The sequence below is a fragment of the Sminthopsis crassicaudata genome, chromosome 5 (assembly GCF_048593235.1).
Source record: "Sminthopsis crassicaudata isolate SCR6 chromosome 5, ASM4859323v1, whole genome shotgun sequence".
Classification (NCBI taxonomy): Eukaryota; Metazoa; Chordata; class Mammalia; order Dasyuromorphia; family Dasyuridae; genus Sminthopsis; species Sminthopsis crassicaudata.
Window position 1 is genome coordinate 277,860,281 of NC_133621.1, and position 144,179 is coordinate 278,004,459.

The window sequence follows — 144,179 nt, forward strand, 5'->3', positions numbered from 1 at the left end:
ATAAGTAGATATACCTACACATATATATATATATATATAAAACATATGTATATTTATATCTATATATAAGATATGTAAATATATACACATACACTCATACATATATAAATATATATATATATATATATATATACATATACATGCACCCATTTGCCTCAGTTTCCTCATTATAAAATGAGCTGGAAAAGGAAAATCCACTCCTTGATCTTTGCCAAGAAAACCCCAAACGGGATCATGAGAGAACAAGACGAGAAGTGAGGCAAAGAATAAATAGCCGTGCCTGAAATGCAAAGTATTCAGTGAAGAATAGTGCAACATAAGTCTTAAAAATATACTGGAGCTGGTATATGAAGGGCCTTCAATGTAATTCTATAGAGTAATACATTAGGAATATTACTTGAGGATTTTTTGTTGTTGTTGTTGTTTTGGGGAGCACAGAGTACCTACCCTGGAGTCAGGAAGAATTAGCTGCCCAATTTCAAATCTGGCCTCAGACACTTATTAGCTGGGTGATCCTGGGAAAGTCATTTAACCATGTTTACCTGTTTCCTCACCTGTAAAATGAGCTGCAGAAGTAAAATTCAAACCACTTTGCCAAGAAAACCCTAAATGGGGTCATGAAGAGTCAGACGTGTTTGAAAAGATGAACACAATGTACTAGGGTAACAGTGTCGAAAAGGAATGAGAGAAAAGACGGGGGCAGGATGATTGGTTAAGAGCTTGTTACAATAATACAAGCAAAAAAGTGGAGAGACTTTAAACTAGGATAGTTATAATGGCAATGGAAATAATGGGAGAGATAACTAGGGAGGTAAAATTAACCATTACACAGGATGGGAGCACTGAGAGAGACAGAGACAGAGAGAGAGAGAGACAAAGACAGAGCCAGAGAGACAAAGACACACAGAGAGACAAAGACAGACAGACAGAGGCAGAGAGACAGAGAGACAGAGAGAGAGAGACAGAGAGACAGAGAGAGAGACAGAAAGACAGAGAGACAGAGAGAGACAGAGAGAGAGAGACAGAGACAGAGAGACAAAGACAGAGAGACAGAGAGAGACAGAGACAGAGACAAAGACAGACAGAGAGAGACAAAGACAGAGACAGAGACAAAGACAGACAGAGAGATAGAGAGACAAAGACAGAGACAGAGACAAAGACAGACAGAGAGATAGAAAGACAGAGGCAGAGACAAAGAGAGACAGAAAGAGACAAAGACAGAGAAAGAGACAAAGACAGAGAGACAAAGAGAGACAGAGATAGACAGATAGAGACAGACAGAGAAAGAAACAGACAGACATAGAGAGAGAGAGACAGAGAGAGAGACAGAGAGAGAGAGAGAGAGAGAGAGAGAGAGAGAGAGAGAGAGAAAGAGAGAGAGAAGAGAGACAGAGAGAGAGAAAGAGAGAGAGAGAAGAGAGACAGACAGAGAGAGAGAAAGAGAGAGAGAGAAGAGAGACAGAGAGAGAGAGAGAAAGAGAGAGAGAAGAGAGACAGAGAGAGAGAGAGAAAGAGAGAGAGAAGAGAGACAGACAGAGAGAGAGAAAGAGAGAGAGAGAAGAGAGACAGAGAGAGAGAGAGAAAGAGAGAGAGAAGAGAGACAGAGAGACACACACACACACAGAGAGAGAGAGAGAGAGAGAGAGAGAGAGAGAGAGAGAGAGAGAGAGAGAGAGAGAGAGAGAGAGAGAGAGAGAGAGAACTGGTTGAAATATTAGGTCTGAGTCTTAAAAATTTAGTTATAGTACCTCCTATATAAAGTCTTGTTTGATTCTTCAAGCTAAAAGTGTCCTATCCACCAAAAAAAGAAGTGCCTCATGTTTATTTTTAATATATCACGTGGTTGTTGTTGGGTCATTTTTCAGTCACGTTTGACACTTCATAACCTTTTTGAGGTTTTCTTGGCAAAGGTACTGGAGTGGTTTGCCTTTTTCTTCTCTAGCTCATTTTACAGATGAGGAAACTGAGGTAGAGTTAAATGAGTTTTCCTGAGTCACACAGATAGTAAGTGTAAGATAAGATTAGTCTTAATGACTGCAGGTCCAGCCCTCTGAGGACTGCACCACTGTCTGCCCCATATCTTGCCTATGTGATCCTATGTGCAAGCTCCTTAAGGAAAATGATTTAGTTTTGGGAAGATTAATTTTTTTAATTATTTCATTTCCTCTAATATTCTCTATTATATTCTAATTATCCCTCTTTAAAAACTAGTGACAACTTCAAATAGTGTGTCAATATTAAGGAGTACTCCACTTGGAAGCACATAAACAATAACACTCTCAAGGGGTGCTTGATATGCTTTTATTTGAGCATACTCCTACATCTAGAATGCATTGCATACATTCCCATCTTTTCTTCCTTAAATACTTCTCATTCTTCAAGACTCAATCTAAAGCTTCCATGAAGCTTTTCCTGATCTCCTTCATTAATATTAATTTCTCCTTCTTTGGTTCTCTCATAGTCTCATTTGTCTCTCTCTGAAAGTATCATATCATAGGTAAATACATATACTTTAACTTGTGATTTTGTCATTAATTTATTAATTAATTCATCCTTGTTGATTAATTTAATTTATACAGGCAGCTCAGTGGTACAGTAGATAAAGCCCTGAGTCTGGAGTTAGGAAGACCTGAGTTCAAATTCAGTTTCTGAATTTAATTTAATTTAATATTTTAATAGCTATGTGACCTTTAGTGAATCTTAACCTGAGGTTGCAGGATTCAGACCACAGTCAATTGTTTTCCTCTACTGTTTGAGAATAGAGTTGTTAGATTAGCTGCAGGTGATCAGCCCTTCACAGAATTCCATTATCATCAGAAAAACATATTGATTCAAGTGTTAGTCAACAGGTAAGAACAAGTAGTTCTTTAACATGACAATTCTTTATTGATACAAAAACAATTCTGGGCAAAGCTCCATCTTGTAAACCCTGCAGCAAAGTCCTGAAACTCAAAGTAAACAAAAACACTAACTGGAACTCAAGAAATGAAAATACTCTCATAGTCCTTCCTTCCTTCCTTCCTTCCTTCCTTCCTTCCTTCCTTCCTTCCTTCCTTCCTTCCTTCCTTCCTTCCTTCCTTCCTTCCTTCCTTCCTTCCTTCCTTCCTTCCTTCCTTCCTTCCTTCCTTCCTTCCTTCCTTCCTTCCTTCCTTCCTTCCTTCCTTCCTTCCTTCCTTCCTTCCTTCCTTCCTTCCTTCCTTCCTTCCTTCCTTCCTTCCTTCCTTCCTTCCTTCCTTCCTTCCTTCCTTCCTTCCTTCCTTCCTTCCTTCCTTCCTTCCTTCCTTCCTTCCTTCCTTCCTTCCTTCCTTCCTCCCTCCCTCCCTCCCTCCCTCCCTCCCTCCCTCCCTCCCTCCCTCCCTCCCTCCCTCCCTCCCTCCCTCCCTCCCTCCCTCCCTCCCTCCCTCCCTCCCTCCCTCCCTTCCTTCCTTCCTTCCTTCCTTCCTTCCTTCCTTCCTTCCTTCCTTCCTTCCTTCCTTCCTTCCTTCCTTCCTTCCTTCCTTCCTTCCTTCCTTCCTTCCTTCCTTCTTTCCTTCCTTCCTTCCTTCCTTCCTTCCTTCCTTCCTTCCTTCCTTCCTTCCTTCCTTCCTTCCTTCCTTCCTTCCTTCCTTCCTTCCTTTTCTGTTCTTTCTTCTTTTGTTCTTTCCCTTTTTCTTTCCTCCCTCTTTTCTTTCCTTCCTCCCTTCCTCCTCATTTTCTTTTTATTCTCTCTTTTATCTCATATCCTCTCTTTCTTCCTTACTTTCCTCTTATTCATATTTTTACTTTCTTCCCCTCCTCTCTCCCTCTTTCCCTTCTTCCCTCTCTTCCCTTCCTCTTTTTTCTGGCTTCTTTCACTTCATAGCCTTACTCTGTTACTTCTCTCTCATTTTCTCTCTCTCCTTTCTTTTCTCTTAATTCAATTCTTTTTTCCTCTATTTCCTTTCTTTATTTCTTTATTCTTTTGCTTGATATTCTTTCTCTCTTCAGCCCTTCCTGTTTCTTCTCTCTTTTCTTTCCTTTATTCTCCCCTATACTCCCTCTTTTCTTTTTCCCTTCCTCTTCTCTTTTCCTCTTCAATAATCAAAACAATGCCTTTCTAAAAATAAGAACTAATATATTTAACAAACAAATCATAAGTATGAAGTTCAAACAACACAGGAAATATAATAATTCTCTGGGAAGAAAAAATATTTACAGGACTCCTCTATCCCATTGTTAGCTTTGCTCTGACCCAGCTATGAGGCTAATAAGGATATCATGTAATAACTCCACTTTAGATCTCTGGGCAAAATCTTTCTTCCTAACTCAGGAATATAAAGTAACTATTTACTGCATTTCATCCATTTCTAGACAGTCAGACATCAGAATGGAACAGAAGGGACTCAGATAACCCCTGATTTTACTTTTTTTCCCCTTTCACTTTCCCCAATTAAACAGAAAGTTTAATTGACCTGATTGTAAAATTTCTCCAATACAAAAAGAAGTTCAAAGAATTTTGGTTTGGCGTAATTAAAGTACACAGAATCACATAAATGACAGACTCCTGATAGAATCTATCAACTGATGAAAAAAAAAGGCCTTATTTTTCATAGGCCTAAGATCTCCTAACTGACAGTGGAAGAAGAACTCTTTTCTTCAAAGTATTTTTTGGGACTATCTCTCTAAGTTTAGTTAGCATTCTGAATGCTAACAAACACAGAGGTAGTTTCCACCATGAATTAGAAACCAAAAGAGAAAGGGAGAAGTCATAATGAAAAAAAGAACTCTAGGGGAGGGAAAGTACATACTGTAATGGAGGGGAAATTGAGAGAATCAGGTCACTGACTCTGAGCCAGGAAAATTCATAGGAGAGCAAAGTAGAGCAGCAGAAGTATTTCATGTGAACATTTCCAGGGTTTTAATGTGAGACCAGAAGGACGTTCTCTCTTCTCCCATTTGGAAAATGGTTGTGGGCTGGAAAAATTGCTAGACATGTCAATGTCATTTCCGTGCTTTAATCAGCCTTCTTTAGCAGATTATATGTGCTGTCATGTATGAGCTGTCCTCTGAAGTATGAGGACCAGGGAGTAACTGTAATCCAGATCATGGGAAATTCTTGTTTCAAATGCACTGCAGAGATCAGATGACTGAGAAATTGAGTTTTGACTAGAACTCCAAACTTAAATAGGCAGAATTGACATGTAGGGGTTTATTTTTTCTCTTTGGACATATTTCTAATAGAGTCTGAAGTCTGATTGCTTGGTGACTGCCTATCAATTAATACTTTTTGAATTTTTTTATAGTTAAACTTGAAAGTACTGGCAAATAAAAGATTGTGGGTCAGCAGGTATCAGCTTAGGTTCAATTTTCCTGAGCACAATTAGATGTAGATGTCCTTGACAACACCAGTAAGAACAAAGATGATGGTCATGGGAATGATGGATTTGGCTTTTTTTGCCTCTGCACCAGCTCATACAAGCCTTCTCCCAGAGAGCTAGACCTGGAATCATGAAACCTAGTCTGATTTATGATTCAGACATTTACTGTGTGGTACTGACCAAGTCACTTCACCCTTTTTGCCTCAGTGTCCTCATCTGTTGAATCAGAAGGTTGGACTGACTTCTAGGATTCCTTTCAATTCTAAATATTGTATTCCATGTTTTTCTGAATCTTATGTTATAATTTTTTACACAGTGATTTGGCTTCATTCAATAAATCCTCAATTGATAAAACTTAGGTTTTTGTCATGATGAATAGTGCCATTTATGAATATTTTGTATGTTATGTACATATACACACATACATATACATATATGTGTGTGTATATATAAATGGTTAGGTTATATAGACTCTACAGGGTAGCTAGGTGGCACAATGGATAGAGTGATGGATCAGGTTTCAAAAAAACTTGAGTTCAAACCTTGAGCAAGTCACTTAAACTTGTTTGCTTCAGTTTCCTCATATATAAAATGAGCTGGAAAAAGGAAATGTCAAACAACTTCAGAATTATTATTTTAAAAAACAACAAAAACAAATGGGTTCATAAAGAATCAGACATGTTTGAAAAAACAACTTAATATTAAAAAGAAACAAACTGCTTAGATATATAAATATATAGAAAAATTAAATATGTAAATATGTATGACTATATAATGTAACATAATTATATAACATTCATATATGATTATATATTATTTTATATAGATATTTAATAATTTACATATGTATGTTTTGTGTATGCATACACATGTATATACACATTTATACAATAAATTATCTAATATAAAGTAATGTTTATATTGTACAAATAATGTATCCATATATAATCATAAAGGAATATTATATAATATAGTATCATGATACATTATATAGTCATACAAGTGAGTATACACTCATCATAGACTTTACTTGGTTATATGTCTAGAAGTGAAATTTCTGGGTCAATGGTTCACTCATTTTTCTTATTAGATAATTTATATATGTATATGTTCATGTATATAGATGCTATATACATGCATACATACCCACAGATATACATATATATACACATATATGTGTGTATATATACACATATATGTATATATATATGTGTATACATATGTGTATATCTATATCTATATCTATCTATCTATCTATCTATCTATATATAAATATAAGCATATATATAAAACTTCTGTCATAGATTTGCCTGGGTTATATATCTAGCAGTTCTTGGTTAATGATTTACCCATTTTTCCTCACATAGCAGTTCTATTTAAGTCAGAAAAATGAATCATGTGGAAGAATGAATACATCTCTTCACACCAGCTTTAATAACTAGTTATGACAGTTACATGTATAGTATACATTTATGATATAATGAACAAGAGTACATCACAGATGTCAGTTGTCCTAAAAAAGTGAGATACAATTGGATGTTAACTTTCAGATGACTAAGGTTCATTTAGGATCTCAGTTTTTGTTTTTGTTTTTTTAATCTGTTAAATTAAGGTTGTACTACATGGCCTCCATGGTCCCTCCCAGCTTTTACTTTATAATTGGTATGTTCTGGGAACTGTGCTAGGTGCTGGGATACAAAAATCAAAACAAAACAATCCCTGCCTTCAAAGAATTTGCATTTTATCATGTAGAAACAATATGAATGAACATATATAAGCAAATATAAAATGTATACATAATAGTCACAAAGAAATTTTATTGCTGGGAAAAGCAATAATGTTTATATTGTAAAAATGAATATTAGTCATGAGAGGTAGGCAAGAGTTAGGGATAAAGAGGCAGAGATTAAGAAAGATTATCTTCTAAGTATGAGGCTCATTCTGTCCAAAGTCACAAGGACAGGTAATGTTGTCATGCAGAATAGAAAACAGGTTAGTTTGGTTAGAAGATAGAGTTTTTGGAAAGGGATAATGTATTTATTCAATCAACAGAAGTAGATTGGAGTCAGATTGTGAAGAATTTTGAAGATCAACCTGAGTAGTTTTTGTTTTATTTAAAATATAATAGGGAGTTCCTGAAGCTTCTTATTTCTTCTGTTTTCATTTCAAAATGTTTTTAAAGTATGGTCTTTTCATTAGGAATATTTTGAAATCATCTATGTAAATTAAAGATCAATTTATCCCCTCTGAAATTATGCTCAGTTTTTTTCTGGATAGATTATTCTTAACTATAACCTTTATCCTTTGCTTTTTGGAATTCATATTTCAAGCTCTTCTCTTTATTTAGGTGGTAGCTATAAAGTCTTGTGTGAGATGAACAGTAGTCCCTTGGTAACCAAAAATTTAGCTGTTTGTAGGAATTTTCTTTGCCATAGAAGTTAAGGATTTTGGCTATTAGCTTCGTGGAACTTTCCATTCTCCTTCCCCCACCCCCTCAAAAAAGGGGAACTGTTAAATTCTATTTTTTTTCTATTTTCATTTTGTCTGCTTTTTCTAGAAAATTTCTGCAGTTTTCATTTATGTTTTCTTTCCTTTTTTGTGAGATAATTGGGATTAAGTGATTTGCCCAGAGTCATACCGTTACATTTTATTTTATTAAAATGATTGTTTTTGCCAGAATTTTCAAATAGTATAATATTTCTCACAATATCTATCCTTGATCTATTTTCCATTTTGGTTGTTTTGATAATTTAAACATTTCATTTTTTTCAATCTTTTAATTGTACTTCAATATTTCTTTCCCCCCCCCACATTATTGTTTTTTGTTTGATTCATTCCAGTTTTCAAGGAGTTCAGTTCTAAAGTAGAGTTTATCACCAACTGTTGTAAGTTATTAATTCTTAATTCTTCTTAGATAGTATGTGTAGTTCTGCTTGGTCTTGAGTTCAGTGGCTAAAACTAAGACTAATCCTTAACTTCTTTAGTAATTGTTTAGCCTTGTTTTCTGTTGTGGTTCATGCCCAGGCTAGCTAGATTCTGGATTAAATTCAGACTGATTGCATGTTGGCACAGATAGGGCCTTTGAGCTACCTTACACTGGGCCTGAGTGTTGTCTGTCCTTTTCTTCTACTGGTTATCCATGTTGTATGCTATTCTTGTTTCCTATCCTGTTGTGGAATTGAACTCTTTCACTTTATGCTTTTTCTAGATTTTGAAAATATTTTGACATAGTCCTAGACTAGTTCAAAGAATTTATAGTAGCTTCTCTTTTTTTTCATTGTTTTTTCAGACATATTTTCAGAGTTTTACAACAGGACTTTATAGGGGATCTGGGCACCTCTAGGTCCTAATGTGCTGCCATCTTCCTATGACTCCTTCCTGTGAAGCTGCTTGAACATAGGAATGAAATATCAAACTATTTCAGAAAAACCACCTTGGTATCTCTGTAGATAAGAAGACCCAAAGAAATTCACATTTCAGAAGTGAGTTAGCTTGGATCATCCCACATTTATAGGAGTGCTTATTTCTGTACTACTTCAAGGGCCAGTATGCCCCATTGCCTGGGCATCTGGTCTAATCAACCTCATCATGGGATTTGGATTACAAGTTCCTAATATAGAAACAGTTTACTTTTATCAGTTCAGTGTCAAATGATTGGGAAACATTTTGCTCCTGGAGTACTAGCTACTCAAAGGACAACGGCAAGATTGATGGAAACATAAGAGCATGTCTATTCCGAGTGATTAGATGTTTATAAAATAGTGAAACCATTTTTTTTCTTTCCTCAGTAATAAATAGTCCTTCAATGTATATTACTGCCCAAATTGCTATTATATTACTATCACTACTTCTACTACTCTTTCCTCTCACATGCCATTTTCCAGCTCGGTCAATTTCTTCCTGTTTGAATTTTGTTATTTCTCTGGCTTTCCATCTCTATGTGATGAGATCATTTATCTATTCTTTATAATTTCCTTCTAACCTTTAATATCATGTTATTATTTTTGTATTATTTCCAGGACACTAAGTCTTTTTGTCATATTCTTTAGTGAGCTCCCCTCACAAGAGGTCTCCATCATCACTAGATGACTATTTGTCAGGTATATTGTAAAGATTATCCATGTTGAAAGTAAGAGTTGGACAGCCTTCCATCATTCAATCAACCAATCAATAAGTTACTATTGTGTCCACTCTTTCAAACTTATTTGCCATTCGTTCTTTTTTGAGAGTAGGGGATATTTCACATTTTATAGTTCTATCCCTAGTATATAGCATAACACCAGCTGACATATAGTAAATGCTTAATAAATATTTGTTGGTTGTCAGGAACCAGACATTGGAGGTACAGAGACAAAAATTAAATAGTCCTTGAACTACTTGAGCTCAAGGAGTTTATATTATTGGATGGACCATGTAATTCCTTTATTTCCTACCTTCTTATGGCTATCTTCACTTAATTCTTGTCATATAAATATTTGAAATCATCCTTGGGCTCTGGAACTTCTAACCTCTACTTTACCTCCAACTGTTTAATCATATTTTACAGTTTCTCATTCCTCATTTCCCAGAAACATATGCAGATATGATTATAATGTATTTTTATGATTTAATCATAACATTGGCAACACCCATCATTTTGCTGATACAGCATATATTTAGTGAGTACATGAGAGTGAAATATAGTCTTTTCTGAAATAAATACTTTTAGTCCATCCAGTTGTTTTTCTTTCTTATTTTTCAATGAATTTTTTAGCCTAAATTTAACAAAAAATATTCTCCTCTATCTTTTGTTGTTGTTTAGTCAGATTTTAGTCATGTCCAATTCTTCATAATTTCATATTGGGGTTTTCTGGGGCAAAGCTGTGGGAGTGGTTTGCCATTTCTTTATCATCTCATTTTACAGATGAGGAAACTGAGGCAAATAGTTTTAACACAGGGTCATAGAATTAGTAAGTGTCTGAGTCTTGATTTGAACTCAGGAAGATGAGTCTTCCTGAAAATTGCATATGTGCAAAATTGTTAATTCCCTTTAATAATACTGTGGATTTTGGTCATGATTCTCTCAGTGTTTTGTGAAAGAGTTTATTTGGACCAAGAAATATAATTTCATTTAACACATGTAAGTAGTGTCTCTTAATGCCTCCTATACTATTTTGGGTTTTGATTCATTAATATCATATCTTATTCCTACTTGAATGCTTCAGTGAATTTCTGATTCCACTGATGACCTCTTCTCATGTCCATACTCTTGTGACTCTTGCCCATGTTTTAGTTATAAATCAGACATTAAAGATCCATCCAACATGATGGAAACCTTCTCCTAAGTCTTTTTAACATTATCTGAATATTAGTACATTCTAGTGTATTTTTTCTATCTTTTATCTATCTTTTGAATATTATCTTTTACACTACTTATTTACATATCAAAAGTGGCATCTCCTTATAATCATTGAATTTCTCCATTTCTTTTCAGGTGACTCATAATTTTAATTCTTTTAAAATTTTGATATATCATGATTCACAACCATAAAGCAGCAGAAAGAATATTGGTATTTAAAAGAGGCACTTTTGCTTCTAGGAGCAACCTGAAATCATGGAAAGTGCTGTTTAACTTCCTAAAAGGGATATAAATTATTTTCTTCTCCTTTTCAGCTTTTAAACCAATTTTATTTTCTACTTGTATATATGTTTATGCTATATATATTTTTCACAAATACATGTTTGTTGAATAAATGGATAGCATAACCATATTTGTTCTAGTTTTTGCAATGCTATGATAATTCTTGATCAGAGCAAGAATTGAGTGGTTCTGTTTTTTTTTTTTTGTTGTTGCCTTCCACCTGTTGATTATCTCTATTCTATTCAGCACATTTCTTGTTTGTATATAGTCATTTGCATAGTATCTTTGAGCTCCTTGAGAACAGGGAATACTTTTTGTTTTTCTTATATTACCAGTGCTTAGCACAATGTCTAGCATGTGATATTTGCCTAATAAATATTTGTTATTTTTGTTGTTTAAACTAGCTGATTGAAATGTGGATATTTTCTTGTTCTCATTATTACTTTAAATGGATCTTTTAAAAAAAAGAGGTGGGAGAGAATCATTTGTTCTCTAGGGATGAATGCTGCTGATTAAACACTAAATTGAAAAAGGGTTTGAATTCAAGGACATTTCAATACCTACTTATGTCTCCAATAAGCAGACTAGGTTTGCTCTGGGCATATATCAGCAAAATGGCAGATGAGAACTTAAAAGGTTTCCCTAATTCCTAGAGATACAGAGTTTCTTCAAGGCTGCCAAAATGTTTCTTTCCAATGAACTTATCTTCAGATCAGAGATTTAGAACTAGATGGGACCCTTAGAGGCCACAAATGAAAAAAACCAAGTCTGGGAAAGATTGGATGTCTTGTCCAGGATCACATGAGTAATATCTGAGGCAAGATTGTAATTCTGATATTCTTGACTCCAAGCCCAGCATTCCCTCCTTTGCACCACCTACATACTTGTTTCTTAATCATTGTTTGTTGATTTGATTAAAAGCAATACCTACCATTGATAACATTAAGGAAAAATTGTATTTGAAGGATTTTTGATGAGTGAATATAGAAATGCTTGTCAGTTTAACTTTCCAAGTGAGCCACTGAGTAAAGCTGTGTAATTTCTAATAGAATCAAACATTTACAGGTAGATTTAAAAATATAAGGGTACCTATTTCATTAATATCTGCTATTTTTCTGGTTAGAAAACTGAAGCTGAGACAGAGATAGAATCACTTGCCCAGTGTCATTCCTAACAAGTGATAGAGCAGATATTCAAAGATAGGTTCTCTAGATATGAATCCAGCTCTCTCTTCTTTGTGCCATGTGCGATAAAGGACCTAAATAATCTTCTATTCAGGAGAAGAGGAGGAGCAATGGTAGGCCAGGGTAGCCTTGACAAAGTATCCAGTCTATATGGATTTACTTTAAATACCAGTATTCTGAGTCTCATCCAGGCTGTCTCTGTCTTTTAGCAACAAATGGATTAAATATTCCTGGTTATAATTTATAGACTGCCAATAAGTGATTTCCTTCATTCAAGAGCATGGTCCACAGGAAGTTGATGAAATAAACCAATCTTTATTCATTATGTCAATATTCACACCTTCAATCCCCATCCTTACTTTCCTATCCTAATTTTTTTTTTGTTTTAGAAAGATCTTGACTTCTCATATTGGGAGGCTGGAGAACCAATCCTCCCTTTGACAGTAGCCTCCTCACATTCCTTACCTATGAGCTTGCATCAATTTAAGCTCTGTTGTCCAACCCCTTAGTATAAGTTGGTTCAATGTTCTATCAGTCTTGTAAATTTTAGGGGAAAACAAGAAAGCTGCTTCAAAGTCAACAAGTGACTAATAAAATCCTTCTGCCCATTCCTTTTTTTAATGTCACTTCTGGAGCTCCAGAATGGGAACCATCTGGTCCCAGTATTTACTTTGACATCAACAGAGGGTCTGGATAAAAATCATATTGCTAGGAAAATGGCAGGGATGATGCCCGGCTCCTCAAATGAGGGAAAATGGAGTGTTAACAATGAGAACAATTCTCTGCATGAGATGCTTTCAAAATGATTTCACAAGTATTAGCTCACTTGGGTCACAGCAACCTTGCATGGCTGGTCTTGCCTGGCTATTGTATCCAGATGATGTGGGGTGGAGAGGATGGTAATGAGGCTTCTAGTTTAAGTCTGGGTCAGATCAATTCATGCTGGCAGGGAGGAAGACCAGAGTAAAAGGTAGCCGCACACCCAAACTATAGATCTGTGACAATCCAGGGCAGGGAAAATGGGTGAGAAGGGCTAAGTAAGGAGCATTGAAGGATAAATCCAATTAGTCAAGCAAAGATCCCAGGAAGGAAACAGTAGAAATATTATATTATATTATATTATATTATATTATATTATATTATATTATGTTATATTATGTTATGTTATGTTATGTTATGTTATGTTATGTTATGTTATGTTATGTTAGGTTAGGTTAGGTTAGGTTATGTTATGTTATGTTATGTTATGTTATATTATATTATATTATGTTTATATTATATTATATTATGTTTATATTATATTATATTATATCATATCATATTATATTATGTTATATATTGTGATCAAAAGACCTGAGTTCAAATTCTCATCACTAATATGACTTTATCTCTCTGGTTCTCTTTTTTCTTATCTATAAAATGTGTGAGATAGATTAGTGACTCCTGAAGTGTTTTCTAGCTACAAGTTTATGATCCTATGAAGCTTGGAAATTCAGCAGAGTCTCGGATAGATTCTGGAACCCAGAAGTGGGTAGTGTTTTGGGTTTATTTCAAGTACTTTGAGCTGCTGACTTTTTAAAACTGTTCTGCCTACATTGCACTGATTTGCTGCCAAGATACAACTGGCATTGGCAGATGGTATAAGGATTGCTACCCCCCTCCCCTTATTTTGGGATGAGATTTGTTCTTTTATTGGTGTAGGGTACTCCCTGTGGGGAAACTCCCTCTACCCATGCAGATCAGCACCTGCTTTGCAACTTACAGAGTTTCCCAGAACACTGAGAGGTTAAGTGATATTCCTAGGGTTGTGTGGACATATCTTAGAAGTAAAAATTTCAATCTTAGTCTGCTGTATGGATTCTGGATATCTAACTATAGCAAGCTGTCACTTTCACTCCCATTTAAAAACACTTTAAAAAAGTGATTGTAGGGGCAGCTAAATGGCACAGTGGATAGAGCACCAGCCTTGAATTAAGGAGGACCAGAGTTCAAATTTGGTCTCAGACACTTAACACTTCCTAGCTGTGTGATCCTGGCAAATCACTTAACCCCAGCCTCAAAAAAAAAAAGTGATTATATTCTTTTCAGTGAATAAAAATTTATTTTTTTATTCGATTACCTTCCTACTGACTCTCCCTCCAAGGGGAAAAACAAACAAATAAACAAACAAAAAACCTTAGTAAACAAATATGCATAGCCAAAATAATAAATTTCCATATTGTTCATGTCATATATATGTATGTGTGCACACACATGTATATGTAGCTATGTATACACAGTACACGTAATATACATATCAGTATATGTGCAATACAAATATATGTGTGTGTATATATATGTATATATATACATATATATACATTAGTTTAAAACTGCCCTAAGAAGAGACATTGAATTGCATGTTATATCATATCATGTCATGTTATATTATATCATATTACATTATAGTATAGCATGTATTAAATGTTACATTATTATTAATGATTATAATATATTAATTATTATTTATATTGTATTTTATTATATAATATCATATCATGTTATATTATGTTACATTAAGTTATATAGCATTACTTTATATCATATTATATTATAGCACATCACATCTTATCATATGCTACATACTGTTACATTATAGTTTCATGTTCATATACGTTTGTTGTTGCTGAGTAGTTTTCAATCATGTTTATGTGAAAGGTGGCTAAGCTTGAGGGTCAAGAAGAGTCATTTTCATGAATTTAAATCCAGTCTCAAACACTTACTAGTCATGTGACCCTGGAAAAGTGCATGCTGATTATATGACAAATTAAGGACTAGATTACCAGAACTTGGCATTGGATAGAATACAAGCAGAGATAGGTTTTTAAGCATTAAAAGAAAATAACAGGTTGTAAACCAGAATACAAGTTTAGGTAATCTTATTTCTATTGGGAGGAAAGATTAAGGGCTTTCTGAATTTCTGAATTCTGAAAAGGAGTAGCAAACAGGTACAATTCCCTGAAATGAGAAAAAGAGATGTCCTATTCCCCACAAGTGTCTATATTCAGTCAAAAGAATATAAAAACAATAACTAACCATCAAGAGGTCAGTTCTCAGACAAGACACATAGGTTGCTTGAGATGTATGAGAAGACACTTTGCCTCAATTGAGTTCTGACTGGGTTCCTGGTTCTGAAGCAACAAAGAGACTTGTTATGTTTGGTCCCATTTAAGGTCCAAATCTTAAGGAAGGAAAGGAAAAAGGATATTCTGCTAGATTTCCTTGTTGTTAATATCCTGCCTGAAGCTCTAGGTATATTCTTGTTGCTGGACCCACCTGTGAACTACATCATGAAAGTATTCTTACACCTATTGTACAGGCAACAAACTTGAGGATCATATGTCCCAGATCAATTAACTAAGAGTTAGAAGTAGGACTCAAACCTGCCTCCTGCTCCAGAATCCAGTAGTCTTTCTATTCTATACTAAGGAACAAGGTGGAGGTTGATCATTTCTAGTTGCTTGATTTCTGACTGCCTTATTCCATATGTCGTCTTTCCGGGACCTTCCCTCTACTCTAAAGATTGTATTTCCCCTCATCTTGTACCCCACCCAATGGATCACGCTGGCTTCAACCATCTTTCAATTTCACTAAATCCCAATGGAAAAATCTGTGGTTGCTTTTTATTTGAGAAAAAAAGTGAAAATACTTTTTTAGTTTTCAAAGGCAGCATTAGTCATGAAAAACTCAAAAATATAAAGGACCAATTATCATACTGGACTTAAGCTTCCATTTCATGCAGGTTTTCAAAAGAAAATTCTTACAAATGCAATCCTGTGCTCTATCATTTAAAGCACTCTGCTCCCTTCCCCTGACAGAGTTAAATCAGTGAAATTGCCCCTATTTCCCTTGGTTTTTGTCTTCTGAGGCTGGCGAGGTATTACTCTAATTTCAATGCAATTGTCCCCTTTAGCAATTTCATTCTCCTACAATTTACTTTCTGTTCTGTAATTCCTTAGAGAGGATCTCTTTCAGAAGAAAGTGTTTGAAGAACAGAAAACCACAGAAGAAACTTAAAAGTAATTTCATTAACATCCCTCTATTCCCAATAACCTGTCTATTAAATCGCCCTCCTAGTCACTTCCTCAAAGCACATTTTGGAAGGGTATGGAAGTGACTTCTGTTGCTGTTCGAATTGATCAGTGGATCATGAGAACATTAGGGCTGGAAGGAATCTTAGAAATGATCTAGGTCAACCTCTTCATTTTATAAATGAGGAAGATGAAGTTCAATAAGGGAACGTATACCTAAATTCAGAAGACAAATTCTTTTTAAAAAAATTAATATAATTTGGATATTTTATTTAGTGTCAGGCAATAAATATTTATTAAGCATTTATGATGTGTCAAGCATAGTGCTGAGCAGTGGGTGGCAAGGCAATCCTGCCCTCAAGAAGTTCGTGGTCTAAGAGAAGTACAAAGCAGCATAATGTAATAGAGGGTCTTTGGGAGTCAAGAAAATCTAGAGTCAATTCCTTCTTCTGATTCAAGCTAGCTACCTGGCTCAGTGGGTAGAGCAGTGGAATTGATGTGAGAAAGACCTAAGTTCAAATCCTTCTTACCATAGCTAAGTCATTTTGGCATTCTTAGACTCAGTTTCCTCATCTGTCAAATGGGATTAATCTGAGCACATACCTTCAAGATTTTCTGCAAGACTCAAGTAAGATAATAGTCACAAAGCAATTTGTAAATCCTAATGTATTAGCTGCTATTATTTTTAACCTTGTGATCATAGGCAACTCACTTAATTCTGTGTCCCTGTAATGCCAGAGAAATTGAGGCAAGATAGAGATTAGAGTGTATTTTATATTTTATTTAAAGGGACAGACTTACTGAGACCAAATGGATCCATGGTTTGGTCCCAGGGCTGAACGAGACTACCATCTCCAAGAAGCCAGCCAACGATGTGAGTTCTCAATGACCTATATACACATGGCTCAGACTCAAGGGGTAGACTGAGGTAGGGGCGGAGTCAGGGTTCTGAGAGTGGGAACAGGACTTTGACAATCTGGTTCTGACAGGGTGAGGGGAGGCATGGGGGGAGATACCCTGGAGATGGGAAGAGGCATCTTGATAGGACGGTATCTGACATTCTGGTAGCTTGGGATGGGGAAAGGCATTCTGATATTCTAAAACATAATATCTTTTATCCTTATCAAATATTCTGATAAAGAGAAAGGGGAGGTTTTGCAGGACTGAGCTGTGAGCTGAAGCAGAGAAACTGAGTCAGGACGGGGTCCAGATAATTATGGAAACTTAGAACTGTGACATAACACCCCTAGGTATTTTTTAAGGAAGATATGAATTTATTAGGGAACTTGTCTTTTCACAGGGCCATGAGAAAAATGAATTGGGGTTCTATGTTATCTGTTTGTTACCCATATGGTGACTGATTGTACTTTTAAATTATTGAATATGGCAACACAGATCAAATACTCTTTGTACTCCAGACTAAGGCCCCACAACCAATTTCAAAAGAGACACTGGGTAGTTGTTAGATAATAACAATTAGACCAGGAAGACAGAAAATAAAATCTTTGGATAAATTTGTTCTTGAAGAATATTACTGCTTCATCTGGTAATTGTTTTTGAAAACAAATGTAATTTAAGATAATTTGTTTCAGAAATGATCTTGGTGATGCTAGTACCCTAGTTAATTAAATAAAGTATTCAGAAATGGTTTAGTAATGTTGCTGCTAAGTGTTGATTTTACTTGTGAAATTTGGTTTTGTTTGATAAATCTAATCCCCAGGTAACAGATGTGAGTTAAAGATTTGAACTAATAACCTGAGCTGATTTTTGTCAGTCCATCCTTTTTTTTTTTTTTTTTTTTTTTGGACCCAAATCACTCTACCAGGTAACTTTTTTAAGAGGGTAAATTGTGAGTGAGTTACAGATATGCACTGGTGGAGGGAATGTCCATGTCCACGTCCACCCTTGGAGTTCTTCACATGAATTCCTTTCCCCCAATTATTTAATTTCCTTTTAGATAACACAAATATACAACACACTCTATTAATATAAAACTTTCTGAATCTTTTGTATGTGGTTAAAAAGTTTAAAATCCTTTGGGCACTAGCTTCCTACTGAAAGCTACTGAGTTATCTAGTCAAGTTTCTTTCTTCTCCCCCTAACTCTTAGACCAACTTCACTACCTAATCAGGAAGTTCCTCATCTTAGTTTTTTTGGCTCTCTTCAGGGAATGCTTTCACTGACTACCAAGGTCACTGAGTATTTCCTGTTCTGAACCTGAATTAGCTGCAGAATCCAGGCTCAGGACTACCCAGCTACTGATCAGGTCTGGTTTTCCAGTGGAAACCAAAAACAAAGGGTTTTGTTTTTGTTGTTGTCAGTTTTTTTTTAGGTAGTGGGTTGTACAGATCAAGTCAAAACACCAACCAGCTGTTTCTTGACAATCAGTTCTGTCCTTGACTGCTGGGAATTTTGTACTCTTATCAACCCTTCTGCTTCCTTATTGCCAAAATCATAGACTGCCCAAGGACAACTTGTGTTTCCATATGAATGGTTCCAGTCCAGGGAAATAAAATGCTTTGTTTATTTTTTAAAAATTAATTCAACTAATATCTAGCAAGCATATACTGTCTTCCAGGCTTTGTGCTAAGCAATGGGGATAAAAAGAAAGGCAAAAACATAACCCCTGCCCTCAAAGAATTTATATCTTAATCAAGGAGACAATACATAAACATCCAGGCACATATAAGATATTTAGCTAGCTATATTTTTCTTAAATCTAACTCTCTCTCTTTTTCTTTCTCTCTCTTTCTCTCTCCCTCTTCCTCTCTCTCCATCTATTCCTCTACCATCTATGTGATGTTCTTTTCTAAATTATAATATTCTCTGGGAGCAGGTTTCCTGGGGAGCATCTGGGAACAGCCTTAGTTTCAGTTCAGTTCAATAATCACCTCAAATTCAGCCAGGAGTTAAAATGCAAATCCTTTATTTTCTCCTTTTAAGTCTTGTCTTTTTCCTGGGGCCCAGTTAGTTTTCTTAGAGGCCTATCTTTCTCCTTAATTCCCGAGAGCTCTTGCTGCTAGTCCTCTGTCTCTTCCAGCTTCTGCCTCTAGCTCCCTCTGAATCCAAAACTTCCAGCCAGCAAAAAGGTGGAAAATGGAATGAATCTAACTCCGCCTCTGAGAGTGGGCTTGTGGGAGCTTCTCCTTATATATACTCTCTTAAAGGTATGAATCTTGCAGAACTCTATTAAGTGCTAAGTACATAATTAATGTCTATCAATTCCACTGTCTTAGCACCTTTTAAGAATTCTAACATCTCCTGCTTTCTTTTGATTTAGAACATAGGTGATCATGCCCTCCCTGACATCTCAGGAAGGGAAATGAAAACACCAAAAGAAATGGGTGGGTTTCTGAAGGGGCTCACTCTTAAAACAGGTATGAACCCATCAATATGGGCGGTATTACACATAATTACATATATTACATAAGCACATAGTAACATAACACAGTCTAGAAGTGATGTAATAAATAACATGAATCAATGGAGGAATTATACATGTCCATAAGTCCTAGAAATAGTCCAAAAGGAATCCATTGTCCATTAGTTCATGTGCCAGGAATCCAATAATTCCTGCAAGTTTTGAAGTCCTGCAATAGTCTCATCTTGTTTTAAGGAATCCAATGATGCCTGATGGTTTTCAAGTCCTGCAACAGTCTTTATCAACAATTTTTCTTCTCCAGGAATCCAATGATTCCTGCTGGTTTTCAAGTCCCACAACAGTCTTATCTTGTGTTAGGGAATCCAATGATTCCTACAGATTTTGTTCTTAGGTCTTCTCCTTTGTTTCCAGATTTTTCTCTTTTTCATGCTCTCTCCAGGTGCTTGTTGCCACCCATCTGTTTCCATCTGTAGGAATACAAGCAGTTAACCTTTCTAGTCCCTTCTATTTACCACTTTCTAAATCTCTCCTCATCATCTGGCAATTACATTGGAGCTGTTTGCACTAGACACTGCCCTGTTGGTTTAAAAAGTGTGTATTCTCCTCAATTGTAACCCCTTTCTGCTATGATTGCTTTTCTATTGGTTGATCATGTAATCCCTTTCTGCCATGTGATTACTTTTTGGCTGATTGATCACATCAGAATATTGAGCTTCTAAAGAATCTCTGAGTGTGAACTAAATTGCCATCATGTTCCACCTGTCTTTTGTATGATATCTTGGGGCTGGGCCCTGCCTCTCATTTCCCTGGGTCAATCTATATTCTGAGGCCCAGTGCAAGCCCTTGTGGCATTTTGGACATAGAGTTTTAGGTTTTATTTTCTCACCCTGTCCTCTCTATCTCTATATCTACACTGAGCTCTAAGATGTCCTATTTTTCTACACTGAAAACATCGATGAATTTCTCTAGAAGTCTCTTGCCAAGAAAGACCCTGTCTTCCCATATTCATCATAGTCTGGGTATAATAAGCATTTGTGCCCACTGTGGCACAGAATCTTATGATCTCTTCTAAAGGAGCATCTTTGTGTAGTTCCCATATGATTCTTCTGCAAACCTCATTGGAACTTTCCTTAGCCAGATGTCTGGTCATTATTTCTATAGCTGCATTTTCTCCAATGGTTCTTGTGACAGCTGTTGGCAAACGTCCCATAAAATCAGCAAAGGGTCCATTGGGACCTTGCTCTATTTTTGTGAAAGCTTCCCCTTGATCTTTTTGTCTGGGGAGGAAACCCCAAGCTTTTGTTGTAGCTGTGGTGATCTGTTCATAAGCTGTTGTGAGGTAATTAATCTGTTTTGAATTCTCTCCATACTAACCTTCACCTGCTAGTTGGTCAAAAGTGGCTTGTGGGAACTCCTCCTTATATATGCTCTCTCTCTCTCTCTCTCTCTCTCTCTCTCTCTCTCTCTCTCTCTCTCTCTCTTTTTTTTTTTTCCTGAGGCTGGGATTAAGTGTCTTGCCCAGGGTCACACAGCTAGGAAGTGTTAAGTGTCTGAGACCAGATTTGAACTCGGGTCCTCCTGAATTCAGGGCTGGTGCTCTATCCACTGTGCCATCTAGCTGCCCCTATATGCTCTCTTAAAGGTGTGAATCTTGCAGAACTCTAGTAAATACTAAATACATAATTATTGTCTCTATCAATTCCACTGTCTTAGCACCTTGTAAGAATTCTAACACATCTATCTATGTATCTGTTTGTCTTTGTGTTATGTCTGTCTATCTATCTACTTATCTATCCATCTATCCATCCATCTGGCTATATAGCTATCCATCAATCTATTTATCCATCATCCATCCATTCATCTATCCATTTACTTGTCCATTCATCCATCCATCCAGCTATGCTATCTGTTGGTTAATCTATTCATCTATTTGCCCATCCATCCTCCATTTATCTGCCCATCCATTCCATCTACCATCCATCCATCCATCTACTTATCTATCCATCTATTTATCTATCTAGTATATTGAAGATAATCTGAAAAGACAAGAAATTCACAAATGAAGGCATTCAGAAGGCTTAATTTATGCTGATTCTTGAAGAAAGTCAGGGATATTATGAGGTAACATTTAAATGGAAGAACATTCCAGATGTGGGAGACAGTTAGTGCTAAGGGCACAGAGATAGGACTTATAATGTTATCTTTGAGGGATTGTAAGCAGGCCAATGTAGATCATATGGCATCTGGAGGAAAGCAAAATATAGGATAACTTGAAAACTGAGAAGGAGCCAAGAATAATGGACTTGAAATACCAAACAGAGGAGTTTATATTTGACACTGTAGGTAAGATACCTTACAAGACACTTTGAAAATAATTTTTGGCATAGTGGATGGAGAACTGATCTTAGAGCCTGGAAGGCCCAAATTTAATTCCTGTCTCTGACTCATATAGGTTAGTTAACCTTGGGTAGTTACTGCCCCTTTCCCTGTTTTGGGTACCTTACTAAGATTTAAATAAAAGGTGCCTACTTGCATCAGTAGTGTAAATTCTCCGATCTAGTAGTTCCCTATACCAATGAATCACAAATGCAATTCATAGCCTTATTTATACATATTTATTACAGCTATATAGATATATCAATATCTCCTAAGGTATTTTCATTGTTCTAAGAAACTCTCTCGGGCAACATGATATTTGTATATCAACATATACACAGATAGACAAAACTATTTAATCAGAGACATAGGTAGTTGAGTACACGTTCCCTTGTGTCAGTGACTTGGACCTCATTTTCTTCAATTGAAAAATGAAAAGGTTAGACAAGATCTAAAATCCTTGACAGTTCTAAGGTTCTCATGATTATGATTTGTTGACACCCCAATAGAAGTCACTGCTATTCCCTTACATACTTCATTCATATAGTGTGCTCATACATGTATATGCATTAACTGCTTTGAATCCCAGTTTTCACATCTGTCAATCAGGAGGAGTTGAACACAGTGGCTTTTAAGGTACCTTTGAATCTCAAAAATGTGGAATACCTAGGTAGCTCAGTGAATAGAGTGCTAGGCTTAGAGAAAGGAAAATCTGAGTTCAAATGTAATCTCAGATGCTTCCTAGATGTGTGACCCTGGACAAGTCATATTGCCTCAGTTTCATCTGTAAAATGACCCAGAAGAAAATGGCAAACCACTCCAGTAGTTTTGCCAAAACAAGTTCACCAAAAGTCAGACATAACTGAACAATATCTCAAAATATATGGGCCAAGATGGCAGAGTAAAAGCAGGAATTTGTTTAACCTCTCCCGCAAACTGCTCCAAATCCCTTTAAATAACTACGCTAAACAAATTTAGAGCATCTGAACACCCCCCAAAATGGAGTAGAACATTTTCCAGTTGAAGGCAACTTAGAAGCTCAGAAGAATTAGTGACAGTACTGGTGGCTTCTAGACCTCTCAGGCCAGAGACATCAAAGAGGAGCTGGAAGGTCAGCAGAAAAGTCTGTAGAATCAGAGTGGGAGCCCAGGGCCCAGTCCCAACACAGGCCTGTAACCCAGCATCAACCAGACAGTGAGAAGGGACCTCTAAATCAGCCCCAATGCTGGAGGCTTCTGGACCCCTCAGCCTGAGGACACCAGAGTGTACTTGGAAGGTCAGTGGAGAGGGTCTGTGACAATGAAATGGGAGTCTGGTGTGCAGTGCCAGCATAGTCCTGGTCAGTACAGCTCCAGCCTCCACCAGCACACTAGATTTTACAGCTACAGTGGGATGGGGACATATTTAAAAGCTCCAGGGCAAAAAAGAATGCTTGTGGTCAGATTCCTAAAAAGATTTCTGAAAAGAGCTGCACAAACCCCCTGAAGCTTGGGACAGTGTACCCTCCACCCTGGGAACAGAGCCCTATTTTAACCAAGAATTAAAAGCTGAATAATAGGCTTGAAAAATGAACAGAAAACAACAACAACAAAAAGTTTCTGATCACTGGAAGTTATTATGGTGACAAGGAAGATCAATACACACACTCAGAAGATGATAACAAAGGCAAAGTTCCTACATCCAAAGCCTCCAATAAAAATAAAAATTGGGCTCAGGCCATGGAAAAGATTAAAAGCAACTTGAAAATCAAGGTAGAGGGGAAATTAGGGAAAGAATTGAGAGAGGTACAAAAGGAAATACAAAAATTTAATGAGGAGAAGAATGTCTTAAAAGCAAAATTGGCCAATTGGGAAAGGAAATACAAAAGCTCATTGAGGAAAATAATTCCTTAAAAAATAGAATTGAGCAAATGGAAGCTAATGACTTTATGAGAAATAAAATAAAATTCAAAAAAATAGAAAAAATGGGAAAAAAGTAAAATATCTCATTGAAAAAAAAACTAACCTGGGAAATAGATCCAGGAGGGATAATTTAAAAATTATTGGTCCACCTGAAAGTCATGACTTAAAAGAAAGAGCCTGGGAATGATCTTTCAAGACATTATCAAGAAAAACTGTCCTGATAGTCTAGAACCAAAGGGTAAAATAGAAATCGAAAGAATACACTGAGCAGTTCCTGAAAGAAATGCCCAAATGAAAACTCCCAGGAATATTACATCCGAATTCCAGAGTTCTCAGGTCAAGGAGAAAATATTACAAGCATCCAGAAAGAAACAATTCAAATATAGTAGAGTCACAATTGGAATAACACAAGATTTAGCAAATTCTATACTAAAGGGACTAGAAGATTTGATATTTCAGAGAGCAATGGAGATAGGATTGAAATCAAATATTACCTGATATACCTGATACACCACTGAGTATAATCCTTCAGAGGAAAAGATGGTCATTCAATGAAACAGAGGATTTTCAAGCATTTGTGATGAAAAGACCAGAGCTGAATGGAAAATCTGATTTTCAAATATAGGACTCTGGAAAGTATAAAGAGGTAATCAGGAAAGAATTATCATAAATAAGTTAATAAGGTTTATCTGTTTAAATTTCTACATGGGAAGATGATACTTGTAACTCATTAGAATGTTCTCATTATTATGGCAGTTAGAAGGAATATATATATATATATATATATATATATATATATATATATATATATATATTAAGAGAGAGAGAGAGAGAAAATGGGTGTGAGTTGAATATGAAGGGATGCTAATTTTTTTTAATTATGAAATTAAGGGGTGAGAGAAATTTACTAGGAGAAAGGAAAATGAAAAAGTGGAATGGTGAAAATTTTCTGCCACAAAAAAGAGGCAAAAAAAGCTTTTACAGTGGAGTGGAAGAGGAAGAGAGAGAGTGAATGAGTGAACCTTACTCTTTTCAGAACTGGCTCAAATAGGAAATAATATAGATACTCAATAAGGGTATAGAAATCTTTCTTACTCTGCAGGAAAATAAGAGGGGAATGGGATGTGGGAAGTGATATAAATCCCCTTCTACCAATTTAAGTAAACATCTTCTGTGAAACTCACAGTCTTGAAGTTATCTGGGGTCTCAGAGTTTAAGTGATATGCCTTGGTCACAAAGTCAGGACACGACAAAGGTGAGACTGGAACCCACATATTTCCAATTCTGTCTACTGTCTACTGCTCTACCTCTCATGTATACATGCAGAGTATATGTAAAAGAAACAATAAAATAACTATTCATAAATCAAAATAACCAAAAAAAATTAATAAAAAGAAATAAAATGGCTTTCTCAGCTTAATAACCAATTTCAGACTGCCATTTGTTATATTTTGAAGTGATTTTAGAAAAGGAAAAAGATAGTTTTGAACCAACACTTTTAAAAAACACAATTTAAATTATTATCCTGGACATGAAAGAGACCAGAATATAACTCTCTCTTTAATGAACTTCCAACTTGCCTTTTCTTTAGTGCATCATCAATCAACCAATGAGAAACATTTAAATTTTTAAACAGACCATTAAATAATTAAAAAAGTATATCAAATGATATTTTGGATGATAGTTGCAAGCTAACTTTTGAGCACCCTTTAAAATGCTTTATTAGATTTACTTTTGAAGCCAAAATGCTAATGCCAACCACATGGAGGCCTAAGAAGATATTTGGCATAAAAAAATAATGGATAAATTTGCCATTGGCAACAACAAAGTTTAATTAAAAACTCAAAATCTGTGTGAAAGAGTTAAATTCTATGAGAACAAGGTTTGGATCTACAATTTCTTTAGCAGGGGGAACAGGTAATTAAATTTCTCGTACCAAGAGAGGTCAGCATCTTCTATGAAATTTAGAGTCTTAGAGTAAACTATGGATAATGTAGACAACCAAGAGCTTACATTACTTACTTGGGATGATATAACCAGTTTGGGTCAGGGGCAAGATTTGAATCCAGTATCTCTTGTCTTTGAGACCCTATCTACCACATCATCTTTTCTCTTCAAGCACATATTCATTGCTATAACAAATTTGTCATTACTCTTCCTAGGGTCACTTCTTTGGTTTACACATTATATAGAATAATCATTATATTTGATTTTTGTTTGTTTGTTTAGTTGTTTTCAGTGGTGTCCAACTCTTTGTGACCCCTTTTGGTGTCTTTTTGGCAAAAATACCAGATAGTTTTGTCATTTCCTTTTTGAATTATTTAACAGATAAAGAAACTGAGACAAGCAGGGTTACATGACTTATCTAGGGTCACAGAGAAGTATATGGAGCTAAATTTGAATAAAGATCTTCCTGACTCCTAATTATGTTTTATCTACCTAGGCAAGTTCATGTTCAGTTCTTCTTTATATTAGAATTTCTATGGACATAAAGGCTAGTTTTCTTTTTAGAGGTTAAACAACAAGCATGACAAGTTCAATCTATTACATTTTCTTTCTCCCATGATGACTCAAGGTCCTCTTAGCTACAGTTGATGGAAAATAGGATGGAATAAGAAAGGATAGTGTATGGGTTAATAATAACTTCTTTCACTGGAATTTTTTTATTAAACTTTTTTTTGTTTTCAAAACATAAGTTTAGATACTTTTCAATATTCATCTTTCCAGAACCTTGTGTTTCAAATTTTTTCCTTCCCTTCCTCCTTTTCTCTCCCCTAGAGCTTAAGTAATCCAACATATGTTAAACATGTGCAATTGTTCTATAGATATTTCCACAATTATCATGAGGCACAAGAAAAATCAGATCAAAAAGGAAAAAAAAATGAGAAAGAAAAAAAAGCAAGCCAACAATAAAAGGTGAAAAAAAGGTGATGCACACTCAGTCACCATATATTCTCTCTTGGTACAGATGGTTCTCTCAATCACAAGACCATTAGAAATGATTTGAATCACCTCATTGTTGAAATGAGCCATGTCCATCAGAACTGTTGCCAAGTATAATGGTCTCCTGGTTCTACTTTCATTTAGCATTAGTTCATGTAAGTCTTTCCAGGTCTTGCTGAAATCATTCTGTTGGTCATTTCTTACAGAACAATAATATCACTAGAATGTTTTTTTAAAGAAAATTTTTATGTTCATAGGATTATAGATTTAGAGCCAAAAAGATTATTTTAGAGGTCATCAAGACCAATCTTTTCATCTTTCAGTTGGAGAAACTAAGGTTCTGAGATATTTAAGTGAATTTTCTAGGATTACACAGCTAGAAAATATCTGATATAGAATTGGAATCCAGATCTTTTTGCGTCCAGGGCAAATACGCTATTACTATTTGTATTTCTATATTACATAGTAATTCCTTCTCTGTTTAAATTATTCTTAAATAATATTAGGCATTAGTTATAATTCGTAGATATTAACATAAACTTTGTTGTGACTTTTTTCTCAATATTAAAAAAAAATCTTGTTTTCTATTAGCATGGCTTCAGTTCAACCTGCATAATAACATCATTTCTGAATGAGTGAATATTATGGCAGGATTCCTAAAATCACAGTTCGACACCATCCATTTTACATCCTTTTCTATTTGCATTTTAATTTAAGGGATGGAGTGATTTGCTTTTCAAAAAGGAGCCTCTGAATTAAAATTGTGCCAGATAAGAATATGGTCAGGGAACTCAAGAAAGAATGAAGAGTTGAAGGGCTTCACAGTTTTTAAATATGAAGATTGACATCATAAAACAAAACCAGCCTTAGAAGCTAGAGTCCATATATGCCTTAAACAATACAACCACCCACTTGGGAAAAAGGGGTTGGGAAAGAACTGAAAACAAAGTAGGTGCCCTTTGATTGGGGAGTGGTTGAACAAACTGTGTTATGTAAATTTAATAGAGTGTTATTGTGCTGTAGTAAAAATAATAGCTATCATTTTATAGTATGTTAAGGTTTGCAGAACACTTTATATTATTCATTTGATCCTTACAATTAATCAATCAACAAGAATTTTTTCAACTCCGAATTTGTTCCTGGAACTGGTGACACAAGTATGAAAAACAAAATAATTCCTACTTACAAAAAGTTTACATTTTATTTTACATTTATTTTCTTAATCAACAAAATTTTGTTTTGTATCCCTCTTCCACCCCTATTGTAAAAAGAAAGCCCTTATAATAATATGCATCATTAAATACAATAAATTCTCTCATTGACAATATATATGTTAATAAATGTTACATAATAACATATATTAGTATAGTTATTTATCATTCTGTATCCATACTCCATCACCTCTCTGCAAGGAAATTGATCCCTTTACTTCACTATTAGTCATTGCATTGATCAAAATTCTAATATCTCATTTTTGGAGACATTTTCTCAATTTCTCCAATTTTTGCTTACTTCATTCTGCACCAGTTAACAAAAGTCTTCCCAGGTTTCTCTAAAACTGCCCCTTTCATTTTTTCTTACAACACAATAATATTCTATTACATTCAAATGCTATAATAGACATACCTTTAGCTGCCAGTTCTACAGTGTGTGTGTGTGTGTGTGTGTGTGTGTGTGTGTGTGTGTGTGTCCTTTTCAAAGAGCTTTCACTAATTAGGTAGATAAGTTCCCATATATAATTCATATAAATATATGAAGTTTAATAAATACAAATATGTACAAAGAATTAAATCCAAAGACTATTTTAAAGGAGGAAATTAACAGGGGGATCAGGAAAGACTTTATGTAAGCTTTAAAGTAAGAGAGGAAACCTATGAGGTGAAGGTGAAGAGGGAGTTCATTCCAGGCATATAGTGTAAACAGTGCAAAGGAACAGAGAGAAGATATGATTGTTGAAGAACAGAGAGAAGGCCAGAAATTGAATTTCAAAGAGTAGAAGAAGAAGTAATGTCCAAAAGAGAAGACTGGTTAGGGCCAGCTAGTATAGGACTTTTAAATTTAACAGAAGAGTTCATATTTTATGCCAGAGGCAACAGGAAGCCATTTGAGTTGACTGAATAGGGGCAAGGGAAACTATTTTGGTGAGAAATGTATGTCAGAGTCTCAATGAGTGGGCTATTGCAATGATCTAGGGGAGAAGTGGTTAGGACCTGAACCAAGGTGGTAACTATGAGAGTGGTTAGAAAGGATAAGATTTGAGAGATGTTGTGAATGTAGAAACAGCAAAATTCAGCATGTGATTGGATAATTGAGAAGAGAGATTGAAGTGATGAAAATAATGCTGAGATTTTGAATTGGAGGATGGTCATTTCTTCTGCAGGAATGAGGAGATTGGCAAGAGATTGAGGGAATGAGGTGAGAAATAAATTAGTTCAGTGGGGACATGTAGTGTTTAAGATGCCTTCTGGGCATTCATTTGGAAATGCAGAATAATCTGAAGTTCAGAGGACTGGGGGAATAAATTCACAGCTCCTGGGAGTCACATGCATAAAGGTGATAGTTAAGCCCATAGAGGCTGAAGAAATCGCCTTGAAATGCAGAGAGAGAAGGAAGCCAAGGAAACATATACAATTAGGGACTGCTTAATAAACTAGCAAAAGAAACTAAGAAACAACTAAATAATACTATTGTTATCTTCATTTTAGAGTCAAGAAAACTGAATTCAACAAAAGTTAAGTGATTTGCCCAGGGTCATAGCTAGAAAGTATTTGAGGTATTAAAATTATTTGAGGTATTAAACTCAGCTCCTCCTGATTACCAGCCTACTATTCTTACCATTATATCTCCTAATTGTCTCTAAGTATCGATGACAGGTAGAAGATATTTAGAGAAATATAGGAAGATTTATATAAACTAGTACAAAGTAAAATCATTCAGACCAAATATCTAACTGTCTGCCTGTCTGTCTAAATATCCATCCACCTTTCTTTCTTTCTTTCTTTCTTTCTTTCTTTCTTTCTTTCTTTCTTTCTTTCTTTCTTTCTTTCTTTCTTTCTTTCTTTCTTTCTTTCTTTCTTTCTTTCTTTCTTTCTTTCTTTCTTTCTTTCTTTCTTTCTTTCTTTCTTTCTTTCTTTCTTTCTCTTTCTCTTTCTTTCTTTCTTTCTTTCTTTCTTTCTTTCTTTCTTTCTTTCTTTCTTTCTTTCTTTCTTTCTTTCTTTCTTTCTTCCTTTCTTCCTTTCTTTCTTTCTTTCTTTCTTTCTTCCTTTCTTCCTTTCTTTCTTCCTTCCTTCCTTCCTTCCTTCCTTCCTTCCTTCCTTCCTTCCTTCCTTCCTTCCTTCCTTCCTTCCTTCCTTCCTTCCTTTCTTTCTTTCTTTCTTTCTTTCTTTCTTTCTTTCTTTCTTTCTTTCTTTCTTTCTTTCTTTCTTTCTTTCTTTCTTTCTTTTTCTTTCTTTTTTCCTTTCTTTCTCTTCTCTTTCTTTTTTTCTCTCTTCCTTTCTTTCTCTTCTCTTTCTCTCTTTCTTCCTTTCTGTCTATATATCCATCAAACTATCTATCTATCTCTATCATTTGTCTGTGTCAGTCTCTTAATTTACTTATTGTCTCTATTCACATATATATTTATATATACATATATGTATAGGCACATATGTATATAGGTACATATATGTGTCTGTCTATTTACATGTATTGTATAAATAGACACACATGAGTCTAAAGCAATGTAGAAAATGAAAACATTACTAACAGGAAGTTGAACTCTGAGTAATGAAAAACTAATAATGAAACAGAACCTTGGCAGAAAGAAGGAAAATAGAATATTCTGCATATTGTTAGACTTGATAGCTAGATTAGGTGATTTTAAAAAATATTTTGTTTTGAAGAAGGTTTCATTCAGAGACATGTGAATAAGGAGAATGATGAGGGAAGATGGAGGCATTTCCAGAAATGATTATGATATAAAAATAAAAAGTATTGATAACACACTAAAAAAAGCAGAAAAAGACAGAAATATAGGAAGAGAGAGAGACAAAGAGGGCACAAAACACACAGAAAGATAGAGAGAAAACTGGGAACCCCACCACGTGAAGAGCAATTGAAGAAGCTTGCTACATCTAGCTTACAGAAGAGAAAACTGTGGGACTGTGATTACAATATTTGTGAATTTCAAGGTTTATAACATGGAAGACAAATTGCATTTGTTCTACTTGGTCTAAAGGACAAAATTAAGAGAAAAAAGAATACCGACTAGTCATCTCTAGAGTGGGGAAGAAAACAGGGGGAAATTTACATGATAATTTTATCATGTATTTAAAAGGAATAATATGTTGATCTGTGGTTTTATATAACAATATTATTATACTATGTTATGGTAATACTTGTTTTAGTTCATAAATTAAATATAAAATAAAATTTAAAAAAATAAGTTACAAATAGCAAATATATTAATAGGAGAAATCTAATCGTGTGAATTGCCCCCAAAAGAAACAGGCTACTTGGAGTATCATTATTTTTACCTCATTATAGATCTTCAAGTAGAACGTAGTTAGCCATAAGTTGGGGGAAATGGCAGAAGGATCCCCACTAAGACACCAAGAACTTTCCAATTCTAAGAATCTTTGTGTGATTAGGTAATTCAATCCACCAACTGATTGAAGTCAATATGGAAATCATGGTGTATTTGGAGTCAGAAGACAGTTTAAATCTCAGCTCTAAAAGTCATTAACTGTTTGCCCTCAGGGAACCTGAGACGTTAGTTTTCTTATCTGTAAAAAATAAAAATATTACAAGATGATCTCTCAAATCCTTCCCATCTGTAAATCCTATTCTTTCTTGACCTTGGAGTCCCATGACTTAATCTTTACCCCCAAGACTAGCAGAGTGTAGTATACTCCCCCCCCCCCTTTTTGGAGTAGATCTGTTATTTAATTTTTTCTTCCCACTCACCAGCATTTATCTCTATTAAAAGCAAATTATAAAATATCATTAGTATACACATTCATAACATTAAACATTAAATGAGATGGGATATTTTTTGATTATTATTATTATCAGAGATTTAATAGTTGTAGCTACCCATGTGATTTTTATTAATCAAAATAGAAAAGGAAAAATAAATAAACAAAATATGAAAAGCAACAGGAGGAAGAGAAGAAGAAAAAGAAGATGAAGGAGAGAAGAGGAAGAGGAGGAAGGTGAAGAAGAGAAGAAAGAAGTGGAAGTGGAGAAGGAGGAGGAAGAGGAGGAAGAGGAGATGTGTAATTAAGTAATGGAACAACATGGTACAATTTATTTCTAGTCTTCCCCATTTGTAGATGATTATATAACTGTGATATTACCGTTTTAACATGTGTTAAAAAAAAAACAAGAAAAGGATTGATACAAGTAAATACCATCAATTCATCAATTCATAAAAGAAAATGTATGCCTATGTACACACGCACACATTTATATTTATAAAATTAGATGCAAAATAACTTTTCAGGACAGAAAAATTTTGTTCTTTCATTGTTTTTATTTAATACTACATATATGCTATTAACTAGATTGATCAAGCTACTGTGGTTTCAATGTGTTAATGACAATGTTTTTATGGAACAAAGTTAGTATCCCCTTTAGCTTATGTTGTAATCTCTCTTTTTTCAGATCTTTCATTGTCTTAACGCAACATTGTCTTTCCTTGATTAACCCAGATAAGCATCAGCCCTGAAACTTATGGTCTTAGAAAATTGCTTGGGATACAAGGCATTAAATGACTTGCCCAGGATCTCTAGGCATCTCTATGTAACAGAAGCCAAATTGGAATCCAATGATTCTCTATTCCTTATGCCATATCACTTTATATGGAACAGGTCATGTTATCCCACAAACTAAGATTACAAGAAAATAGGGTTACAGCTAGAAGCAACCTTAGAAATTAAGTCCAAAGTCTTTCATTCTAAGTTCCTAAAAGAGGAAAAGCTGAGACTTGAATGCAAGCCTTATGACTCTGAATCAGGTAGTCTTCCCCATTATTCCCTGATGCTGAATTGAATTAACTGCAAATAAGGATGCACATCAAACTCACTGTCTCATCTCTTAAAGATCTAAAACTCTTAAAATCTCACTTCACCAAAATGCTTGACTGAGTGAGTAGTCTCAGGTAAGGTCCTACTAGAAGTATTTCTTACTGGCTCAGAGATGATTATTACATTTTCACCATATATGTTATTGTGTTTAGTCATTTAGTCCTGTCTGACACTTCCTAACCCCATTTGAGGTTTTCTTGGCAAAGATACTGAGCGATATTCCATTTCCTTCATCAGCTCATTTTACAAATGAGGAAACTGGAGTTAGCAGGGTTAAATGACTTGCTGAGGGTCACATAGTTAGAAAACATTAGATTTGAACTCAGCATTATATTCACTGTGCTACCTGTCTGCAGCTGACACTGAAAATCAGCACTTGACTGCTTGTCTAGTTAATTGTATAGACTTAAGAAATAATGGAGAAAATGATAAAAATGTAGATTAAATTTAAAAGTGTTTAAGTTAAAACGTTATTCTGAGAAGAGGTCATGAGACTGTCAAATCTATGAAACAAAGAACACATTAATAAATTCAATCTGCTTGAGAAAATAAAGACCCAGGGAGACTGAAACTTGCCTAGAGCCACGATGATATTAAATAGTGAAGATGAGATTCAAATTCAGATCCTCTGACTTCTCTTCAAAACATTTTCTATTACACTGTGTTGCTATCAAGTTTGGGGCTGTTGCTATCAGGATCTGGAGTGATGGTTAGCTTGGCTCAGCTGTGACTTCTCCTTCCTGGAATCTCTAAGAGCTCTTACAAAGAATTCAAGAGAGATAAAGATGATGTAAGTCAAGAGCAAGGAATGATTTCTAATTATCATCTGTAAGTAGGCATATGTTCAAGTGTCTGTCTATGTGAAAAGGGGATGGGAACCTTATAACCAATGAATAAAAAGAAACATTTTTCCTCCACACCTAATATATGAAAATCATATTACACTTACTGTTCTCACCTTTCTAGCTATATGTATCTATTTGATAAAAATGAGCAGCCATCTTCTAAATATAACTTCATTAAGACCACTTCAACAAAATTTAAATATGAGGATTTAGAGTCTACAGTGGGGATATGTTTCAGCCTTAATGCTATTCTAAAAGTTTACTAAATTTACTATCTCCTGTTTTCTATTAGCATAATGGAAACTTCTAAAACATTTCAATATGATAGATGATAGGACCCAGCCTAAGGTACATACATCCTTTCCATTTTCATGAATTCTTTCAAATGCTTGCTCCTTGGAAGATGCATACAGCTTTCACCTGTCTATAATTCTTGCATTTTACATAAATAGAAAGAATCATAAATTTTTAAGGCAGAAGAGTCAAGTGAGCATAGCTCTCCCATTTTATAGCTGAATAAACTAAGGCTAGAGAGATGAAAGGATCATAGAGGTATCAAGGCCAATCCCTTTATTTTATAGAAGAGGAAAATGGGACATGGAAGAATCACATAATTAATGAGTATCTGTGATGAGATTTGAAGTCTTCCCTTTCAGATTCCAGTCTCCCTTTCCATCAACTGTACCAAGCTGCTCATCCCACTCTTATTTCATTAATATTATTATTAAGTTGGAAGGGATATTGTAATAGAATCATACGGGAGACCATGGAGACTATCCAGTTTAACCTCTCACTTTGGTGGATTTGAAACTTAATATGTAAGAAATATGGCATGGCGGGTTAGAAAGGTGATGAAATTTTGGGCTATGATGCACAATGCTTCTATCTCTACTACTGCTGTTCAGTTTATAGTCCTAGAGAGGTGCTTGAGGCACTGAGAAATAAAGGGACTGGTCAAGAATTACACAGCCAGTGTTTGTTAGAGGCAGGACCTGAAATTAGTTCTTCCTGAACCTAATAGTAGCTCTCCAATCACTAAGCCAGACTGACTTCCCAAATCACATATCACCAGCTTTGTCATAGACAGGGTTTTTTCTTTCTTTGTTTTTTTTTGTTTTGTTTCTTTGTTTTTTCTTTCCTTGCTTTCTTTTTTCCTTCCATCTTTCCTTCCTTCTTTCCTTTGTTTCTTTTTTCTTCCTTCCTTTTGTTTGTCTCCATCATCTGTGTCTTTATCCTATCTACATATTTGTCAGTCTATTGATCCATTGATTTATTCTTTTGTCTCTCTCCTTATTTATCATTTCTCTATCCATCATTTCCCTGTCCAGCTAGCATATCTATATTTCTCAGTCATATCTATCATCACTTATCATATCCATCTAGCATTATTGTCTATCATTCTCTCTCTCTCTCTCTCTCTCTCTCTCTCTCTCTCTCTCTCTCTCTTCTCTGTGTAATGTTCTTGAATAGTGAGGGTCTGGTCGTCTGCTCAATTATAATCTTTCTCTGGGAGGAGATCTGTAAAATCTTTTCCTCTGTGCGCAGGTTTCTTGGGAGCTCTGAATCTCCTCCAACTCTTGTCCTTTCTCAAATCAGACTGGTCTCCTTTCAGCCTGCCTGGCGTCAAGACTTTATCCCAGAGTCCATTTTCTCAGACCCAATGCTGCCCTTCTTTTATCCTCCCAGAGAATGGGCGTGGGATAACGCAAGGGCTTCTGGGAAACATTACTTCAACCAATGAGCTTGCTCCTCCTAGAATTACTAAGGTGTAAAATCCCTTTAAAGGCCCGAACCAAAGGTCTGAGCCAGAGAAATGTCAAGTCAACCTGAATTCTCACCTTGTCACTGTCCAGACAACCTGAGTTCTCACCTGGTAATCCTAACATCTCTCCATCCTGTATGTCTTTTTATCCTGTCTGTCTTGTCTGTCTCTTTCTCTTTCTACCTCTCTCTCAACTTATAGGTGCAGAGGGATGAATTTTTCATTCCTTTCCTGAACTCCTTGAGGTATTTTTCATCACATGTAGCCTTGACAATATATAGGTGAGTTACTGAGTACTTAGCCTCCTTTCTATGCTCTTATAGAAATGTGGGGTAAAGAGAGGAGAGGAGCATATAGAATATAATCTTGGGAGAAGATATTACTGTGTCCAGCCCATATTATTGTAGGCTTAGAGCTGGAAGGTTTAGACCTCAGGAATCACCTACTTTAACTATGTCATTTTACAGGGAAGGAAACTGAGGCTTAGGAAAGTCAAATGATTCAAATGAGGTCACACAGAAATAGAAAGGGAATTTGATTTCCAAGAAGTCTGATTCTAACTTCAGCAATCTTTCCATAGTCACTACTCTGACTCTCAAATACTCAATAAATGATGATTATTTTTGTAAATATAGGCATGTACACATGTAAATATGTTTAAAATCTTTGTTGAGTTGATTTTGTTAAATTTAAGGTGTTAATAAGGAACTGGGAAGAAAGTCTAAATCATTACTTTCTACAGCTTGCCATCCACCACAGTACTATGTTTAGGATGATGATAAGAAGAGGACTTTGCAAATTAACAAGCGTCATGGTATGGTAGAAACAAAATTCCCCAGAGAATCAAGTGACCTAGAGCAAGTACCGTTTGGGTACTTGACTTTGGGCATATCATCCTAAAGATTCTGTTTTGTTCTGAGTCAGATCATTGATTTACTTGTTTCAAGGATATTTCCTGGAATGGAAACTTCTCACAATGCAGAGGAAACATTCATAGGTAATATATAACCTTATCTTCTCTGAGAGATCAAAGGATTTGTTGATGGGCATAAAATAGTGTATGTTGGAGACAGAAGTAAGGACAGTAGATCCTTTATTTTTGTCTTTATATCTCAAATGTCTAGACCAAGCACTTACTAAGTGCTTACAGGTATTGAATGAATGGTGAATTCTTGATCTAAATTAAAATCAAGTGATCTCAATTTGAGGTCCCTTAACTTTTTGAAAATCTTTTCATAACTATTTTTGTGTTGTCAGTTAGTCACCTCCAACTCTTCATAATCTCCTTTGGGATTTTCTTGGCAAAGAACCTAGAGTGGTTTGCCATTTTCTTTTCCAAGATGAGGAAACTGAGGCAAACAGGGTTAAATGACTTATACAGGATCATACAGCTTGTAAGTATCTGAGGTCAGATTTAAACTCAGATCCTCTTATGTGGTATGCAATTCACTCAATAAATCTCAGTGATCTCTCAAGGTGCAAAGAGAAAGTTTATTTGATTCTGCTGAAAAATGGGCAGTCACTCTTACCATATGGAAGGTGAAAGCGAAGGCCCTGAGCATGGATAGAAGGGACACTTAATAGTTTCCCTGAGGCAATGTTAACTACATTTCTGGCTCATCCTTATTGACTGAGAATGTGACCTTATATCCTAAGCAGGAAAACTACAACAAATGGGGAAGCAACCCATAGATTCAAATGTAAACAAAGACATCCCTTTTACTGAACCTGAAATGTGTGTTTTCAACATATTAGAGATAAGGGCTGAGTCAGTTTGCTCTGCACTCTCCCAGATTTGCTCCCCTTCCCCAAATTCTGGGAATGATTTGCCAATAAGGAAAGGCAGGGGAAAATAGAAACCCATAGCTTAGTTAATTTATAATCTGCCTTTTGAAGAAATATCAAATTTTCCATTCAGTCCTGACTCCAGAATCAGGCTCTATCTACTATTCCACTTAGGTCTTTGTATTCCTATATATTTTGTTGAATATATTTAAAAATATAATTCTGAAATGGAGTGCATAAGCTTCATCAGACCAGCAGAGACATCCATGACAACAATAATCATGATGTTGATGACAATAATAAAAGCTAGCATTTTATAACACCTTAAGATTTTCAAGGTGCTTTACACCTACTTATCTCATTTTTATCCATAAAATAACTAAGAGATATGTATTATCACATTTTATAAGTAAGGAAACTTGGGCAGAAAGAAATGAAAGGATTTCCTCAGAACCACACAACCAACAAGTGTCTGCAGCCAGCATTCAACATGAAATCTTCCTGAGTAAGAAATATAGTATGGTTATATAGAATGACTAAAGGCTGAGGTTCAGGCTTTAGCTATTGTGCTACTGAGCTACACCCCAAATGGTTAAACATCCCTGGACTAGATATTTTCTAAGAGTATTTTCAACTATAATATTTTGTCAGCCCAGGAATCTGAGACCGTGAGAGTTTAGAAAAAGCCAAGGGGAGAGATGACTGATCTCCCATCTACTGTGATATTCTTCCCACACCTTTAGAAAGGACTACAAAAGGTAGGGTGTGGATAACTGGCCTTCATGCAAAGCAATATTTTTATCCACTGCAGGGAAAATATAATTCAGACCACAGTTCTCAGAGCTCACTGCCTTGGCTATGTCAACATCAACCATGCTACCTTTCACCTCTGATTAATTCCCAGATAAAGAAACCCAATTTGTGAATTCAAAGTGTGAGGGAAAAAAATCCACACCCAATTAGATGGAAAGTGGTCTATCCCATTGTTCAGGCATTCTCAAAATGGCTGGACAGCAGCAGTGTGGGGGAAATACATGTTGTGACAACTCATTGTATAGCTTAAGTAACAGAGGCCCCAGGCTATAATACAGAGACACTGACATGAGTTTAAGCAATACATTCCAGACATTGGAAAAAAAAAATAAAGCAATAATAACAGTGTCTAGATCTTTTGAATACTCATCGTTTCCCCCCCCCAGTTTCACCTAAATAAGGTATCTGTTTAATATTAAAATCCCATCATTTTATTAACATTTAACCTTTGGTGTAATCTATTATCACTCCCTTTATCAGAACATATTACCAGTGTTTATATGCAAAGTCAGTGGAGCCAAAGGATGTGGATACAAACCCTGTATGACTTTAGGCAAATCTTTCTCAGCCTGAGTTTCCCCATCTGTAGAGTATAGAAAGTATAGGGACTGGACTCCAATATTATATCTGTCTATGAACAGATAAAAGACTTCCCTATCAGTCATTCCCCTTTCTTCACTCTCAGTCCTTGATTTTTACTTGTTATTTTCCTCTTTTTGCCTTCAGTATATCCACTGTCAATAAGCTATGAGGGCCTTTTGCAAGGTAAAGTGAATGGCTTCCAACTTCTATTGAATCTTTTTCAATTCAACTCAATGCATTCAAATTCAAGCAGCATCTACTAAGTACATATATATGTTTATACATATGTATATACACACACATACATATTACCAGTTAATGAGAAGGTGAGATATATGCATATATGTCTGTCTAATTATATATGCATCTATCTAATTTGCCTATCTATCTATATATACATATGTAGAGAGATAATTATATACACATATATATGTTATTTATATATGTATCTATATCCATAGATATAGAGATACATATATCTTGCTTTCTCATATACACACATATATAGTTTTATATATATATATAGCTATATATATATGGCTATATAGAGAGACAAATTAGATATACATATATATGTTGCCTTCTCATATACACACATATTTGTGTAGTTATTACATACATATATGTGTATATTTATATGGTTATTAGATACAGAAAATAAAATGATTTGGAGAGAGGAAAGGTATTCACATCTGGAGGGGAGAAGGGAACAAACATTTATTAAGCACCTACTGTGTGAGTCACGATATTAAGTACTTCATAAATAAAGAACTTCATATGTGATCTTCGCAACAATCCTGAGAGGCAAGTGCTATTATGGTTACCATGTTACTACTGAGGAAACTGGGGTAGGCAGAGATTAAGTGACCTGTCTAAAGAAGTGTCTGAGGTTACATTTGAACTCAGTTTCTCCTTCCTCTAGAAGCAGTGCTTTATCCACTTGGATTTTTTTAGTTAGAAGGAGATGGGATCAGGAAAAGGTAGAAGATGGGAGGTGACATTTGAAATGAATCCTTGAAGGGAAATAGGGATTCCAAGAAGTAGAAGTGAGAACCGAGAACATTAAAGGCCTTGTGGATAGCCTGTGCAGAATTATGGAGGGGAATGATGAGCTACACCATGGGAGAAACAGCAGCTGGCTCAGCTTGCCTGGCAGAGAGAGAATGATTCCAAATAATGTAAAACAAGTACGAGCCAGATTATGAAAAGTTGTACATGTCCCATGCAGACTTGTATATTATGCTAGAGGCAACAGGGAACTACTAGACTTTTTCTTTTTTTAAGTTTTAATATTTTAAAATATATTTTGTGAATATTTTTTTTGTTTTTAACATTATCTAGATTTCATGCTGTATCCCTCCCCTATAGCAAAGTCATTACTTATTAGAAAGAATTTAAAAGAGAAAAAAAGAGAAAGAGAAATAAGAAAAGAAATCAGCAAAACTGATAGATGTATTGAAAACTTCAATCAAATAGTCAATTCTCCATAACTGTGGACCCATCCATCTCTGCAGAGCACCAAGGGGAGGTAGGTGCCTTCATAGATTTCTTCTTTGGGGTCAAACCTACTTTATAATTTTTCCAAATTTACCTTCTGTTATTGTATGGTAGCTGTTTCTTCCAATTACACTGATGTAATCATTAGGTATATTGTTTTCCTGGCTTTACTTACTTCTTCTTGCATCAGTTTATATGTGTTGCCATGCTTTCTATATTAGTCATTTCTTACAATACAATATATTGTTTTTTCTTCATTTCCAGTCATGTCTGACTCTTTTTTTGGCAAACATACTGGAGTGGCTTGCCATTTTCTTCTCCAACTCATTTTTTAGATGAGGAAAGTCAATTAAACAGGTTTAAGGGATTTATCCAAAGTCACAGACTAGTGTCTGATGCTAATTTGAATTCAGGTTTTCCTGACTCCAGGCCTAGAACTCCATTGTGCCATCTAGCTGCCCAATTTATTATACTAATGTACCACAATTTGGTTAACCATTCTCCAATCAATGGGCATTTACTTAATGTCAAATGCTTTGCCACATTTCAAAAAGCACTGCTACAAATTTTGGTGCAGTATAGAACTTTTCTTTTAATCAGTGACATCTTTGCAATATATACATCTAGCACAAAATTCTCTGATTTAAAGAGCACGGACATTTTAATCACTTTATTTGCATAATTCCAAATTACTTTTCATAATGGTTGTACTAATTTGCAGCTCCACCAACAATGCATTATTAATATGCCTATTTTTCCATACTCCTGCCAACATTGACTAGTCTCATCCAAAATTCTAATTAAAAAAAAAAAAAAAAAAACATGGTCAGTACAGTAGCTTAGTCCTTATCAACTCTTAAATGGGCTATTTTAATGGCATCTTAATACATGTTTTTGACCTCTGTTCTCTTTTTTCCTAATCTATCCCCTAGAGAAGAAAAAAATCTTCCTAAATAATCTTCCTAAAACATAATTGTGCATATGGAATTGTTTTAATCCCATTGCTTGTAGGGTAAAATACAAAGGCTTTTTAAAGTTTCCATAATCTGACTTCAACATTTCTGTTCTAGAAAAACTGGATTAACTACTAGTTATTCCTTAATCCATTTTCTCCCTATCTTCCATAAGGGTTCATAGCCCTCCCATGAATCATTCTCCACAGCTGAAATGTTCTCCCTCCTCATAAACATGTTTCACAAGTTTTGTGTGCTTTCTAGGCTTAGTTTAGAGGACATTCCTTACCGGAAAAGTAATGCTGTCTTTCCTGGCTAGAATCTGCTCACATTTCCATTACCTTATGTTTATTTATCTGTATATTTGGTTATCCTCCAGGAGAATAGAGGTTCTTTGAGGACAGGGATTGTAGTGTTTTTGTTTTTGTATTACCATGATTTATAGCACAGTGATCAGAACCTAGTAGGAGCTGTAGGAGCTTAATATTTCTTTGTTTTTTAATCAATAATGAATGGAATTCTCTGATGGTGACTGTCAATGATATAACAGCCAAATGAAAATATATAGTAGCTATTTTTTCCCCAAAATCTCAGATATTCTGTATGTTTCTAAAGACAGTTCTGGCTGACTCAATTTTCTTAGTTGATAAAGGTTGATAAAGGTTTATATAACAAATAAACTAGTTTCTTTTCCTGAAACCTGAATTGTACAACCTTTCAGCAACTTAGCTAGTATTTATTTAAAAGTTCTATGGAAATATTTTCAAAGTGCTTTTACAAATATTTGACTTTCAAAACAATCCCTGGGAGATAGAGGTGTTATTAATATCTTCATTTTATAATTGAGGTGACAGAGATTAAGTAACTTGTCCAAGATCATATAGCTAATAAAGATTTGAATTCAAGTTTTCCTAACTCCAGGTGTTTTGAACAGAAACTTAAAGATTTGACTCAGATGGATTAAGGTGGACTATGTATAACTAAGTAGTTCAGCATCAATCAATAGAACATAAATGTGTTCAGACCAGTGGCAATTTCTTTTCTGTTTTTGCATTCTCAGCACCCAGAAGACCTCTTTTCAGGACAAAGTCTACACATTCCAAGTAGCCTACTAAATAATCACTGAGTTGAATGGAAAGGTAAATCAAGTTAGATTTAAATGTGCCATAAACCTCAAGGAACAATGGCAGCTGAAAACTTTTGCAATCTGGCTTATCAATTAGAGCAAAGGGATGAACCCCCAATTCTGGTGCAATAACCTGTGTTTAGCCAAAGTAATAATTTGCTGCCAACTACTGTTTATGTGACTGGGTCAGCGTGTTTAGATTAATGAAGTATTTGTGCTAAAGCAAAGATACTAAATATACTTGCATAGTTTATCAGTCTCCAAAGACTTAGACTATAGTAAAATATGCTTAATAATGAGGAAGGCAGAGAGGGACTGGAACTGTGATTTAATTAGTATAAGGGAAGTCTCAGGTGAGAAAACTTCCTTTAGCAATTTAGGTCAGCACCTTCTCTGCAACTTAATAGGCTTGGAGAATTGCTTAGAGGTTACATGACTTATTCAGGATCTCACAGGCAGGCTATGTTGGAAGTGAGACTTGAACCCATATTTATGTTAAATATTATATCTCTGGCACTCTATACTTCATTAAACTATGATGCTTCTATAACTACAACAGTAGTAACTGACTTTTTTTTTTTTTTTTTTTTTTTTTTTTACTAATTTAAGGCTTTCAAAGTATTTCATATACATTATATCATTTGGTCCTCACATCTACCCTATGAAGTAGGTATTTGCCTAATTTTCTATATATTATAAGGCAACTGTTTTAGATAAATTAAATGACTTTCTGATGGCCGTAGACTGTAAAGGGCTAGAACTGAGCAGAAGCAAGGCAACCTAGCACGTAGGGCTAATTACCAGTTGGATAATTCTCTATTAACATATGCCTGGAGAATGACCCTCCCCAACTATTCTATGTTGGATCGGTGGGTGTGGACAAAGAAGGAAAAGAGAGAGATGAGAGAGTGGAGTAGGAGAGGCAGGATCATTCTTTTGGCGGAGGAGAGAGAGAGGAAGGAGGTGTGGAGATTGCTAGATCTAATCCCCTGACCTCAACCCCAAAAGACAAAGAATAAAGACTTTTGCTTATCCTGATTCTAAGATATCCAGGGTCACAACAGTAGACCAGAAGATCACAGATTTGGAGCTTGAAAAGATCTTAGAGGTCATTTTATAGAGCAGAGCTTCTTAAACTTTTTCCATTTGTGATCCCTTTTTGCCTGAGAAAGTTTTATACAACCCCAGGTATATAGGTATACAAATTGAACATTACTGATAATGTATAATAATTTATTTATTATTTACACCCCTTATTTGCATTGATATTCAGTTACACAACCCCATATAGGAAAATGACCCTTAATTTAGGAAGTTTTGTAGAGAAGGAAACCGAAGTACAGAAAGATGAAGAGACTGGCTTGGGACTGCAAAGCTAGGTAAGTGTCAAAGACAGAAATCAAATCCAACTTTTTTCATATGCTTTTCATTATGTACTGTCTCTTTCTTTTTCTCTCTGTCTCGCTATGTATCTCTGACTCTGTCTCTCTGTGTCTCTCTGTGTCTCTCTCTCTCTCTCTCTCTCTCTCGACTCTCTCTCCTCTCTCTCTCTCTCTCTCTCTCTCTCTCTCTCTCTCTCTCTCTCTCTCTCTCTCTCTTCTCTCTCTCTCTCTCTCTCTCTCTCTCATCTCTCTCTCTCTCTCTCTCTCTTCTCTCTCTCTCTCTCTCTCTCTCTCTCTCTCTTTCTCTCTCTCTCTCTCTTCTCTCTCTCTCTCTCTCTCTCTTCTCTCTCTCTCTCTCTCTTCTCTCTCTCTCTCTCTCTCTCTCTCTCTCTCTCTCTCTCTCTCTCTCTCTCTCTCTCTCTCTCTCTCTCTCTCTCTCTCTCTCTCTCCCCCACCCCCACTACCTCTTCCTGGCAAATGGATTAAGTGATTCTATAAACCGAGCCACTTAGCTGCCCTCTCCAATTATGCTCTCTCTAACATATATATTTCAGCATTTTCCAGTTGTTTTGGGTCCTTTTTCTACTGTCCCCTGCCCCTTTCCACTTGGTTACCCATTGGTCTCAGGTGAAGTTATAGGCTGAAATCTTTTGTGACTACCCTACTATCTCAGAAAATCCTAAAGCTGGCAGAAATCATGAATATCTTTACAACTAGCAACAAGCACAGTAATCATATCTGACATTTATATAATATTTGATGGGGCTACAAAGTACTTTCCATACAGTCTCATTAGATCTCTCATTACTTCATGACTTTGTTTCCATGACAACAAGACCAGAAAGAGTTAAAAAATGAAAAATCTAGCCTCAGGACTGTTTGATCTTTATTATACCAGAAAATCAGTCTATTTGAGCAAAGTTAAATCAAGCTCTACCATATTTCATACCATCCCCCTTCATGAACTTTATGATTCATTTCAAAAGGACTATTAGCGATTTCCTGAATATGTCACCTTTTCTTCCTTCTATGGACTTTTGTTCGTGCCTTAAATAACATCTACAATGGCCTTACAATTCCTTATTTTTCTTCTTCTTTTTGGATATCTTTTCTATTTAGAGCACCTTCATTTTCAAATATGTCCTCTCCCTCACTTATAACAAAGACCAAAAAGAAAGTACAATAAAACTAACCCAGACATCAAGGGTCTGAAAACATACACAGTGTTCCAGATCTCTTTCTACTCCTATCTTTTCGAATAACTTCTCCATTACTTTCACTTTTTGAAATATAACCCAACTCCAAAACTCCTCTGACATGCCCTATCTCTGTGAAACCTTCCTCAAATTTGTCCTCTCATTGCTTTTCATATTTTGTCTCATGTGCTTACTACATTCTAAATTGTATTATAGTTTTGCATATGTGGTAGGTGGCCCACCTGGATAGTGTGCCAGACCTGGAGGCCTAGAGTTAGGAAGTCTTATTTCCCTGAGTTCAAATCTGGCCTCAGATATTTGTTAGCTGTGTGACCCTAGGCAAGTCACTTAACCCAGTTTGCCTAAGTTTCCTCCTCTGTAAAAATGAGTTTGAGAAGGAAATGGCAAACCATTCCATGCTAAAAAAAAAAAAACAAAAAAAAACAAAAAAACCTCAAATGGGGTCATAGAGAATTAGGCACAACTGAAAAATGACTGAATAATATGTGTTGTAAGTTGTAAGTTCCATGAGCACAAGAACTATATCATTTTTATATCCTGTGATCTAGCAGTATTTGTTCATAATAAACATTGAATATTTTGTCATTACTATCAAATTTCTTTATTCATTTTAATGAAATTGAATTTAATTTAATGAAGTTAAGATACACAGAGAGATGGAGACAGAAACAGAGAGAGAGAAAAAGAGACAGGGAAAGCATATGAAAAAGTTGGATTTGATTCTGCCTTTGATATTTATCTAGCTTTTGTCTTACAAACAAAGCTAAGAATTGTTTTCCTTAAAAAATATAATTCTTCAAGTCATTTTCATGAACAATTTTCAGATGAAGAAATTAAAAACATTTTTAATCATATGAAAAAATGTTCTAAATCACTATTGATCAAAGAAATGAAAATTAAGACAACTCTGAGGTACTACTAGATACCTCTCAGATTGACTCAGATGATAGGAAAAGATAATGATGAATGTTGGAGGGGATGTGGGACAACTGGGACACTGATACATTGTTGGTGAAGTTGTGAACTGATCTAATCATTCTGTATTACAATATGGAACTATGTCCCAAGGACTATCAAACTGTACATACCCTTTGATCCAGTAGTGCCATCACTGGGTCTGAATACCAAAGAGATCATAAAAAAGGGGAAAGTACCCACATTTACAAAAATGTTTTTGGCAGCCCTTTTTGCAGTGGCAAGGAACTGGAAATTGAGTGAATGCCCGTCAGTTGAGGAATGGCTGAATAAATAATGGTATATGAATGTGATGGAATATCAGCAGAACGATTTCAGAGAGATCTGGAGAGATTTACATGAACTGATGCTAAGTGAAGTGGGTAGAACCAGTAGATCATTGGACTTAGCAACAAGATTATACAGTGATCGATTTTGATGGACATGGCTTTTTTCAATAATGAAGTGATTCAGACCAGCTCCAATGGTCTTGTGATGGAGCGAGCCTTCTTCACTGAGAGAGAGAACTGTGGGGACTGAGTGTTCATCATAATGTAGTATTTTCACTTTTTTATTGTTGTTTTTTGCATTTAGTTTCTCATTTTTTCCTTTTGGATCTGATTTTTCTTATGCAGCATGACAATTGTGGAAATGTGTATAGAAGAATTGCATATGTTTAACCTAAATGGGATTATTAGCTGTTTAGGGGAGGGATGGGGAAAGGGAAAGAAAAAAAATTTGGAACACAAGGCTCTGCAAGGATGAATGTTGAAAATTATCTATGCACATGTTTTGAAAATAAAAAGCTTTAATAAAAGTACAATTCTAATGCAAATTAAACTTATATTTTTCAAACTCTCAATCCTAAGTTTCTCTGTTAGACAGAATGGAGTTTGGAAATGTCCTGCTCTTGGCTATGTTTTGAATTTAGCTACTGATTATTTATATAAGATGATTAATGTGCCATATAATTCTTTTTTATGAAAATTCCTTTTTATTATTATGAATCTGACAAAAATCAAGTGACATGAATATTTGTTTATTCAAAGAAGAACATTAAAAAGGGGATCCTCTGTGAAATAAAAATGTATCAGTGCATCTTGCTTTTGTAAATGTCTATTAAATTTTACATGGTAGTTATGTTGCTCTGCATTTCTGTGTCCCCTTTGAACTTCCTGCTGTTGCTTTCTGTGTAATTTAGAAATATTTCACTTATGCCTTTTTCCTTAGATTTCTTTTTTGAGATCACTAACACTATCTTTATCTCTTCCTTATAAGATTCCTCAATTCCCCACCCTACTCCTCCACCAAATAAAAGTCTTAGTTTATAAGACATAAGTATAGACAAAACAAACCCACATACTGACTGTGTCAGAAGATGAGTTCTGCTCCTCTAGTCCATCCCCTCTTTGCCAAGAGATGGGGAGCATTCATCCTTAGTGCTCTAGAGTTATGATTGGTCCATGACAAAGATCATAGTTCTTCAAAGTTGTTTTCCTTTCTGAGGTGTGAAAACTGATCTTCTTTGACTCACTTTACTCTGCATCCATTCATACATGGATTCTCTGAATCTGTACTTTTCACCATTTCTTAGGGAGTCATTCCATTATTTTTATATGTTCACAAATATGGGACACCTGTACCATTTTTAATTAAAGTCCCCTCATTTTTCTTTGCTATGACAAAAAAAGTAATATTCAAATATTCTTTTATCTATGAGGGCTTTCTCTTTTTCTTAGATCTCTGTACATTTTGCCAGGTCAAAGAAAATGATGATGATGATGATGATAAGGAATGATTATTTACAAAGCACTTTAAAGTTTGCAAATACTTTATATTTATTTCTGTATTTGATCTTTACAACTACATTGGGAAACAGGTGCTATAATTATATTCATTGTAAACATAAGAAAACTGACCAGTCCAGAGTCATAGAGCTAAAAAATGTCCAAGGCAGGATTCAAATTCGGGTCTTCCCAACCTTAACCACTATACTCTATCTACTGCACTTTCTAACTGCCCCCAAAGTGATGATGAAGCAAACAATGAAGATCCTGATTATTTCTTTTTTAATGTTGTTTACATTGTTGGTCATTTTATCTATTTTTCTATTAGTCTTGTATACTTTGCTCAGCTTTCCAGTGTGTTTTCTCAAGTTTCTCTGACTTCCTCATCTTTATCGTTTCATCATGTATCAATATTCCAGCCAGACTGGCCTACATAAATTGGACCTTTTTTGTAGGTAGTTCCCTTTTTATCGATGTTTTTGTATTCTTGTGATGGTCTCCTGATTGGCCAATCTAATTTTAGTCTCTCCCCAGCTTTAGTCTATTTTCCAAACAACAGCTAGTGACCTATGTTAAGTATAGATCTGACTATTTATCACTCCTCTATTCAATAAATTCCAGTGTCTACTTTTTGAATAAAATACTGTAGAGTGGCCTTTTGGATAAAATATAAAGTCCTCTAGCTTTTCAAAATCTTCATGACTTTTCCAACTTGTCTTGTCTGCTTCATCACACACCACTACTCATCCTAATCTTTACATGTTTCAGCAAAAGTTCTTGATCTGCTGCTTTTCTTACTTTGCATGGCTGTTTTCCCATAAAATAATGCATTTTCTCCTTGCTTCTGCCCTTTAAAATTCTGCCACATTTCCTTCAAGACTAGGAGGAAGCTCCATCTTCTGTATAATACCTTTCATGATTCTCTATCTGCCTTTTCTCCCTGAGTACTTATTCAACTTTTCCTAATTTTTATTTATTTTGTATACATTTATGTATTCTCTTCCAATAGAATGTGAGAGCCTTGACAGCACACTGTTTTGTCTTTTTCTTTGAATTCTTTTTGGCTTATAACACTTCCTGGACCATTATAGGTACTTAATAATTGCTTACTAATTGACTGATTGATAACAGCTGCCCCAATTTATAAAATCTGAAATCAGAGATTAAGAAGGTTTAAATATAGAAAAGATTTTATAGGAAAAACCTAAGATTCTCCTTATAGATAAGGAAACTGAGTCCCAATGAAATAAATCAGTATTTTTTTTTTGGCATCAGCCAAATAATTAAATATGAATTTAAGTATTAATTAAATTAGTGACATTAGCTTCCAAAGGGTAGCAGAGCAAAAATGTCACTAATTTAATTAATTAATTAATTCATGAATACTGTTGTCAATTATGTGTAGACCTGAGAATCTACAAGAGATAGACTATCTTCCTGAATTTATTGGTAGCCTAGAAAAGAACTCATATTGGAAAAGTCAACATCATCAAATGAATAATAACAGTTTAACTGTTTATGGAATTCAACAATAGAATTAAGTTAATCTAAGATTATTTTCAGAATGATTTTAGTCTGATTGGTATTTTTTCCTTATTTAAAAAAATGTTTATTTAATGTTTTGAGTTCTTCATTTTATCTTTCTCTCTCTTTCTTCCCTCCCCCTTCCTGAGATAGCAAGCAATCAGATATGGGTAATACATCTACAATTATGTAAACATTTTCATATTAGTAATTTAAAAGTATTTTTTATGCAAGATGAATTTATTGAGAATTTGCTATGTGCCAAGTACTGTGTTACAACCAAAATTACATTTTATCACAGCCAGGAGTGCCATGCAACATTGACAATGGTAAATATAAAACTTTCTTCCCTCCTCAAAAAATGTTTTTTAGCTAGATTTGTAATTTCATTAAAGGATACTTTCAGTGAAGAAATTCCATCTACCAACATGGATTGACAAATGTACAATTTGTAGTCTTAGATGGTAATCCTGAGAGGTTAAGCCATTTGTCTAGGATTACACAACTAGTAAATGTTTGGGGCAGAATTTAGACTCAGGCTGTTCTGACTCAGGGGTTGTCTTGCTATTTACTATATACTACATTTCCTTTCATATTTTGTTTTCATAGAATTTAAATGGTGTAGTGGATCTGGACTGGTCAATGAAGGACCAGCCTTCAGGATATACATAGATGTTTCCTGTCTTAAGTCCAATCCAAGTAACCAGATAGAAACCTAAGCTAAGTCACCTTCTGGCCAAGGTGCTGTAGGAGTTTAAATTGTGATGATGTAGAGTTCTCTAATTGGTTGCTGAAACTGGAAGAACTAATGATTCAAATGATGGGCCATTACTAACAGATACAAAAAGGATGATCTATTTATTTATCTTTCTGCCTGAAATATTTAAAGAGAGAGGGCTCCATTGACTTTAGTCTTAAAAGTTCAAATGGGGGAAGTATATAAGACTGGTATTTCTCCCAACTGATCATATGACATATCCTGCATAGTCTAGGCAAGTCTAGACCTAGGATAGGGCCACCTCTCTTTCGTATTTGTTCAGTCCTGATCAAACAAATATTCTGAGATGGGAGTGTCCAGATGACCTCGTGAGTTTAGGAGATGTAAATCTCCCATCAGCAGAGAACATTCAAAACTGATTAGTTCATTAGAACAAGGCTTCTTAAACTGTGTGTCGCAAACCCCATATGCTGTCACATAACTGAATGTGGATTCTCAAAAAATTTGGCAGCAGCAAAAGGTATCAAATATTCTGCCAAGATTTAATTCTTTATGTAGAAATAAACAAGCACATTCATTCTCATTAGTATGCAAATTTACTTTCATCTTTAATAAATGGTAAAATTATATGTACACTAAAGAATTGTTTTAAAATAAATTTCTTTAGGATTTATTATCAGTAAGTGTGTGATTTGTCTATCTAGTTTATAAACAATATAAACTGAGGAACATTTTCTTGAGCAAAAAGGAGTCACAAGTGGGAAAAGTTTAAGAAGCTCTGAGGCTAGGGTAGTTGGTGACAACATCTGAATCTGGACACATCAAGGACAAATGGATGACCAATAATTACCAAAAGATAAATAGCACTAGGAATAAGATTTCTAGTGACCCCTTCAAGAAATGCCAGCTATGCATTCAATAGTCATATTTGTGCCCCACTGGGGAACTTGGTGAGAAATCCACAAAAGGGAAAAAGAACTTTCAGTGCAGGGAGATGGGAAGGACCCATTTGACCTACATTTTCTCTTCATTATCTTCCCATTTTAAGATTGCCTGCCCTCCCCTGAGACCCATGTATGAAAAAGAAAGTTGAATCTTATGTTTTGGGGAAATATTTTATACCAATTCTTCTTGCTATTTCTCTTAGTAAACTTCTTTTAGAAAGATCAGGTTGATTGTTGACAGGATGGCCACTGAAGTAGGTACACTAGGAGTGCAGTTCCTTAGGATTTCCTTTGTCCAGCAACATGAAAGTAGTAAAGGCTACTCTCTAAAGATCCCAAGTTGTGAGTTGAAATGTCCCATAGACATAGATGATAGACTACATGAGTCAATCAGTATAATACAACTAGTCAGTAAATTTCTCAGGTTTAAGGATTATGTTAACATATCAATTGCTGTGTGTCTTTTAGGCAAGTCACACTATCTCAGAAGCCTCAGAGTTCTTATCTGTAAAATGGGAAGGTGGGACTGGATATTATCCAAGGTCTTTTCTAGCTTTGAATTCTTTTATCTTAGATTTTCACCAGATACACATTGACTATATCTCAAATACTGGTGTGACTAGGTTGTTGTCTGTGAGGGGAAGGTGCAGCCTTCATAGTCCACTATGGTATTGGCTGTCTGACCCTGGGGTAGGCATTTAATTTCTGGCAGGGCAACTAAGATTCTAAACTGCAGTTGATTTGTTAATCTTCATTGGTGGGGGGATTTTCTTTACCCAGAATTCCTGACATTGGTGAAGTTACACGTTTGTACTGAAAATAAGACAAAGAAAAAATATAGTTTAAAAATTGTGAGTCAGAAAGAGACAGAGACAGAGAGACACAGAGAGACTCAGAGACAGAGAAAGAGCAAGAGACAAAAACAGAGAGACAGAGAGAGCTTTATATTTTAACCATTTATCTAGCTAATTAGTTCATTGTTATTTAAAAAGGGGACAGAAATCCAACATAATTTAACTAGATCCTTAACTGAAGTTGTTTCCCAAGATTGGATGGTGGGCAGTGAGTTTTTAGTGGATCATGGATCAAGAATTGGACCTTCAGGATCTCCCATTTTACAGATGGCAAAATGGAGGCCCTAAAGGTTAAACCACGTGTTCAAAGTTAAACAGATAGGAGTGACAGAGTTAAGTTTCAAAGCCAGGGTCCTGTGTTCTTTCCACTATACCTTATGACTTCTCTCGCACCAGAGAGGGCAAAGCATTGAGTTTGGAGTCAGGAAACTTGGACTTGAATTCCATTCCTTTCACTTAACTAGTCATGAATATGGACAAGTATGTAACTCCGTCAGCTGGTGTACACTTATCTGTAAAATAGGTATAATGGTCATTCAGTCCATAAGCATTTTTAAGTACCTATCATATGCCAGGCAGCGTGTCTACTTGGACCCCAGGTCCAATACTCTAACCATTTGAACCTAATTCTTCCTATGTCCAAATTCAAGGCTCATTCTACCACATATTGAATTTGGATAGAGCTTCAAGTTCTGCTGTAGACACTAGATACAAGTTTCTCTACTACACAATACTTTGTTGTCATCAAAATACCTATTATCTGGCACAATCCCATATTTCTTAATTAGTCAGATATATATAGATCCAGTCTGAGAATTCAAGAAGCACTCTTCCAATCCAGTCCAAGAAGGCTGATTATTTCCCTGTTTCTGAAATTCAAAATGTTTCATCTCTTGTTTCAGGGATATTCTTTTTTGTTTGTTTGTTTTACGCATATAATGCTGCTATGGACCCATGTCTAATCATCAACAATAGACCAAATTCTGGAGAAAAATGTCAAAGCAAAAGGTTTAAGGATAAATTAAGAAGAAGATAAAATTATTCTAATTTGATGAAGAAAGGAAAGAAAGGTTCAGTACATTTGAAGGGTAGATGACAACATACTTTGATTATACTCTTCTCTAATAGAGCAGATGCTAAAGCAAGAACATTTTTTTTTTTTGGTCTTTTTATAGGTACAAAGAGTTCAGTATATTTGAACTCATTCAATGATATGATGTTGCTGTTAAAAATAAAGATACACTACACTGACTCTGGGGTCAGAGGACTTGAGATCAAATCCTACCCCTCCCATTTACTACTGGAAGCTCACTTCATTTTTCTGGGCCTCAGTTTTATCAATTGTAAAAAGAGGGGGTTGAATGAAAGGATTTTTGAAATTCTTTCTGGCTCTTGAAGTAGAAAAATTTTTGATATTTCAGTATAAACAGACACTGACATTATTGAAAAGCAATTCCAGCAAAAATCATCTATCATAAAGGTCCAGAAGAAGAAGATGTGTCCCCCAAGATAAAGACTAAACCAATCCTCAATAAATAACAAAGAGAAGAAAAAAAAAATCAAATCCAGATCATCTTCAAAGTAGTAAGGGATAAGTGATTGGGGTTAGTTTTGTGATTTCACCTATATGTACCAAAATGTTTGTAGCAGCTCTTTCTGTGGTAGCAAAGAATAATAAAATGAATCGATGCCCATCAATTGGGGAATGGCTGAATAAGTCATGGCATATGAAAGTAATAGAATAGTAATGTTCTATAAATTTATTCTATTAAAATTATTCTATAAAAATGATGAACAAGCTGATTTTTAAAAGGCCTGGAAAGATTTACATGAACTGGTACTGAGTGAAATAAGCAGAACCAAAAAAACATTGTAGACAGCAACAGCAAGATTGTGCACCGATCAACTATGAAAGATTTGATTCTTCTCAGCTGTTTAGTGATCCACGGCAACCTTATAAACTCTGAATGGAAAATGCCATCCACATCCAGAAATAGAACTAAGGAGACTGAATGTAAATCAACACATGCTATGTTCATTTTTTCCCCCTTGTTTTCTTTTTCTCTCATGGTTTTCCCCTCTTGTTCTGATTTTTTCTCTCCCAACATGATTCATAAGAAAATATGTAAAAACTTGATGTACATGTATAATAAAAAATGTAGTTTTTTATGTGTAACTGGGAAAAATTAGAATTAAAAAGAAAAAAAAAAGATTGATGATTTTATTGGTTGTAGGGAACTCCCAAAGGAGGAAACGCTTTTTTCCAAATGCAAGCTGATACCTTCTTCAACTTATTCTTAGAGTATTGAGTGGTTTAATGATTACCTAGGGTTACATAGCCATTATATGTCAGTAGTAAGATTGAACTTATGTCTTGCTGACTCTAAGAATGTCTCCCTAGCAGGTACACCAAAGTGTCTGTTATATAACATTCTATAGGATGTCTCAAAAGTCTTAGAACAGTAAATTGCCTTAATATTTTTGAGATCCTCTGTCTCTGATAGTGATAAAGGCTGAAAATTAAAATCTCAGGGAATTCCCTATACCAAAGTTAGCACAACTTATAGACCTAAAGAGCTGCCTACAGTAATGAGCAGTCAAGTAGTTTGCCCAAACTCCCACAGTTAAGTATGTATCAGAGGTAGTACTTGAATCCATGTCCTTCTGGCTTCTAGGCTGGTACCTTTACATTCCCTTTAGCTGGTTATCACATAAACAGAAGACTATGGATTTATACATACCAGTCTTTTTTTTTTTTTTTTTTTTTTTTTTTTTTTTTTTTTTTTGAAGGGGAGAAGAAAAAGGCTGGAAGTAGAAATTTGATCCCAAAGATAGCTTCTACCTCTAATTCAATGGGGAGGAGGAAGCCTTTCTTAGGTATTAACTACCTGGGTGTGGGTGATGGGCTTTCTGATTGGCAAAGCATTGCTGATATATTTCCTAAAAGGTCTTAGGTAAAAGCAAATTGTGTTACCTAATGCAGCCCACAGTCTTTTGAAACTGACCCTTTGTGAGTATCTCCATCAGGAAAGGCTTTTTGAGCACTCACTATTTTTTAAAAAAATGTGAAAAAGGAGAGCCTTTAAAAACCAAGGGGAATAATAGGCCCATTTATCTCCCAGGTTACCCTACGTTTCTAGTGTTGTGATTCTCTCAGCTGGCCTTGCTGACTCTCATCCAGTAAGGCTTGGCAGAATTTAAAGCATAAGGATAAATCAAGGGTCCATCAGTATGGACTTCCCTGAAGGGGGCCATTGGGTAGTTTATTTTGTATACAGACCCTAGATTGTCTGCTCACTTAACTACTGAGCAAATGAAATCAGGTAGTAACACATTATTCCCAGAGAGCCTTAGCAGGTCACAACGCAACAATCATTTCATTATTTAATAGAATGTTGAAAAGTGAGTTCAAAAGAAGCTTTGAAACAGGTTTTCAATTTCACTAATTTTTAAAATATTTTCTCCTATGATTGAGGCCATTTCTAATGATCTTGAGATGAAGAGAGCCATGCACACCCAGAGAGAGAACTGTGGGAACTGAGTGTGGATCACAATACAGCATTTTCGCTATTTGTGTTGTTGTTTGCTTGCATTTTGTTTTCTTTCTTTCTTTTTTTTTTTCTCTTTGATCTGAATTTTCTTGTGCAGCAAGATAATTGTATAAATATGTATACATATATTGGATTTAACATATATTTTAACATATTTAATATACTTGCCATCTAGGGGAGGAGATGGGGGGAAGAAAGGGAAAATTTGGAACACGAGGTTTTGAAAGGGTCAATGTTAAAAAAATTATCCATGCATATGTTTTGAAAATAAAAAGCTTCAATAAAAAATATTTTCTCCTAAGGGAGAGGGAGACCTGCAGTCTCCAATAACACTAACACCACACACTAAGAAGCAAAAACAATTTTCCAAGAGAGAGCTCATGGAGAAATTGAAAGTATCCTGATCCTAGAGGTAATTTTATTGGGATCCTATCTCTGATATTTAGTATCAGTGACCATGAATTTATCCCTTTGATGAAAAGTTTAAAAATACCCAGCAAAGGCAATATGGGGTAATGTATAGAGATTGAGTATTTGAGTCCTGCCTCTGACACATTCTTACTGTGTGACCCTGGGCAACCTCTCAGTACCTCCAGGTAACTCAAATTACAAATGATAACCTGCTTTAGTTACTTTCAGGTAGCTTCCAAAACCAATGAATTCATAGTGTGATTTAAATGATAACCACAAGAACAGTAATAGAGCACTTGTCCTACCAACTTGTTATAAAAATCAAAATATGACCAGACATGTGAAACAGCCTGATGTGGTAGAAAGAGAGAAGGTGCATTTGTTGAACAAATATAATGGACTTTCTCAATCTTCATTCTTATTGAACTTTGGACATTGTCAACAGTGTCATCATCTTTTCTTGATTAGTGTTTCCTGATACTAGGTTTTCTCGATACTGATTACTGCTGAGTTACCTTTCTGGCCATTCTTTCTCAGTCTTCTCTAATTAATCTTCTACTATACAATTCCCACTCCCTGTGAGTATCCCCAAGCGTCTGTTCTTACCTCTCTGCTCTTCTCCCTCCACACTGTCTCACTTATTGAACTCATCAGCTCCCATGGATTTAATCATCTTTGTGCAGATGATTCCCTTCTCTCTGTGTTTTTGTTTTTGTTTTCTTGGCTCTTTATGTCTCTTTCTATTTCTGTTTCACTTTCTACATAAGTGTGCATATACACAATACACAGATCTATATATATCTGTGAATATCTGTATATGTATATTTATGTGTATATACATATGATATATGCATATTTGTAAGTGGTATGTATCGTTTTTATGCATATACATATAAAGATAAGACATAAAATGAAGAGTTGAGCTCAATGGTTATGTATAAATAAGTGTCTATCAATCAATAGACATTTCAATTAATAAGTATTTATTAAGCACCTTCCTAGGACAACTAAGTGGTGAAGTGGATAGAGTGCTAGTCTTGGAATCAGGAAGATTCAGAAAGTTTCATCTTCCTGAAAAATATAAAATAATATAAAACTTCTGGCTTTAGATACTTATAAGCTGTGTGATCCTGGGCAAGCCATCTAAACCTGTTTGGGTTTCCTCATCAGCAACAACAATCACTGAATGGTTCAGCCTCAGTCAAACTGAGATTTGTTTAAAAAGACCAAGGTTTCCCATTGTATCCAGGTTCAATATGAATAAATATAAATCATATAGTGACTAAATATAGTCATCCTGATCCTTTCCTGGCCACTGGAGTCAGATGGCTCTGGAGGGGAAGGTGAGGTAGGTGATCTTGCTCAGTCCTCCATCACTCAAATCCGATTCATGGGATCACCATGGTATCATCCAATTGTCATGGTATCACCTCCCTGATGCCATGGTCCTCTTGGACAGTGGAGGACAAACAATAATAGCACACACACACATACACACATACACATACATATATATGTACACATGCACATATACATATATACATGTATATATATATATTACATATTAATTATTACATTAAGACTCTCAGTTTCTCTCTACACACACACACACACACACACACACATATGTGTGTGTATGTATATATATATAAACATGTTCAATAGATTACTGTACTTCACATATATTGGGCCGACCCAGATTTTGCCTGCTACTGCCTCCTTATTAAAGCTAGACATAGGAATTGTATATAAAAAGGAATGGACCATGAATGGACTTAAAGTGATCTTGTCAGGAGTTCTTAACCTTGGGGGAGGGGAAGGGTTATTATTGAACTTTTTAAAAAAAATGATAACTGGATTTCAATACAATTAATTTTTTTTTGCAATCCCATGCAACTAATACTATTCTTGTTAAAAAAAAAGTGGGGGAGTCCATTGGTTTTATAAGACTGCCAAAGGGGTTAATGATCACAAAAGAGTTTAAGAACCTTTGAGATACTGTAGCTCAAAAAGATCTTAAAAAAGGGAAAGGGACCCACATGTGCAAAAATGTTTCTAACAGCCCTTTTTGTGGTGGCAAGGAACTGGAAACTGAGTGGATGCCCATCAGTTGGGGGGTGGCTGAATAAATTATGTTTTATGAATACTATGAAATATTATTGTTCTATAAGAAACAATGAGCAGGATGATTTCAGAGAGGGTTGGAGAGACTTATATGAACTAATATTGAGTGAAGTGAGTAAAAGCAAGAGGACATTGTACACAATAACAAGATTATACAATGATCAATTCTAATGGATGTGGCTCTTTTCAACAGTGAAGGATTCAGGTCAATTCCAATAGCTTTCTGATGGAGAAGGCCATGTGCCTTCAAAGAGAGGACAATGGGGACTGAGGGAGGATCACAACATAGTATTTTCATCTTTTTTGTTGTTGTTTGCTTGCTTTTTTTCTTTATCATTTTCTTTCCCTTTTTGATCTGACTTTTCTTGTGCAGCATGATAAATGTGGAAATAGGTATAGAAAAATTGCACATGTTTAACTTGCTGTCTAGAGGGGGTGAGGGGAAGGAAAGGAGAAAAATTTGGAAACAAGGTTTTGCAAGAGTAAATACGAAAAACTATTGCATATATTTTGAAAATAAAAAGCTATTTTTTTAAAAGAATCTTTGACTTAAATATTTTAGATTGACTCTTGAACTGTCTGAGAGTTGGCCAGGATCATAAATTCTCTCCTGAAAAAGAATGTGAAGTAGTATCTATATTGCTTGGTTGGATTCAAGAAAGATGTGGGGTTAAATTCCCTGTTCTGATGTTTAGCATTGAGTGACAATGCCCATAAATTACTTCAACTCTTGTAGCTTCCTTATCTGTAAAATGGAGGCAATAGTATTTTACTCCTTGTTCAACAAGATTGTGTGGGGAAAGCTCCTTACAAATCCTTTACGTGATCCAGATCTGAAATGTTGCTAGGTGCTGGGACACATCCCTATAATTCTTGCTTCTTATCAGGGTAAGGCTGCTGGATTGCTTGAGCTTGGGAGTTCTAAGCTACAATGTAGTTCTGTTGTTCAGTTTTTTTTTTGATCATGTCTGACTTTGTGACCCCATTTGGGGTTCTCTTAGCAGAGTGGTTTACCTTTTCTTTCTATGGATCATTTTGTAGATGAAGCAGAGAGAGAAAGAGAGAGAGAGAGAGAGAGAGAGAGAGAGAGAGAGAGAGAGAGAGAGAGAGAGAGAGAGAGAGAGAGAGAGAAGGAGGGAGGAAGGAAGGGAAAAGAAGGAAAAAATAAAGATAAAGAAAGAAGGAAGGAAAGAAAGAAAAAAGAGGGAGAGAAATAGGACAGAAAGGAAGAAGAGAAGGAAGAAGAACAAAAAATCAAACAAAACTCTCATCCTAAACTTGTATAGTTCAACAAATCTAATTCTCACATTGGCTATGAGACTCATCCTGAATTTTAAGTTCATCACTTCTTTGGCAAGAGGTGAATGGCATGTTTTATCTCCAGTTTTCTGGAGTTAGCAGGTTTGTCATTGCATGGATCAAAATTGTTTTTCTCTAACATATTGTCATCACAGAAATCGTTCTCCTCACTCTGTTCACTTTAGGTTTTCACAGTTTTTTCACAGAGGTTTTCCCAGTTTTTTTTTTTTCTGACACTATCCATTTCATCATTTTATATTGCCTGATAATATACATATATGATAATTTGTTTAGCCATTTCTCAATAAGAAGGAACTCCTTCTTTTAATGTTCAATTTACCAATATTTTTCCCACTGTATCATGGTTGAGGTTTTTCTCACTATCTTTTGATATCTTGACAATAACTGTTGAAGGTTACAAATGGAGTATCCATCTCTTTTGTTCTGTAGAAAACACAAATATTTAAAAAAGAAGTGGTCCACATTTTTCAGGAGAATGATGAAAATATTACAAAAGGTTACTCCCTGCAGCATTTTTTGGCAGTACCGTGGTCATACTAACACCAGGTTCACACATTATGCCCAGCTTTTTCTATTACCTTTCTTGCCATGTAAAGAGTCTATCTTCTTTTTCCTATCATGCATTTCCTTAGTTAACATGCTTTTTTCAACTACTTCTTTATGTTTTTTTTTTTTTTAATTTTCAACAGTAGCTAATAAATCATTCCATCTCCTGTAACAGATTAAGTGGGAAGTATTCATCCTTTGCTGGTGGCAACTGGACCAATTTCCAGAACTGGCTGCCATCAGGCTGAATAATGGTAATAGAAGTCACTGCTTGGTAAGTCAGAGACTTGGTAAGGAGACAGTGGCAGGCAGTCTTAGTTTGCCCAACATATGTTATGAATGAAAACTTGGCCAGACCTACCATGGGCTTCTCTTTTGTCCTCTGAGTGATTCTCATAGTTAATGTTTTAGATTTAACATGAGAGTTTCATGACTTATAGTAACTAGGTTATATTATTAGTACTAAAAAATATAGGCCTCCCATCCCTTACTATTTGTTCATTGTAAAATATACTCTCAACAGTGCAGATTCTTATATTCTCAAAGGTCTCCCTATAAGGCAGAAATGACTCAAGCATTCTATTACTGCGGCAATCAGCATTTGTCATGAAAGCAATGAAATGGATGAACCAAATATAATGGCTAAGAAAGTAATATATCTAAGAAAATGTTCTTGGGAACTGAGGTTTAATTCAGGAGTTGAGTGAAACAATTTATGAACTTTTACTAATGGTTTTCAGTCATTGCATTTTTTCCATTACCATATCCAATGTAATTTTAAATACTATCTTAACAATTAAGTCCCAGACATTTTGAACTTCTAGTCACCTTCACTTAAAATTTCACGATGAGTCCCTAGTTTTTATTTTTTCTCTGAAACAGGAAAGAAAGCTTTTAGATGTCACACATTTGTGCTATGTTTGAAAAGGGGCATTATTTCCAATGGTCCCTTGACTTCTAAGGAAGTCTGACATAGTCCAACAAAGGTCACAGAAACCGTTACTGCATTATTTCAATAGTTTTCCAATGTCAAAGAAGCCAGCAACAAAGCCAACCAGTCCAATCCCAGGAAGTGCGAGGAGCCAAAAAGAGTGGTCCCTCTAAGCAAACTATGAATCACTTATAAGTATCAACCTTGAATTATTCTTTTCCCTTAGTGAGTTCAGCCTGATGTTGGTCAGTTCTGAAAGCTAGTACAGAAGCTACTACAGTATACCAAAGGATGTACACTTCCCACTTATTCATTTATGGTGAATCATAAGTGAAGGAGATAGAGTATTTCATTAGCTGCAGTTGGAAATCATTTGTGCCATCCTCCAATTCTGCTCCTTCAATTTATCCATAATAGTAACAGCTCTTGAGCTAATCTTAGAGGCCATCCAATCCAATCTTCCCATTTTAGGAATGAAAAATGGAGTCCCAGAGAGTTAAAATGATTAATCCAAAGTCAAAGACAGGACTTGAACCCAGATCTTTTGACTATATTTTCCCCCTTGCTTCTGTATCATGTTTCCTCCCATTTTGATAACATTGGCAATAATAACTAATGCTTATATAATGCTTTATAATTTGCTTTGTGATTTACAAATATTATCTTACTACATCTATCCCCAAATCCCATGAGGTATGTGCTACAGATATAATCACCACTACTACCCATTTTACTGATAAGAAAAATGAGACTCATTGAGATGACTAACTAGCCCATAGTGATACATCTAGTAAGATAACGCTGTAGGAATTGAACACGGTTCTTTCTGTTTCCACTTTCTGAACTATAGTCACAATTCTCTTGGATATATTAAATACACTTGTTTGCATTTTTGTTTCTTTTTCCCCCATCTCTTTTATATTTGTAATATATACTTACCTAGAATATAGTTTGAAGAATGAATAGCAGTTTGAAGAATGAATGGCAGATGCCAGGGTTCTTAGCTCGTCTCTCTTAGTGATGAGGTTACAGGAAGCCCTAGATATGATCGAACTGCCATGTCGTATCTTAATGGTTTCAGTGGAAAATTACAGAATTGGAAAGATCATCTTAATTTCAAGATTCTGACTTTGGATAGGTAGATCCCTTTAAGAACAAAATAGGGGTGTTGGTGATATGAAATTGCCCCCTATAAAAAAAATGGAGAGAGACACATAGACAAAACTGACTATGTGTAGAGTGGTGACTAGGAGAAAGGCTGGGTAAGTTAAGGATCTTATTTTCTCTTTGAACCTACATTGTTTATTATCTGTGTGACTCATTGAACCCTTGTCTAACTCAGTCTTCTCAACTAATAATGGCACCCACTTCCCAGGGTTGTTGTGAAGATCAAATGAGATGTTTGGAAATCACTTAGCACATACTAGGAGCTTCAAACATTTTTATTCCCTTCTCCATTTCTAATAGTCTCTCTCCCTCCAATCTCTCCTGTTCTCCACATATGTGATAAATTGATATTTCTAAAATATAATCACGTTTTTAAAAACTTCAATATCTTCCTAGGGACTATTGGATAAAATAGGAATTATTCAGTTTATCATTTAGATTCCCCTGCATGCATTCTTCATCTCAGCTAGACTATCCTAAGTGCTACTTTCTATATCCAGAATTCCATACTCTTTCCGCCTTTTGAAGAGCTCTCCTCTACACTTGAAGGACTCTCCCTTCTTTAGCTCCTACTTTTGGAATCCTAAGCTTCCTTTAAGGATCTGTTCAAGTGACATGCTTTCTATGAGGCTTTTATTTATCTGTTCTTTCTCGGGATGTAAATAGTATCCTCATATGACCTTGTAGTTCATTTGGTTAGAGCCAAAATAACTTAATCATTCAAAGTTGTTCTTAAAACAACATTGCTGTTACTGTATACAATGTTTTCTTCTTTCTTCTCATTTATATTTTAAATGACTTACTTATCTGTGTACATATTGTCTGCTCCTCCCCTACTTTATGGAATGTATCTGTTTTGTTTCTGTCTTAAATATCCCCATCATCTAACCCCCAGGTTTGTCCATGTTTGGTCAATGTTTATTGAATCGCTTAAATTCTACTGTGAGCAAGTGTTGGTCCCTAGGGAAGTACAAAAATAACATGTAGTGACTAGAAAGCTTACCTGACAATGAAAAAAGATCTAAATTCTTCCTCCCACCTATGCTGGCTATGTGATGAATAGTGAGTGGACTGTGTTTAACAACAAGCTCTCAAGAAGGTGGAGAGAAGGAAATGTCCTTTTCAGTTTTAGAACTTTGTTTATATGATTCTTGATTCACATCAAAGTCATCTGATGGTGTGGAGGATTAACCTGAGTTCTTGAAGATTATATTATTGAGAGTAAATTGGAAAGTCTTCTTGGGTAGTTCTGGGAATGGACTATATGTCTGTTATCCAAGTATTAGTGTAGCTAAGAGCATGAAGTTTACCATTAAGGCTGGACAGGAGGTCAAGGAATGGAAGAATTTTGTTCTTCCATGATGGAAAGAGCATCCATAGCATTGAAGTTATGTCTTTAGAAGTCTTGAATATCAACATCACCATTGGAGAATTATGAAGTTAGAGCAGAAGATTTCAAAGGGCATTTCGTCCAATATTGCCATTTTGTAAATAGGACAACTGAGTCTCAGAGCAATGAAATACCTTGTGCAAAGTCACACAAATCTGCAGGGTTCATTCAGTTTTAGAGATACCAACATTCCAAATAGCATGTTCTCTCCACAGCACCATAGTGCCCTGAAGAACCTTGCTTTCATGTTCCTTGCATACAATATTTGAAAGGAGATATTTAGTTTCTAAAAAGGTAATATCTCCCATTGTATTTGATTCTTACTAGTAAAGATAGTTTAGACAGATACAGAGATAAATTCAAAGATAAAGAAATGAATGGAGGTAGATAATAGAAATAGACATAAAAGTTAGAGAGATAAAAAAATAGATACAGAAAGAGAAAGGTAGATAGATGATAGATGGATAAATAGATATATACATATATAAAGATATAGAGGAAGAGACAGGTACATGGATGGGTAAGTATATACATTCACATAAATATACAGAGATAAAGAGAAAGAGAGAGAGAGACAAAGAGACATACAGAGACAGAGTAGCTAGATGAATTGATAGAGCATTTTTGTGCCAACCATTGTGCTAAGCCTAATAAAAAGAATCCAGGGTTCCTCTGGAAATGAATAACATAATTCAATCTTTCCATGCAACCCAAACCTCCACACACCCAATAAGAGGTCATCTAATTTTTGTTTGAGGGCCTCTAATGAAGGAAAGCCCACTACTGTTTTCATGCCTATGGTAATTATTTTAGCCCTCGTACATAATAGGAACTTAATCAATACTCATTGAGCAATTGATTATCAGTTCTGTTAAAATGCTAAGCCCACTTCAATCTAGCAACTCAGTAAAGAAAAGAACTCTTAGAAAATCTTATTACTACTTAGGATGAAAACTCTTTAAATTATGTAATAGCAGTGATATCACTTTGGTTTGAGAGAAAAGTTAGAGCACTCTGAAGTATCTTTCTTATCACTTCAGCTATCCAAAGACCTCCAATTAGATTAACTTCATATTATATTGGTATTCCAAAATGTACTGGATGATATGAGAGATTTTATCTCATAGAGACCAAGGACACTGAATACAATTATGCTCTCACTTGAGGAAAAAGGGGAGGGCAGCAGGCTTCCTCCTGTATCACTCTGCCTTCAAACCTCTGTGCAACCTGAATTTTGCTGTCCTTGAATCCCAAGGATATATATTTAGGCATCAGAATAGAACAGTGGCAACATTATTCTCAGAACAGTCAATGTAACAGTCCAGAGGATAAATTCAATATATGAGATTTCCACATCAAGCCAATGTTGGACTCCACTTTAAGGCAAAAAGGAAATGGGGAGCTAGTTGAAACTTTACCTTGTATAAGGAGTTTTCCTAAAATCAAGAAATTCCTTAAAAATTAATAATAGCTAGCATTTATATAGCATTTTAAAATTTACCAAAAAAATTATATATTCTTTTGACTTTCACAATAACCTTATGGGTTAGGTTAACCCCATTTTATAGATGAAGTAACTGAGATTCAGAAAGAAAGATTAAGTAATTTATCCAAGCTCATATAGCTGATAAGTTTCTGAGGTAAGATTCAAATTCTTGACACCAAGTCTAGAATTTAGCCACTATGTGACCTAGCAACCTAAATCAACTTAAAAGATCTTGGTCATTGGATGCAGACAAATGACCTCATAAAGCAGGAACCTTAAGCTTTTTCCATTCACGACCTCTTTTTGCCTGACAAATTTTCACATGATCTTGGATATATAGGTATATAAAATAGGTATAGAAATCAAACATTTACTGATAATAAATCATAATTTTTCTACCCTCATCTTCAGTTATGAGACCCTATATGAGGTTGTGAACCACCATTTAAGAAGCTGGGTTATATAGGAAACAGCTGAGAGACTCAATCATGTTGGACATATATACTTGTGCAAACTGCATATATGGATATATGAATATACATGTATTTATACAAGTGTACATATACAAGTGGGCATCTGGGTGGCACAGTGAATAGAGTCCTAGATAAGAATCAGGAAGACTCATCTTTATGAATTTAAACCTGGACTCAAACATTTACTAGCTGTGTGACTCTGGCCATGTCACTTAACTCTCTTTATCTCAGTTCCTCATCTGTCAAATGAAGAGGAAAAAGGAAAATGCAAACTGCTCCAGCATCTTTGCCAAGAAAACCCTAAATGAGATCATGATGAGCTGGGCATTTCTGAAAATGAATGAACAACAAAAACATATATGAAAGCATATATACAATTATATATGTATATAAGCTGTATGTGAATGTGTCTAGAGTTCTAAAAATTGGAAAAAAACAGAGGCAGGAGTCAGCAATTAGGGAAGAATCAAAGTCTCTTCTTTCCTCTGTCATACAAGGAATGCTATCCCCCAGAAAAAAAAAAGATGCCTCATTTAATAATTATGATACCATTTTAAATTAAACTTTTTACTTTCAAAACATATGCATAGATAGTTTTCAACATTCATCCTTGCAAAACCTTGTTTTCCAAATTTTTTCCCTTCCTTCCCCTCACCTTCTCTCCTAGATGGGAAGTAATCCAATATATATTAAACATGCAATTCTTCTATACATATTTCCATAATTATCATGTTGTATAAGAAAAAAAGATCCAAAAGGAAAAAATGAGTAAGAAAATAAAATGTAAGTAAACAACAACAAAAAGAGTAAAAAAAGAATGATCCCACACTCAATCCCCACAGTCCGTCTCTGGCTCTCTCCATCATAAGACCATTGGAACTGGTATGGCATTATTTTGAAACAAAGTTGAGAGAACTGAGAAACATACTTATGAAAGACACAAATACAAAGAGATAATCACTCAAGAGAAGAAGCAAATCCCAAGAGCAGGACCCCAGATAACAGAGAAGAGAGCTTGGAAATCAGACTTATCTCCATAGAGAAGCCTCCAGGAGATAAACAACTTTCTGATTCTGCAATTCTAGAGTTGTGAACCGCCTTGGTACCTATGGGTTCTTTCCACAGTTATCTCTCTACTACCATGCTCACTTTTCCTATGGATTTTGAATGTCTGTATGGAAGTGTGTTCTATTTTTAACTGGTGACCAAGGTTTATAGCTATTGGTTTTCTGTTACCATATTTGCTAAGCAAAAATTACATCTACTTTTTGATTATTAATGGGAACCACACTGGTGGAAACGTGAGTTGGAGTATTAGGAATATAGAGCCACACCTCTACTCTAGAAGCTAAGGTAGCGGTCGAACTCTGGGAGATCCAATCTACCTGTGTGAGCACAAATTGGAACAGAGGAGGGTATTACATTTGCAATATTTCCCAACACCAACAATATATTCTTTTGCATGTTATAAACTGAAATATCTTATAGATACATTTTTCCAGTTACTTTCTTGTGTTCAGAATTCCTTCTTCCCTAAAATAAGCCTCATGAAGAAAAGTAATTCATGTTAGATCAGAGACACTTGGTGAGTAGGTGATGTTTTAACCATCACTCTCAGTCACTTGAGTCTTTCTTTCATGGATTTGATGAAAGGGACAGGATGTCTATCATGTGACTTCTCTAAAATGCCCTGCTTCTTATCTTTGCCTGAGCTTGATAGCATGTGGCAGACAGGAGGGCACCAGGAGATTGCTGCTAAGTCCCTCCCCATACATTGAATACATTGTAAGATAAGGTGAAAGAAATCTGGCATTAAGTACCAATTCCTTGCCACTGTATCAGATAACAGGCAATGTGAAATGGAGGGAGTGGGTGAACTTTAGGGTACCTTCCAACTCTCAAATTGTTTGATTCCATGGTGATTTCCCCCCTTGCTTTAAAAAATATATTCAGTGGCATATGGTGTGACCTCAAAAACTTAAATTAGAGAAAACTTGTAATTCCAGGCTTTATAGAGTGGGAACAAGCCTATATCAAAGTAAAGATCCATAATATATTGCCCTTTGTATGTGGGATTGTAGTTTCTGAGATATCTATAACTTGTGGGTGGGATGATCTTCAGTGACCAGCTCTTCAACATGTTTCTACTTTGACATTTTTATAATAAACTCCTTTTAATTCTAAAAAAAAAAATATTTCCCTAGTGGTAGTAGTGAAAAATTATACATTGTGAAAACACATGATCAAAAGAACTTTCAGACTCACCTATCTAGAGGTGGTAGAGAGCTCAACTAGCATTTAGCCCAACCCCCTCACTTTTCTATAAGAGAAACGAAAGGAGGGGCGGGCTAAGGAATTTTGCCTGAGGTCACTCAGAGAATGTTAGAGTTGGGTTTTGAATTTTGGCTTTCTGGTGCCAGAGCCAGTATTCTTCCTTAGAATGGTCAGGGATCCACTTGTACTATAATGTCAGGTCACAGAATTAGTCTGTGTTTTTGCCTCTTAACTCACCCAAGGACAAATCAAAACTTGAGTCCTTTGGGTCAATTTGTAGGTTAAAAACAACATGAGCAATTGAGCCATTAAAAAAAGGAAAAGAAAGAAAAGAAAACCAAAACAGACCAATACTTAATATCTTATCTTTGTATAGTTATAGTCAAGTGAATAAGCACTTAATACTTACAAATCACTGTGTTCCATGTTGGGAATATAAAGAAAGGTAAGCATGGTTCCTTCCCTCAAGGAGCCTACATTCTAATGAGTAAGATGAAATATAAATAACTAGCTACATGTAAGATATATAGAGAAGAAAGCACCATCTATATTCCAGGCATTCAGTTAAACCAGAAATATTATCTCATTTTATATACAGAATAGACGGAAGATAAAATCAGAGGGGAAAGCAATTTTATATGGGAGGATTGAGGTCTTGTGTAGAAGGTAGCACAAGAGCAAAACTTTGAAGAAAAAAAAAAGATTCTAAGAACTAGGATGGGGATAGGGCAGAGAAATCCAAGCAAGGATAGTCAGTGCAAAGGTATAGAGATGAGAGATGGAGTGCTGTGTATCAGAAACATCTAGGAGGTCAGGGAAGTTGGATAATACAATGGATAGAGGGGAATAAAATATTAGAACACTAGGAAAGTAGAAAGGGGCCAGGTTATAAAGAGAGTCTTAAATGCCAAACAGAGGCATTTACATTTGATCTTGGAGAATCAATAGGGAACTATTGAAGCTCCTTAACTGGAGAGGAGGTGGGAAATATTTTAAGACCTCTGCCTTGGAAAAATCATGGCAGCTGAGTGGAAGATTCATTAGAGAAGGACAAAAGTCTCAGATACCATAGAACCTATCTTACTTTTACCGATGAAGAACCTTAAAAACAAACAGAGATTAAGTAATCAGCTTAAGACTTTAAGTAATTAGTAGCAAAGCTGAAAATCAATCTCTCATCCCATGACTCCAGGATTGGTAGGAAAGTAGAGAACTCTTTCCACTATATTGCACTACCTACCTTTTTTTTTTCTTTTACTATTTTTTATTGAAGTTTTTTTTTATTTTCAAAACATATGCAAGAATAATTTTTTCAACATTAACCCTTGAAAACCTTGTGCTCCAATCCCCTCCCCCCTTCCCGCTACTCCCTTCCTTACATTGGCATGTATTCTAATATATGTTAAGTATGGTAAAACAAAATGTGTTAAATTCAATATAGGCATATATTTTTACACAATTATCTTGTTGCACAAGAAAAATCAGATCAAAAAGTAAAAAAATGAGAAAGAAAATTGAAACAAATCACAACAAAGAGAGTATAGATGACTTTCTCCATCACAAGTCTATTGGAACTGGTCTGAATCATCTCATTGTTGAAAAGACCCACACCCATCAGAATTGATCATTGTGTAGTTGTCTTGTTGCCATGTATAATGATCTCCTGGTCCTGCTCATTTCACTCAGGATCAGCTCATGTGAGTCTTTCCAGGCCTCTCTGAAATTCTCCTGCTGGTTGTTTCTTATAGAACAATAATATTCCATAACATTCATGTACCACAATTTATTCAGCCATTCTCCAGCTGATGAGCATCAACTCAGTTTCCAGTTTCTTGCCACTACAACAAGGGCTGCCACAAACATTTTTGCATATGGCACCACTTGCCTTCTTGCTGAGTTTTAATGACATTGCTCTGTTGTAGCTCTCTTTCTTCCGGTGAATCTTCTTTGTACCCATATCTCCATCATAAATGCATAATTGGACCATAATTTGACCCACTCTTCTCTCTTTTCATTCTATTACTTGGTAATTACATGAGGTCCTATTAGTTTGATTATCATAGCTCTGCTCTACATATCCAGCTCCCATATCTCTCCTGAGCTTTAATCCTGCATGCATATTGGACACCCCCATTTACAGATCCTGTAGGTATCTTAGTTTAAAACAGAGCTCATTCTTTCCTCCACCTAAATCCATCATTTTCCCTAACTTTTCTGTTCCTTTTTGAGTAATATCATATTTCTAATCACACAGATTTGTGACTTTGGAATTGTTTTTGAATCTTAACTCGTGGCTTCTTCCCACTGTTATATTCAATAAATTTCCAAGTATTGTCAATTCTACCTCTACCTTCATATATTTTCTCTCCTTTCATATCAGCCAAATTCAGGATTTTCTCACCTTTCAACTATATTGTTTCCTTAGACTTCTTATTGGTCTCCCAACCTCCAATATTTTTTCTCCAATCCATTCTTCACAGAGCTTCCATAATAATATGCTGAAAGTATAGGTCTGACCATGATAATCTTGCTCAAAAAGCATTAGTGACTCCCTATTACATAAGAAAAAAAAAACCCTCAAGTAAACAATAGCAAAAACTCCTCTGTTTGGCATTTAATGCCCTTCACAATCTATGTTTCTAGACTGATTGCTTTTTCCTTCATGAATTCTGTATGTCAATCAATGTGACCAGTTTGCTGTTCCCTGTGCATAATATTACCTCTCCCATCTCAATGTCATTGCATAATGACATCTCCCACATGCCTGAATTAATAACCTTTTGGATAAAGAAGTAAGGGAATAAGCTGGAAAGAGCACTGGATTGGAGTTTTAAGGAGCAGTGTTAAAAATCTTGTCTTTTGTGCTTACTACTTTGGGGACCTTGGGAATGTTATCTCCCCCTGTTCAGGCCTTAGTTTTGCTCATTTGCAAAATATAGGGATTGGAATAAATTATTCCTGGGGTATCTTCCAGCGCTAAAATTTTCCACATCTACATGAAATGTTGTACTTTTTTATTTTGTTTCAAATAATGTTTTAATAAACACCTATATCAGCATTTTTGTTCCACCCACATTCATAATTTCTCTCTTTTGAGGCCTGAGTACATTTGGAAAATGGAATCCCATCGCCAAATGCCTGTCTCCTTGAAATTACATTATGGCTTTTAGGAAAATGTGATCAATTATTATAAAAGTTCAAGATGAAGTCTTAAAAAAAGAGGTGAGCAATTTTATGCAGTCACTTTCTCTTCTACTTTTTGTTTCTGGACACTTTTACTACATATAATTATCTGATTTTTTTTTTGAGCAATCCATAATGATTTTGAGCAATCATGTATTTTTATTAAGTAGTCATGTGTCTTCTTATTACTAGGTGTAAAGATATATAATTTTTTCCCCCAGTGGGGTGTGAATGTTGGTATAGGGTCCAGATCCATGATCACTAATGTGAGCAGCTACCAGTTGGGAATAACAAGTCATCTTGTCTGTAGGGAGAGTTGTCTACAACTCCAAGAGGTTAAATGACTGCCTAGAAGTCACACAGCCAATCACACAACCAGAAGCAGGATTTGAACCCAAGTCTGAGAAAGGCTTTCTATCCTCTACATCATGTTGCCTTACTATAACTTACATTATAAACTCAAAATGGATACACATATATTTTATAATACATGTATATATGCATACATATATATAATATAATAACATAACAATAGGTAATATATAAATAATATGTGAATCTTCACAGACATCTTCATACTCATATACAAATTTGTGCATGCACACATTTCTTTCCTTTTGGTGACATTATTGTTATACAAAAAATAAAGGACTCACTTATTAGACCTCAAAAAATTAAGCCATGAAAATGGATTTCACAGACCAGCAGGTCTTCTTAAATTCAAAACAAATTCAGGGGATTCTGAAGAATCAAGGAAGATTGAGAATTAGTTGATCAATAAGCCTTTATTAAGCACCTTCTATGTGCTAGATCCTATACTAGGTATAGAGAAGAGGAACAAAGAGTCATATGTGTGGTAAGAGGTTCTTTTGGAATAACAGAACTTTTGGCGTGAGGAGAGTGGTATGAACCTTTCCATATGTTTCTTCTCCTGGGATTAATCCAAGGTAAGAGTGAATGGAAAATGTCTGTTATGGATGAGAATTCATATTTATATAGTATCTTAATGAGTTCAAATTTGGTCTCAGATATTTAACACTTCCTAGTTGTGTGATCCTGGGCAAGTCATTTAACCCCAATTGCCTCAGGGGGAAAAAAAAATTTGGTTTATCTGTCCTAGAAGTAGGCTGGGCAGGTGTTATCTCAATCTTATAAATAAATAAGCATTGTAAGAGAGGTGACTTTCCCAATTAGTAAGCATCAAAACTGGGGCTCAAAATCATAAATTCTGTGTCCAAATCCAGTACCTTCCCCATCATGTATCCTTCTCATTATCCAAGGAATAAAAATACTAAAAAAACAAACAGCAAAAAACAAAATTTATTTTATATTTTAAAAAGCACTTCTTATTTCTGTCTGTAATGCCAACAGGCTTACTTTCATCATTGTTATTTGGCTTGGGATTATATTAAAATAATCATGTCATCCCTGAGAAGCAGTATGATATAATAGTTGGAGAACTCGCTTCAGAGAGAGGAAGACGTGGACAAGGGACCTGACATCTCATTGGTCATTTAGTCAGCCAGCAAGCATTTATTAAGTGTTTACCATGTGTTAAGTGTTCTCAATGCCCCAGACAGCTATTAAAGACCACAAATTGCAAAGAACATATCGATTTCCTTTGGTAGAAGGAATATCCTCTTTGGGAATTCCCTATACCAATGAAATCATAGGGCTAGTCCAATAAAAAATGTTCCCTAAATATACAACAATTGCTACTCATGGTCTACAAACCTGCTGAGCAAGAGAATCTGAAAGAGAGGATGACAGCTTTGAATTGTGCTGTGAAACACCCATCCAGTTTTGGTGTACCTGATCCTATCCTTCTTGTCAATATGGGGTGAATGGGTTATTGATTGTAAAGCCATGTAAGAATGATTCAAGAATCCTTAGAGTCTCTTAATGAAAAATAGGGAAGGAGAATTATTTTCTGTTAAGCTACCATTTCATCATTATTTCGAATGCACATTGGGGAAATAGGGAATATCTATAGTCAGGGATGATTGAATATACAGGTAGAATATACAACCAGATTATATTCCTGGTTAGGTTCAGAGAAGAGACTTCTAACTCTTCAAATGACGTCTCCACTGACTTGCCATTATTGAAAAATCTTTCCACTCATTTAAGTCCATTGAATTAAAGTTCCGAATTAAAGGTCGAAATGATTTGGCCATGGAACATCTTTAATCTTGAAATGTTTTGATAAGACCTTTAATAGAATGCCCTTGAGAGCATGGAGGCTGAAAAAAAATTCTGTACTTAATGTTATATTACTCTTTTGAGTGTTGAAATAACTTTGAAATTTGTTTTTCTGATTCTAGCTTCTCTCCTTTACAATCTATTTTTTCCTCACTGATTGATTTTCCCAGATACAAATCTGATCATGGCACTTTCCTCATTAAGAAACTCAACTGGCATTGCAATAAAATATTGATTCTATCATTTTATATTTAGAGCCTTTTATGACTTGTTCCAGTTTATCTTTCTACATGTTTTCCCTTCCTATACTTCATGATCCAAGAAAACTGGTGTAAGGATCCTTATATATCTCTTGGTTCAGTGCCATTGCTAATACTTGAAATGCTGTCCCTTCTTTCTCTGGAATCCCTTAAGTCCCTTCAAGGCTTAACTCAGGTTCCACCTACTATGCTAAAACTTTCGTGGTTCCCCTAAGCTGTTTATGTTCTCCTCCTACTTTCTATCTTCCAGAATTAAATTTTATTTATTATATTTAGGGAGTGGAGCTGGGACTTTATTAGTATTGGGAACACCCAGATATGGAAACTCCCTTTACCAATGCAAATATGTACCTTCTCTCTAATTTGGAGTGGTAGGGAGTTTCCTAGAGCTCTTTAAGTACCCCAATATTTGAGGAGTACACTCTTTCAAATACCATTTTGCTCTTTTGGGAAAGTGAGTTCAGCCCAAAGCGCTACTAAATTGTGTAGACCCTTTGATCCAGCAGTGTTTCTACTGGGCTTGTATTCTAAAGAGATCATAAAGAAGAGAAAGAGACCCACATGTGTAAAAATGTTGGTGGCAGCCCTTTTTGTAGTGGCAAGAAACTGGAAACAGTGGATGCCCATCTGGAGAATGGCTGAATCAAAATCAAGTCAAAAGAAAGCAAAAATCAAGTCTATCACATGGTTAACAAACCAGAACCAGTCACAGAACATTCATACATACTCCAGAGACTCCAAAAGACATTTCTATTATATGTTATCACAACTCTCTTGAAAACAGACTCCCTAAACTTTTCCAAATGGGAAATTTTATCAGTTGCATACACTGATACACTGTGCACAAGCATTGTAGGGAGTGGTCATCGGTAGGTCTCTCCATTACACTTATCACTGTATTGATGTATGCTCCCACTAGAATATAAATTCCTTAAGACAGAGAGACAGAGAAATAAAGACAGAGTCAAGGAGACAAAGACAGAAAGACAGACAGAGACACAGAGAGAAAGACAAAAAAATAGAGAGTGACAGGGAGAAAGAGACAGAAACAGAGACAGACATAGAGACAAAGAGACAAAGACAGAGACACAGAGATAGAGACAGAGAGACACAGAGACAAAGAAACAGAGACAGAAATAGAAAGTGACAGGGCGAGACAGAGAAAGAAAGACAGACAGAGACACAGAGAGAAAGAGAAATAGGGAGTAACAAGGAAAGAAAGGGAGAGACAGAGAGAGAGAAATTAACCTATAGCTGATTATTTATTTGTTAGCTCTTCCATTAGGATCTCCTTAAGGGTATTGCCTTTCTTTGTACTCCTGGGACTTAACATAGTATCTGGAACATAGTAAGTAAAAGCTTGTTGATTGATTGACTGAGGACTACTTTGCTTTTGTTTTTCTATGCCTATTATCACAAATTCATGGCACATAGTAGCCACTCAATTATTAATGAATTAAATTGAACACATATTATGCTTTCTTTCTATACCTATAACCCATAGATCTTATGTGTATAAAATTGGTGCCCAATCTAGAATTGATTTTATTTCTTCACTGTGTGTATGCATGTATATACAATGCAAATACATGTATTCATCATTCCATATATGTATATATATACCCAATATATTGCTTTTAAAGAGTTCTCATTTTAGAGGAGTGGTATTCAAATGTAGCCTATATTCTGATGGATATGGTAATTTTTTTTATGAATTCATGATTTCACATTTAATATTTTGAGAGGGAAGAAATCTTCCTAAATGCTTAACAGTTTTCTTCGGGACCCCTATCCTTTTTTTTTTTTCCCTCAGAACATAATCAGCATTCTACAAAATGCACTTTAAGAAATGCTGAGTTAAGGGATTGTCTCCAGACACTAGGTTAAACCATTAGCCCAGAGTCAGATAAGCTGGAGTGGGAGTTGGGGCAGGTACATTTTGAGGGGGGGAGGGAAAGCTAAGTAGATCTAGCTAAGACTTTCTAAGATGCCTTCTCAGCAGCCAGGGGTCAGCACGAGGGGATTGAGAACAGGGTAAGGGGAGGCAGCTACATGGGAAATCTTAAGCCCTTACTTGAGTGGCTGCCAGTTAGTCTGGTGGATTGAGGGCTGGTCTTGGAACCAGGAAAACCTAGTTTTGCTTCAGACACTTACTAGTTGTGTGATCCTTGGCAAAACACCTAAGCTATTTGAGTGTCAGTTTTTTCATCTGCAAAATTGGATTCAATTATTTCTAAGGTCCCTTACAGCTCTAAATATATGGTATGATTCACTGTGTTAAATGCTTGATAAAACATGGGATTAAAAAGACGAAAATGACATAATTCCTTCCCTCGAGGAATTTACATGATATTAAGAGGAGATCTGTTCACTTATATGTTTATACAAAATAAATACAAAGTAGAGAGAGGCAGATGGAGAGAGGAAAACAGAGACAAAGAGAAATAGAGAGTGACAGGGAAAAAAGGGATGAGACAGAGAGAGAGACAGAGAGAAACACTAACATTTGGTGATAGAGGGGAGGGATAAGAAAAATTTTGAATTAGAAGTGACACACCAAGCTTTGAAAGAAACTAGGGCAGTTAGCACAGTAGATAGAATGCTAGACCTGGAGTCAGGAGGACCTGAGTTCAAAGCCAGCCTCAGACACGTACTGCCTGTGTGACCCTCCTTAGGCAAGTCACTTCACCCTGTTTGACTGTCTTCTCACTTATAAAACGAGCTCCAATATCTTTGCAAGAAAATCCCCACATGGGGATGCAAAGAGTTAGATATGATTGAAAATGATTGAACAGCAAGAGATTTTAAAAGGCAGAGATGGGAAGGGAGTACATCCCTTTGCAAAGGCAGAGAGATGAGAGATGGGATATTTTATATGAGAAACAGTGAGTGATTCATTTTGGTGGGATCTTAGAATAGGTGAAAGGGAATAATGTATAATAAGACATAAAAAGCAGATTAGGGTCAGGTTGTGACAGATTTTATCTTAAAAAAAAAGTAGAATCCAGGGAGTGAGGTTTCCCAGAAAGAATTGAAACTATAGTCAATACCATTTTGTCACCTGAAATAGAGTTCCAATGTGCAACTTCTCTCATTTTACCTGTTTGAAGGATTCATCAGTGAGAGCTTTCAACAAGGGTGGTAGCTGTGAGTGGGGTTGGAGAGAGGAGGACACATGTGAATGGTAGACGTGCTAAATCTTGGTAACTGATTGGATATAAGTGACAAAGGGAGTGAGGGGATGTAGCTTCTGTTTCCCCAATATAAAATGAGAATAAAGCCTTTTTTTTTTTAACATACTTTTCATGAGGAAAGTGCCCATAAATGAATAGTAATAGGATCCTTGACTTAGATATTGAAGGACCTTCATCAGCTAAGTATGACAATACCCTCATTTTACAGATGAGTAAACTGAGTCCCTGGGAGGTTAAAATGATTTACCAAAGTAACACAGGTCAGAGGAAATTTGGACCCTTGTCCTCTGACTTCAGATGTAGTATCTTCTTTCACTGTGTCAATCTATTTTTATAACTTTATAACTGTTATAATTTTATAATAATTTATAACTATCATGTGCTCTAGAAACATGAATCAGGATTTTCAACATCCTTATGAGAGGCAGTAGATACAGGACTGACCTCTGAACTAAGAAGATCTGAGTTTGAATCTCCATTCTGACACCTACTAAGCTCTGTGACTGCAAGTTAATTTATTCTTCAGTGTTCTAGTCCAAAGCTTCTTAAACCACACCACAACCTATATGGGGTCCCAAAAATAAATGTGGGGGCCATGAAAAATTTGGCAGCAGCAAAAGGTTCCTGAATCCTCTATATCCTTCAATATCAAATATTTCACCAAGATTTAATTCTTTATGTAAAAATAAACAAGCACATTTATTTCATTAGTATAGAAGTATTTCATCTTTAATAAATACCAAGATTATATGCGTACCAAACAATTTTAAAAAATAAAATTCTTTATGATTCATTATCAGTAAATGTCTGATATATATATATATATACCTATTTTATGTACCTATATATCCAGAGTGATGCAAAAAATTTTCTCAGTTGAAAAGAAATCAAGGATGAACAAAGTTTAAGAATTCTTGCTTTAAAAAAACTGTTTGGTCATGTGTATATATATATTGTATTTAATTTATACTCTAACTATTTAACGTGTATAGGTCAACCTGCCATCTGAGGGAGGGGAGGGGAAATATTAGAACAAAAGGTTTGGCAATTGTCAATGTTGTAAAATTACCCATGCATATATCTGGGAAATAAAAACTATTAAAAAAAAGAATTCTTGCTTTACATGATATTGTGGAAATATGTATAGAAGAATTGTATGTGTTAAACATGAATTGAATTACTTGCTAGCCAGGGGAAGGGGTGAAGAGAAGGGAGGGAGAAATTTAGAATGCAAGATTTTGGAAGGGTAAATGTTGAAAATTATCTATTTATGTATTTTGAAAATAAAATGTTTTAATTTTTAAAAATCCCTGCTCTAGACAACTTTCTGAATAAGCTTCAGACAAAGTAAATATTAAACATTGATAGAGAGAGTTTCCTTATTTGGGAGCTCCCTATCGTAATAAAATCATAGGGCCAGCCTGTATTTCTATTATCCTTACATTCATTATACCAAGTATCATAGTTTGAAGAGTTAACTCTGAAATATGCTTTAGTCTTCAAACACTACTGGGATAAAGTCAAGGGCATTGTATTTTTAAGCTCCCTTGGAGGGGATTTAGAAAGTTCGTGAAGAATAGGCTGAATGATGTAAATTTTATTCTTGAAATAAAAACTGAGCACAATTATGGAGGACAGAAAAAGGGCTCCTAAGAAAGGCAGAATTTCCCAAGTGACTAGAATCCCTGCCTGAGCATCTTAGGCCACTACTAATATTAGCATCTAATATGTATGATCCATATCTATTTTTATCTAACTTCACCAGCCAGAAAGTGGGGAGTAATTATGCTCCCTGTATTAATATCTTCGGGCCTAGTAAATCATCTGTCTTGAGTTTTTTGGAAACCTGACTGAAAAAAAGAGTGCATGTATTTATAACACTAATGCTATGATAGATTACTAACAAATTACTCTTTATGATGTATGAACCAACATACCAAGCAGAGTGACTACTGTGAAAGCTTCCAGATTCCAAAAGGCTCTATGCTTTCCTGTTCTTAACCAGATTCTTCAAAGTCATCAAGAAAATGATGAAAAATGTTTTTTTTTAAATCACATAACTTTAAAAACTGTGCTTCTACCCACAATCCCACTCCCCCAAAGACCTTCTCCCACCCTCCCCCCCCCTTTTTTTTTTTTACTATGGTACATTTAATTCTCCCTTTGCTCCTTTGAGATTTCTTCAGAAATCAATTAGAGTTCTGCCTGGAGGAGCAGGCTATCGAGGGAGAATTTAGCCTTGTTCTACTGAGAGAAGCCCTATTATTCAATGACCCTCAAAAAAGGATCTCTGTCATTCTTTTCCCTCTGGTCAATCTTCCAGCTTCCTCCTTCCCCTTCTTTTCTCCCAAAAGGACCATAGGATATGAATCAGATTAGAAGCTATCTTGACCCAGAAAAGTTATCTGGATCAACCCTCTCATTATACATAGGTGGAAACTGAGGCTCAGAGAGAGAATAGTCAACTGTAACACAATGAGATGATATTTGAACACAGATGCTCTCAGGTCTGGGCTTTGCCCTTTGAGTTCTTATCTAAGAGTTCAGGCACTAAATAACTCTTTCTGCAGTTAAAAAGATGAGATTTCATTAGTATAGGAAAATACAACATATAGATAATGTTAATATGTGATATTCTAAGGCAATATGTAACCTACAGGGATCCTTGTGTATGGATCAGTGGCCCTCTCTTTCTATTTGAATTTGACACCTGGCCTAGAGTAATGGCTTAGAGTGCTTTTTCCTTGTCCAGGGTCTTTTACCCAAAATGGGTCACAAAGAAGACTTCAATTCAAGTCTTTTTGGCTCTCAGGACATTCAGAACATATGGAAGATAATAATTGCATAAGGTTCCCTTTCATATCTAAAATAAGTCGCAGCTAAAAGCCTGCTTGAACTAAACAGAAGTCTTTACAATTCAAATTTATATCCAATGAGCAATTGTTAAACATTTAATATATCCAAAGCTGCATGCCTAAAGACACTCAGGTCTTTCTGACTCCCTGTACCACCTAGAATAACAACAACAATAATCATTAATAATAATAACTAGCATCTATATTTCTTGCTATGTACCCGGCACTGTGTTTTAATTACTTCATTTGATTCTCACAACAATCCCAGGAAGGAAGGTACTTTGTTATTTTAGAGTTGGGGAAACTGAGGCAAAGATTAAGTGACTTTCCTGGGGTTTAATTAAAATATCTGAGCTGGGATTTATGTATGGTTATATAAATGGGTATTGATTAAATGTATTTATATGTATATAGCTATACATATATATAGGTAAATGCATTGTGTGTACAAATGTATATATGTACTTGTATATATACAACATATGTATATAATCTACACAATATAGAAACACAAGAAGAGTGTGTTGTGGGAGGGAACATCTAGATGGCTCAGGGAATAATAGAGCACTGGGTCTGAAATCAGGAGGTCCTCAGTTCAAATCCAGCTTCAGACACTTATTGGCTGTGTGTTCTTGGGCAAGTATTGAAGGTGAGGATGGAGACTGAGGTTGAATATGAGGGATGACTGTTAGAGAAAAGAAGAAATCCTAGATCTGTTCATAGATCACAGATTTAATGTTGGATTGGACTTTGGCATCCATTTCCTGCACTCTCCTTACTTTACAGGTGGGGAAACTGAGGCCCAGAATGATTCATTGGCTTGACTAAAATCACACAAGGTTTGTATTCACATCCTCCATCTCCATATTTCTACCGACTTCACATAAATAACTAGCAATATATTACACCAGACAGTAAATGTTAATAAAATGAAGGAAATAGCTTGTTTAGGTGAAAAACACAAATTAAAATCATTTGTGTTATATTGTAGGGAATTAGATAATGCAATGGATAGAACACTAGATTTAGAATTAAGAAGACTCATCTTCCTGAATTCAAGACCTACTTCAGACATTTATTAGCTGTGTGATTCCTTGTTTGCCTCAATTTCCCATCTGTAAAATGAGCTGAGAAGGAAATGGCAAACCACTCCAGGATCTTTGCCAAGAAAACCCCAAATGGAGTCTCAAAGACCTAAATGAATATATATATGATACACATATACATATACAAATATACTTGATAGCAGTATAGGAAAATGGCTTAGAGAGCTTGGCAGGAGGGAGAGCAATTAGAAGGTTATGCAAGTATTTAGCAGCAGAACCAGTATTTCAATCCTTCCTCTCAAAGGTGCTTTGGTTTAGGTTGTATATTTTCTGCATATATTAAGTTATTTGCATGTCTTTGGTAGAATGTAAGCTCCTCAAGGACAGGGGTTCTTTCATTTTTGTCTTCATATTTCTAGAGTCGAGAGCTAAAATAGTATATGGCATTTGATAAATAAATGCATGCTGGTTGAATAACTGTAATTATGTCATCTGACTCTCAAAGTAGCATAATTTTCACTGTAGCACCCTATCTTACAAAGGTACCACAGCTGATGCTCTCCCTCCTTCCATTCCTCCCTCTGTCTCTGTCTCCCTCTGTCTCTCCCTATATTATATATATATATATATATATATATATATACACATAATATATACTGTATATTATATATATATATTCTTCCTTTATGTATATATAGAGATACACTCTCTATATATGCATGTATATTCTCTCTCTCTTATTCTCTCTCTTTTCTCTCTCTCTCTCTCTCTCTCTCTCTATATATATATATATATATATATACACTCTCTGTTTCTTTATATATTATATATACATACATATCCACACACACTCTCTCTATATTATTTATACATATATACATATACATATATACATGTGTGTGTATATATATATATAGACCCAAAAATTTTAGTGCAAGACTTCACTATTTTGGGGACACCCTGTATATCCAAATTTATTGGATTTCACAGAACAGAAAATTTATTAATGCCATGTGTTGCTATTAACAAATACATTAGAATGGAGGAAATATACCCGTGCCATGTTGGACATGGGAAAAGTGTTATTTTAGGCTTTTGTCTCTTTCCCTTAAACCAGACCCAAGGCCTCTTTTGTACACATGCCAGCATTCAACTAGAATTACTGAATATAAAATGACCTCAGGGAGAGAGTTGAGGGTGTGGGAGGGAAGACAAATGTGTTTTCCTAATTAAGTATGTTTTCTCAAGATAAAACTGGATCCAAGACTAGTTTTCCAAACTTTCTGTGGTTTTGAAGGCAAGGAGGTGAAATAAGCATCATTGTTTCAGAATGGATGAGAAAGGGGAGACAAATACCCCTTTCTTCTATTTGCCATTGGATCCACGATCTCATCAGGGTGAGAATCCCTTCTTTCCAGCCCATCATGCTCCATCTCTACCTTTTGCTCCTATGCAACCGTTGATTATGTCCTCTCACAAGTTCTCCCTGGTGGATTTACCCACATTACAGGATGTCTTTCTTTAAGTCTTTTTAGCATTTCATGAGTTCCAGAGTACCAATTTTTATCTCTCCCTCTTGATTCATGATGAGCCCTCCTCCTTTTCTAATTGCAAAATGCCTTGATGATATCTATCATGGTACTTCCTGCATGCAAATCAGAATCCTACCTCAAATCTATTTACACTATGTAACTCTCCATTACCCTTTTGCTTATGTGCCATTTTGATTCTTCAGAGATCATACTGTTCCATTATGTAGGTCCATAAATCTTGGTAAAAAGAGCACTGAGGGTTTTTTGTTTTTTTTTTAAAGGAATTTTGTGTCAGGGATTAGTTTGGGAACATGAAAAACAGTGGAGAGTGTACTCAGTGGCTTAGAAGGCAGAGCACCTAGGTTAGAATTCCACCCTTGATGTGGAAAAACTACATTTGTTATATGTCACAAGCTACATGACTTTCCTGAACCTCAGGGCCTTTTACCATGTGAAAGACATGGCACCATATATGCCATTTGTAGTATTAACATATATAGTATTTCTGATACTATCAAAGCATTGTATAATTTCTTTAAAGCAATGCAATCTACTCTCTTCTGGATTCTGCTTATTGTTCATCCAAGATGTCTATGCAAGATTATTGTACTGACATACAAATTCAATGGGCCAATGTAATAATTAAAATTACAGATAGCTAGATCTATCCCATTCCTTCAGTTCACATCATTCTCCTACTCTCCCTCAATACCTATCAAAGCATAACTTCCAATGGCATGAGCTGTGAGGAAGAAATATTCTGTTTCCCACTATATATGTTCTTCAGAAAAAAGATTACTGAATAGATATTCTTCAATGTTGCCTTCCCTCATCCCCCCAAAAAATTAAGTGATTTGTGCAGGAACACAGTAAGTGTTTAGTGACTGAGGTCAGATATGAACTCAGATCTTCTTAACTCCATGGCTGGTTCTCTATCTTTTTTTTTTTTTAATAGCTTTTTATTTACAAGATATATGCATAGGTAATTTTTCAGCATTGACTTTTACAAAATCTTCTGTTCCAACTTTTCCTCTCCTTCCCCCCACTCCCTCCCCTAGATGGGAGGTAGTCCCATACATGTTAAATATGTTAAGATACTTTTCAGCTTTAAAGTTTTAATCCTATATCCATATCAGAACTCGAATAGCTCTAAGAAATCTGCCAATTCAGGTCTGTTTCTCAAAGAGATCATAAAAAGGGAAAAGGACCTGCATGTGCAAAAATATTTACAAGTTTTTTTTTTGTGCTGGCAAAACATTGGCAACCCATGGGATATCCATCAGCAATGGCTGAACAAGCTGTGGTATATGGATGTAATGGAATACTATTGTGCAATAAGAAATGATTACCAGCCAGATTTCAGGAAAAACCTGGAAAGACTTGTATGAACTGATGCAATGTGAAATAAGTAAAACAGGAAAACATTTTACATAGCATTTACAGTACTGTGTGATGATCAACAACACAATGATCCAAGATAAGTACAGAGGACTCATGAAGAAAAATGCTATTCATAACCGGTAAGAGATGATGGACTTAGGATGAAGATTAAAGCATATTTTCTTCCACTTACTTTATTTTTTCTCACTTTTTTCCCTTTGACTGTTTCTTCTTTCATAACTGTGACAAATATGGAAATATGTTTTACATGATAGCACTTGTATAAACTATATCAAATTATCATCTTCAAAAGAGGGGAAGGGGGAAAAGAGAAAAATTTAAAACTAAAAATCTTTTTTAAATGAACAATAAAAATTTTCTTAAAATGTAATTGGAAAAAATAAAATAAAATACTATTAAAATTTTTGGAAAAAAAAAGGTTTTTTTTCTTGTTTTTAGGTTTTTATGTAAGAGATGACTTTCATGTGGAAGAAGAGAGGAATATATTGGGAAATACATGTGGGGCAGGTAATGTTACAGTGAGAAACCTCTTCCTTAATTAAAATTTGGCCTCAGAAACTTCTTAGCTATATGACCCTTAGCAAGTGATTGAATCCTGTTTGCCTCAGTTTCTTTATCTGTAAAATGGGCTGGAGAAGGAAATGGCAGCCATTTCAGTATCTTTGCCAAGAGAATCCCAAATGGAGTTACAGAGTCGAACACAATTGAACAACAAGAACAAAATCTGTATCTATATTGTATACATATGTAGATAAATATAAAAACAATAGGTATCCCTTTTTTTAAAAAAAGAAAAAGAAAAAATAAAGTTCTGAAATAGGAAGTGAGAAATACCCTTTTGAGGCTGGTTGGCAGTTCATCTTTGAAAATTATCCCCTTCCTGCCTGGGATATATATTTAAAATCCCATCTTCTTCAAGAAAATCTTTCCTAGTTGCTCTTAATTCCACTGTCCTATTGATTATATAGCATGTGGGTACATAATCACCTCCCCTATTACATTGTAAAATCCTTGAGGTTAGGGATTGTTTTGCCTTTCTTCACATCCCCAATGTTGAACATAACGTCTGACATATAATAGATACTTTAAAAATGTTTATTGACTAACAGATACTTCTTTATAGCCCTTTAAAGGAAATTTGGGGTTTGCTAAGGACAAAATTTGTCTTCCTAACTCTTCTTGGCTTAAGCTTGCCTAAACTTGTCCTTATGCCCATGTTTCAGAAGGAAATGAGCAGCACGAGTCATAAATTCATTTTCTAAGCTTCCATTAGGATGATAAGTAAAGAACAGGCCAGAGGGGCTGTTCCTTCATCTTGGCTTTGATTTTTGGAGTGCCCACTACAGCTGACCTTGAGTCAATCTTCCATCTGCCAAAGTTACAAACACAATTTGACCCCCAGCAACATATCCACCCAGTCCCACCAGGATGCTTGTCCTTGGGAACACCCTGAACTATGAGAAGACTGTATATGGTCCTCCAACTTTTTCTTCTTCTCATGGGTCATTTGGATAAATTATTTCTGCTCAGTGAGCCAGTAATTGTGAGTTGCATACAAGTGGTGAGGTTGTTACGCAGATGTGGAATCCAGATGCCTGATGTGGTCCTCTAATGTCTCCAATGGTTTTCATAGATGTTTTCCATTTAATAAATTCCAAATTCTATTTTTTTTTGTTAAGCACTTTGTTTTTTAAACCCCATGTGATGTTTGAGGGAAGTTCAATGAGAGTCTTACTGTTTCCTGTGTATTCTTTTCCTAAAAGTAGTCTCATGAAGAAGACTTGAAAGGCTTCTCAGGGCATTTTTATTTAGATTTGCTTTAAAGAATATACAAACTGACCAGGGGACCCCTAAATTTGTCTGTAGTCTCAGAATTGAAAAATAAATATTCCAAGTGGTTTTAAAATTTTCATAAACACTTATAAGCATAAGTCCTGAGTAGGGATAGGTAGTAAAAAGTCCCAGGAACTCTAGAGAGAATGGAGCCACATTAAAAAAAAAAACAAAACAAAAACAAAAAAAGCTATCTTTGGATTCAGAAGTTTGAATTAAAGCTTGGTCCCTTACAATCTGTGTGATCTTGAACAAATTACTTGAGTAATCTCTCTAGATATCCATTTCCTTATCTATAAAATGGGTAAGCAGGCATATAGATTCTAAGGTTTTTTAATTGCTCTAAATCAAGGAAATTATGATCATTGAGATTCTTTCAGGCCTTAAATCATAGTGATCCTATAAGAATTGGGTTCAAATCTCATTTTTGAATATCTGTGTGAACATGAGCAAAATTACTTTATTGCTCTGAGAGCCTCAGTTTCTCTTCATTTATAAAATGGGAATTGTAATAACTACAAGACTTTCTTTACAGGATCATTGTGAGGCTTAAATGAAAATAATCATAGAAAATACATTGAAAATACAAATTTTTTTATTGTTAATAATAAGAAAATTAGAAATAACATTAATGACAAAATTAAGAGTACAATTAAATTTAATAACAAAGAGGGAATCTAATAGTTTTTATACCAAGTCTATAACCTCCTCTACACTTCCCCCCAGTATCCAGGCTCAGCCTACTAGAAAAAGTAAGGAATTTAGAGTTAAAGATCTAATTTGAGATTTGCTGTGTTCTAGCTGGATACTCCCATGTGTTTTGATTTGAATAGAGAGGGCAACATGAATAATGGGTACACACAAGACAGCTATAATTTTTTTTTCTTTTTTTGGTTCAGTTGTTTCAGCCATATCTATATCTTTGTGACCCCATTTGGGTTTTCTTGACAAAGATTCTGGAATGATTTGCCATTTCTTTCTTTAGCTCATTTTACAGACAAGGCAGATAGGGTAAGTGACTTGTCTGAGGCTAGATCTGAACTCTTTGTTGCTTCCTCATTGATAAAGAATAGGGAAAGCACAAGGTTTGCCACATTCAGGACCATGCTGGAACCAGCTCTACTTGATTAAGGGGAATAATTTTTCAACATGAGATCTAACATCTTGGAAATCAGTAAACATTACAAATCAGACTTTGACTTATTGTTTTGTTAATTATCTGGACTTAAAGTGATGGAGAAAATGTTACAAATGCAAATCAAACTTTTAACATGTATCCTGTCTACATCAGAGAGGGGAAAAACTGGTTTTTAACTATTTACTAGCATATCCCTGGCCATATCAGCAAAACAGAATCTTTCCAGGGTCAGTTAATGATTGGAAGCAGGTCCTAGGCTCCCACATGGCTGAAAGTTAAGCTCTTTGTCTACACCAGGGGACAGTCCTTGTTACAGTACATTTCAAAATTTCCCCTTTTGCATGGAATCTGTTGCCTATTGTTTGAAGACTCTTAAAAGACCAAGCAAAGTCTGGTGCTCTTTCATAACATACAAGTTACACAAAGGTTAGTTGTTAATTTTTTTTTCTCCTTCTTGCTTTTCTTCCCCTCTCAAGTCTCATTTTATTCATTTACTCATTTATTTTCATTTTTTAAATTTATTGCCTCATCCTACTTTGCTTTTTTATTACTTCCCTGCTACATTCTTAACTAGAACACCTAGGGTTTTTCATCAATTTCTTCCAGTCCCATCTTGATGTGATTGGTGAGTTTGGTTCAATGAATAGCCTCATTATAGATTTCCATGAGCATGTGGACATAATGTGCCACGTCTCCTTGGCTATTTCCACCAAATTGAGACTAATTACCAACAGTGCAATCTGACAGAAGCCGAGATCCCATGGCTAAGAAGGGATGCAATTCATGTGGAAGGGGAGCTGAAGCATCAACAAAGACAGTGAACCCCGAGACATTCCTTAAATAGGAATGCAGCAAATTGTTCACAAAGGGTCTCCTGATTGTGATCTGTGCTGTGGAGAGAGGTATTCAATTAGCTGGAGCTGTGGTGGGTCCAAAGGGTCGCTTCCCAACATGGGTGATGCAAGAACTGTGTAGCTTATTAAACCCAGGTCAGCTGGTATTACAAAGGGGTCACTTGTGCCAGGCTTCCTACTAGGAAGATAATTTAGTTACTCTGTTTTGTGTGTATTTGTGTATGAAATGCATTTGTTCCAGACATTATCGAGCTACATTCACAGGTCAGTGCAGCTGAGGAAAATGAATAAACAACAACAACAACAACAAAGAAGAAGATATTGGGTCTCACTTCCATTTCTACTATTTAAATGGAACAGTTTCAGTAAACAGAAACCAAAGGTGAAACTTTGTAAGTCACCTTTTAGGTGATGGAGAAAGTTATATAAAGAGAACAAAGGAAATAAAAGAAGAAGTGGAAAAAAAGAAAGAGGAGGAGGAAGGTGAGCAGGACATTCTCTTAGCCCCCCTCCCCACCATGTCAAACGTATGTCATTTATTCATTCAAAAAGCACCTATTAAACACCTACTGTATGAAAGGCATTATGCTTAAGCACTAGAGTTAAAAAGACAAAAATGAAATAGTTCCTGCCTTCAAGGAGTTTTCATTCCAGTGGGGAACAGGGGAAGGGGAAACAGCACATACACAGTCTCAAAAAATGCAAAATAATTCAGGTGGGGGAGACCAAGGGCAATCGATAAAGGTAGGAAAGGGCTTTGCTAGAAGATGACATGAGCTCAGCCTTGGAGCTTATGCATTAAGATACCAAGGAAGAGTTTTTCTAGGGATTGTGAACAGATTAAGTAAAGTTTGGGGAGTGAAAGGCTTTCACAGGAAATAAATTGGTTAGTTTAGTTGAATCTAGAGTGTAGGGCTAATAATAATCCCTGAATATGATAATTTGGAGCCAGATTATGATGGACATTAAATGCCAAATAGTGCGATCTCCAGCTTCTTGTTTATTAAAAGATGACTGAAGGGAAAGAAAAAGTAGGAGAAAGATGGAAGGGAATGAATGACTAGGGGGCACAGTGGATTGAGTGCTGGGTTTGGAGTCAGGAAGGGCTCAGAACCTGGATGCATTTGGGCAAGACTTGACTTTTGCTTGCCTCAGTTCCCTCATCTGTAAAAAGGGGGTGATGATATGAGGATAATAATAGCACCCAGTGTTATCAGGAGAATAAGTAGTAATAATTTAATATAATATACTAACATAATCCATTGATATTAATAATTATTAAAATATTAATAACTAATAACTATCAATAAAATTTGTTGAATGTTTAATATTCCTTTTATCCATTTCTTGCTTCCTTTTCTTCTTTCCTTCCTTTCCTCCCCTTTCCTTTTTTCCTTCTTCCTTTCCTTCCTTTATTTTTTCTTTCCTTTCTTCCCTTTTGTTTCTTCCTTTCTTCCTTACTTCCTTTGTTCCTTCTTTCATTCCTTTGTTCATTCATTCCTTCCTCCCTCCTTCCCTACCCTCCTTCCTTTCTTCTCTCTCTCTCTCTCTCCAAACAGATATCAGCCACAAGATAATTTCACAGTCCCTTCTCTGATTATCATCTTCTTTATTCCAACCAGTTTGTAATACACAGTCCACATGATATTGGAGAGAAAATGTAATTCAATGCCAATAGTCCAAGAATGAGTGTAAAAAGGTCTGGGTTCAAATTCTGGCCCTGCCACTAACTTTCTGTGGGGCTTTAAATGTTTTCCTTGCTTTCAGGCTTCTGTTTCTTTATCTGTTTGACCAGGTTTATATGGTTGACTAGGCAACCTCTCAATGACTTCAATGACCTGGTTTTGCTATATAGCTTTAGGCACTTCACTTCAACTCCATGAGCCTCAGTTTCCCCAATTATAAGATGAGTAGGTTAGACTAAATGACTTCTGATGCTGCTTCTTTTTTTTTAACTGTTTTTTTTCTGGTTATATATGTATATTAACTTTTTAAATACATATATATATATATATTATATATAAATATAAATCATGTTGGGAGAGAAAAATCAGAACAAAAGGGAAGAATACATGAGAGGAAAAGAACAGAAAAAAAATGAACATAGCATTGTTGATTTACATTCCACTTTACATAGTTCTCTTTCTGGATTCAGATGGCATTTTCTATCCAAAGTTTATTGGGGTTGCCTTGAATAATTGAACTGTTGAGAAGAAGCAAGTCTTTCATAGTGATCATCGCACAATCTTGCTGTTGCTGTGTACAATATAATCCTGGTTCTGCTTGTTTTACTCAAGTAAATCTTTCCAGGTCTGTCTAATCATCTTATTCATCATTTTTTATAGAACAATAATATTCTATTACTTTCATATAACATAAATTAGTCAGTCATTCCCCAATTGATGGGCATCTATTTTCCAGTTCCTGCCCACTACAAAAAGAGCTGCTACAAACTTTTTTGCACATGTGGATCCTTTTCCTTCTTTTGACATTTCCTTGGGAGACAGACCCAATAGTGACACTGCTGGGTAAAAAGGGTATGCACAGTTTTATAGCCCTTTGGGCATAAATTTTTTGCTCTCCACGATGGTTGGATCAGTTCACAACTCCACCAGCAATGTATTAATGTCTCAATTTTCCCACATTTCCTCCAACATTTATCATTATTTTTTCCTGTCATCTTAATCAGTCTGAATGGTATGAGGTGGTACTTTCTGAAGTTATTTCCAGCTCTATATCCCATGATTCTACAGGATCTTCAAAGTTGTTAAGGTTCTTCTCACTGGTATTAAACTAGATAGAAATGGATTCCTGAAGGCTGCATGTTGATTTAGAAAACTACAAATTAGCATTATCTATGTTGTATTGTGGACAACTAGATGGTACCATAGCACAGAAAACCTTGGGCTTGGAATTAGGAAGACCAACCTGAGTTCAAATCCAGCCTCAGATACTTGCTAGCTATATGATCCTGAGTAAGTCACTTAATGCTGTTTGCTTCAGTTTCCTTTTCTATAAAATGAGCTGGAGAAGGAAATGGCAACCCATTCCAGTATCCCTGCCAAAAAAAATAAACCACAAATGAAGTACAGAGTCAGGCACAATTAAACAACAATATGTTGTATTATATTTTTACTTATTTTGCTAAACATTTCCCAATTCCATTTTAATCTGGCTTGAGGTCCACAGAGCAGATTTTAACTCCTCTGCCCTAGGAAAAAAAAGTGAAACCATTTATCTATCTGGAAAGAAATTAATAAATTTATGATAAGCTAGTAGCTTGCTTAGGGAGTCATAAGGTAGAAAGGATTAGTGTTACTTTGGGTAGAGCTGGTGCCTTGATGTCCAGTTCCTTTTGCAAAGATTACAGAGACATTAGGCAGCATTCTGCAATAATTTAGGCCAGATAAGTAAGAACTTTCAAAGGAGAGGAAAGAATACAGCAAGATGAGACCAAATGAGGAAAAGGGAGATGTGGTGGGGGGAGGAACATGTGCCATGCAGTTAGTAGGATTTGTTATCATGTGAGAAAGCAGTCCTGTACAAGGTAATTAAAAAATAAAATAAGAAGTTTATTTAATCCAAGAAAGTAAGAGTACAGTCCTCTTTTTTTACAGAGTGACTGGTATCTCTAATGCAAGGACACCAGATTTTATAAAAGTGGATGGAACAGGCTATCTGCTATGCTGTGATTTTGTATAATTTGTTATAGCTGCTCATTCTTGGTGTTTGTTGATATTTGTTAACCCTTTCTCTTACTATTTTTATTTGAAATTTTAAACTCCTTCTTCCATAATACAGCAAGTCCAGATCAATGATAAGACTCATCCAAGGTCACAAAAGGAATGAGGAATAAAGCTAAGCTTTATAGATTCATAGATTTAAAGCCAAAAGAACTATTAGATGTTATTTAGTCCCAACATCTTGATTTTCCAGATGAGGAAACTGAGAAAAATAAAAATACCTGTCTTAGATCACATCCCCAATGGTTGTTGTGAAGATAAATGAGATTTTTTAAAAGGCATTTTGCAAGCCTAAAATGTTATATGAATACTATCTACTTTCACTATCCACTATGCCAGCTTATATTCCACTTGAGGGGCAGGAAATGGGAAATGTAATATATAGACAGATATATGGAATATAATCAAAGTATACAATTTATAGAGTCAGGAAGGATCTTATGTAAAAGTGGCACTTTAGTAAAGCCTTGAAGAAAACTAGTTGAGGAGTTGAGGAGAAAGAGCTTTATAATACTCTACAATAGCATGGGGTCTGGAGATGGAATACTTGTTTTCCTTCACTGGGAAATGCCCAAAGAACCTGCCATAGCATCTATAATAGCTATATTATCTCATAAAGACTTTGCAAAAAGGTAGAAAGAAGTTTTTGATTTATTTTTTGGAGAAAGGAATGGCAGATTCTGAAAGAACTGATATACAAATACAACACCTTATTACCAGACAAAGCCAGATGGAAAATTTCACTATCCATTCTCTAACTGCTAGAAGACTGAGTTTAGAAATCCCATTATTGAATCAAAAATTCTTTGGATTTGGCAGGAGTAAATCTCATTTGTTCAAGCAAAATCACTAGCTTAGACTAAATGGCAATGAAGAGATCAGATTAGATTGTTTGTAATGTCCTTTCCAGCTTTAAGATTTCATGACAATTTTTTTTGAAAGAAATAAAGAAAAAAAGACTGCCTGGTTTCATTCAGTGTTTCTGTAATGTTCCCTGTCTGTCAGCATCTTATCTCCAAAAATTAACTATCTAAGGAGAATTAATGGAACTCAAATAATGACAAGAAAAAAGGCTAGAGGGGAGGAGAATAATAGCTCACATTGACTATGTCACTGAAATGCTTAGCGATAATCTCTTAAATTGAAGCGTGGAATTGTGCAATGGAAACAGAAAATGATCTAGAGTTTGAAGCCCTGGGTTCAAATTTTCGTTGGATGTGACACTTCAAGGGTGACCTTGGACAACCCTGAATTTCTCTGCACCTTAGCTTACTCATCTATAAAATGAGAGGATCATACATCTGGAATTGGAAGAGACCCCCTCTAACTCACCCACTCAAAAAGACTGTAGTAAATGTCCAGTCTTTAGGGACAAGAATTTGATGACATTTAAGGAAACTGAGGAACAAGATTTATTGTCAGTCAGCGAGTACTATGTATTAGGTATTATGCCAAGTGATGAGAATATAAGGAAATGTGATGAGGATGGGAGTGGGCTAGCTAATATCCAAACCAGTGTCCCTTCTCCATTCCACCATTCTTTTCATGCTACCATTTTGATTTTACAGGAACTGATGATTCACAAAAATATCTCCCACAAAAACAGAATCACCAGGATTCTACCAAGCTCCTGAACCAACAGAGCTACAGAAATAGTGACCTGAGACTTAAGAGTGATGTTATTCTTTCCACCCCCCAACCCCCATCCCTAATATCAACCATTTCTTTGCTCATTGCTCTGAGAAGGAGCAGCTGTCAGGTGACAGTCCCCTTTCCTGCACATGTTTTCACTGGGGTGATAAGAAGTGAAAAGATTGCTGTGGGCATGACTATTTTAGGTTGTCTGGCTCTGCATGTTGCTATGAGATCTCAGATTAGTGGTTACGTGGGGACAGGATGTCTTTCAACAGCTGATCAACAAAGCTTGAAGAGTTATGTCTTTTTCTCAGAAACTGTGTCGGTGTGTGAAGAGAAGGTGAAAGAACTATATTTTTCTTCTAGGTGACCTAATGGCGGCTAGTCAGATACCTTATCCTGTACCTATTATTTTTATACATCCTATGTTAAAATATGACAGTGTCTCCTTCTGTGCTCTCTGGAGTGTTACTGATTCAAGTGATGTTCATCCCAGTACACTCATCATTTTTTAATTATACTAAACATCATTTTCATCTGAGTGTCTTCAGTTTTAATGAGTAACCACAGAGCAATAATGTGTCAAAAGTAGGGGAGGCCATTTAAAAAACTAAGGTGCCAAGGGGAGGTGGGCCACGACACTACAAGGAAGCAGGGGGCTGATGGTGGGATCTGCTGTCCCAAGGAGATTGTGAATTTTGGAGCCTCTCCTCTGGGTTATTATTCAATAGCCTGTAGATACAACTATCAGATCATCAATCCCTGGAAATCCAACTAGATACTTTTCATCTTTTCCATTTCTACCTGGTCTTCCCAAGGAAAAGGCCACCAAAAAACAGTTTATCTGAATACCAGCTTCCTCTTTTTCTTACCTCTCAAGTTCTTATCATTAAATAAAATGGATTTCTTCCATGTTCTCTTTTGTTCTAGTTTCAGTCAATTTTTCTTGGTTCTTGTATCATTTCTTGATCTGCATTTGGAAACAGAGGATCAGTGTTCAAATCCTAGCTCTGTAATCTTGAATAAAAAGCTATGTGACACTGAGTAAATCACTGAACTACTTTGTACCTCAATTTCTTCATCTGTAAAATGAGAGATGTTGGAAGAGACCTTAGAAGTCATTATATGTAACTATATCATTTTGAAGATGAGGAAATGGACTCAGAATTTAAATTATTTGCCCAGGACCACATAGCAAGCATGAGCCAGGATCCGAACTTGGATATTTTTGATCTCCTTTAAATGAAGGATCTTCTTCCAGCTCTTATGACTATCTCTTCCCAGATACTCTCTCTTCCCTAGGTTTTTATGACATTATTCTCTTCCTAATTGCCTGATATTCCTCATTCTTTTTTCAAGAACAATCAATCAATCAATCATTTATTAAGAACTTATTACATAGCCAAAAACGGTGTTAAGTGCTAAGGATACAAAAAATAATAATAAAAAAGATCCTGCTCTCAAGGAGCTTACATTCTAATGGGAACAAGCATATACATTCATTAGAATGTATGAGGTACCTAAAAAGACTTGACCAGTTGCCTTGCTGATTATACATCCACAATATCTCTCACATTTGTTCCTTCCCTTGCTTTATCAACCTAATTCAGGCCCTCCACACCTGTTACCTAGACTATTGGAAGACTATTGGAATAGCCTTTCCTCTCTCCATTCTCCTCACAGTTGTCAAATTGATATTCCTAGAGCAAAGACCTGACCATGTCACCCTTTTGTTCAAAATGTTATAGTGACCCATATTGTTTCTAAAATAAAAGGCAAACTTTTCTCATTTTACATTTTTTCACACCATCAATTCCAAAACATCTTTCCAAGTTGGTTTCACATCCTATAGATCACACTATGCATTTCCACCAAATTAATCCATTTGCCATGAACAATATGACATTTCATCTCTTACCTCACGGCTTTTGTATAAGCTGTACCTTATGCCTGGAATGCTCTCTCTCAGCCCTGCTTCTTTTTAAAGTCTTTTCAAAATTTAGATCATCTGTCATCCACTTGTCATTGCCACAAAAATATGTTCTCCTCCTATTCCCAGTTCTTAGTGCTTCTTCTCCCATAAATTACTTTTTATTTTGGTCTTTCTAGACCTAGAGACTGGCACATACAGGGCACATAGCAAGACTTAATTAATGTTCATTTATTTGAATGAAATTTAGTTGAAAGTACTTGAATGTACTTATGCCCAGGAAGATGGAGATATATCCTGTTTTGTCATGTAGATGACTATTTATGGAGTAGTACTGATAGGAAAGGTGGGATTTCTGGAGAGACATATTAAAGAAGAGAAATCTTCCTTTCATACTCCTTCTTCTCCTTTTTCTTACTTCACCAAGTCAACAAGTCACATTCAATCCAGTCAACGCAAGTCATCAAGCATATCTTGAACTCCTATATACTAGGTACTATGGTCTAGTACTATGTACCAGGTCCATCATGAGTTATTTTATTGTCATTATTATAGCTATTCCTCCTCTTTGGACATCAGTTTTCCCATCTGTAGGATGAAGGGGTTGGAACAGATGGCCTCTAAGATCTCTTCCAAGGTACTAATTTATGAAACTATGAATAATAATATTAGTACCTTTATTTCTTAAAATCACCATTTATATATGTCTCAGTTTTTCATCTCTAAAATGGGCAGTGGATGAAGTGGGGATAGTAAGAAATGAATTAGGTCTTCTCTAAGGTCCTTTCTAGCTCAAGATCACATACATCTGTCCTGTCTATCTCAAAGGGTTAATATATGGATCTGGAATGAATCTATTGAGGTCTTCCCAAGTGCTTAATTTATAAGGACTTTTATTATTAATATTTATTATTAAATATTATTTTCTTTTAATTAATGAGTACTTATTAGATGTGCAACAGTGGACAAGCACCTAATTTCTTTCATGCTCAGTTTCCTCATTTGTAAAATAGACATGATAATAGCACCTACCTCCCAGAGTTGTTGTGAGGATTGAATTTAATATTATTTTCAGAATCTTTTATTGACCTTAAATGCTAACTATCAGAAGGAAGGAAGATAAAAATCTGTACAAACATTAATGATTAAGGGCTTTCTGGGGAGGTTGATGGCATCAGAGTCAGGAAGACCTGATTTCAAATCCAGTCTCAGACACTTACTAGCTGTGTGATCTTGGGCAAGTCAATTAACCTTGTCTGTCTCAGTTTCCCTCCTAGTAAAATGAGCTGGAGAAGGAAATAATGAACCATTATAGTATCTTTGGGGAAAAAAAAAACATTTTGGAATCACAAAGAGTTAGATATGATTGAAAAATCAACAACTCAAATCTATATATTGACATATATATATATATATATATATATATATATATATATATATATATATACCTATGCATATCTGGGCCCAATATGTATGCGTGTGTATATATATACTGGTGGATGTGGATGTGTGGATGAGACATGAAAAATAGAATAGTGTGTAATATATATATATATATATATGCATATAAATTTAAGGACATTTTACAAATATATATATATATATATAATTAAATGATTTGTGCATTTTCTTTTCTCTAGGAAAGTTTTATTTTGTTGCTTTGTGGGCTTATTAATTCCATAGCCTGTCTATTACCCATCACCCTTTTCTCCCTACTTTCCTTCCACTCTTCCCTGAAACATATATCCACCCCAAAATCACCACCCACTGGGAAGAAAAGGCAGAAGGAAGTCAGGCATTGAGACAATAAAATAGGGCCCCAAGCTTAGGGTGTGTTGGGGTGGTTTTTTGTGTTTTTTTTAAGTTGTTGTTGTTCCCAAAATGGGAGTGAGGGCGGGGAAAAATCTTAGCAAATATCCCTAGCATTAATAGTTTCCTGCATGTGGAAATGAGAGCCAGAGCTAGAGACTAAAAATAAAGAGCCAAATTCTCCTTTATTGTGCACTTGTCCCTCCTGGGTAATGAGACACTGTATTGGGGGGTGGGGGTGGCAGGATACATTTAGTCTCTGCCTTAGTTTGAGGAACCATTTGGCTTGAAATAAGTAACTAGCCTCTGCATGAATCATTTTAAAGAAATAATAAGGAGTGAGGTTTGTGCAGGAGGAAGGTGATGTTGACCTGATACCAGCAGGGAGATGAGGGGGAAGGGAAGATTCTGAGTTGCTGGGTTTTTTCCACTAGTAGAGATGCATTAGTATTGATCCATTTACTCTCTCGCTCCAATCTTTGTTCCATATTGTTTAGAAAGATACATATGGTTTACTATTGTTGCTATTCAGCCATTTTTCAGTTGTGTTTAACTCTTTGTGACTTCATTTTGAGTGTTTTTGGCAAAGATATGAGTGGTTTGCCTTTTTTTTTTCTCCAGCTTATTTTACAGATGAGGAAATTGAGTCAGGGCTAAGTGACTTGAGCACTTTAGACTTATAACAAATTGCTTATGTTCTTCTGATTCATTTTATACTTCTTTTTCCTATAGATATAACACATTGTTTATATTTCTCTGATTCAATTTATACTTCTTTTTTTCTGTGTGTTATAGTCTATAATTGTATCTAAATTATATTTAATTCTAAAAATCACACTTAATTTTTCTGTGAGTCATATTCTCCTATGGTCATATGCTTCATGAAGGTAAGGACATGTCTTACCTAACCTTATATTTCCTCCTAGTTCCTAGAAGACAGTGTTTCCCTCTCTTAACTGGTGGATGTGGATGTGTGGATGAGACATGAAAAATAGAATAGTGAGTAATAGTATTAAGAGTTCTAGATTTGGAGTGAGAAGGTCTGGGTTCAAATCTGCCTCCATACCTCCTATTATCCTAGAACTGGAAAAGATCTTACAGGTCATCAAAATCAGTCACCTTATTTTATAGAGAGAAAACTGAGCTCCATAAAGAAATGATATGCCAAAAGCCATAAAGGGAGGAATTAGCCTAATGGAAATTTGAACTCAGGTCCTAAAATTTCAAGTTCAATACTTTTCTCACTATAACATCCTGCTTCCACTTCATGATCATTGAGAATATTATAATACTATATGATTTACATATTTATTTATATTTCTCTAAATATATTTAAATTTATACATAAATTGTTATCTAGCCAATTCATTGTTCAGATGAGGAAAATGAAACCTAGAAATCTTACTTTCTTGTGGTTAAACATTTGGGAATTGAACCCAGTCTTCTGACCCCAAATTTTGTGGGGTGTTTTTTTCCTATTTTGCCCACATTGAGCTCTCTAATAAGTAGTGTGCAGCACCTTAGATGACATGTTGGACCTAGAATTAAGAAGACCTAATTTCAACTCTGCCCTCTTAACATTTATTAGCTGTGGGTCATACTCAAATGATTTTCACTCCCTGAGCCTGACTTTACTCATGTGTAAAAGGAGATAATAATACGCACAGTTACTGTGAGGTTTAAATCAATTAAGGTCTATAAAGAATTAGGTGAAATTTAAAGTGAAAATTCATTGGTAGTAGTGTTGTTATTCTCCTATAAAATGGGCATAATAATCCTAATATCATCAACCTCAGAATCCTGAAAAATGTGCTCTACTTATGACAGTTGCCATGTTGTTTGCAAGTTTTGCTTGTGCTCTGACTACAATACCAACAGTGACCTACAGCAGTGCAGTTTTGCTTCTAGCCATGGTGATAGAGGTGAAGTTGAAGAGGATCTCAGAGGCCTTCTCATCTCTTTCTTTCTCCCCATTTAACAGATGCAGAAACTTAGGCACAGGAAAATTAAATGACTTCGTGCACAGGATTGCAGATTCAGAGCTGGAGGAAAACTCAGAGGTCTTCTCATCCAACCAACTTTCCATTTTATGGATGAAAAAACTGAAGCATAAGTATCTATACTGGACCTCTATCCTAAAGAAATCATTAAAAAAGGGAAAAGGATTTATATATGTAAAAATGTTTGTATCAGTCCTTTTTGTAGTGTCAAGGAACTGGAGACTGAGTGGATGTCCATTAGTTGGAGAATGGTTGGGTAAATTGTGGTATATGAAGGTTATGGAATATTATTGTTCTGTAAGAAATGACCAGCAGGATGATTTCAGAAAGATTTGGAGAGCCTGTGTGTCATGATACCTCCAACTTAGAGCAGACTGAGACCTAAAGAGGCTAAATCATTTGCCTGAGGTTACTTGGATAGTAATTATAAGAATTGTATTTTGAACTCATTCAGGTGATCTGAATCCCAAACTGACATTCTTTTAAAAATACTACATAGCTAATAAAAATAAATTTTATGAATTCCTTTTGTTGTTACATTATAGTCAATTTTAGTAATGGTCATTCTTCCCTCTCCCGTTCCAGTTTGAATATTCAATTGCTGATGCTCAGTAGTTATAGTCACATAGGATTCTTCATGATTCCATTTGGAGTGTTCTTGGCAAAGATATCTGAACTGGTTTGCTATTTCCTTTTCTAGCTAATTTTACAGATGAAGAAACTGAGGCAAACAGAGTTAAGTCACTTGCTCAGGTCCCACAGCCAGTTAAGTGTCTGTTAAATCTGAGGCCAGATTTAACTTTAGGAAGATGAATCTTCCTGATTCTAGGCCCAGTACTCTATCCATTGTGCTACCTAGCTATCCTGAATCTTCCATTATAAGAAAGGGAAAAGAGTAAGCAAAATAATTTGATATAATGATTTTATCTGGAATATATACATTTTCCCCTCGTAACTTCCATCTACCTTCCACCTGCCCACTTGTGTCTCTGTCTTATGGGATAATTCTTAAAGGCACTAGTGACATTGATCTCCTAATTATCACAGATAATCACCATTTAATGAGTCTAGTAAGATCAGAAAGGTGTAGCCTGAAGGACCATAGGTGGGAAAGGCTGAATTTTTTTTGAAGAGGAGGGCAAAGTTTCTACATTGGAAAATATGAAGTGATGGGGATGAAAAGGTCTCAATTCATTTTTCATTTTTCATTTTTTTGGGGGAGGCTGAAAAGAAGGTTTTTTTTCCCTCCCTAGAACTGAAATCCCTCCCCAAAAATAAAGTCAGGTGAGTGAAAACAGATGGGACAACTCAAGAGTTTATTGTGAAAATGAAAGATTATTGCTGTTTTCCAAAAACAACCCTGGTTTCCTTTTCAAGAAGATAGATTTGAATTAAAAGTTGCCAAGAATACACCTAAAGCCAGAAAGGAAGTAATTGACAATTCAGGGAATTTTAAATAGAAATGAGGTCATGGGAAATCACTTCTTTCCCAGAGTCTTTTTTATTTTTATTGGTCACCTAGACCAGAAAATTCTACCTTTTAGCAGTTCAGTAACTGTGCACTTGGGTTGTTTCCATATGAATTTCAGGAACTGAAGTCAATGCAACCAGTCATTAATCCCTAGAAACAGAGGCTGAGAGGGTCTGTCAGGAGGGGCCGTTTTCTGCCCTTTGAAAGCTCAGCAAGTCTCATCAATCCCATATCAAATTTTTGTTATAGAGGTGACACCATTGAGAACAGCATCCAAGACACTTAGGAAAACACCAGACTGTAGAGATTACAGAACTCCTGACCCCAAGTGTGCCTTCTAAATCTGTTCTTCATTAAGAATTAGGTTTCCATTAAGGTACTACAAACAATTCATAAGAATTTATAAGAAGGAGAGGCAATGTAGCAATGAACGGAATATTAGACATGGGTGAATGAATATCTATTAAACATTTAATAAGTGTTTCACTTTAAGGATACAAATAGGAAATGGAGAAAAGAGAGGGGGAAGAGAGGGAGGGGGAGAGACAGACAGAGAGAGACAGAGACATAAAGAGAGACAGAGTCACAGAGAAAGAGAGAGACAGAGAGAGATGAAGAGAGAGGGGGAGAGACAGAAAGAGACAGAGAGAGGGGGAGGAGAGACAGAAAGGGGAGAGACAGAAAGAAACAGAGAGATAGAGAGACAGAGAGAGAAACCGAGAGAGACAGAGAGAGAGAGACAGAGAGAGATGAAGAGAGAGGGGGAGAGACAGAAAGAAAGAGACAGAGAGACAGAGAGAGGGGGAGGAGAGACAGAAAGGGGAGAGACAGAAAGAAACAGAGAGATAGAGAGACAGAGAGAGAAACTGAGAGAGACAGAGAGAGACAGACAGAGAGAGATGAAGAGAGAGGGGGAGAGACAGAAAGAAAGAGAGAGACAGAGAGAGGGGGAGGAGAGACAGAAAGGGGAGAGACAGAAAGAAACAGAGAGATAGACAGAGAGAGAAACTGAGAGAGACAGAGAGAGAGAGAGACAGAGAGAGAGGGAGAGAGAGAGAGAGAGAGAGAGAGAGAGAGAGAGAGAGAGAGAGAGAGAGAGAGAGAGAGAGACAAAGAGACAAAGACAGAGACAGTATCTGGAGGGAAACAATGTGGATATGGGAAAGTGTGTGTTCAGTGTTTGAGGTGACCCTATCTCTTTACCTCACTGAACACCTGTTTCTTCACCTGTGAAATAAAGGGATGAAATAATAGCCTCTGAGATCTTCTGAGTTCTAGATCTGTTTTCCCATGAATCTATGAATGAGTGGAATATGTGAATCTAGGAAGGCCTTAGCTCAAATGTCCCCCTTTGACATTACCCACGTGATCTTGGATAAGTTCACATAACCTCTCAGCTTCAGCTTCCTCTCTGTGAAATGAAAGTAATAATAACTAAAATATCACCCTCACAGATCTAGAGTGAGGTTCAAATAAGGTAAAACTTAATTAGGCCGGTGTCCTGGACGCTTGAAAGCTCTGTATAAATGTCAGTTATTACTGTTAAATAACAGTAAAATTCCCTCTGAATGGAATGTGCTCATGAGTCCGTGGGACACAGTAGAACTATTATATACTATTATTATTATATCATATTATAGAACATATATATTCAAAGTGTTTGTACATATATGCACATGTGCATGTACATATCCAAATGTGACATTATATACATGTATATGTGTGTATCTCAGAATGTGGGTTTAATCCATCATCCATCTATATATGTTAGTATATATGTACATATATAGTAAAGAATGTGGATTCAAATTCATATGTACTCAAATATATAAAAATATACATTCAAATTAATGTATAGATAAATGGATTTTAATCTGTATTCTGATATATACTCACATGTAAATATATGTATATGTAGGTGCTTATTTGTGTATGAATAGACAGACAGACAGGTAGGTAGATAGACTGAATGACAGATAGATGGATAAAGAGATAGACAAATGGATGGATGTGGAGAGAGAGAGATAAGACAGACTGAGTGATCAATTGAGATAGATAAATAACTAGCTGGGTAGATAAATAAATTGATAGACAGGTAGATAGATCAATAGATTGATATAGATATATAGATTGATAAATAGATAAATAGCTAGGTAGATAGATAGATGGATGGATGGATGGTTAGATGGATGGATGGATAAATAGATTTGGACATATATCCCTCTATTCATTGTTTGTGTGTCACCTGGGGCAAATCACTTCATTTCTTTTAATTTGATTTTTCTTAAGTGTCAAACGATGAAATTAGACTGGATTTGTGTGTGTCAAATTAAATAGAAACAGAAATCACTAAACTAAATCATATCACAGAGATTTCTAGACATTACATATTGACAGTTTCAAATTGTAATGCTATTTATGATTTATTGTATTTTTACTTAACCTTGCTAAATATTTCTTAAATAAATTTTGATCTTATGATTTGCCTAATTGATTCCCCAAGATATTTTTGGAGCCTTGTATTTCTCCAACACAGATAGCATGCTTCATTTTGAAATAAATTTATTTGTGAACCTGCCTTCTGTCTCCTACTTGATATGAAGCTCCTTGTGGGCAGTGTTCTGTGTATAGGCAGGGTGGTAAGCTGTGTTTTCCTCTTTAACATTATCCTAGCTAAGTTTGGAAAACTAGTTGGCTCCAGAACACTGGTTTGGTTTGGTTTAGCCACAATGCAAAAACCAAGGTGCAGGGTTTTGACATCTGAATTGGTGAAGGGAGTACCCATATTGAGGAAATATCAGAGCCATGAATGGTGCAGTAATAGGTAATAATATGGTTAATAGCGACTATCAGAGAAAACCAAATCTAATAGGAACCTCTCCCTCAAGAAACTAAAGTGTCAAATTCACCAGTAAAGCTGATCACTGAATGGAACAATGCCCTCACACATCAGGTGGTATTTCTCTTTAGAGTGACCATTAGCCAGGTCTGTCCTCAGGCTAAAATCTTCAACAATAGGTGGCTAATGTATAACATTAGTCCACTTATAAATATTAACTACACCATAATGTACTGGAAAGAGTTTTCTACCTGGTTGGTTAGAACACTGGTCTCAAACATTATGGGCTCTGTGACCCAGTTTCTTAACTTTTGTGACTGGTTTATTCATAAGAAATATGGGAAATATGATCATAATTGCATTTCCTTCTTCATATGGTTGTTGTAAAATGTCTTGTAAATGCTATTTATGGTGTACTAAGCTATATAAATTGATATTAACGTTCTTAGAATTATTATCTATGATCATAAAAAGAATCATGGTATAATGGATAACCAATTAACTTTGTCTCCAAGAAGACCTGAGTTCAAGTTTGAATGATGGATATTGTTTTGTGTCCCTGAGCAAATGAGTCTCAATAACTTTTTGAATTTATAATATGAAAAGGTGATAAATCTAAATCAAAGAAATCATAAGCCAAGTTAAGAAGCACTTATTAAATATCTACTGTGTGCTAGGTGGCCCAAAGGATAGAGTGCTGGATGTGAAGTCAAGAAGACTCATCGTTCTGAGCTCAAATCTGACCTCAGACCCTTACTAGCTGTACTGTTTTGACATATTTATAACACTCACTAATAAAATGAGCTGGAAAAGGAAATGGCAAATTACTCCAATATCTTTGCCAAGAAAGTCCTACAAGGGACCACAAAGAATTAGATAAGATGGAACAATAATAAAACCAATTTTATATATTTATAAATATTGACGTATTTTATAAACACATGCATATATTTGTACATATACACATGCATAATGCATGCATATGCATCATGTCATGTGAACATGTCTTTATATGTGATTATATATACTTATGTACATAAACATTTGTATGGACAGTCAGACAGACAGAGGGGGGAAGGAGGGAGGAAGGAAGAGAGAGATAGAGGGGGAGAGAGAGAAGAAGAAGGAGAGGGAGAAAAAAAGTAAGAGGGAGAAGGAGAGGAAAAGTGAGGAAGAGGGAGAGGGAGAGGAAAAGTGAGGAGACATACAAGGCAGAGGCAGTATGAATAAAAGAATCAGCCTCAAAGCCAAGAAATCTGTATTCAAGTTCTGTTTATAAGACATTTGGTTTTGGGAAAGTTAATGTTTTAGTCCTCTAAGCAAGTCTTTAAGACTACAAAAAAGAATTGGTAGAGGGAATTTTCTCACCTGGGGAGTTCCTTATCTCAGTGTAATCAGGTCTAGTCCATATCTGATACAGTGTTACAAAAGCTCTTAGTGTAGTTTTAAACCATTAAAATTTAAAATTTTAACAAGACTTGAAATACCATGTATATATATGTGTGTGTATACATCTACACATATATGTAAACTTATATATAAATATATGCATATAATTTGAGCATTTGAAGGTATATATACACATGTATATATTTATATCTGCATATCTATACATTTTGATATGAAATTGTGACATAAATGATTCATGTCTTTATTTGTCCATTTTTCATTTTCCCAGAGTTAATACGTCATCTAAATGTTCTAGACTGGAGCAGGTCACTTTTCTGAAGCATATAGTCATTTTCATTCTTCAAGTCTGAAACTCATTTCACTCTTATCCTCACTAATTGATATACTGATTTCACCTGGACAGTTGATTTCTATGTTGGTAATCAGACCTTTCTTTTATTTTTAAATTTTTTTCAGACCTTTATTTTTTTTTAACTGAAATATAGCCAACTTGAGTTACTTTGATGTTGCCCATTGCTTACCAAGTCCAGCCTAAGTGAGGCATTATTTCCATAGCTTATGATGAGTCTTCCACCTTGTTTACATCTTAGTCTGAAGCTTCCTTTACAATATAACTTTTCCTGGCTTCCCTGAGTCCAGTTTTGCACCAAAATTACTGCATATTAAATCAAATGTGTCCATCTAATTTGAAGGATCATCTGAAGTTTTTCATTGACCTTCTTTATTTCTTCATTTTTCAAAACATAAGAGATGTTGGTACGTAAGGAAAGGGAAAAAACATTTATTAAGTACCTGCTATGTTCCAGACACTGTGCTAAGTAGTATATAATTATTCTCTCATTTGATACTCACAACTCTGGTAGATAAGTGTTATTAGTATACTCACTTTATGAATGAAATAATGGAGGTAAATAAAAATTACACATCCAGTATCTAAGTCTGGATTTGAACTCATGTCTTCCTGACTTCAGACTTAGTGCTCTGTTTACTGAGGCACCAACTGCCTCAGAGTCACAATTGTATCCTGCTATATCCAAAAGTATTCATCATTTGGTGACCAATCTAGCTTGATGATGAGCCTTTCTTTAGTGATATCAATGAAACTCAGATAGAACTCATAATCTGTGGCTGAGTCATACTGAAAAACCTTCCCACTCTGACAGAAGCTGTTGAGAATTATATTCCACTGGCATTAGCTGAAAGCCCAAAGCTACCATTGCACCATGATGAGCCACTGGAGTAGGAATCTGGTTGTTCTCAGAGACATTTTAATTCATTTCAAATAAATAATATTATAGAATATCTATTGCTTGCCTCATTCTTTATTAATCCTGACAGGAAAAGGAAAGGAATAATTCTTAACAACTGTATACTATGCATTCTATTTGAGGATATCATATGCATACACAAGTCCATAGAGAATATGAAGAGAATAAAATATTGTACCCAAATGCTTATTGCACAAGCATGAAGTTCTTTGGAAGGTCAAGACAGGAAGAAATCATTATGGCCTGGACTAGTTGGGGAAGGTTTCATGTAGATAGTGGAATTTGAGGAGAATGTTGAAAGCTAAGTATGACTTAGGGATATGTAGCTATTATGGAAAAAAGAGAAATATTGTTGGAAATATTTCCAACAATATTTTCTCAACAATATTGTTGGAAAAGAGAAATACTGACTGGAAAGAACTTTAGAGGTCAGCTAACGGGAACTTCATTTACACACTAGGAAAAAGATATCATTGAGGGGAAAGTGGTATATACCAAGTGATGATATATATGAATGAAATATATTTGTAAATAAAACTGGAGTGTGAAAAAATTTCAACTGGGGATCTACTCCTAAAACTGAAAGGAAAACTGAATATCTTTGTGCTATCATATAACAATGGATTTAGACATGAATGGGACTTAAGGGGATATTTAATCCCCTCATTTTAAAAATGAGGAAACAGTCCCCAATAAGTGAAGTGACTGGTGGTAAAACAACTTGAAATGACTAAAGTCATACAGATAATAAATAATAGAGGCAACTTTTTATAGTGGCAAGGAACTAGAAATTGAATGGATGCCCATCAATTGGGGAAAGGCTGCATAATTTATAGTATAAAAACGTAATGAGAAATATTATTGAAATGATGAGCAAGACTTACATAAACTGATGCTAAATGAAATGAGTAGAACAAAAAGAACATTATACACAACAACAACAAGATTATGTGATGATCAACTGTTATGGGTTTGGCTCTTTTCAACAATGAGGTGATTCAGGTCAATTCCAATACTCTTCTGATGGAGAGTGCCATCCACTTTCAGACAGAGGACTATGGGGACTGAATGTGGATCACAACATAGTATTTTCACCCCCCTTTTTTGCCTGCTTGTTTTTTCCCCTTTTGATCAGATTTTTCTTATATAGAATTAAGAGTATAGAAATATATGGGATTGTTTACTGTCTTGGGGGTGGGGAGAGGGAGAAAAAGGGAAAAATTTGCAACACAAATTTAGCAAAGGTGAATGCTAAAAACTATCTTTGCCTATTTGGAAAAATAAAAATAAAAATTAAACAAAAAGCAAAAATGATAAGATTTTCTTCTACAATTTCTTACTTCAAATCCAATGTCCTTTTCACCCCATAATACTGTTTCCATATTATTTTTGGAGGGAGAGACATTGGGTATCTCGAGAAAGAGCTATCAATCTGTCAATCCTTTCCGTGTCCAGGCCGGGTGAGGTTTCCCTGTTTTCCTTCTGGCAAAGTCCCCAAACATCCAAACTTCTCCCAATATTTATTCAGTTACCAAAAATTATTCCCGTCTATTCACACCTCAATTCAGGTTCTTATCACCTTTATTTTACTGTCAATGACATCCTGATTGGTACCTCTACCTGGAAAGATCCTACTCTTTTGGAGCCACTTTATTATACACAGCTGCCAAAGTGATTTTCCTTAAGCTTCTATCTGATGTCTGTCCCATATTCAGTGGCTGTTGAAGCTTTTAAAGCCCTTCACAAATCTTGCTCCAATCTTTCTTTCCAGCTTAACTGAACAATTACTCCTCTGCCAGCACTTTGATCCAATCAAAATTAAAAACTGTATCAATCACTCTTAGACAAGTTCTATGCTAATCTGCATTGAAAGTTTGACCTGCTCCATTTTTAATCTTCCCTCCTTAGACAACTTGCTTTCCCTCTCTCCCTTTCTCCTCTACTCCAATGCCAGGAGCTTACCATCTTGGTCACAGACTCACTGTGGAAGCCTAATTGGCTCTAGACCTCTGTTGCAGCTCAGAATTCCTGAACTCAAGGGATCTACTACCTTCAGTGTCCCAGGAGAAAATATTACAGGTGTGTAAGCATGCCCGGCCTTCCTACTCATTTATAATGTACAGTTATTTGGGATGCAGGAAAATAAGGTTCTAACACAAATGTTAGATTTTGCATTTTGGATTTTCTAACTAAGGCCTTTGTACTATACTGGTTCACAGCAAGATATTGGCTTAGAAATACTGATAAGATAAAGGGAAAAAATTAACTGATGCTTTTGAGCAAGGACATTTATTTATTTTTGAAGTTGGAAACCAATTCCAAGGCTTATCAAAATTTAAATTTCAAAATATTTATTCTGCTTCTCCAAAATATATTGGATGCCATTGCCTATATCAAAGAATCCTCTTTGGGGAACGAAGTAAGATTCAATGGAAATATTCAATGGATTTAGTGTCAGAGGAGCTAAATTTGAATACTATTTTTTTTTTTAGTAAATGTGTGAGCCTGAGCAAACTATCTAATTTTCCTGGCCTCAGTCTCCTTATCCATGAAATCATGGGATTCAATTCAGTGACCCCTATGGTTCATTTCAGCTCTAAAATTGTGATCCTATAAACTTATTAGGCACTATGTTAGCCCAGATATCTGTTCTAGCAATCCTGAATATACTCTATAGTTCCATGTCAACAAATACAGGATACTATTTGAAGACAAATAATGGATCTGGAAAAATTTACCTTATTAAAAACATATCTTTCTATTCCCTCTTCTTTTTCCTTCTTCGCTTCACTTTTCCTTTCCTTTTTCTTCCTCTTTTCTTTTTCCTTCTCTTTCTCTTTTTCCCCCCTTACCTTACTTTTTCCTTTCTTCCCTCCCTTTTCTTTTTCCCTCCCCTTATATTCCTCTCTTTTCCCTTCCCCTTCTTCTCTTACTTCCTCTTCCTTTTCACTTCCCTTTCTCTTTCTTTTAAAGAAATTTTAAGAATGATATTTTCACACGCAAAAAAAGATACTTCTAAATGTTAAAAAATTCCTCTAAGACTTGGCATGAGATGGGGCGTTTAAGAAGAACCAGAAAATCTATGAATATTTATTCAATTTAAATGATGCTTGTCTTCCTTTATCCCCCTAACCCTCCCTAGGTTCACATCTGGGATTGGTGAACTCTAGTCAGGAGATACATACAAAGGTAAAATTTTAGAGCTGAAGATGCAAAAGTGATTTTGATTTTTGTTATTACTGTTGCCACTGAAAATGCCAAGTTCTTGGTTAGAGGAAAAAAGGCTAGTTCCAATTCCTGGCCACAGGAATTCTAATATGTGTGATGAGATTTACTGAGCTAAAGATTCCTTCAGGATTCCAGATGAATCTGTTACTGTTTTGCTTTCCCATTTGATCAGTGTCCCATCTCCAGAGAGTACTGTGGATGATACAACTATGATCCTCAAGAATATAGGATCATATCGAAAGCAGAACTTAAATGAATTTAGATACTATAAGCCCTTCTCTTATGGAGAATCATTTTTTCACATGCTTTCACCAAGATATCTTGGTGTTTTTCATGACTATTGTGATCAAATTTACATTTACATTTCATAGAAGGGACCCAGACTCAATTAGCACTGTCTCTAATTATCCCTATAACCAAGAATACAATCATCCCCCTCAGAAGAACAAAAGTCTTATTTTACTTCAGCTTTGTATTTTCCTCAGTATTAAGTACAATCTACAGCATAAATGCTTATTGCATTGAATCAAGCTCTAACTTCTGAATTTTCTGACACTTCTACATTAATATGGACATTAAAACTTTAGGCCTTTAAAAAGTACTTTTTATATGAGTTTTATTTTATTTTATTTTTGTATTAAATCTGTGATTTCATCCATCATGTTAAACTTTCTTGATCAATGCTTATGGACAACTGTCCTGAAACTTATAGTCTTAATGAGAAGAGATAGGATTTTTTCTGTACAAACAATACTAATGCAAACAAGATTAGAAGGGAAGTAACAAATTGGGAAAATATTTTTAAAGTTAAAGGTTCTGATAAAGGCCTCATCTCCAAAATATACAGAGAATTGATCCTAATTTATAAGAAATCAAGCCATTCTCCAATTGATAAATGGTCAAAGGATATGAACAGATGATGAAATTGAAATTATTTTTTTTTATTTCTAATATGGTAAATCCAGTCATTTGTAACTGCATAAAGGGACACCAAAAGGTTAAATGACTTACCAATCTCCAACATATAGTGAAATTCAAACATGGGCTTTTGAGATGCTATGCTATACCATATACCTCTCATCAACATTGAAAGCTTAATTAATTAACTAATTAATTTCATGAGAATATATTTTTAATTTAATAAATACATGTATTGAATTTCTAAATAAGTCAAATTTATAGTAAATTATTTAATCTTTTGGTATCCCTGGGGACTATAAGTTTCAAAACAGTTGCTGATCTGTGTCATGGAATTGGCGTCCAATAAAATAGCAGATCTAGTCTCCCCTCCTCCCATCATTTTCCCTCAAAAAAAAAAATTAAAGCATAATATTGAGCAAAGTAAATGGAAAACGGTAGGGTACAAAACATCTCTATCGTGCCCCATTGGCTAGTTTCATCAAGAGCATATGTTCTTTGTCTATTAAATCTGATTGCAAACTTTTTAACAATATTATGTCATTGTGAATCTATTTCCTAAGTGGTGTTAGAGTCTTGCTCCAGAGTTCCTTCCTAAAACTTTGTACAAGTATAGACAGTTTGAACAGGACTCCATTAAAAAACTCCCCAGAGGTAGACATATGAAGACCACCAAAGACACAGAGACTTCATAGACCCCATGTAGAGTAGGAAAAAAATTAAAGATCTCAGCTACATGAGAGAAAAAAGTTGTGATCCCACCAATGATTGCTTCAACTGAAGTGACTGGAACTATCTCTGACCCCTCCATCACACCTTTCATTTCTCACCATACTAAAAAGTGGCAAATTATAATAAGAATTTTACTTGTCAAGTTGCCTGTTACAGAAAGAGTATATCAGGGACATATAAGCATTTTCTCTCAGATAGCTCCAGGAGGTGACATTCTTGGAAGGAAAGAACTGTTAACAATAAATCTTAACAATTCAGTCAACTTGTGATCCTTCCCTCCTGGTGGGAGGAAAGGAAAGGTAGAAGCCCGAGTCAAAAAATTGCCTTCGGTGAGAATGGCACCAAAACATGGGAACATATAAATAAAACCCTTGGCTCAGGTGCATTATATGATCCTATGTCTAGGTCTGGAAGAGATCTCAGAGGTCATTTAGTCTAGCTCCCTATAGTCGAAGCTTTGGTAGTCAACATTTTATTCTTAGTGTCCCTTTATACCATTACAGGGGTGTCAATCAGTGCAATACTCCTTGGATTTTTAGGAAAGTATTTAAGACACTCAAATCCCCAATCACTAGGACACTCTTTTCCTAAACTATTTTCTATTTTCAGTATCAATATCATTATGATGATGATGATTCACCTTCATCAACAACAATATCAATATGAAAATAGTAACTAACATTTATAAAATCCCTATTATGAGTGAGACACTATGATAGACATTAGAATGTGACTGAGAAATATTTAACAAAATAAATTTAAAAAAATAAAATGTAGATAATATTAATATATAGTTTTTAAGGACAGCTAGTTGATGCAGTGGATAGAGCACTGAACTTGAAATTAGAATGACTCATCTTCATGTGTTCAAATATAGTTAGTCCCCTAACTTGTCTAGTGCCATTCTTACCCTAGGATGGCTAAGTGGGGCCTTAGTGCACAGTGTTGGGCCCGGTGTCAAGAAAACTCATCTTCCTGAGTTCAAATCTGGCCTCAGACTTTTGCTGGTTAGGTGACCAGGGACAAGTTGATTAACCCCATTTTGCCTCAGTTTCTTCCTCTATCAAATGAGCTGGAGAAGGAAATGGTAAGTAATTCAATATCTTTGTCAAGAAAAGCTCAAATGGGGTCATGAAGAGTTATACATGACTCAAAAGTCAGTGAATCACAATGAGAGCACCTAACATAGCCACTATCTAAATGTTAATTATTATTTGATGGGTGTTTTCTCCCCTAGTATAATACTGAAAAAATCTTTCTGACTCCTCTTTACCTTATTTCTATACTTACCAGTTTCCAGAATCCACAAATGAGTCCACAGAAAACCAGTCAGTGTTGACTCTTGCAAGGGAAAATTGTAAAGTGAATGAATGGCTTAACTTTCATGTTTCTCTATTTTCACTTCTGTGGTCTCCTATTCTCTTACAACCCATTGCTTCTCTACCAGACCCTCTGTGACCCCTTACATGGGAGACAGCACAACCTGGTCTCCTAGAATTAAATTTGGAGGATCTGGGTTCTAATGTCTCTCATGTGATCTTGGACAACTTACAATGTTTCTCAGTATTAGAGTCCTCAAAAGTAAAATGAAGCAGTTTCTGGAGACAACAGCACATTACATTATCCTATCCTGTCATCTGCCCCATTTCTCCAAAGCCCTACTTCCTCATGATTTGACCAAAAGTTATATGGAGATGATGATATCAACTAGTATCTTTTATACCGTATCCAAATGCATATCTCTTTAAGAAGTTATTTGAGGAATAATAAAAACTAATATTTCTATTAAGCTTTATGAAAGCACTTTTTATTCATTCTCTCCTTTTAACCACATAAGTCTTATAAGGAAGATATTATAAGCGCTTGATTTCTCAATGACTAATGCTTTCCCTTCCCAAACTACCTTCTGCTTATAGAATTATTGTCCTTCATTATCAAAGAGGACCAAAAATGATATGACTATCTTAGAGTCAAGTTAGTGTGTCCAACTGTGGCTAGTCAAACCAGTATGATCTCAGAATGCTCTGCCACACATCAGACACAAACAGTCCCTATAAACATTTGAGGTGCTTCTCTAACTGTGCATCTCATGTTTCTTCTGCTTTGCTCATAGAGCACAGAACCTTATAATAATAATGATAATAGTGTGAAAATAGTGATTAGCATTTCTATAGCACCAGGCACTGTGCTAAGTGCTTTACAAATTTTATCTTGTTTGATCCTCAGAGTATAATAATCATTGTTGTTGGATCATTCAGTTGTGTCTGACTCTTTGTGACCCCGCTTGGAGTTTTCTTGGTAAAGATTCTGGAGTGGTTTGCCATTTCCTTCTCCAATTTATTTTACAGATATGGAAAAGGAAGCAAACAGGGTTAAGTGACTTGCCTATAGTCTGGATTTGAACTCGGGAAGAAAAATCTTCCTGATTCCAAGCCCAGTGTTCTATCCACCTAGTTGACCCATTATATAATAATAGGGGTTATTATTTTTATCACTATTTAGGAAATTGAGGTAAACAGAGGTTGCCTAAAGTCATACAGCTTTGCAAATAACTAAGGCTAGATTTGAATGTGGGTCTTCCTGACTGCAACACTCCCTAGCTGTCGCCAATATATTCAGTTTTTGTCTCGGTCTCTCTTCTCACTCCCTATTTAAAGAGATCTAGACAGATAAAATGAGGAAAGTGATGTCATGCTATGCAAGTGGGTTGGATTTAGGCGAGGGAGAACTGTGCAAAGTCACCAGCCTTACTTTCTCCTCCAGAGCCATCTGGGTCCAATGGCCAGATATAGATCAGGATGATTGGAAATGCTCTGAATGCAGTGGGAGACATTAGCCTTTTTAAGCTAAGGTCTTCAACACATAAGTTGCAAAGAAGGTGCTGTCTTGCATCTAGAGAGGCAGTTTCTTTATCCTGTAATTCCCTGTGCTAATGAAATTACAGATCAGATGATCCTGGATTCTAGCCTTATGACTACTGGAGTCCATGTGGGAGAGAAAGACACAGAGAGAGGAAGAGAGACAGAGACAGACAGTGACAGAGAATGAAAGAAACATGGAGAGACAGAAAAGGGAGAGAGAGAGACAGAGAAACAGAGAAAAGCTGAGACAAAGAGATAGAGACAGAGATACAAAGGGAGAATTAGGTAGAGCTAGACATATTGAGGTGCTTATATATCTATTTATTGAAAGAGAATGTCAGTTTTTTTAACTATCATGCTTTGTATCTGGTCTTTGTTCAGGGACCTTGCTTTCTCCATTTCAAGTCATCGCCCATTTTAAAAGGGGAGCACAGGTTTCTATTATCAAGAAAATCTATGGATGTGAATATTTTAAGGTCATTCATGAAATATGCAAGCACTATTTTTCCCCTCATGGTATATACAATGCACCCCTAGGCACTCAGTACCTATTGATCGACTTACCAAGTGGCCTTTGCTGAGGCAAAGGAATTTCAAGAACCAATGTTATATAGTGCTTTATGACCTCATACAACCTTCGCATTATTCTCATTTCACAAATAAAGAAACTGAGTCTAATTGAGTTATCCAGAACCATACAACTATATAATTGCTCATTATAATTACAATTAGGTCACATATATTTATATACAATTTAAACAAAAAGTAAATACAAGGGTAGATTCAAGAAATGAAAGCTGCTTGGTCCTCAGCAACTCAAAAAGTCCCAGCCAAGGCAGAATTGTAGATCTGCCAGGGAGAGGCAAGCAAAAACCCCTTTGAATTTAAAACTGAAACCAGTTTCAATATTGTTTAAAGAGAGCAAACAGTCAGTTTGGTTAGCCCAGGTCCTACCCCAGAGCCCGAACCCTGCAAATATTTGTCAACTTGAATTCCAAAACAAGTTTCCAAAGGGAGAAAGAAAGAGATAGTGAGATGTGAAGACTCCACATGAATTCAAAATCGAAAGCATACAGACTTAGCCAAACATAAATGTCACATTTAGGAACAATAGAAGATTTCAAATTCCATTTGAGACAGAGGGTAGTGGATATCCCTTCTGTTGCCAGGGCAGTCCACTCATCTGTTACCTTTGTGCCCATAGCTTTTCTGGTAGTTACTAGAGATATGACCTCAAATAAGTCAATTAGTCTCTCTAAGTCTCAGTTAGCTCATCTGCAAAATGGGACCATCACTTTCTGAGGATCAACTGGGAGGCAGTGTGGTATATTGGATAGGATGCTGGACTTGATAAAGAAAACCTGGATTCAGATTCTACCTCAGACACTTTTTTGTCTGTTTCTTCATCTGAAAAATAAGGGGCTCACTGACTTCATACCCTCTAAGATCCCTTTGCATTTTAAATCTCATCCTGGGGAAAGTATTTTGAATCAATGCTATTATTGAAGCAACTTAGTTCAGGGAAAGGTCACACTAGATTTGGTGTCAGAGGTCTTAAATTTGGATTCTACATTTGTCATTTACATTTATCTAGCAAACTAGATAATCTCTCTGAGCCTCAGTTTCCCTATCTGTAAAATAAGAAGGTTGTTCTAGATAGTCTCTCTCTGTAGTCTCTTCTAGCACTACAGCTACCTGTATTTACCTATCTCATATGACTACTGTCTATGGTCTCCCATAAGCTGGTTACAGGGGTCCCATCCAGCATACTGGATCTCTTGCTTCAATTTCCTTAACATTTTGAGCATATCAATGGAACACACATATTTTCCACTGGTTATCTATCCTTCACTGAAATCACAATGCAAATCTGTCAATGTATTTATTTTTTGCCTGTACATTTCTTGGGTAACATATGTTACCCTCCTTATCTTTCATAATTCCGTATTTATGACATGCTGCAATGCATATGATGGGCTGGGTGAGTAGAATATGATCCAATTTCTGTTATCATCATTGACATTATCACCATCATTTTCAGGCAGATCCATTAAGGGAAGTCTAGTTGGAGGAGTAACTGAATAGGGCAAGATAGCTTTTAAAACTCCTTAGTAGTTGTGAAAAATCTTACTAATAATGAAACTCAAGAGTGATGGTTCCTGATGGGGAAACCAGAGGTGGGCAGCACCCATTTGCAAAGATTTTCTATTCATTGACTTTCACTTCCTTCAGCTTCTATTTAATCTTTCATCTTCAGCTCAGTGTGACCGGAGTTTATTTTCATTTAATCTGTTCTCTGCTCCTGGCTCTTGGTTTTCAGTCATGTGATAGAGATAAAGCCCTAGCTATTTATTGTTTATTTAGGATTTAAGGATGATTTGCAAAGCATTTCTCTATTTTGAGGTCTGAACTTGAGTTAAGCTTAAATTTTGTATCTATTTTCCATCTTTTCTTAGGAATACAGACATTTCAGTCAAATGTCAGGATGCCATTGAGGTGGTTAAGAAGAGAAGCCAAAATTCCTTTGCTCAAACTGCAGTCTCCAAATTCTACCATTGAGCCCCAAGGAAATAAGGAATTAAGGTTTCAAGATCTGAAAAGGCAGATTGTTTTTTTTTTTTTTAAAGAGAGAATCTAAGATTGAGAAATCCAGAAGCTAGACCCTTGAGGAACCTAGTATTAGGAGAGCTAAGATTAGAAGTTAATTTAAGCAACTTTAATGAGAAGATAAAATGTTTTCCAATCAAAAGTGATGAGAATTAGGTAAGGGGTAACCCCTTTTGGTTCAGCGCAAGGATACAAAGTTCAATGCAGTCTAGTGGCACAGAGTCCCCTGTAAAGGAATTTACAGGCCCGAAAACCTAGATTGATAAAAAAAGGTTTATTGTAGGGGTTTGGAACTAAGGGTAAAGGTAGAAAGATGCCAGGGCCAGAGCTGGAGTTGGGTGGACAGGAACATGGTGGGAAGGATACCATGTTTGAGGCTCCTGCATAGAATGGGCTCCAAAGTTCCCCTTTTTATAATGGGGATGTGGGAGTTGGGGAAACCTGAGCAGATCATTAGAGTGGGGACTGGGACAGCCCAAGTTAGCTCAGATTCGGTGGGGCTGGGAAAGCCCTGATATCATTGGAATTCAAAAGGGTGCTTTTGACCAGGATTTGTGAATCAAAGGTGCTAGCTTCTTCAGCCATGGGGAGATTGGGAATCAGAAAAGAATCTTAAAGGGACCTCAACCCACATCAAAAGGACATCAGATTTTGATCAGATTAAAAGATCTGGGTTCAAATTTTTCCTCTGTCACTTACAATTGGTTTAACATTGGGTAAGTCACTGAGTTTCAGTTTACTGATTTATAAAATTATGGGGTTGAACTAAATAACTTCTAATATCTTTTATAAATTAGAATCTATGAGCTTATGAACCTCACAGAAAGGGTTGGATAGTATGACTTTTCACTTCCCTTCCAATTATAAATCTATGATTTCTTGCAGGGCCTCAAATTACCTTGTCTCTTAATTTAAGAAATTTTGCTAGATAATCTATAAAATCTATGCAATTCTTTCATGGATTGGTCAATAAGAGATCCAGGGTAAGCCCTATTTGGTCATTGTTTGAGTTCTAATTGGTTTTTGTTTTGGCCAGAAACCCTTAGGATCTTCCCCTCTCAGATTGATTTTTTTTTTTTTTTGACTAGGTAAAAGAGGCTATTCTTTGCCTCTGTTCTTAATCACTGAATGGGGTGTTGCCTCAGTCAAACTAAGATCTATTAAAGACCTTTGCTTAAAAAGGCTAGGGTCTCCCATAGCAACTACAGTAGTCCTAAATCACTGAATGGGTGTTGCCTCAGTCAAACTAAGACCTTTGCTTAAAAAGATGAAGGTCTCCCATAGCAACTACACTAGTCCTAAATCACTGAATGGGTGTTGCCTCAGTCAAACTGAGACCTTTGCTTAAAAAGATGGTCTTCCATTGCAACTCCAGTAGTCCTGATAAATTTGATCAATGGATCCAGATAGTTTTTGAGGAGAAAGTAAGGCTGAGGATTTTGCCCAGCCCTCCCTCAATTAAATCTAACTAATTTCCCTGCTATGGCATCACCTCCCTGATGTCATGGACCTCTTCCAGAACAAAGAACAGACAACAACAACAATTCTATCACACTGTGATTTTGTAATTCTATGGAAAAAAGGAAGCAAGTCTGGTTTGTTGTCACAACATAAGAGATTGCTCTCTAAAGATATCTGCCCCCAAGGTCCCACTCAGCATTAGAGGCTCACATTCTTCTGTCATTTTTGAATCTTAGGTAGAATGCTTTGCTTTCAAAGGGAACAAGTTATTAGAAAAACTCAGATGACCTTTTGTGAAAAGTGTGGAATTATATAATTGTGTACAAACCAGAGAAGGTTTTCTTCCCTCTCTGTTTATGGATGTGGGGAAGGGAGAAAGAAATAGAAATAACAGTAGCAGAAGGAGAAAAAAGGAAGGATGAAGGAGACAGTGTTTTCTTGCAATACTGAGGACTCAAGTTGCCTTTTCTTTCTTTTTTTGGCAGGGGAGGGGGCATTAGCTAATCAAAAGGAGAATTTAACTTCCGCAGTTAGTCTTGCTGCATCTAGCAGGATGCTTGGTTAAAAATAAAGTATGTGTTATACCATAATATCTTCAAGGGATAAAAGCTTTTTACCTTCAAACCAACCAATCAACAAAAACAAAAATAAAGAATTTGGCATCAGGAAAACTGTTTAAAATTCCTATTTGTTTATAGGTCACTACCACCTTTTGGGACCCAGTTTTCTCATCCTTAAAAAGATGATATGGATTTAAATAAGGTGTTTTCATGATATGACTTCTGTGATAATAAGATGAAGTAGAACTTGATTGAAAGTTGACATATTCCCTGACTCCTCCCTCCCTATCATTTTTTAAAATTGATTAAATTACAAAATTAGAGCTTTCCAGCATCATGTTTTCACCATGTTTTGTCTTCCTTCCCTTTTCCCCCCCATAATTAGGATTCTAAACATTTTTGGTGTGATGGCTGTCTGGTGAAGCCCAGAGTATTGTTTTTGAATCTATAAAATAAAATAGATAGTATTTAAACATATTTCATTTCAGAAGTGTTTATCTCTCCCACTGATCCCCCAAGTGAGCCATAAAACCAGACAAAAAAATGAAAACTGACTCCATCACAACAAATATGGGAAACTCACAAAAAATGAATTGCCATATTGGCCATGCTTGAAAATGCTTTTATCTCTGCATTCTATAATCATCATTTCTCTGGCAGGAAATAATGTTTTTGTCTTCATTTTTCTGTTTTAAAGTTTCTCAAGGGGCAGCTAGGTAGTGCAGTGGATAGAGAGCATTAGCCCTGAAGTCAGGAGGACCTGAGTTCAAATCTGACCTCAGACACTTAACACTTCCTAGTTTTGTGACCCTGGTCAAGTCCTTTAACCCCAATTGCCTCAGAATAAAAAACAAACAAAAAATCTTCTCTCAATTGTTTTCTTTTCCAATGTTTTCATGGAATAAATTATGACTTTTCCCATCTCTGCATCAGAAATTTTTGTGATATTTTACAGCCCAATAATATTCCATTACATTCAAATACTATAATTTGTTTATTTCCTAACAAGAGGATGACAGCTCAGTACTTGAGTAGAATCAGGAAGACCTGAGTTCAAATGTGATCTCATATCTTTACCAGCTGTGTGACCCTGGATAAGTCACTTAACCTGTTTGCTTCTGTTCCCTCACCTGAAAAATGAACTGGAGAAAAACAAAATGGCAAACCTCTCCAACACCTTTGACAAGAAAGATATAAAGAAGTCCATGAAGAGTTGGATATGATTGGAACCACAACAAAAAAGTGATCTTGGGTAAGTCATTTAACCCTGACTGTCTCAGTTTCCTCTTCTGTAAAATGAACTGGAAAAAGAAATGCCAAATCACTCTAGTCTCTTAGCCAAGAAAACCCTAAATGGGGTTACAAAGAATTGGAACCAACTGAAAAGATTAAACAACAAAAATAAAGGAAGTATCTCCTTAGTTTCTAAATTTTGTCTATTCTGAAGGGATGGTATAAATGTTTTTTCTACACATTGGTACTTTTACTATTTCTTTGGGGATCATAGACTTTAGATTCCTATTCTTTCCTCAGTCTCCTTCTCTAACTCATTACTCATATCATATTTCCTAACTAGGTATTTCCCAAAGTTCTTTCTTGAATCTTATTCTCTCTTCCCTCTATGCTATTTCTCTTGAAAATCTCGTCAGTTCCCATTAGCTACCATCTTTATATGATGTCTATATCTCTCTATCTAGACTCACTCCCATGTGTTCTCTTCTTCAATCTCCAATTATTTATTTAGGAGACATATTTAACTCAACAGATCAAAAACTAAATTCATCATATTTCCCCCTTTTCTTTATTTTTGGCAAAGACATCACAATTCTTCTAGAGTACTATATTCATGGATTGTCTCAAGGACAGCACATCCCCTTCATTAGAGACCTTTAAAAATAGTCTGGTTGACAACTTGCTGAGAAGTGGACTGGATTCCTTCAGGGATGGTTTGGACTGCATTCTGGTTTTCTTTGAATTCGCTAAGTTTTCCGATTCCCTGATGTTTAAAGACATTCCAATCTCTAAAATCCTACAATATTATGGTTTATGAACATATAGGACATTCCTAGATCACTGCCTTGTTATGGCAGAGAGGTTTGCATGGCTCAGTGAAGCTATGAGTTATGCGATGCAATGGAGAATTCTAACAAAAGGTGATCTGCTAGACAAGAAAAGGACAAATTATTCCGATATCTCTGCAAAGAAAACCCCATGGACTGCAAGCTTGGATAGACTTTGGGAGATCGTGGAGGACATAAGTGCCTGGCACACTATGGTCCCTGAGGTCATGAAGAGTCGAACACAACTGAACAATTTAACAGCAACCAAGTTCATTGGCAAAGTTTTTCCATAGAAATTGTGTTTGAATTGGTGGTTAGTTGGCCAGGCAAACACTCCATTAAACCTAAATGTACTATTTCTCATTTCACTTAACCACCAATTTATGATATTGCTTCAGTGGAGGAAATGTCCTTTGAATCTGACTCAAGATTCCAGAAATACTTCTCCCCAATCCTGGCACCATGAGAAAGAACTTTCGTTCAACTCCAATGCAAATGGAAACTTCAAGCACTATAGCAGAGCTTCTTAGAATCATAACAGGGTCAAATTCAGTTTTCTCATTTGCAAAATGGTAGAACAATCTATAGCACCTATCAGCTATAGATTATTATAAAGATCCATACACACATGAGATGCTTTGAAAAATTGAAACAGTTATATAAATGGTAGTAGAGTGATGATAAAAATGCATGTAATAGAAAGTAACTATCAATTAAAAGAAAATAGCTGTATTAATTATTCAATAGGTAACAGGGGTGAATGAAGGGATAAAAAATTCATTTATTAAGTGCTTACTGTATATCAGGTCCCATAAACAAGGGGAAAAATACAGAAATAAAATAGTCCCTGCCCTCAGGGAATTTACTTTCTAATTGGGGAAAGAAAACATAAAATGGGGTAGATGCAGAACATATAGCAAGGCCTGGAAGTACAAAAGAGCACAGTGTCAGGGCAGATGGCAAGACTTGGGACTGGAGTGGAGCTATCTATAGGGAGACTATTATGAATAGCATTTTTTTGTTGCAATGGGAATTGTCAAAGGTACAGGCTGCCATCTACTCCTTTGAATGAAAATGGACAAATGATGAATCAGGGAGAAAGAGATGCAGAAGGTGAAAAATAAGTAATATCAGAGCATGGTTTAAAAACTATGCTCCCTAAGCTATAGAAAAGGGTCAAGTTTTATTTATGTATTCCTTTTGGATTCTGGTGTGTATATGGAAGTGGTTTGGGGGCATTTAAGTTCAGAATAAAAAAAGAAAATTATGCTCTTATTATGTTGCCTTATAGTAAGATTTATGTCTTCAATGCAATATTGAATCACCACAAAATATATATATATATATATATGCATTGAATAATAAATTTTTTTGGTGTTAAAATTATGTGCTTTTATGTTTAATCCATATTAGATTCCTTGCTATCTTGAGGAGGGGGAAGAGGGAAAAAGGAGAAAAATTTGGAACACAAGGTTTTGCAAAGGTGAATGTTGGAAACTATCTTTGCATGTATTTGGAAAAATAAAATACTATTAAAAATTTAAAAAGCAAAAGAACAAAAAAATGTGCTTTAAAAAATTGGATTTATGATTTAATCAGTGTAAGAAACTCCTGGTAAGGAAAGTCTTCTACCAATACAAGGTGACATCTTTTCTGCCACATAGTCTTCCTGACTTTGAGGGGGGGACTTTCTAACCACCATGACAGTCTTCCTGAATTCAAGAAGATTAATTGTTCTGAGTTCAAATTGGACCTCAAAAACTAGCTGGGTGACCCTAAGCAAGTCACTAATCCCGTTTTCTTCAATTTCCTCATTTATTAAATGAGCTGGGCAAGGAAATTGCATACCACTCTAGTATTTTTGCTAAGAAAATCCCAAAATAGTCATCACTGAAATGACCAAACAATAATACGTTATATATACTATTTATTTATATCTTAAATAATATATGCTATATTATATAATATATAGTATATGTATTATACATTTATACTGTATAATAGTATATTATATACATAATTATATGTTAAATAATATTAAATAAATAAAATTATATATTTAATATTAATGTAAATATTAAATAAATAATGTGTTTTAAACAAATATATTAAATAATAATATATCATATATTATAATTATATATTAAATAATATAAATAAAATAAATATTAAATAAATTGCATTTATCAATATCATATTATATACTGCATAATATGCATCATATTATAAAATATAGCATATGTGTAGAATATTATAAACCCCAATTATGGTTTTCTTGGCAATAGAGTAGTATGTCACATACAATAACATAATATGTATACATTATATCATAATGTACACTTGCACACTATGACATGCAACTATAATACACAGTATATTGTAACATGTTATATACTTATTATATTCTAAATTATAATAAAACATTTGATATTATATCACTCTCTCTATATAGATGCATGCACATTTACATATACACACATTTGTGGTACTTGATTCTACAGACATACAATGCTTGTTTATATTATAAACACATGCTTTTCAAAACATCATTTGCTTATTCCAGAAAAAAAAATAAAAAAGATAAAGAAGAAGTTATTTGTCCCTGGTGTTTTGTCAGAGAGCTGTTTATCAGCAAGGGAACAAAACCTTGCAAAGAAAATCAACACAGATGCTATATCAAAACATATTGAGGGTTTCAGCAAACTGTAGAAACTAGCTGTGCATTTGTCAACATTTGGTGAAATTTTGCCCTTTTTTTTTCAGATGTAGAGATGAACATATTTTCCTCCAAATGCACACATCCATCTCTTTGCAAAAGAAAACTTCTCTTAGTTATTGTGAAGGAGTTTGATATGCCTTTTATTAGCTGAAAATTTTTTGATCTTGTAGAATCTTGTAGCAACATCAAAACATTTAACAGCCCACAAAATTTTCCCATCGAAATTGTGTTCTAATTGGTGGTTAGGTTGCCAGGCAACACTCCATTAAACCCAGAATGTAGCTGAAGTAGAATAGCAATGATGTTCTTCCCATTTCACTTAATTACTTTTTATAATATTTTTTCACTGGGAAAAGTTCCTTTTAGCCATTCCATCCTTCCCCTAACTTAGATATTCTGAATCTGGGTCCATCATATATAGATTTCAAAGAATCTGTGAACTTAGATGAGAGAAAAATATCTCTTTTCTCCAGTTTTTGTAATTCTCTGTATTTAATTTTAATGTCTAAAAATCTTATTCTTCTGAGAAGGGAAGGCTTCACTCAATTGTCAAAGGGTTAGGAAAGATTTAAAACTCCTGCCTGAGATAATATTTATCAATTAAAGATTAACCCTTACTAACAAATAGAAGATTGTTTTTGAAGTTAGGATAAAATTGATTCACAACTATTCTTTGACACATACTGACTGAGTGAGCCTGGACAAGTCACTAATCTCTAAGTATTGTCAGCCAGCATTCTGAGACTGCATATTTCAGAAAAGGTACCCATCATGAAATTTCAGGCTGACTAATAAACAAATGATCAATCAATCAATCAATAAAAATTATTAAGCATCTAATAAATAAGCAAGTAGGCCAATGAATAGATAAGTGAACAAATAAATGAATGAATAACAGAACCACAAATCTATGTTCCTTATGCTTAACCCAGCAGAAATTGTAGCAGGGAATAGCCCAGAGATATATCCCAAAGGCATGGCTACATTTTAAAATGATGTTGACATATTTCCCAGCAGAATGAACAGGAAATTTATTCTACTCATCATATTCTTGCCTAAATATCATTCACTCACTTCAGTCATGTTTTACTCTTTGTGACCCCATTTGGGGTTTTCTTGGCAAAGATACTAGAGTGTTTTGTCATTTTCTTCTCCAGCTTATTTGACAGATATAGGAACTGAGGCAAACAGGGTTAAGTGTCTTACCCAAACTGATAAGTATCTAAGGCCAAATTTGAACTGATGAAATTTTTTTCTGATTCTAGACCCAGTATTCTGACACCACTTAGCTGCCATCTCCCTCAAAATATCTCTTACATAGCCAAGTCACTATTGATTTTTTTCCACAATATTCTCTTCATTCACATAGCCATAATTCTCATTCATGCCTTCATTATCCCTCATTTGGAATATTGCAGTGGTCTTCTAATTTGGTTCCTTGCCTCAAGGGTTTCCTCACTCTAATTCATCTTTCTACTCAGCTGCTAAGCTGAGGTAATTTTTTTTTTTCAAAAGCATAGGACTGACTGGGTCAGTCTCCTGTTCAATGAACTCTTGTGGCTGCTTATTCTTTTCAGAATTAAGTATCAAATCCCTGCTTTTAAACTTGACCCCTTCCTACCTTTACATTATTCTTACTCTTTAATTTACTTCGCACAGTCTTGCTATATTAATCTACCTGCAGTTTCTTGAAAATCCAGAATGGATCAAAAGAACAGTAATCAAAGAAGTAGGTACTCAAAGCAAAAACTAGAAGGTGGAGAGCCAAGATGGATAAGGTAAGTGGAAGGGTCTTGTTCATTGCCATATTTTGAAAGGAATAGTTCCAGATAAAACAAAGCAGTTTCCTGTTTTTCCCTTATGTGCCTTGATCATACATATACAAATACAATATTTAAATATAATTAAAATAAATAATAATTAGCATTTTATGACACTTTAAGTTTGCAAAAACACTTTATAAAGTATTATTCTCACAACATCCCTGAACTATAGATGATATCATTATTATTCTCATTTTATAGGTGAGAAAATTGGGGCAGATAGAAGTTAAGTGACTTGCTCAGATTCACTTAGTAGATATCTGAGGCCATATTTGAATTCAGGTTTCTCTAGGTAATATTACACTCTATCTACTGCATTGCCTAGATTAATACAAAGCAGTTAAATTCCAGGTACCTTGGGAAGGAGAGCTCTAGCATTTGAGAGGATTAAAAAGGACTTCATGAAGAAGGCATTTAGAAGGATTTTATGAGATGGAGATGAGGCTCTAGAGAATGCATTCAAGTATAAGGTTCAGTCAGTTGAATATCTTTTTCTTTTAAATAGGTGAGAAACATTATAGCTTTGGATTTTATGTTTGTTACTAATTCTTTTAGGAAACTTTTTGTTGAAAGAAAAGCATAAGAAATTTTGCTCCACCTTTGATGAATAATGATTTCTAAATTAATGGATTCTGAATCAATGGTTTTTTGTTGTTTTCAGGTTCTTTCTGGAAAACCAACTCTCTACCTCTTCCCCACAAAAAACCCAAAACATGTGATTGAAGTCAAATATTATGGTTAACAAAGAAGGCTGAAAATATAAAGATGTTTGATACTCACTTGCATTTAAAAAATGCAAATTAAAGTCCTTCAATGAATATAGAAAGTTTCTGCAGAAATAGCATATACTCAAGAGTAATTTGAGATAGCAGAGAATAGAAACTTGATTTAGGAAGTGAGAGTATGACCTTGAATATTGTGAGTATAGAAAAATTTGTAAGAAAAGCAAGACAATTTTCCATTTTGATATGACCTTAAGTCATGGAACATTACAGTATCTAAAGAATTGATTAAAGCTCTTCCAAAGGTCATTAGAAAGGCATATAGTGGGAGTGAATAGGCTGAAAAACATTGAAGTAGCATTTAATGAAGGAAAAGAAGTATAAATGATATCATCAAGAAAATGTGTACTTGTAAAAGAAGCTGGACTAGTCAATCAGGTGGTGAGAATGAGGGGCAACCAACCGATGACCCACAAACTATATTAATATTTTTCTGTAGAAGCCATTGTGGTGCAGTGAGAAGGAAAGCACAGGTTAGAGTCATGGGACCTGGATTAAAATCCTATTTCTTCCTTTTACTACCTATATAAATTGGGGACAAGTCACTTAACCTCTTTTAAAATGAGGGTGTTGTACTAAATGTCCTCTGAATTTCCTTCTAGCTCCGGAGAAAGCAACAAAAGCTCCCAACGTGTCGGGTGGACTTCCTCTAGAGAACTCATGAGAAGAAATGGTTGAGATTTGCCTAGGCTAAGAAAGCATGAATGAGCTGCCATTACTATAGAGAGAAAGAAAGCCTATTATGATAATATTAAAGAATCATTTGAGTAATTATGAAAATTAAATATCAATGCAGAAATGGAAAAAGGTAAAATAAAAATTAATGCTGCATGAAACATTTTTAATTCTATTTGGATTATAATGAAAATTCAGTCTTCCCACACACACATAGAGATAGAAAGCATGAAATATATTGTAAAGTCAGCAGGTTATCTTGGACACCCTTTGGTTTACCTTTCTTAAATGGCTTCTAGAATTAATAAGATTAAATTTCTTAGAAGTTGAGATAATAACAAAAGTCCTTTTGCTTATAACTCTTATCCCAGGCAAAGAAGAAAGAGACAAAACAGCATGGAATGATGAAGTAGTACCTGCATCGGTGATGAAAATTCACTCCTGATGATTACTTTCAAAAGTAATTTCTCCTGGGTAATCCATGGGCCTAGTTTTATAGTTCTCCAGGGCGATATCTAATGTAAATGAAGCTACTAAAAGTGGATTATCCTGGCAGGAAAATATTCAACCAATAACACAATAGGAACCAATCCAAAGCTTCCGGGAAAAATTCTGTAGAAAAAATGTTCTATTTTTTGAAATTTATTTTAATAGTATGCAATAAACTTTCTTTCCATTCCATTTCAATCAAGAAGCACTGAGAAAAGTCCAGAAGGTGAAAAGAAATGAATAAATCCATTTAGATGAGATGGGAACCACACCAAGGACTTTAGGTTTGAGTTGTGATTATGATGGGTGTCATGGGAGTCTAATATTACTTCCAGATAAGGGTTGTAGTTAGTGAAAGGAGACTAGAAACTCCAAATATCCCTAGAATTTGAACCTAAGGTCAGGAAAATCACCTTTTGAAACTGAAATCAATGGCCAAGAGCAAAGTGAATAGAAAACAGAGTGGATAGAACATTGAACAGAAAGTCTGGATTATCTGAGTTCAAATCCAGGTTCAGATACTTTCTAGCTATGTGACATTAGACAAGTCAATTCAGTAAATTCATCTTGCTGCTACTTTGCAGAGAAATCTAGCAGCTCCCCCATTTGAAACTCATAAAGTTGCCATCAAGGCTAGAAATACAAAAAAGAAAAGACATTTGTAGCTCTGAAATTCAGTGTCAGATTCATCTAGAAGCCATGTAATATATATAAGCAGTCAGGGTCAAAAAGACAAAGAAGGAAATCCTTCCCTCCCTCTTAAAGAAAGTCTGACAGAGAACTGTCAAGTCCCCAGAGAAGAAAGAGGAAGAAGAAGAAGAAGAGAAAGAATGATTCTGACTGCTGAATGAGCCATCCTTTTTGGCAAAGGCACCCTCTAGTACTATTGGGGGAATCAAAGGACTACTAACTGGTGGTGTTCAGTTCAACTCCATAAACAATCCATGAGTGGTATTGGAATACATATAAATATTGCTCCCTGTGACCCTGAACATTTCCCTATGTGTCTGGGGCTATAGACATTATTTTCCCTTTTATATATGAAAAATCTAAATGTCAAAGGATTTAAGGTACTTGATTATATCAGTGGCAGGATTTGAATATAGTTCTTATTGATCCAAAGTCTAATATTCTATTATGCTACACTGTCTCTGACCATTTCCTTAAAAGGATGAAAAAAAAATCAACATTCTCTTTCTCTCCTTTCTCACTACCTCTCTCTGGTTTAGTATATCTTTCATTTTGTCTCTTTATGTGTGATCTTTCTTTCTTTCTTTCTTTCTTTCTTTCTTTCTTTCTTTCTTTCTTTCTTTCTTTCTTTCTTTCTTTCTTTCTTTCTTTCTTTCTTTCTTTCTTCCCCTCCCTCCCTCCCTCTCTCTCTCTCTCTCTCTCTCTCTCTCTCTCTCTCTCTCTCTCTCTCTCTCTCTCTCTCTCTCTCTCTCTCTCTCCCTGTCTTTCCATGTCTTGTCTTTCTTCTGTCCCTGCTTATCTGTCTCTCCCCCTCTACTTTTCTTCCTTCTCCTCTTCCTCCCTCCCTCCCTCCTTCCCTTTCTTTCTTTCTTTCTTTCTTTCTTTCTTTCTTTCTTTCTTTCTTTCTTTCTTTCTTTCTTTCTTTCTTTCTTTTTCTTTCTTTCATCTCTCTTTCTCTTTATTTTTTCCTTCCTCCCTCCCTTCCCTTCCCTTCCCTCTCTCTTTCCTCTCTCTCTCTCTTTCTCTCTCTCTCTCTTTCTCTATCTCTCTCGTTCTTCCAACTTCCCTCAAAAAATTGCTTTGAACTAATGAAGAGAAATCTGACCTCACCCACTGTGACCTTCACTGTCACTTATTAAAGTTGGATTCACACCCACAGTTTGCCACACACCAGAAACTGCTGCTGCTTGGCTCTCTGTGGCTGTATTTCTCTTTGCTCCTTCACAGTTGGAGTGGTTTGCTAAAAGAAAATGTAAAGGATGTTTTATTGCCTTTGTCTTAGATGTGTGGATAACCTAAATCTGGATCCAAATAGAGAAGACAAGTAAAGTCCCAGACTCAACTTGGGTTTTATTTGATAGACACTTTGCTACAGGCCCTTCAGTGTCAAAATAATAGCAACAGTGCTGTGCCGATTCTTGGAGAGAGATTTGAGATTAAAGTAACAAACTCCAGAAGAGCTTTGCTGATATTTTAGAAGTGTTGGTTGGTGGTATAAATCATGACCACATATGGATGCAGCTAGAGAAAGAAAGAAATAGAGCCAGAGCTGTTTGTTGCTCATTATTTTTGTGTAGTAATAATATTTATCTCAGTTCAACTCAACTCAAAATTGGGAAATATGTAAAATTCATTTAATCAGAAAAACTGGATTCAAATCTCACTTCTGATGCTACTATCTGTGTGACCTTGAGAAAGCACTTACCTTTTGTAATTTCCAGTTTTCTCATCCATAAAATGAAAGAATTGCATTAATCTTTAGATATATGATCCATTGAGCTAGAAGTTCTGTTAGGTGTTAGTGATATAAAGACAGGAATTTATAATCTAATGGAGAAAAGGACACAAATAGCTGTGAGACAAGAAAGAATGAAAGAAGAGCAAAGGAAGAGGAGAGAAGAGAGCAATTTCTTTCACTGTAGGAAGGTGGGAATAAAGATTTTCTGGAGGTGGTAGCATCTGAGCTGGACTTTGCAGGAAGAGACAGATTTTGGCAAAAGGAGAATAGTGGGGAAGAGAAAATCCTTTCCAAGCATGGTAAATTGTGTGAGGCAAAGATGAGAAAGAGAAAAAGAATAAGCATTTATATAGAACCAACTATGTGCCAACCACTATGATAAGAGCTTTTTAAAAATAGTACCTCTTTTGATTCTTATAATATTTTTCAAGGTAGATGCTACTATTTTCCCCATTTTACAATTGAGCAAAAATGAGGCAAACAGAGGTTAAATGGTTGCCCAAGGTCACATAGTAAGTAAAGACTTGAGAACAGATTTATTTGAACTCAGATCTTCCTTACTCCATGTTCAGTGCTTTATCCATTGTACCACCAATTGCTTCAAGGGGCAAGAAATGGAAGGATGATGAATAATAATTCAATTTGATCATAATATAAAGTAAGTGAAGGAGAGTGTTATTGTTAGAGACATATTCTAGCATGGAAATTTAAGCCTATTAGAACTGAGAAATCAGCTCTTGCAGGCAGAGTTGTGTCATTTTTGGCTTTGTATCTTTGCTGGTGTTTTCCATAACATGACATAAATCTACAAGTGCCTTCCTTTCCCCCCCTATGATAGGGATTCGTTTTTCCTAAAAGGAGAAAAAACTGTCTCCTGGACCTAATTGCCTTCCCTGTAATTTCTTGGTCACTTAGAGGAACAAAAAGTCATACATATATAGGGTCTGGGTCCCACCAACTTGATGAACTTCTGAAAACTATGTTAATTCCCATGTCCTTTTACTCTATCCCACCAGAAGTTAAGGGAAGTTAAGTCCAGGGAAGCTAAATGAATATTGAATCCTTGTGGCATATTCTTATTGGATCAGGGCAAAGTTAATTTATTTTCATTACTTTCCAATGTCTTGTGAGTGTTTTATTTCACACTGAACCTGAACTAAGAGAGTATTGATGTTGAAATGATTCCAACACCCAGTGTTGAGCACTAATAATATATAATAATAATCATAATAAATGTTTATGAATTTTTGATCTCATTGAAAAGATGTCAAAGGTCAAAAGTGTCCTTGAAAACATCCCCTTGAAGAGATGTCAAAAGTAATAGGTGTTCTTGAAATGATAATTTTGAGATGTCAAACATGATTGAATGATTGATGTCAATTCACGTCAATTCATATCAAAGGCGATAGATTTAGATATAGGAGGAACTTTTCAAAATCATCTATTTTAATACCCTCCATTTCTAGATGAGGATACTAGGTTAAATGATTTGCTAAAGATCACACCAATAATAGAGATAAGATTTGGACCCAATCCTCTGATTCCAAAAGTAGCACTCTGGATCTCCTTGTACTCCCAGGAGAATTTGTCAAAATTGTTCATTGAAGACTGTTGCTGATGAAATTGAGGATGACAGTGATGTTGATGATGGTGATAACAATAACTATCCCATATATTGTATTTTTAGTTTGGCAAAACATGTTAATTCATCAGATTCTCACAGCAACCCTGTGAGGTAGGTACTAATATCATACCCATTTTACAGAGGAACCCATGTATCCAAGTGGGGAAACATGAAGTGAGGCTGAAATTAAGTGACTTACTTGAGGTCACACAGACTATTTTTGGTGAGCTAAGGTGAAGTGCCATGGATAAGCAGGACCTCCAAGGTGGGCAACATGAAGATAAATTTGACCATGTTTATGGGAAAGTCCTAAAAATGCATAACTGAACAACTCTGTCCTTAGTAAGAGATGCATCTGCAACCAGCACTGCTGATTTCTCCAGTTGCCTAGAGTTTGTTTCCTTCAGAATAAAGCAAACATGCTTTGCAAAGTAACTGGTCTCTCAGAGCTTTGGGCCAACTCTTGCCCCAACTGGGAGGTCTGTAGAGATTCCATCTGCTTTGGGGTATACAGTACAGGAAGTGACTTCGCCATCCTGAGATGCTACCCATCTGGGATGCAGATGATAGTTATGTTGGGGTGAAAAAGCCATCACAAGACAATGATCAGAAACAATACCAGGGCAGAGGAGGGATAATTTCCTCGAAGGGAAGAAGATGGCCTCCAGATTGGATCTCCAGATCGAGCAAGAATAAACCTCAAAGGGCAGATTGTTTCTTTTAAGAGCATGTTTTTTGAAAGCCCCAAAATGGAAATTGTTGAGGTTAAGGGGAAATGGGTATGGGGCAGAGATTCAGCTGCAAAGTCAGTATTAGATTGGGAGACAAAAAAATGTGATTTAGGAAGATATTGACTCTGTGACTCCCCCCATAACTATAATACTTTAGTCTTTTGTAGCTGCCAGCAACTAGAACATTTTTGGCTTTGATCCCAAGATGAAGTGTTGTTATAGCCCTGAGCCAGAAGCTCTTTTCTACCTCATGGTGCCAGTAATGATATGGGTTCAGATAATCTCTTTTTTATTGTCCCTCCTCCACTTCCCCTCTCATGCCCTTTGCCTATACTTACCTTCAGATTCACAATCTGCAGATTTGTTGTAGCAGACTGTACAAAGACTCTTCTCATTAGTCAAGGAAATGCTCCTGGTGTGGTTTTATTGCCTTTTCCAGTTTATAATCTCACTTCTGTCATGGATCCCCATCCAGTTATATCCTCCCTAGAATCTCTCTCAAGACTGGATTTTTCCAGTTCCCCTCCATTCTTTATTAAAACCCAAACAAGAGGCAAAATTTCATCCACTGGAATGAATTCTAGAATTAGGGTCAGAGGTTCATATCTCACCCTTCTTATTTACCTATGTCATCTTGGAAAGTCTCTCTTCCTCTTTCTGGGTTGTTTCATCATCTTTAAAATAAGGGCGTAGGATTAGGAGACTTCTCAGGTTCCTTTTAGGTCTGAATCTATTATTATATTCCTCCTCATTCCCTCAAAATTCCATTTTGCAATCTACTAATATGATGAAATTATCCATGCTAATATAATGAAGGGTTAATACTACCCTCCCAAATAAGATAGATTCCTTTATTTTTTTTTAATTGACAATTCCTAATTAACAAAAAATATATTTTTCTCTCCTGCTTTACCTCATTGAAAGAGAAAAAATTAAAACAAAACAAAATCACTTAACAAATATGGTTAGTGAAGCAATTCCCACAAAATATTTCCTACAAATCAGTTGCATTTTAACAGGAGAGTTCTAAAGATAATTCCTTATCCCAAAGATTCCAAAAGATAACATGGCACTGGACTGGAAGATTAGATCTGGGTTCAGATCCCATCTCTAATATATGTCAACTGTGTTAACCTGTAGAAATCATTTAATTTCACAATAACTGTTTTATCAACTATATAAATGAAAGAGGTAGAGTTGTTTTCCTCTGCAATTCCTTAATCTGTGCTTCTATGATCTATAAAAGGGTTTTTGATAGAGTTAGTAGCATGGCTCCCTTGGACAGTTTAGGGAAACCAATGGACTCTTTCTCAGAATACTAATTTTAAATGTATTTTTAAAAATTCATATGATTTGGTGATTGAGGCAATGTGTGTTTAGAGGAAGAGGGGGAAAAGAGTAAGATGGGATCCAGGGCCCATCCACTTCCATCCAACCCTAAAAATAAAATCTGTTACTCCCTTAAAAAAAAAATCAGATGATTACAAGGAAATCAATTATATTAAAACACAGCTACCAAAATAATTTTTTAACATTCACCACTAGTTCACTAGGTCTAAAAGATCTAGGTTAAAGAAATTTTCTAGGGGAAGCTAGGTGGAGCAGTGGATAGAGCACCAGCCCTGAATTCAGGAGGACCAGAGTTCAAATCTGGTCTCAGACACTTAACACTTCCTGGCTGTGTGACCCTGAGCAAGTCACTAAACCCCAGCCTCAGAAAAAAGGAGAAAAAAAAAATTTGCTAGCTATGTGACCTAAGACACTAGACAAGTAATTTTAATTTTTGGTGTATATATACATATTAACATTTACATTAATAATATATATTTATATAATATACATTATATATATATATATATATATTAATTTTTGGTATTATATATAATGTTTTTACTTTATGGTGACAACAACAATGATGAAGATGAAGGATATAGTCTGATTGGAAAGTTCCTTGCTGCCAAGATGCTGCAATTTATGATCTCCCTGAAAATGTAGAATGACCTCCAGATTAGAGAGCAGCAAGATGGCAGTCAAAGGAGTTGGGGCTTTTATTAACTTTGCCTACTTCACCCTACCCTCTCAGGCAGAGCCAACACTTATCTTCATGATTAGAAGGTTCTTCATCTCAAACATTACTTCTCTGAACATACAATCCTATCTGCATAGTCCAGTTCATGCCATGTGTATTTTAGTGGAGAGGGGTTCCACCTAAGTGTGACCAGTACCTAGCAATGGATATTGCAGATATTAGATGTTTGATAAATATTTGTTGAATTGTTGGATTCAATCTATTCTGTGTTGGTTGATATTTCAGAGACTCTGAACTCGGAGGAAAGGGATGTATTTGGTCATCTTGTGAATGTTAGGAATCAGAATTGCACACACAGCATCTTAGAGTCATTGCCAGCTCTATATAATTCTGAAAAAGGAGAGTGTTGGGTCTCACTCCCACAGAACTCCAGAATGGGTGGTTGCCTGTTTTGGAAATTCTGACAGATCTCCTTGTTTTAATTATCTCTCTCAGGTCTCCTGAAATGAGGCCATTATTTTCCTTTCTCTTTCTTTCTTTCTTTCTTTCTTTCTTTCTTTCTTTCTTTCTTTCTTTCTTTCTTTCTTTCTTTCTTTCTTTCTTTCTTTCTTTCTTTCTTTCTTTCTTTCTTTCTTTCTTTCTTTCTTTCTTTCTTTCTTTCTTTCTTTCTTTCTTTCTTTCTTTCTTTCTTTCTTTCTTTCTTTCTTTCTTTCTTTCTTTCTTTCTTTCTTTCTTTCTTTCTTTCTTTCTTTCTTTCTTTCTTTCTTTCTTTCTTTCTTTCTTTCTTTCTTTCTTTCTTTCTTTCTTTCTTTTTCCTTTTTTGAAACTCCCTTGTTTTCCAGGAAGAGACTGGATGTCCAAATGACCTCTCCATTGCCCAGGAGCCAAGTCCACAAGTGGAAAGTCCAGCATCGAAATGGTAAATACACTTGGGGGAATCACTTCCAGGATTGCACAAATGTTTTCTCTTGGGAAACTATGAGCAACATTAACACAGCTTCCCCTAAAGATGGCTTGACAGCTTTGTCTTCCTTGTTGTTCAGTCGACTCAGAATCTCTCTTTATCCTTAATCTATTATCTTGAGATCAATCAAGTTGTGGCAGATATTTTTAGTGTCTGTGACTCTGGAACCAACTTATCTAAACAATAAGAAATCCTTCAGAGAAATGCTTCAAGGGACATAACTTCTGGAGAAAGCAAATAATTATTCTATCTCTGACACTTAAGAGCCTGGTTTCCCTCTAAGTCATTACTGGAAATTCAGTGTTGTGCTAAAGGCCTCTTCTTCCTCTGTCTCCTTCCTTTTTTTTTTTTTTTTCTTTGACCAAAAGTTTGAGTCCAGTTCTTTCTTTACACGCTGTCTTAATAATGCTATTTCCCATTACAGGATTATATCATCTACAACTTCTTTATATCCTCTTTGGAAAGTACTGAACTATTGATGATGCAAAAACTAGTCATCATCCTCCATCCATCTATCTGGCAATCAGTGATATGCAGGCAAATGTTTAAAAACAGCTCTCTTGGGTATGCAGGGCACATTTTTAAGTAATTTGTATTAGTAGTATTTTTCCTACCACTTTATTAAGTTTAGACAATTAACAAGCAATAAACTGAGCTCTGATACATGGGGATTTGGCAATTTCCTAAATAAAATTGCTCACATTGAAAATTAAACAGTTAACTCTCAGAAGCCTGTATGAACTCTCTCCAGAACTCTCCCATATATGACCCAACCCATTAGGGATTATCATGATGGAAACTGGGCCAAAAATCAACAAAGAGAGAATCTATGTTTCCTTTTCATCCCTAGAGACAACTCTATTCCTTGGTGAGATGTAAGACCCCCTAAGCTTGACTATCTTTGCCCTATGCTCACTAGACTCTCAGCATGGATATAATCCAAAGACCTCAAAATCTTTCTACGTGCTCCTCTGCTGCATTCTTTGGACTTCTGGGGAAGTTGCCATTCACTTATATCTTATATCCCCCAAATGGAGCATAAGCTCCTTGAGAGTAGAGGCTAACTTTTACTACTTGTATCCCCAGTCCTTAGCACAGAGTATCTTCCCTCAACTGCCACCAGAAAAGAGAGAGCTATATTTTATATAACATAATTTGTTTAGCCATTCTCCAATTGATAGACACCCTTAGTTTCCAGTTCCTTGCTAAATCAAAATATGTTGCTATATTTTTGTACATTATATGTGTGTGTGCATGTGTGTGAGTGTATACATATCCTTTCCCCCTTTTTTTGATCTTTTTGAGGTATATATCCATTAGTTATATTTTTGGGTCAAAGGATATGCACAGTAAAGTGATTTTTTGGATATAGTTTCAAATTATTTTCCCGAAGGTTTGGACCAATTCTCTTCTCCAACAACAATAAATTAGTGAATCTTTTCCCATAATCCATCTAACAATGGCTTCTCCCCATCTCCTTTTTAATATTTTAGTCAGATGTGCACAGGAAGGAATTCCAGAGTTATTTTTATTTTTACTTTTTTTTTATTAGTGATCTGTATACTTTCAAGTTGTTATTGATAACTTGCTTTTCTTTTGAAAGCTGATTGTATCTTTTTATGATTTGTCTATTGGGGAAATGTCTCTTTTTCTTATATATAGGATGAGCCAAAAGTCTTAAAACAGTCTTATTTGTATCAATTGAATTTGTAACAATTTCTCCAGTTCCCTTTATGATCAAATGTTTAGTGGATACTTCCTTAAAATAATATTACAGTCATATTTGACAGTCCCTATTCATTACTTTTTACTGCAACCAAGTCAGTGCCTGATACAAAGAGGATGAAAGAATCATCAAAGTGTTAACCCCAAAGATCAGGCTTTATGTCACCTGCACTAAACCCAGACTCCTCTATCCTGATAGCTGCTCCACTGTTATCTCATATTTATCTTCCCCTTCATAGTCAAACTTCATGAAAAGAGTCGTCTGCACTCATTACCTCTATGTCCCCATCTCTCTTCTTGACTCTTGGCTTTTGATCCCTATCCTTACTCAAATGAGATTATTCTTGTCTTCTTACACTATTGATGGTCCCTATTCTATGGTATATTATCTCATCCCTTTATTGTTATGACTTTGTCCTCTCACAATTTCCTATTTGTCTGACCACTCCTCCTCAGGTTCCTTCAATGGATCATCATCCATATACTATCTCCTAAACATGAATATACCCCAGACAGACATCTGTCCTGGGCTCTATTATTTTCTATAGCTCCTCTCTCTTGGCTATCAGTTTTCACATCTTAATGAATCTACTTCTGTAGCATCTTTAATTTTTTAATCTATAATTATATCTCTCTCTATATAGCCAATATCCTATTTTATATCCTCATCACCTCTTGCCTAACCTATTTCAAATAGATGCCTTTTTCCACATTTTCCTCAGTACTTTCTTTTCTTAGAATCCCAACTTTCTTATAAAGGTCAATTTGAATGCTGTTTACTAAATGAAACATTCCCTCATTTCCATAGCTATAAATGCCTACAAAAACTATGTATTTGATTTATCTGGCAGCTATCTATGTAATGAATGGAGTTCTGAAAGTAGGATAAGGAAAAACTGAATTCAAATCCTACCTGAGACATGTGGTCTTTGACAAATCACTCAATCTTATAGTATTAAATTTTCTTATCTGGAAATATGGATAAATCTGACTCTTCACATGGTTGTTCTGAAGATCAAATGATGTATATAAAGTTTTGTGTGTAAAGTTATGTACTGTGAAAAATGTTGAAAAGTTGGGTTTTCACAGTGTTGCAAGCTTTGAGGTAGTGTGGGATTGGGATAGTGGGTACCAATGACCAAGAGCTTTTCAGAGTGTGAGAGGTTAAGGAAGATTAGGATTCACAGAACAATTAAGTGATAAATAGAAGCCTGGAGCTAACAAGAAATTGGGGGGCTAGGAAGGCACAGGTGTATTCAGCCAATCAGAAAGTCTTGTGGTTTTGAGAAAACCACAAACTTAAGCTAATAGTGCATCCAGTTCAAACTAGTTGGAGCCAATTGACCAAATAACTATTGACTGTTTAATAGACTAATTGAATATTAAACAACATACCCCAGAAAAGGAGGTTTTTTGTTTTTGGTTTTTTTTGCCACTTTTGAACATGAAATGTATGATGGAGGGGAGGGAGAGACATGTTTTATACATATTAAGGTGAAACCTGAAGTGGGCATATAGGAAAGACTGTAACCCAGATAAAATGAACAAATCCCTTCTCTGAAGGGAGGAGCTGCATCACATGAGAAAGTATAAAGCTTCCCCAATTTCTGTACTCACTGCTCCCTCTTCCCAAAGAGGCGTAGGGCCTGCTTCTGGCCAGAAACCCATTAAGGTGATTCCTTAAGATTCTTCTTTAATAAATTTTCCTTGATATCTGATTTTGTGTCAAGAGTGTTATTTTTAATAGCACAAACTTTAAAACATTAGAAAACACTAGCTATTATTATTAATATGTGCTTTGTATATGAATGGAGCAGCTAGGTAGTAAAGTGGCTAGACCACCGGCCCTTGATGTCAGGAGGATCTGAGTTCAAATCCAGCCTCAGATACTAACTGTATGAATCTGGACAAATCACTTAACTAATTTTGCCTCAGTTCCTCTTCTATAAAATGAACTGGAAAAATATATAGGAGTAATTTGACCTGGTGCCAAAAAGTGGACAAAGTTCCTAAAGAATTCACCATCAACAAGAAAGATGACAGGAAAAGTTCTGTAACAGAATTCAAAATTAACAAGGGAAAAGAAACAATAAGGAGGATACTGCAGAAAATCACAAGAGTCATCTTTGACTACTTTCTCTCCTCACCAGAATTGATGACCAATATTGATAACCAAATTGATAGCCAATCAATTGCCAATTTTACCTCATTACTATCTTCTCTTTTTGTCTCCTCTCCATTCATGTGTTCCCAATTCAGGTCCTCACTTCTTATTGGAATTACTTCAATAGCCTCCTAATTATACTCCCAACATTCAGTCTTTTTGTTCTGTAATCCATACTCTGTAAATTGTTATTCCTAAAACTTAGGTCAAAACAATTCCACTGTCTAATTCAAGAATCTTCCTACTGTTTCTATAATAATCACAAACTATTTTTTTTAAAGCATTTAAACCTCTTAAAAATCTGGCTTCAGTCTAATTTCCCAGATTGATTTTATATTATTTCTTCTCACTCTACATTCCAGCTAAATTATTCTAATTGTGGCTCTTGGTTCAGAGGTGACTTCCCTTAGTGAGTGACAATAGCTTAAGTACTTATAGGGACATTTCCCATATTCCAATTGGGTCTTATGCAAATGAGTGGCTGAATTGTGAAGCTCTCTGTGCCCTGGGGTGAATTCATTGTTTTACTCTTTTTTTTCACACACAAGTGAGTTATTCAAGTCTCACGATCTTTCTAAGGTGTAGAATGAGTCCTTTGCATCTGAAAGGACTTCTTCTTTATATTTCCTAGTTCTCTCAAACCCTTAGGACCTAGATTAAGGTTAAAATCTAAATGGATCACACCCTTAAATTGGAAGGCTGGTGGTGATTAGATTTTTTTTTTTTTTTTTTTTTTTAGAATGGAAAGAGTCCTTGGTATTCAACCGTTCCACTGTTTACAGGTGAAGAAGGTAAAATGATGTGCCCCAGAAAATCTGATCTGGTAAGATCATAGATGCAACGACTTAGGGTTGGAAGGGATCTTTTAAATTACTGTAATTCAAACCTCTCCTCATTTTACAAAGACAATTGTTAGTAGCAGAATACAGTTTTCACTACAGGTAGAGTAACCTTCCCTTTGTCTCTTGAGTGGACCAAGGGCAAACCATTGCCCAACTATATTGACTCTGAAACAAGATCAATTAAACATGCTGTACCAGACACCTCTATTCTCATTATTTATTAAAGGCTCTTCTGTGCTCATTAGCAGAAGACATAGACTTAGTGAGAAAGGATGCATTTCTTCACACACTGCAGAGCCTGGGATAATATAACACCAATATTACAGAGAAAGGTCACACAATAGCTAGATATGATAGGCAGAGCTCTCATAAAATACAATGAAAATCCTGTAAGTCTCACAACTAGGGAAATTCTGTTTGGAAATTCAAGATCATAGTGATGGGGTGAAAAAGACTCCAGCAAAAGACCAGGTTCTTGGTAGCTAGGTGGGCCACAGGTAGGGGTCTTGATAAAAAATTGTTGGGCCATAGTTCAATTCCCACAGTTACTGTATACAATCAAGAGAACAAGTTATAGATCAGCCCCTGAGGTTATTATTTTCTGGGGCTATCTGGAGAGTGAATTGACAGGATTATCTCATTTTTAAGTGGGCCTTTGTTGTCTTTAAGTGGGCCCTGGTAGTATTCCCATAGTTAATTGTATACAATACAATGCTATGGATGTCAGATGTCAACCCCTATGTGATTCCTTAACTATACATTTCCCTTCTTTCCCTTTATAAATGGAAAGTTCTTTGGGAACTTTTCCAACCTCATGGCAATCAAGTCATACTCACCTTCCCGCTTGTAAATTGCGATTTCATTAGGAATTTAGCCCACTTTATGGCATCTTCCCCTTTGTTATGCTGCTTTCCCCGTTATTAATTAGAAATTTCATTAGGGAACTTTGACCACCATTTTGCAATCTTTCCCCTTGTTAATTGAGAGTTCTTTAGGAACTTTGCCCACTTAGTAAGCATCGCAATAAAGTCTTTTGTCCCTCGTCTCAAAGTTGACTTGAACCTGTGACTTCTTTACAAATGACTCCATGCATTTTAAACTTCTTCAACCTCATCAACAGGTTTTTGTTAAGAATGTGGTAGAGGGAAGGGACTTCTGGCTATATTAGAAAGATGATTCTAAGGAAAGAGCCATAAATAGGAAACTTGAGCAGAACTTGATGTAATAGTTACATGGGTCCATTGGAGCCCATCAACAGGGTGCTTAAAAGAATATATATAGTCCTTGCTTTTCTTTACCTCCCTGCCATGTCTGTCTTCCATTGGTCTGATTTTGGGTACTATGTTTCTATCTAGTCCCTGCCTTGTGTTCTCCTACTCTCTGTCCCTGGCCCCAACTTGTTCCTATGCAGGTCCCTCCCTCCAAGGCACAGCATCCTTCCTGCCTCCCTGGTTCCCCAGATCCATCAATTTGCATTGTAAAAATCTCTTTGAGTAGAGATCCACTTAAAGGGAGAAGTGATTCTAATTGTGAACTTTTTTTTAAACTTTTTCCACTCTCAACCCCTTTTCACCCAAGAAATTTTTACATGATCCCAGGTATGCATATAGGTATATTAATAAGTATACAAATCAAACATTTACTGATAAAAATAATCATAATTTTGCAATCCTCACATTCAGATAAGAGATTTCATATGGGGTCTTGAATCACAGTTTAAGAAGGTGAGACTGTGACAAAGGGTTGAATGGGTTGGAATCCCTACCAATTTTCATAAATTGCACTGCATCTCTATATTCTAGATTACTGAAGGACACTGAGGTTAAAGACCAAAATTTAAATCTTTTCTCATTCACTAATATGTGTCTCTAAGCAAGTCACATAATTTTTCAAATTTTCAGTTTGGAATTTTTTCTGTAAAATGAGGATTTAATAGTATTTATCTTATAAGGTTGTTGAGAGGATCAAATGAGATAATTTATGTAAAGTGATTTGCTAAACCTAAAGATGTATTGAAATGTTAATGATGATGAAAATGAGTCCATAAATTTAATTAAATAAACATTTATTAAGCATTTCCTACATTCTGGGTACCATGCTTAGCCCTGATGATGATGGTGGTGGGATTCATGATGCTGGGGATGATGGTAATGATGGTAGTGGTGACGATAATCTTGATGATGCTCAAAAAGATTCAAAATTATGCAAACTCTAAATCAGCTCATTCTGTCCCTATTGTCAGGAATAATGTAAATGCTAAAATGAGCCAAACCTGTTCTTATTATTAACCATAATCACCCACAAAAGGGGATGGGTTTCCCTAAATTCTCTTGTTAGTCTCAACTGGCTCATTACACATCTTGTCATTCACAATGCAACTACTCATGTAGATCCAGCTCATGTGAGTTTGTTTCGACTAGGTCCCTCCTTAGCTCCTCCCAATTTCTGCCCAAACCCTCCCAAATTGTATAAATCCCAATCTTACTCTCCTCCTTCTCCCTCAGAGCTTTTAAAAGTCATTCCTTCCAAAAGCATATTGTAAAAATCATTTTTGATTTTTTTGTCTGTGTTCTTACTAGATAAAAAGTTTCTTCTGGCTAAGAGAATGTCATTGTGATTTCATTACATGCACATCCAAACAATATTTCCATTCTATATCAATATTATCATGATACAGTAAGCTGTAGAAGAATGAGTGCTAGGTTTAGAGTCAGAAGAGGTCGAGGTTTATAGCTTACCTCTTACATTTAAAGGAAACATGCATAAAAAGGAGCCAAGTGGTACAGCATCTAGAGCATAAGACTTGAAATTAAGACTTGAGTTTAAATGCTATTTCCAAATTTATTAGATGAGTTACTCTGGACAAGTCATTTAATCTCTGCCTCAGTTTGTTCATCTGACAAAATGGGAATAATAGTTGTATTTATCCTCCCAGGGTTATTGGGAGGATAAAATGAGTCAAAATTTGTAAAATATTTCATGAGCCATGATAACCTTGAAACTGGTATTGGAGATGAAATGCTGTAGCCAATAGACTAACAGGGGTTCAACTCCCAAGTCCCAAGTAGTGCCTTTGGCACTTGAAACAGAGACAAACAACACAGAATAGAAACAAATACCACCAAACCCATTTCTCAGAGTTAAGGTAAAAGAGAAGTAATTAAGGGAAGGCAAGCCCTTCCTTTTCAATGATTCAGGTTATGGAGTCCACACTGGGAACTAAGAATCACTGGTGGGAGCGTAGCCAAAAATTGGTTGGAAAAGGTGGCAACTAGGTGGAGTCTGACCCTGGAGTCAGGGAGATCTGAAAACAAACAAACAAACAAAAAACTCAAGATGGTGGAAAAGAGAGTTTCCAGTTTTAAAGATGCAGGCAACAAATCAAAGAAGGCTACGTTAACCCTGTTAGGTAGATACTTCAGGACTTGTGATGAATATTTTCCAAAAATTTGAAACAGAAAGAATTGTTGTGCCATGATTCACTTTTATTGTCCTGCCTCAGTTTCCCAAATTATTCTGTCCCAGTTTCCCAAATTGTCCTGCCTCAGTTACCCTAAATTGTCTTGCTTCAGTTTCCCTGAATTGCTCTGCTTTAGTCCCCCTGGTTGCAAACCCCCTCCTAATCATTAGGATTGATATAATTTAGGGCTAGTTACTCTAAGGTTATAAATTGTAAATGTAAACTAAAGATAAGGGAGAGGCTCAGACTTCTTGGCTCCTAACTCCTCCTAACTCATCAAGAATTTATGGTCCTCTCCCCTATCCTGTCAGTACCACATTGATAATCCGTTCCCGCTCTCAGTGCTTGGATTCCACCCCTGCCTCAGTCTACCCTGGTCGCTTGGTGTCACATGTATATATATTTCAGGGGAACCTTACATTGGCTGCTGGATGCTTTGAGACATCAGCCCTGGGGGCAACATGAATTCACATCTGGGTCTCTCCTGACCTCATGTCTAAGATTATTTTAAAACCTTCTATTGTTTAGAACAGCATTTTTACCAAGTAACTAGATGGTTGAAAAGATCCACTCAGGGGCAACCCATTACCTATTCAGAGAGCCCATTCCATTTTGAAGTAAGCCTAATTCTTAGGAAAATAAGCTTAATGTAGAATCAAATTCTATCTCTCTAATGTACATCCATTCTTCTTTGTTCTCCCCTCTGGGGCCAAGTAGAATAACATCATGCTCCCACATAGGATATTCAACTTGATTGATGGCAATTAATTCAACTATGGAAATTATTTCATCACTACACTTAGGAAAACAAACAAATAAATAAAAACAAGTGTTCATTCACAGTGAAGCAAACAGGATATCTGAAAGCTGTTTTAGATGTTGAACTCTGGAAAATTCTCTTTCAGATTTGGAGAAAACAAAAAGGATGTCAAAGATAATGGGCTAATTAAATATTTTATAGGATAACACTAACTCCTCTATGAGATATTTATTTTTCTAATTGCTTTCATGATTTTCTCAAATCATTCCCTTATGCCTGGAATTTACTCACACTCCCTTCCCATTTCTGCCTCTCAAAATCCCCCTCCTTTTAAAGCTCAGTTTTTTTTTTCTTCTGTGAAAACTTTACTAATCCCCAAGTTGTTGGTCTTTTTTCCTTCCTTGAATTGCCTTGCATTTAATTGTTCATGAATATTCTGTATTAGCCAGCAGAATGTAGGCTGCTTGAAAGCAGGGATGAATTTATTCTTGACTTTGTCTTTTCCATGTCTAACACAGTGCTTTGTTCCTTTTCACATATTCTATGTTCTAAATAAACAGATTTTCTTGTTTTTCCTCACCTTTGACATTCCATCTCTACTCAATAATTTCAAAGTAGCTTTCCCTTTTCTTTTTTCTTTTCCCCCTTTTGATCTGACTTTTCTTGTCCAGCATGATAAATGTGGAAATATGTTTAGAAGAATTGCACATGTTTAACTTATATTGCCTGGGAAAAGTGAGGAGGGAGGGGAAAATTTTGGAACACACCAGGATAATGTTGAAAACTATCTTTACATGCATTTTTTAAAATAAAAAGATATTATTATTTTTTTTAAAAAGAAAAGAAAATTCAACTTATGTTGCTTCCTCCTTAAGTTTTTTCCTGATCCTTCCTGTCCACTAGGTCCTCCCCCAAGATATTATTTGATAATCTCAGCAGATGGACTTAATTGGGTGGAGGGTAGCATATAGACCTCAAATCCATCAGTGAGTTAGGGGAACATCTATTTCAAGTGAAGACTTCTTCCAGTGGAATGGATGGATGAGAACAATTTGTTCCAATGACCATGATGGCAATTCAAACTGGTGCTTTGGAGCACTTAGAGCTCAGTCAGACATGCAAGATGCCAAGGTCTTCCACTGCATTACTTCTGGCCATTGCCAGTTGTCTTGATTTTTGAATTGCCATTGGAGTTTAATGACTCAAATAGGGTGAGGGTGAGGACTTTGTGCAGCTCTGCTATTCATGCTCAAGACATCATCCTATGATGTTACTGGTCGTCTCTGAAAATAAAGAACAAACAATAACATGACCAAAACATTTATATATATTGATCTTGATCACTCACTCAATCAGCAAGTATTTATTAAGCACTTAGTATGTGCTAGCCACTGTAAGGTAGAAGTAAAGAGATGTTTTGTTTCAGGCTTGCTGTCTCCCTCTACAGAATTTAAAGACTTCAGGGATGAGGAGCCCAATGTAACTCTTACCAAATGGTAAGTACTTAATTTATGTGAATTGACTGATTCATTGGTTAACTTTAGGACTCAAACCCAGGGTAATCTTAGTATTTCCTTCTGTTGATATTCTCTAATTTGTACTTTTTATATTATGTTTTGTTGCTGTTTTTTGCACGTTGTC